This window comes from Patiria miniata, unplaced genomic scaffold (assembly GCF_015706575.1).
Source record: "Patiria miniata isolate m_02_andy unplaced genomic scaffold, ASM1570657v1 HiC_scaffold_27, whole genome shotgun sequence".
Classification (NCBI taxonomy): domain Eukaryota; kingdom Metazoa; phylum Echinodermata; class Asteroidea; order Valvatida; family Asterinidae; genus Patiria; species Patiria miniata.
The window spans coordinates 2,952,505-3,096,683 of NW_024037066.1; the positions used below are offsets into that span (position 1 = coordinate 2,952,505).

At 39.4% G+C, this 144,179-nt stretch overlaps 7 protein-coding genes across 16 annotated transcripts; 3 read left to right on the forward strand and 4 right to left on the reverse strand.

Annotated features, from left to right (window-relative positions):
- Positions 1–9,161: 9,161 nt before the first annotated feature.
- On the reverse strand, positions 9,162–41,687 carry LOC119734281 (ribonuclease 3-like). Of its 4 annotated transcripts, none has more exons than XM_038207687.1 (27): positions 41,604–41,687; positions 38,283–38,957; positions 37,181–37,468; positions 36,298–36,447; positions 35,377–35,578; positions 33,978–34,125; positions 32,184–32,338; positions 31,148–31,315; positions 30,211–30,369; positions 28,691–29,002; positions 27,445–27,587; positions 26,292–26,499; positions 24,873–24,980; positions 22,880–23,018; positions 22,387–22,448; positions 22,057–22,115; positions 21,132–21,231; positions 19,821–20,039; positions 18,816–18,869; positions 17,762–17,865; positions 16,803–16,908; positions 15,999–16,146; positions 14,571–14,653; positions 14,090–14,193; positions 12,237–12,329; positions 11,375–11,421; positions 9,162–10,596 (listed from the first exon to the last, which is right to left on the reverse strand). In XM_038207687.1, the coding sequence occupies exons 2-27, from the start codon at positions 38,921–38,923 to the stop codon at positions 10,490–10,492; spliced, it is 4,107 nt and encodes a 1,368-aa protein (XP_038063615.1). In that variant the 5' UTR covers positions 38,924–38,957; positions 41,604–41,687; the 3' UTR covers positions 9,162–10,489. The 4 variants fall into 4 exon arrangements, with proteins under 4 accessions (XP_038063615.1, XP_038063614.1, XP_038063617.1 ...); XM_038207686.1 differs by having other exon boundaries at positions 37,181–37,471; XM_038207689.1 differs by lacking the exons at positions 33,978–34,125; positions 35,377–35,578; positions 36,298–36,447; ... (1 more) ...; positions 38,283–38,957; positions 41,604–41,687 and adding an exon at positions 32,998–33,091.
- An 875-nt stretch (positions 41,688–42,562) lies between these two features.
- On the forward strand, positions 42,563–45,265 carry LOC119734283 (UPF0428 protein CXorf56 homolog). Its single transcript, XM_038207690.1, has 7 exons — positions 42,563–42,811; positions 43,503–43,617; positions 43,747–43,788; positions 43,936–44,071; positions 44,267–44,356; positions 44,715–44,804; positions 45,010–45,265. The coding sequence occupies exons 1-7, from the start codon at positions 42,691–42,693 to the stop codon at positions 45,073–45,075; spliced, it is 660 nt and encodes a 219-aa protein (XP_038063618.1). The 5' UTR covers positions 42,563–42,690; the 3' UTR covers positions 45,076–45,265.
- A 5,373-nt stretch (positions 45,266–50,638) lies between these two features.
- Positions 50,639–103,111, reverse strand: LOC119734386 (rap guanine nucleotide exchange factor 1-like). Of its 3 annotated transcripts, none has more exons than XM_038207879.1 (19): positions 102,610–103,111; positions 74,645–74,832; positions 73,202–73,262; positions 72,306–72,417; positions 70,882–71,136; positions 70,115–70,285; positions 64,818–65,431; positions 63,291–63,592; positions 62,126–62,232; positions 60,679–60,817; positions 59,314–59,386; positions 58,771–58,945; positions 57,892–58,074; positions 56,879–57,058; positions 55,820–55,898; positions 53,330–53,431; positions 52,520–52,617; positions 51,807–51,941; positions 50,639–51,158 (listed from the first exon to the last, which is right to left on the reverse strand). In XM_038207879.1, exons 1-19 carry the CDS (start codon positions 102,638–102,640, stop codon positions 51,017–51,019), a joined length of 3,147 nt encoding a protein of 1,048 aa, XP_038063807.1. In that variant the 5' UTR covers positions 102,641–103,111; the 3' UTR covers positions 50,639–51,016. The 3 variants fall into 3 exon arrangements, with proteins under 3 accessions (XP_038063807.1, XP_038063808.1, XP_038063809.1); XM_038207880.1 differs by lacking the exon at positions 102,610–103,111 and adding an exon at positions 76,553–76,603; XM_038207881.1 differs by lacking the exon at positions 102,610–103,111 and adding an exon at positions 75,209–75,616.
- Positions 103,112–106,975: 3,864 nt separating this feature from the next.
- Positions 106,976–124,919, reverse strand: LOC119734397. 2 transcript variants are annotated; one of them, XM_038207896.1, is made up of 13 exons: positions 124,757–124,919; positions 119,168–119,372; positions 117,163–117,264; positions 116,587–116,718; positions 115,396–115,497; positions 114,312–114,548; positions 113,709–113,962; positions 112,818–112,986; positions 112,125–112,212; positions 111,017–111,141; positions 110,339–110,386; positions 108,938–109,131; positions 106,976–107,674 (listed from the first exon to the last, which is right to left on the reverse strand). In XM_038207896.1, exons 2-13 carry the CDS (start codon positions 119,282–119,284, stop codon positions 107,422–107,424), a joined length of 1,821 nt encoding a protein of 606 aa, XP_038063824.1. In that variant the 5' UTR covers positions 119,285–119,372; positions 124,757–124,919; the 3' UTR covers positions 106,976–107,421. The 2 variants fall into 2 exon arrangements, with proteins under 2 accessions (XP_038063824.1, XP_038063823.1); XM_038207895.1 differs by having other exon boundaries at positions 115,396–115,491; positions 116,581–116,718.
- Positions 124,920–125,779: 860 nt separating this feature from the next.
- On the reverse strand, positions 125,780–130,963 carry LOC119734506 (DNA polymerase epsilon subunit 3-like). 3 transcript variants are annotated; one of them, XM_038208042.1, is made up of 5 exons: positions 130,800–130,963; positions 129,529–129,650; positions 128,683–128,768; positions 127,534–127,652; positions 125,780–126,492 (listed from the first exon to the last, which is right to left on the reverse strand). In XM_038208042.1, the coding sequence occupies exons 2-5, from the start codon at positions 129,592–129,594 to the stop codon at positions 126,158–126,160; spliced, it is 606 nt and encodes a 201-aa protein (XP_038063970.1). In that variant the 5' UTR covers positions 129,595–129,650; positions 130,800–130,963; the 3' UTR covers positions 125,780–126,157. The 3 variants fall into 3 exon arrangements, with proteins under 3 accessions (XP_038063970.1, XP_038063968.1, XP_038063969.1); XM_038208040.1 differs by having other exon boundaries at positions 130,774–130,963; XM_038208041.1 differs by having other exon boundaries at positions 130,768–130,834.
- Positions 130,964–131,416: 453 nt separating this feature from the next.
- On the forward strand, positions 131,417–134,759 carry LOC119734520 (tubulin alpha chain, testis-specific). The gene is made up of 4 exons (XM_038208052.1): positions 131,417–131,526; positions 132,500–132,722; positions 132,969–133,117; positions 133,612–134,759. Exons 1-4 carry the CDS (start codon positions 131,524–131,526, stop codon positions 134,590–134,592), a joined length of 1,356 nt encoding a protein of 451 aa, XP_038063980.1. The 5' UTR covers positions 131,417–131,523; the 3' UTR covers positions 134,593–134,759.
- A 769-nt stretch (positions 134,760–135,528) lies between these two features.
- LOC119734522 (putative RNA polymerase II subunit B1 CTD phosphatase Rpap2) lies at positions 135,529–142,187 on the forward strand. Of its 2 annotated transcripts, none has more exons than XM_038208057.1 (7): positions 135,529–135,758; positions 137,354–137,465; positions 138,505–138,669; positions 139,143–139,231; positions 139,400–140,378; positions 141,188–141,285; positions 142,034–142,187. In XM_038208057.1, the coding sequence occupies exons 2-7, from the start codon at positions 137,358–137,360 to the stop codon at positions 142,185–142,187; spliced, it is 1,593 nt and encodes a 530-aa protein (XP_038063985.1). In that variant the 5' UTR covers positions 135,529–135,758; positions 137,354–137,357. The 2 variants fall into 2 exon arrangements, with proteins under 2 accessions (XP_038063985.1, XP_038063984.1); XM_038208056.1 differs by having other exon boundaries at positions 135,529–135,751.
- Positions 142,188–144,179: the final 1,992 nt, after the last annotated feature.

Here is a 144,179-nt window from a genome sequence, read left to right on the forward strand (position 1 = left end):
AACAGGGTGGCCTCCTCAGTTTTTAAAAAAAACGGCTATCCTTGAGGGCCCTGTAAAAAAAAAAAATTATAAACCAATTTATTAAGTAATATTAAAGAAAAAACACCAGACCAAACTGGTGGAGAGCATTTTAAGTTTTACGGATTATCGTCTTTAGATCACCAATTTGAAACTGGTATGGGGTAAACCGTTTCTTCAAAGGAATTTAACATCCAGTAAAAACAGAAACAAATCGAAACAATGTATGTGATTAATTAACGTTGAAATGTTTAAACAAAGCATAAATATTTACATATTCCATAATTACGGCCTAACATCAAAGTAGACGCAATTTTTAAACAGAAACTGAACAGGATCTTAAGCAACAAAAATTTAAACTTTTTTATATATAAAAAAAATATACGCAAATATTGATATCAATGAGAACAGTCAGTTCAAACAAATGAGCTTAACATCTATGGCACCAAACGTAAAGAGGCTGTAGCAATGGGCCATTTGGGGTTATACAGGGTGGATAAAAAAAAAACCGAAACCGAGATATTATTGCTAATTGGAACAGAAGTAGTGCACATGTGAATCAAGGGAGATATCCTCTGTCAGGGTTGAATCTCCTCTTTAAAAATGACACCCTGATCGTGTCATTACATTCACGGTTGACTGAGCAGTGACCAAATTTATGAAAGGGTCTATTTAGAGAATTGCGCCTCTTTTCATGGTGAAATCTCTTCTTTTTTACCCACCTGCCTTGATTGGCAACCATATCCTTTCACTCTGTGACAAATGACACCACAAAAACCACAATTGAAAAGTGGCGTAATTCTCTAAATAGACCCTTTCATGAAATTGGTCACTGCTCAGTCAACTGTGAATGTAATGACATGATCAGGGTGTCATTTTAAAGAGGAGATTCAACCCTAACAGAGGATATCTCCCTTTGATTCACATGTGCCCTACTTCTGTTCCAATTAGCAATAATATCTCGGTTTCGTTGGGTTTTTTTTTTAATCCACCCTGCACAGCGCCTGCCCTCCCAAAATACCCGCAACATTTTTTTTTTTTGCGAGGCCGCGGTAACACGTACCGCCATTCTAAGGTGATGCATTGCATACAGTACAGTGTTAATTTGATCCTCAAAACTGAATAAACTAGACGATTATTTCACTTCGTTCAGTCCCCAGAATGCCGTTGGATAAAGTTTCTCCCAGGGTCAGCGGAACGCTAGTTTCACACTGGTGGGCAACACCAAAAAAGGGGCACCTTCTGTCGGTGTGAAAGTGGAGGAAAAGAATATGGTCCCATTCATTTCGCTATAAACCTATATGACGAAGAACAACTTCTGAATACGTTGTCCGTATATGTTTCTTTTACCTAGTTGTGTAGAGACACCTTTGTTTATCGCGAGAGGGGCACGGTTGCTTTTGATGGCGAGAGAAGCACTCTTGCTTTTGATGGCCAATTTTCCATCTCGAGAGGGGCACATTTTTATAACTGCAAGAGGGGTATTTGTGCTTTCGAGGGGTACTTTTCCATCTCGAGAAGGTGCTGGTATTTGTGTTTCTGAGGGGGAAGTTGTGCATTACAAGAGAGGAGACAATTTTATTTGCTTTCATACGTGTGCGTTTGAGGGGCCGTTTTGTTTTCATCTCGAGGTGGGACATTTACCGCTAGGGGGACTTTTGTTGTCCTTACGGTTACCGTAATCCTTGCGTCGAAATTTCACAGTAACACTTCGTTTGCTTCATTTTATTCATAAACGAGCAAATGCTATATAGTTATAGCAACTGCTAGTTTTTATTCATACAACCCATGGTGTGTTATACGAACCTTTTTAACATTAACATTAACAAATGCAGCAATTTTTGCACAGACGTGTCTGCTTTATATTTTCAAGGTAGCCCCGACCCAGCCTTGAAAATTTTTATTCATACAATAAAGATGCAAGCAAATGCTTAAAAACTAGCAGTCAAAGCAACTGGTAGTTTTTTGTATGCATACGACCCATAGTATTATGCATGTATGTACTTTATGATTTTTTATTAACAATTAATTTAACGGCATTAATATTTATAAAGGCATCAATCTTTGCACATAAGTATTTGCTATATACTTTAGGTGGCCCCGACCCAGCCTTGACAAAAAGACAAGTAAATATTTGAAATCTTGAGCATTTACTCCTTTGTATTCATACGAAACAAAGTATAAACGCTTATAGTCTAGCAAGAGCTAAAAAGTAAAAAAAAAACAGGATTACTTCAAGATTTTATATAGCAAATGCTTTGTAATAAAAGCGATTCATGAAGATCCGAGTAAATGCTTAAAAATTGTTAGTAAAAGCAAATGCTAGTTTTTATTCATACGACCCACTGTTCTTCGTTTCAAGTTCAATTTTGAAATTCACGTGCAAGTATATGTACCAATTCAAAAATCGCACTCAAAGAGTGTGACTCCAGTTTGCATCTGACTAGAGTTTGCACCGCATCGTCAATTTTTCTTGAAATCCGAAGAGTTGTTTTCGACATGACTTTATTTGAACACAAATAATTTCAAAACCCTTTTGAAAATCAAACCAATACTTACCAGGGATAAAGCTCAGATTCCAAGCTTTAAAAATATTGATTTATTCGGTTGAGTACCGGGACGAATTAGAATAAATCTGCTTTATCATTGATATGTAAATGAGACACGGTAGAGTGGTTAAGGGCGGGTAGTTTGAATAGGGAGTGGCACAGGAATGTGTGCGTGGTTGGATTGAAGGTAGATCACTTCACGCTTGCGAGCAGCAACGACAACACACAATTTTTAACACAGTTGTCAAGTCTGGTTGAAATTTCATAGTTGTACAATGTCTCAAACAGTATTTATAAGAGACGAACATTGCTACCCTTGCCTGAAGGAGTTGTCTTGCATAGTTCAGGTGTACGTTTCCATTTTCCAAATATGGTTTTGGTTTTTCGTATCTGGCAGTCAACACAGCAATGTTAGATGGGGTACAAATCCAGAAACAGCCATAATGTAATGGACGAGTGGTATCTTGCGATTATTCATTAAGTATAGTTAAAGGCTAAAGGCTCTGAAGCCTAAAGGAAAGTTCTGTAAAGCTTAAAGGTTCAAATGAAATCCACAAGTGGCAATCAAGGTATGGGCGCAGTAGATTCTGACGGAGGTATAAAACGAGATTTGCAGGTTGGAAGAAAGATCAGATCTACTAGATGAGATGCTAGAATTGTACTAGCGATCTAATGCGTTTAGAACGCGAACAAGTCTGAATAGAGACTTGCACCATAGTATGCGTGATTTATCCTCAGCGGAAGGTATTTGGTATTGTACAAAACCAAAAAAGCTTGCCTTAATATAATATCAAATGTGGTACGAATATTCAGAAGTAACCATAACAATTGTAAAGAGGAGAGAAGTCTCAAGGTTAATTCTATTATTGATTACGCAAATATGCTAAATGAAAGGCTCTTACGCCTAAATGATAGACCCTAGTTCTGTAAATTTTGTCTCCATCAAGACGTCTTTAAGGTTCAAATTATTGAATGACCGTAATTAAAACACTGTCGTACCTGGTAGTCATCACAGCGATGAGACTAAACATAACATCAAATGGGGTACGAATATTTAGAAATAATCATAACAATTGCAAAAACGAGTGTTGTCTCAGGTATAATTCTGTTAATTAATTATACAGAAATTCTGTATAATTAATTGATTACTTAAATGTGTCTATAATGAAAGGCTCTTACGCCTAGACAATAGATGATAGTTCTGTTAATACTATCAAGTCTTTAAAGGTTCGAATTATTGAAAGATGTAATTAAAACATTGGGTCGTCGTACCCGGTTGCTGCTGCAAGCACAAATACCAAAATCAGGATGATTTGATTGTTTATTGTGTAGAATGGTGTTGAAATGATAATGATATCAAAATAATGGCGGTACGTGTTTCCGCGCCGACGCTACAGCCTCGCAAAACAATGTTTCGGCTATTTTGGAACGCGCTGTAAAACCCCAAATGGCCCATTGCTACAGGTATAAGTTTGGTGTCACACGATATCCATTCAAGGATAAATTTCAGATTCCAAGCTTTAAAATGGTATAAAAATTAATGGCTGTAGGCCTATGTGTTTTCGCGCCAACGCTAGAGCCTCGCAAAAAAAGTTGCGAGCATTTTGGGACGTGCTGTATTTAAAGACTCATACAATACAAACTCCTGAACTCCATACTGGACAAAACAAATATGTTGCTCTTTCAAGGAATTACAGGCATACTATGTTTTAAAGAAGTCTATTTCTGGCGGACTTTGCAATCTCGCTGGTTCCCTGGAATGCTGTCATAATAAACGTGCGCTGTTTCCAAAGATACGGGTACCCTTAAGCTCAAACTCCTACTGGTCTTTGCTTTTATTTCCTTCTTGATAGAATTTATGTCTCTTCGCAATTAGTTACGTTTTTAGACGGGTATTTATATGGTATTCAACTGAACTGTTCATGATAGAACTTTAGCCCATGTCTAATTCTCTTCAATCGACTGTCGAGCTGCGCATGTAGCTTTCTTTACTTTCTCTGGAAATGGACAGAAAATGATCAGAAATTTCCTTCAAGTTCCGTAGGCCTACACACGGGATGTCTCTCCGCAATTAGTTACGTTTTTAGATGGGTATTTATATTCAACTGAACTGTTCATGATATAACTTTAGCCAATGTCTAATTCTCTTCAATCGACTGTCGAGCTGCGCATGTAGCTTTCTTTACTTTCTCTGGAAATGGACAGAAAATGATCAGAAATTCCCTTCAAGTTCCGTAGGCCTACACACGGGAAAATCAAGCACGTATGTTCGATGACTCTGTATACCCCCCCCCCCCCACACCCATTTAAAATGAAAATTAAACACACCTGCTTGTTCCCTTGATCCATCATTCATAATTTATGTACCCATGCATGTTGCCAATGTTTATAGCTTACTATGAGCAATTTAACTTATTCCGCGCAGAGAAGCGTGCGTCGGGAGGAGCCATTAATTCGGCCTTATTAAAACATGAACTGTAAAAAACCCCGTCATCTCCAGCACGCATTCCACTCTCTAAGCCACCTTCTCTTCGAGTGTCCCAGTAACATCAGGCGCCTCTCTAATTATTTCTTATCGTTCCACCTTTTTTTCATTTTGGATGATGGATGCTAGTTGCAGGGCAATGTGACTTATTGATGAGTTTTGGCAAGTCGTTCCGGATCCAGGAAAGACGTCTGGCATAAGCTAGGTTTATATAACCCCAGCCCCCGCACCCCCCCCCCCCCCCCCCCAAAAAAAAAATAAAAATTGGCACAACCATGTACCAACAAAACAAGTCATTAAAGGGACACTAGTTTTTGTCGTCTTTTCTCGGGAACGGTAAGACATTAGGTTGGTTTCCTTTCAACCACATGTTTGAAATAGGATAAGTAAACAATCCAAAACATGAAATTTTCGGGGATTTCAGGACCTAGTGCCCCTTTAACAACACCAAAAGAAAATCCAAACTGAAAACTACCTCGTTTTTTTAAGCCACATTTAATGATGTTGTATCGGAACCTACAATCCCGGACAAAATGGTTGGGACACGTCCACACAATGAACATACCCTCCCCGGTGCCCCGGTCAACGTTGTCATCTCGCGCTTGAGCACAGACCGCGCAACGAGAGACAAAATTGACCGGGGCTGGTGGCCGGGGACCCAGCGAGGTTTTACCAGGATTGTAGTTACCTCAGTGCGGGGTGAACGACGGCGGACAGGTTGAGTCTTGGGTGGGTATAGGTAGGTCAGCACCACGGTACAGAGACCCCATAAAGAGACACGTGTTGACTGTTTGAAGTTACTCACAAGACTGCCTCGTGGCTGGCCCACGCGCGGGAGGAGCACGGGAGGAGCACCCGACCAGTACGACATGCTTGGTGGTTTATTATGTAATCACAGCAATTGACCTATCGCCATTTTCAAGTTAGCCACGCCCCTTAGACAACCCTATGGAATTTTTGTACGCTAAGTTTTGTTTGTCTCAGATGTTGCGCGTTCCGCGTCCATCATGTAATTGGACAATACTTCATAAGCTGCGTTGACGCGATTCTAACACGATTCTACCGCGCGCCATGGGTCAATTATCCACATCCCAGTTTCACAAACACAACCCCGCCCTCTCCCCTCGGCCTCCCCAGTCAACACTTACAACAATCTTTTCATTACTTCTGCCAACAAATCCACGAGCCCTGAATCGGGGAATTAGCGTATCCAGCTTTTTTTGTTTACGTCGGGAAGGGCGGAAAAATTAAGAAAGACTGTTTTAAAACCGTCTTAAATTGAACACACACACTAAAATGCCGCGGAGGGGAGGGAGACAAGTACCCCCCCCCCCCCGATACGCCACTGAGTTGGGAATAAATACATCACGGTGGGCGGGATGACTTAAAACGAATTAAAGGATTTCTGATCTAATTGATTGGAAGCAGAATGGCTGTGCATGCATCTGCCTGGCTTAGTGGAACTTAGTCAAACCGTGAGGACTGGAATTGAACGCTAGCAATCAACACAAATATTTTGGCCTTGATAGTACATGTATTTCAAAAAATTCAAACTTTTACATTTTGTTGTTTGGTTTCACATTTTTTCATATTAAAAAAAAACAATTTGGGTGCTCCACAAAGCAGAACAAAGCCTCAAGATTAATGGGATTTATTTTCTGTACTTTTGTTTTTTAACTTGTCGATTTTTGTGAATTGTGTGTAAAACCTCATTGATGCTTAGCCTTAAAAAGACATCTTGGCAAGTCTGACGCAGCAAGAAAAAAAGTCAATCTATAATTTTAATAACAAACCAACCAATTACCATTGAAATAAACCTTGACCGGGAGATGACATCCTGGTGAATATGTTTACAGTGAGCACGTTTTAATTGGAAACATATTTTTTAACCTTTCATTTTTACTTTTTTTCCCCAGAGAACAAGGATTTTTGCTGGTAGGTCAATATTTGACTCCAAACACTTCAGAATGCACTGTTGCTTAATAAGCAGACACAGAGGCGCACTGCCAGCATATTGAGAAAAAATCATTAAAAATAACCTGCGCTTGACACTTGGAAAGTTTACTCATTACTGTATCATAGTTCTTTTCCCCCTTCACTTTAAAAAAATTCTGGTTGGTGCAACCACGAACCAACTGAAAATTCAATCTGACTCCTGGTTTATTTTATAATTTAGAGGAAAATGGAGGATTTGAAACTTATAATATTCAACAATTGTCGACGGTTGTGACGTGGGATATGACTGGTTTTGAACACCCGAGGGGCGCCCCGAGGGTGCTCAAACGTCACGTCCCACACCACAACCGTCAACAGTTGTTTTGTTACACCTCTGTCTTGGATTCTATGGATTTTGATGTACAAATCACAAAGGCATGCTGGCAGTTTGTGATAAAGTCAGTGTCCCTAACCTAAACGGAAAATTTCTATTGTTTTAGCAAGAGTGACCTTGACGTTTGACCTCTCACCCCCAAATCAATAGGCTTGATAAGACTACCAAGAGCAACCCACAAACCAAATTTGAAGTTCCTGACTAAAATATTTCTCAAGCATTCGTGCTGACAATATTTCCATTGTTTTAGCAATATTGACCTTGAACTTTGATCTGTTGGCCCCAAAAGCAACAGTCTTCTTAAGACTATCAAGAACAACCTACAAACCAAATTTCAAGTTCCTAAGTAAAGTATTTCTGAAGTTATCGCGTTGACAAAATTTCTATTGTTTAAGCATATTGACCTTGACTTTTAACCTGTCGGCCCCAAAAGCAATAGGCTTCCTAAAACTACCAAGAACAACCCATAAACCAAATTTCAAGTTCCTAAGTAAAGTATTTCTTCAAGATTTTTATTGTTTTAGCAATAGAGTGACCTTGACCTTTGACCTGTCGGCCTCAAAATCAATAGGGTTCTTAAGAATACCAAGAACAATCCACAAACCAAATTTCAAGTTCCTAAGTAAAGTATTTCTCAAGTTATTGTGCTGACAAGAGTTAACCTAACCAAAACATAACACACACGGACACCCACGTTTGTTTATGGTGTAAATCAAGGATTTTCTTTTGTTCCACCTCTCTTTTCCTGTGTACTTCAACTTTTTCGCAACAGCTCTCATTGGTTTTGTATGCGTTTTCTACTCGAGGTCGTCCTCGATTTGGTTCCTGTCCTCGATTCACCGATGATGTTGCACGTGTGTGTCCTCGATTTACACCATAAACAAATGCAGACATACACACACACAGAAGGAATACGCTATCGCAATATCCCCTTCTGGCTTACAGCCAGGCGGATAAAAAGGGATGCCCTTATCCATCTCAGACTAAATGCTGCTCTTGCACAGCATTCTGCATTTATGTTGGCAACTGCGACAGAATTCAAATGAAATTTCAAACACATTCATTACTAGGTACACACTTGGTAGGAGGTGTTTATTTAACCAGGGGCAGGACGAGTGTGCATAATGAATGCCTCAATTAATCAAAGCCAGTCAACCACGCGACACACGTCTACAAAGCTTATCTGCACCTCAATGGCAAGGATTCAAGGGCATTCCAGTATTGAAACACACATTGTCTGCCACTCAAACATGAGGTTTTACAGAAACTGAGATAGGATAAAGTCTACAAATGGTTCTCAACAATGATGAGTTCGGGCGATTCACAATGCAGTGCGCCACCATAAGTTTGCCACAGAGAGTTCATTTTTTCCAATGCATTGTGGGAGATGGTAGACAAATTCGCAGCGTGGGACATTTTGAAATTGTTCGTTTTTTTCCGGTCAGTAGTTTCATAAGCATATGATTCGAGTATATGTTTGCCCTTTTCTTTTCTTCGTATCAATATGGTGATTTTTGATAAGGCAGCAGAACGTTATGCCCAAATCTATAACGAATTAGCTCAAATTGTCTACTGACACTCATTCAAATGGGCCATGTTTTGTTGACCGTAAACTTGAAAAGTTGACTCTCCATGGCAAACTCTTGGCGGTACACTGCATTGTGAATCGCCCGAATTAGACAAGAAAAAAAGTTCAGATTTGTTTTGTTTCAGTTATGTATTGAGATTTATAAAGATCTTCCCCTGCCCCCCCCCCCCCCCCCCCCCCCCCCCAGTCTATGTGATTGACCCTGGCCCTGGCGAAGCCGACCATGGTGTATAAAACGTAAACAGATTCGGTGATTAATTATGCAACTAGACTGTGTATGACCTCAAGAAACTGACCAATCAGCAGGCGCCTTCTATACGCGCGTAATGCAAGCTCCCCACATGTGTAAACATCACACCCACGAGTAGCATTTTGTACAAATTGTTGCATTACAAAAATACGGCATCGAAATTGACCAATCACAATCTTAGTCCTGATTATGGAATGAAATGATATCACACAAGCTTAGATATATCAGACGTTAGACAGGAGACTTGGTTCCGTGGATAACAGGTGATACTCAGACTACCCCCCCCCCCCACAAACTCCACCCCAAAAATATTTTCTCATTTTGAGTCATCTTCAAAATAGCACACAGATTAAAACAAACATAATCTCAAGACAAATAAATAAATTATTGGGAAAAATTACACTCCTTTTTGCCAAAACTCATCGCCGACTTTCCACTTCCGAGAGTTTTAGCTTGTAAAACATGCCCAACACACATTGAACGACTGCTTACAAGAATGACGGAATTATCTAAGAGTGCTGAGGGTGGTCACGTGACCAACATTAACCAAAACAACTTGTAGTTGTGAAAAGAAAAGTCTCTAATTACGTAACATCTTAAGGTTGTCAACAGACGAAATGCAGAAATGCTATTAACACAATGTACAAATTGATAAAATATCACATTTAACATTGTAAAAGACACATATCTGAACATTTCAAGGCATTCAAATAATAATAAAAAATAATAACCATAACAATATTGTAATCTCTGATAAGAAGATCTGCCCGTCTACTGAGCAGTATGTGTTTTGCCATAGGTGGAGGGCACGTATGTTTGGGTGCGCGTGTCTGAAATGTATCAAAGACGTCCGTCCCTTCATGAAAACAGAAATTTCACTTATTCTACTTTAACGCCCTTGAAAATGCAAAATGCAATTATTGAGATGCCCCTGATACAGCATTATTAAGACGTTACGCAGGTTTTGCTTCTCAAAGCAAGTCAGAATGGTTCAGAGTGGTTTTTCAACGTAAGCTAAAAAAACCTCGAAACTTAACAAAAATGTCGTTTTTGACATACCCGTCCCTTTGTAAAAACGGTGACGTTGTGATTGATTTGTGAGGAATAAGTGATTGACTTATGATGACTTGTGATTGATTTGTAAGGACTTGTGATTGACATGGCTACATCGACAGCAACTAACTGTAAAAGCTTTTCAAGTTGTGACGATCCGCTGTGACATTTACCTTGTAAAAACCTTGTTTTCTATACAGAATCCCTGCCGAGATGATCAAATCTTATTTGATCGTGGTCTGTGACGACTTCCTCTGTCTTTGGCCTCTTGGCTGTACCTCCGCTCAACCACCATGCGTTGATGGTGAAGTTGGGGGAAATTATCTGCAGACAGAAATAAGGAAGAAGAAAAAACATGATAAACTATTTATCTACCACTGTTTTCATCTTTTTGGGGGACAAATTTCTTCTCAACTTAAGAAATCAAAGAAGGAAGAGAGAAGGCTTCGGAAAGACCTCCTTTTATGCAAAAACAATGCTTTGACTTTATACTTAAATGCAATGTTTTATTTCATGCACCACCTGGTTTTTGAGGCATAACTAATTTAAATCCTGCGCATATCACTGCCTATTTAAAACACAGTGTACCGCACATGTTGTCAAAAACTCACAACTTTATTTCATAATCTACAAGATAATATTACTGGGCTCACTTATTGTTGGTATGGACTTCAACCGAATACCAATTAGTGCCTAATTAGCCCATTAAAAAGACCCCATGTTCACTATTCTATTGTAATAATGTATTCATTTCTGCTGCGTATATCACTGCGTCTTGGGCTACAGTAGTGCAGTGAAAATTGGGTCACTTTAACAGGCTCATTAGGCACTAGTTAGTGTTCGGCTGAAGCCCATACCAAAACTAATTGTTCCCAGTAAAAATTATCTCGTAGATTATGAAATAAAATTGTGAGTTTTTTTACAACATGAGCGGTACAAAAATAGGCAGTGATGAACGCAGTTACAAAGAATGCATTTTGATAGTGCAGTAAAAATTGGCTCCCTTTAACGGGCTAATTAGGCACTAAGTAGTATTCGGCTGCAGCCTTTACCAAAATTAATTGAGCCCAGTTACATGATGTCGTAGATTATTTTGACTTACAATTCTGCAATGCATCCCTAGCTGCCTCCATCTGTGCATCTTGAGTGCTACAAGAAATTAATCCAAGAACAAAAGGAATCTATCAATCATCTTTTTTTTTTCATTCAAGAAAAAATGGTTACATATGCAGTAATTTTTTTCCAATGAGAATCTAAGGTAATTCAACACAGATAAGTTACATCTAGATGAAAGTTACGCCATAGGTATCAAGTATGAAAAGAAAATGCAAATTTCCAAAACCAGTTCAATGTATGAAGTGCGTAAACATGTGAACAATAGTACAGTGATACGCCGCTATAATGAACACCGCTATAACGAACATTTGGCTATAACGAACACCCCCTTTGGCTCCTGAAATAGCAAATTCTATAACATCACATGCACAATCACTATAACGAATGACCACTACAAGGAACATTTTTTTATGGACCCCATGGCGTTTGTTAAAACGGCGTTCTACTGCGTAGTAGTAAAAGTCTGTCACGAGCCAATATAATCCATCAGGCCAGCATTTATCTCCGGTTTCCTTGGCATGAAATGACTGAGAATAATTATATTCCCCCCTGGATGGGATGCTAGTCCATCACAGGCTACTCCCCAGCTAATGCCGGTACCCATTTATACTCCTGGGTGGAGAGAGGCAAGTGGGGATGAAGTGGCTTGCCCAAGGACACAACATATGGCCAGCAGCTGGATTCGAACCCCTGACCCTCTGATCATGAGTCACGAACCCTAACCACAATAACTTAGAAACATTTGCTCAAAAAAATTTGATCCATGATGATGATGCAGTGAAAATTAGAACCAAATTTCTAACAGTCTTTCTGAATTTTTGAATTTTATTAAATCAATTCTAGCTTACTTTGAAGCACACCCCGTGCCTAATCTTTTATCTCTGAAGTAAACCGCCACGTTGTAGACACGGTTATTGGTGGGACCATGCTGACTGATGACCCTGTGGAAGATAATAACAAATTAATAGATACGATTGACACTTCATCAGGCTCCCTAGCTCAGTGGTCAAGTGGCAAGACCTCTAGACTAGTACCGTAATTTTCGGAATATAAGCCGCCCGGCGTATAAGCCGCAGCGCACCAAAAATCTTCAGAATAAGATTCAGGCGTCAACGTATAAGCCGCACCATCGTATAAGCCGCACAATTTAGCCGTACACAAAACCGCACTATTGTATAAGCCGCACTATTGTAGGTTAAGCACCGCCGCCGTAAACAGGGCGAGCGGGACACACACGCATCAGCAGTCACACTCACGGTCGGCATTGTCGGCACATCGCCACAGACAGATTATTGTGTTGAGTTTCTAGCAAGTTTTGATAGCGGCACAATGGAATGCAACACCCTTAATGACAATCCGAATACGGTTTGAATGAAATGGGTGTTTGGGTTTTCTTTTCAAAGGGTGATTGGAGCGGGATTCAAACAGATACCTATTTACTGGCAGGGCTTTTCTTGATGATGTGCATTTTACCATGGAGGGGTTATATTTGAAAACGAAGAGGTACCCATTTTTTCCCAGAGAAACGTGAGACAACTAATTATTGTACAGTGTTGTCACTTTTCTTTCATTTAATTCTTTTATTAGGATGTCACACAAGAACTATCGCGGTGCGAATGACCATATCTCTTTTTTGGCTTTTTGGTAGCCCTGAAAAGGACTGTTTGTTTTTATCTGTCTTTGGTTGAACTTTCAAGCAGCTGGTCGTGGGTTCGACTCCCACTCGAGAATGCTTGTGAGTATATTCTTGCAAACTGTCGAACAGCACTGCAAGTAACTTGAACACAGCCCGAGATCAATAGCAGTTCAAATAGGTATTCCAAAGAGTATTTCAAGAAAGATCTCATCATTTCGTATTCATCTCTGGCATAAATTTCCAAAAATAATAATAATGATAATAATTACCGAAAATGGGACCATAGGGAGACATTCCCATAAACTTAAAAGTGCCCTAACCCAATATTCCCTGGTCCTTTTCCCACGAATTTCGGTATTTTTACTAATAAGACCACGAGCAACAAATATAACCCGATTGCGACGGTAAAATTTTGCCTCTAAAGGGGGGCTGTGGAATTAGGGAGACGTGAAACGTCTCCCTAATGACCGGTGTCTCCCTATTGTCGAAGAAATTACGATAACGTGTCTCCCTAATGGTACATTTGTAGTTTTAATAATTACCGAATAATGGGTCACATGGGCGACATTCCCATAAACTTGTGCACAAAATTTTTCCAAACCCCACTTTTCCCTTATCCTACCCCCAGAAATGTTGGTATATTTTATGTTTTGACCTTGAGCAATCGATCAAGCCTATTTGCGACAGTAAAATTAGGGAGACATTGAAATATCTGCCTAATGTCCGGTGTCTACCTAGGGTATAATTTATGATGACAAAATGGCTCCATTAACAGGTGTAATGCGGTGCTTATATAGTGCTTTATACCTTCAGGTTCAGGTTTCAGAGTGCTTTGCAATTATTATCCCTGTTCATCAGGAAGGAGACCATTTTTCTGCAGCAGCTCGAGATCAGCACAATTTGGTCTCTACCTTCACAGATACCCATTTATTCTCCTTGGTGGAGAGAGACAATTGTGGTAAAGTGTCTTGCCCAAGAACACAAGCACCATGTTCCTGGCAGGGTTCGAACCCACGTCCCACAGCACATGAGTCGAACACCATAACCACTGGACCACAGACTTACTTGTACTGGGGTACGTCTGGTTCCTTGCCTTCTGTTCTGAGTGTCAGGCAGCATTGCTGTAGCTGTGACTTGGCATCATTCCAGTGCTGACTATAGATGAAATCCTAAGCAAATGACCAATGATTAACAAGTATTAGGATGACTGAAATAACAGATTTCTCTGTTGTTCAGAAATGAACGAAAGTAAACAGTACTTGTTGTTGTAGACTTTATATCAGCTGTTAAACATTCTTAAGAGTTTGGTTGAAATCATGTTAAAGAAAGTCAAAAACAAAATACCAAATGTTGCATTTTGGACACACTGCATTCACATGGCAATCATTACATCCTCAGCTAAGATATAAACCATACAGCAATGAAGTTGGGTCTTGTACTCTAGCTTATCATCAGATCATGAAAAACAACACACAGAATGATGTCTTCGGAGGAAACTTGATAAATGAAAGTCCATCATCGAGAGCTAGAAACAATTTAATCTTACCTTGAGCCTAGGGAAGAAGCAAACTTGACAGAAGACGGTAACTGCCTCAATTCCCTGATCCACGTACATAGCACCAACAAAAGCTGTGAAAGGCAAGTTAGTAAAACCAATAAATCTGTGTTGTAGGGCTCGAGTCCAGGACTCGGACTCGTCGGACTCGAGTCACATTTTTCGTTACTCAACCCGAGTCACATTTGAAAATGACTCAGACTTGGACTCGGACTCGACCATGATGACTCGGACTCATGCTTGGTGACTCGTGACTCGAGTCGCATATTTTCATCAAAAGAAAAACATAACGTTACGTATTTGTGCGACAGACGTAGCACTGTTTTTACTCCATAGACAAGGCGCCACGGAAATTGTATCCAAGGGTTGCATACGCACGCCTAGCACCTGCACGACAATCACCAGGGCCCGGTGTCATGCCAAAAAGTGTCTGGTGCCAAAGAGTGTCACGTGAACAACTAAGAACCAGTGACTCGTGACTCGTGACTCCAGGCAGGCTTGTGACTCGGGACTCGGACTCGAGGCTTGTGACTCGGGACTCAGACTCGAGGCTTGTGACTCGAGACTTGGACTCGGCGTTGGTGACTTGACTACAAAACTGCTTAAAAACATGTTCTTTAATTTCATCACTGACAAAAGAGACTCATTATGATGCCAAAGAAATCTAAAAAAAGAAAATTGACAAATGTAGTTGCGGAACATTTTGTATGTTGAAAATTTGGGTGCCTGTTTAATTTGTCATTTACCAGCAAAATAAAAATGTATAAGTATATAATTCAGGAACTTTTCTGTGTTATTTTATAGCAAACCTGAACAATTCTAAAAAAACGCTATAAACCCATAATCATCTCTTCCATTTCACAGCATATTTCTACACGTGTTTTATTTTTTTTTAAAGTATACAAATTTCAGTTAAAATTCAATCAACATAAATGCCAACTAAGTATGTGACGTTAACAAGTTTAAGTGAAAAAATTCTAAATCCGTTTACGAATTTCCAAAATGTTTAAACGAAACCCGAATATTCAAAAAAGGAATCTACGCTCACGTCGGTAAAACATACATAGCACAAAAAATCTATGATGTTTTCAAACTTATTTAATTTACAAAACCTTAAAAGCACCACACTGCTTGATTACATTTGGGGTATATGTAGTTCAGTTTTACTTTTTCAGTGACTGCCCGCTATTTATTATGTAAATCATCGTTGATTTATCATGTCAATCTCACTGGTCTGCAGACGTAACGGGAAGGTGTCAGCCTTTGTAAAATGGCTAAACGTTTATATGGTATTCAAAATATTTGCAAAAAGTTTACGAAATTAAACGCAAAGTCACGTCCTTAGTGAAAACCCTAAAAAAAAAAATTTCGTTGACAATGGAAAGGATGTCAAGGAAATCTTGAAGATTAACGACCCACCTTCCAGAAGATCAGCTAGGAGTTTGGTTGGTAGAGGACCACCGTCTTCTAGAGTACGATTCTTAGCGTCAATGATGTAAGTTGACATGCCTAGATCGGAGGCTACAGTGGCCTGGGTCTTGTTGTTGACTAAAGAGCTACGCAAAAGCTAGACGAGAAACAAACGAAGACATATTCATTGACTGATTGGCAGCTGGATTAAATGACATGATTTTATGAATTATCCATCCAAGAATTGGTTTTAAAGACAAATGTGATGCGATCAAGCTAAATGAGTCGTTTGTCGGGAATTTTCATTTGGAGGTTCAGGACAAAATGGGGCCACTTCATCACATCACATCTCTTGGTGTTCCGACTTCCATAATTTCTGAACTAAAGATGGTATCAGCTTGCGGTTTTCACATCAGTAATGCTGAGATTTTGCTCTTTTCAAATCTGTAAAAACAAAATTGACCAGGGTCGACAAATGACTCATTTAGCTTGATCGCATCACAAATGTGCCATGAAGATTTGATACATCAAACAGCCAGAAGGGTGGACAGACGCAGTGATACATAGACACATAGATACCCTCTTGATAATAAAGGAAGTATCTTTACAGATACTTTATTAGACAGCCTGACAAACACAATGATACACAGACAGATGACCTTCGAGGTAGTTGGGGAAGTGTTTGTACAGACAGGTTGACAGACAGCCAGACAAACAGAGTGATACACAGACACAGACATGCTGATTAGGAAAGTCTCCATACACCTATATTAACAGACAGCCTGACAAACACAGTGATACACAGATACTCACAGACAAGTGCCCCTCGTGATGATTAGGGAAGTGTTTGTACAAGTAGCTGGAGGTGATGAGTTGTAGTACAGTGTCACCCAGGAACTCCATTCTCTGATTGTGGCCTCTGCAATAGACAAGCAAATCAATAAAATCACTGACATTTATTCATATCAACTATTAGTAACGTTGACTCTGTACAAGATCTGTAGAGGATTTTGCTAAGGCTACTCACAAGAGCCACTCAAATTCATCTGATGGAACAGACAAAATAAAGATATCTATGGGTGCGTTCGAGGACCTCACCCGGATCGACTCGGGTTAGCCCCGTGTCATCCGATTAGCTCTGATGTCATTCTTGGAGCTCACCCGGGTCAGCCACCACAGACCCTGCTCGTAGAGCAGAGTCAGTGGTGGAAATACGTCACACGCATACGCTGTTCATTCCAAAAAAAGGACAAATATGGTGGCCGACAGCGGCTAAGCTCAAGTGGACCCAAAAAATCAACTTTATTTTTGCGACTTTAAAGCCTACAATTCCAGCCCCGACTTTGTTACTTTTTGCGACTGACGGAAAAGCAATAAATCTCAAAGTAAGAATCAGTCTGAAAAAGGGTGTTTTGTCTTTGGCAACAGCCACGGCTACGTGCGTCACGTGAGGATCGTAATGGCCTGTGGTTGAGCGTTCGGTTAACCCGGCTGTCGTGGCTAAGCCGTCTGCCTTTACCCAAGTCGATGCGGGTGAGCTACTCGAATGCACCCACTGTAAATAAGTGAGCAGATACATGTGCCCGGAGTCCAAAATGTAGAGATCACAGTGTCAGTGAAATCCTATAGCTGCATTTCTGTTTTCTTTTCATTACTTGATTCAAGTGCATTTTACTGCATAATATAATCTAGATGTCGGAAGATCAGTTATTATTGCTCAAGTGAGAGGCTGAAGATGTGAGAGGCTGAAAATTGGAGAATCTTGTCCGTACCTTGTCAGGTTGGTGTAGCTCATTGTTCGCTGTGTGAAAGCTCTGGCCAGCAAACGGATGTGTCTGAACTTGATTCCTGTTGACTCCTCAAACTTATGCAACATCTACAACAACAAAAGTTTAGAAATAAACGAAGATAAATATAAAAATAGAACTAGCCAACTAGCATAATTTTTACATAAAAATGCATCAGAGACAAAGTCTTTAACCCAATAGCACCTGTACTACATTGTATTACATTGTATTTATTCACTGGAGAATCAATACAAGCATAGAGTGCTCGGGTGTTTTTTTTTCGGTGCTACAGTAATAGGCAGGGTGGTTTGTGGCACTATAGTGACTAAAAGGGTACATTGATCATAATGTAGAGGTTGTCTTAAAACACTTTTCATAAATATCTGAGACAGTCTACACATTCCTATTGGTCGAGAGCCCGTCACGTGGCTGGTTGTTTTAAATGGTTGATAAAACACCGGCTACCTGGTTTTAAACACTTTCCCAGTGTCAGATGAAATTTGGACTCCAGTGAAATCCGAACCCTTTTGCCCTTTTATTAGCTGAGCGTTCACAATCTTCACTTAGGCACGCGGAATACTACCAATGAGTCCATAATTCATAGTCCTAAATTTACACAACACCAGCACCGCTACGCCACAGCACCACAGCGCGCAGTACGCGACACGCGCACACAAGTGTTCATATAAGGATATGTTTATGCTACTTGTGAGCAGCACATTCCATAACATAGCTAGAGGGGTGTTTCACAAAACATGAAGTAAATCTGTTGAACAAAATTGTTTGAAATTTCTAATTTGTGACTTGTTTCGACATTTTGACCATAAGGTATTTATGAATGGGATTAAATATGTGCTTGGCCGGTATTAAACAAGTACGTTTAAAACCAGCTGGGGGCCTGGTAATGTCCCTTGCCATAATTGTTTAAAACCGGCCAAGCACATATTTATTCCGCTAATATAATACCTGACGATTGCTTCAAAAAGCCAAAGATGGCAAGTAGAGTACTTATTTTTTTATTTAAGATGTTTTGACATACCTGTAAAATGCTCGAGTACTGAATCATATGTCGGTCACCTTGAGGAAACTCAAGCTGTGTAAACGAAGGAAGACAACGGCGATTCAAAAAACAGGCAAACTCTCCTGACTGTGACAGCCACCAAGGATAAGTTCTGCTATTATAAAGAGGTCATGAGTTAGTTTCATCTCTTGAAGATTTCTTCTTACTTGCCTTCGGAAAAAATTCCGCCCACTGTGCCCCTAACCCAACATGGAGGCGAGCAAATCTTCTTGATAGAAAAACAGCCAAACTTTCCTTCAATATTTTATAACTAACCACATATTCTTAAAGGTACAGTAGATCATTTGTCATTTGTGCATTTACTACTTTGAAGCAACAAAAGTGCTCAAAATCTAAATACGGGTGCTTAACAACTAACCTGATGAAGTTTTAGCTCTGTGAATGCTGTATATGCCAAGAAAACAATACTGTAGGATCTCAGTTTCAATTCAAACGTTGCTGAGTCATGTTTTGAATTGTGCCCGAAACCAACATCCGGGACACATTCTCATTCAGCCAAATAGAGCTACGCAATGTCACGCACTGAACCGACAAATAATAGCAACCGCGCACGCACGTGCGTCCTGTCATCTCATGTCAACGCTTGCTCGCACCCATGCACGGATTTGCCACATTCCAAACCAACTACTAATGGAAATTTCCAAAATGCATCAGTTGACGCATCTTTGGAAATGGTCTTCATTTATTGATTTCTTCAAAATGACAGCATCCCAGAAAGATTCATTTCACAGGGAGATTATTGCCAATAGTAACTTCAAACCAACAATAACTTCGTCAGTTACATTTATATAGCTGCAAATGATCTACTCTACCGTAAATGAAGTTATAAAAGAATACATACCGTCATACTCTAAGAGGTTTTGTTTATAATTTGAACAACCAAAAATGAAAAGTTATTGGAAGTCGCTACTCTGTACTTTTACACAATTGACATCCTTTGGTATTCCATAATTCTCCCCCTACCTGGAGAGGGTGTTTAGGATGCTGCATCCAGATTCTTCTCAGCTTCTCCGAATCAAACAAGAGGTTACAGAAGATGCGTCTGACGACCGTGATATCTCCTTCTAGATACAGCGCCCCCATCAGAGCCTCCAGGCAGTTGGCCAGAGCGTGCTTCAGGTCTGAGCTACGACACAGGTCCGGTCCGTGGGCGTACAACAGGAAACGCTCCAGTTCCAATTTCTAACAACACACGCAAAAAAGAACACCCTTTATCTGAAATGAGGTGTATTTCTTATTCCTTACACCTTTGTTTTTCACTACTTGTTTATAGAACCAAAGTTAAAAAAGACTTTATAATGCGTTGCAGAATTTTATGGCAAGCACCATGAGCACTCATCTGTGGGGGACACCGGCACTTTATTACAAGTTTTCTTCATTCATTCATTACGGTTTTAAAAATCATAAACTAGAGGCGGTATTAAAGCCAGAGTCCATCATTTGCAGCTATCCAAAAAGTAACTGGCGTAATTATTGTTGAAAAACATACTTAGTAGAAAGATAGTAAAGGGACTAAACTCCGTGAAATCTTTCTTTCTGGCAAGCTGTCATTTTGAAGAAATCAACAAAAGAAGGCCTTTCCAAGGGTGTTTCTTAGCCATCGTAGGAAATTCAAATCAGGAGTTTGTTTTGTTATTCGGCGAAGCACGCGCAAGCATTGGCACGACGCGCGTGCAAGCATTGGCACGACGCACACGCGTGCACAGTTGCTTTAATTCCTCGGTTCAGCGCGCCACACACCGTAGCTGCAATCGGCTCAGTGAGAACGTGTCTCGTACGCTGAATTCAGGCCCAATTCAAAACATGATTCAGCAACTTTTGATTTGAAATCGAGATCCTACAATGTCGTTTTTCTCGAAATATACAGCTAAAGCTGAGCTGAAACTTCATCAGGTTAGTTGTTCAGCACCCTTCTTTAGATTTTGAGCACTTTTGTTGCTTCAAACGAACAAAATGCACGAATTACAAATGATGGACTATACCTTTAAGTTTTCCATTGATATCTAGGATGCATTTCTCAGGTTATGCATCACCGAGTCCTATTGCTTTGAAAATGGTATTTGAATACATACTTGGAAAGCTCACTGCCCCTAGTTTATGATAAAATTATAATAATGGTTATTAAGTTAATAGTTTCTTCATATTACCCCTTAGTATTGGGGTTACCTTTTTTTGGGGGGGGGGCACCCTGTATGACAAACCAGAGGACTAGGTGATAGCTCTTTGTCTGTCTGTTTGTGACACTGTTTGTGTATCTGTCTATTTTCACCTCACCTTGGCTAAGACAGCCAGATGTTGATTCTGTACTATTGCCTGTCTGTATGTTGCCAAACCGCCCTCCTCAAGATGTGGGAACAGGTAATACAGGTGAGTGCTACAAAAACAAACAAATAGATAAATAAAATGTTGCGACGAATTTTCTGAGTGGAATAAGACTGGAAAATCATCACAACTTGTGTTATTTTACCTTAGGTAAATATTTATAACATGTCTGGGGACTGCGACTGCGTATTTTACGCAGTCGGATTTGAATGATTTTAATTTTTATTACTTGTGTATATTTTGTTGTGATTTACCTTTTTAATGTATCTTTCACACGATGTAATTCTCTGTAATTTTAATATATAACAATTTTTCATGTGTGTAAAGTAAACTGCAATTCGGCCTTATTGCTGTGAAAGTTTAATAAAATTAACCATTAATAATAATAATAATAATAATAAATCAATAAGTCAATGTTTATAGTTTGTCAAAAGCAAAAATGAATTTGGTAAATTGCAAAAACTATTCATAAAATGGAATTTGCGGCGGGGTGATGTAAATCAATATTAGGTTTTGCCCTTCACTGACGTATAAACACTGTATATACTCAGTGTGTTACCTCCTGAGTGAAAGGTGGAAAAAAATCACTCGGGTGGGACTCGAACCCACGACCTCCTGCTTTCTAGTGCACAAATGAAAATACACATCACAGAACCAGATCAAGGAAGCAGATCTGATACATTTTTACAAGCTTTATATAAGCCGGCAAGTTATCATATTTTTCTCTTATAAAACCAAGACAAATGAGGGTTACATTCAGAAATCTTTGGTGATCTTTTGACAAATTCTAGTCTCTCACAATGGTGAATTTTTAATTCAGACATCACAACGGAGTTTTAGAAAGGATGATGACTATTTTCAGAAATCTTTTCCTGACCTTGTGACAAATTCTACAACAGCATCACCCAGGAACTCCAGTCTCTCGTAATGATGAATGTGGGAGGATAGTTCCTCAGGAGCCGCCATCTCAGACATGATCTTAATCAATGTATTGATACCTGTCAATATAACCAAATTAGAAATATGCTGATTTATTGATCAGACCCAATAAGGGGCGTGGTCAATGATGAATGTGGGAGGACAGTTCATCGGGGCGGCCATCTAAGACATGATCTTAATCAATGTATTGATACCTGTCAATATAACAAAATTAGAAATATGCTGATTTATTGATCAGACCCAATAAGGGGCGTGGTCAATGGTGAATGTGGGAGGATAGTTCCTCAGGAGCCGCCATCTCAGACATGATCTTAATCAATGTATTGATACCTGTCAATATAACCAAATTAGAAATATGCTGATTTATTGATCAGACACAATAAGGGGCGTGGTCAATGATGAATGTGAGAGGGTATTTTCTCAACATGATACTTTGTAATAAATGAATTAATCATGAAATCGATCTTTTGGATTCAAACTCCAGATACAAACCAATAAGAACAAATTGAAACAATATTCTAACTGAGGCGGAAGGATAGATATGTCATAGCAAGCTACAGTAGTAGGATTCGAACCCCCGACCCTTACCTTTCTTTCTGGATCTCTCTACTTATTTCTTCTTATCTCCATAGTCAGGTTGCCGTATTCCACAGTTATACAGTGAGTTACGTACGTGGTCTGGATTCATGCCATAGGTCAGGCGATAGGATGGATGTGTCATAGCAAGCTACAGTAGTAGGATTCAAACCCCTGACCCTTACCTTTCTTTCTTGATCTCTCTACTTGTTTCTTCTTATCTCCGTAGTCAGGTTGTCGTATTCCACAGTTATACAGTGAGTTACGTACATGGTCTGGATTCATGCCATAGGTCAGGCGGTAGGACGGGTGTGTCATAGCATGCTGAAACAGAAATGATAAAAATGTGCAAGATTGCGATGTTTAACAACCTCAAACTTTGGTTTCAAATAAAATCGTCACAATACAAGCAGAGTGTGTGGAATTGATCAAATTGAAGAAAATGACACTTAAAGGTTTGCATGGTAGATATGAACAAAGAATGGACACATTGCGGTAACACCATGTGAATAATATCTCTTTGTGAGTTGTGTGGTTCTGAGAAGAACCAGTTGGTTTAACTGGACGTTTCGAACAGTGTGCTCTGTTCGTCTTCAGGAGACAGCCGGACTCTTGCTGGTGTATGGGATTGAGTAGTGGAGGCTTGGATTGAAGACACTTGCAGGAAATCAAGCACTACTTCCAAATACAATCTAAATAATCTTTCAGAATCTCGGTTAGAATCTGTATATTTTACATTAGGACGAAGAAACTAATAACACTCTCACGTCATGGGCGTCGCCAGGATTTTTTTCTAGAGGGGGCAAATCACATTTCCCCAAAAAAATCCTTTCTCAAGTATAATATTCTCAATTTATCATTTTTTTAAGGGTGGGCGGGGACATTTGCCCACCCTACCCCCACTGACACCCCTGTGGATGCCCATTTTGTAAAATGTGTATTACAGGGGTGTGATTGGACAAAAATGAAAAATCCACGAACTTCGGTTGACATGTAATATACATGTACATGTATTATTGTACATGTACTTGTATAGATGTACATGTATACATATGCATGCACGTATGTCCATATATAGGCCTAGGGCATGTACATTTTATGTACTGTAATTTCTGTAATGTTAGCAAATTTTGTCGCTTCAGTAAAGAAAACAAATGGGGGAAAAATTAAGAAAAAACGTCTGGTCATTAAATAATATAATCCATATGTGATTGATTCATAAAGGCTTTTTGTGTGATGTTATTACTTTTGCATGTTGCAGAGAGAAACGATTCACACAAAACAATATGAACGGTGCTGAAAAAGTTTAATCTTACTTTAAACTCCAGTCCCAGGCTTCCAAAACATTTTTGAAATTTTGTGTTGGTGGTGGCTATTTTTCAAAGCACTACTGCAGCTCAAACTGATTTCCATCCACAGTGACACTTTATTACCAGTTCTTCCAGCCATACTCTTAAATTCCTTGACAAAATCGCGGCAATATTGACACCAATGTGTTTGCGAATTGCTAGCACACGATCGTCACTGCACAATACATGCACAATACACACACACATCCACACGCGATATACAAACACGAGGTGCTGCAAACCCATTGAAAATTATTTTTAGTCTGGTCCTCAAGTACTCCACTGCGCATACTGCATTAATGTCTACTAGGTTCTTGACCGCACTGCATTAGACTTGTCACCAGTCCATCCATTATCGTAAATTAGAGCCTATATTTCGCCAGAAGTTTTTGGGCGATATTATTACGGAAACAGAAAACGTTAAAAATCCGGAATCCGCAAAAAAATTCCGCAGACGTTAGATTAAAAATCCGGAAATCCGGAAAAATCCGGAAAAATCACACCCCTGGTATTAAATTAATAGCACTTTGACTTCACACCTCTTTTTTTCTTTTTTTCTCCTTTTTTTTTTTTTGTTGCTTTTCTGGGGGGGGGGGGGGGGGGGGCAGGCGCCCTTACCCCCCCCCCCCTCGCGCCGCCCATGTCTCACGTCAAGAACTGAAATCATCATATCTTGATTGTTTTCTTTGCCAACACACCAGCCCAGGTCTAACTCTCTAAACTTCTTATATTTTAGCTCCAACTTCTTCCAGATTTGTTGGCAAAAAATACGGATCTCCAACTTGACTTCCAAAAAAAAAATCAAAACATATTCTATTACTCATATTACCTTCAGCAAAATCCTGTCCTTGAATTTGTATCCAATGATGTCATCGATGTTGTAGAGGCAGTTGAAATATCGGATGTGGTTGACAAGCACTGGTAACATCATTGCGTGCTATGAAAATAACACAGAGAGTAATAAGAATTAAGCAGCTCTCTTCACAAATCTTTTATAAGACTCACATGGCAATTAAAAAAATAAGGGAATGCTACCGACTGTTCGGTATTACTGATCTCATCCATCCTTCAACCTAAGGCTTGATACTTGATTATAATATATATTTTCCCGGCCAATTTCCTAAAATGTTCATTCACTTATAAAAATCAGTCATTCAGTTTCGTCTGAATTTGAGGATCGTTCTGAACACGCATTTCATTTTCGTAACCTTAGCATTCAATTCCATTTCCGTTCAATTAATTAAGTGATTGAGCAGCACACTTCGTTTATGCTCATTCAGTTTCGTTGTGGGGTGCTGTGGTCCAATGGTTACGGTGTTCGACTTGTGTGCCGTGGTACATGGGTTCGAATCCTGAGAAGGGGTTTGCCCCGGTGTTTCTGGCAGTGGCTGCAATATGCGCCGCAGCATCTTGTAAACCATTATAAGGTGCTACATAATGGGTCTCATATTTCTCATAAACTTTATTTACCTTTCTTTAATAATAGACATATCTCCAGCGCCTTGAGTACCTAATAGTTGGTAGATACGTGCGCTATATAAGACTCCGATATTATTATTATTATTCGTTTACAAGACTTCCTTTTTGCTTTCAGAGGGCAATTTCAAACATTGGCCATTCTTTTTCACTTTTAGATTAAAGTTATGTGATGTAATGTGCTATTTTGAATGAGAAAAACATACTTTTGATTGCACATTCACGAAATTGTATGCCAGAACTCTGCGCGAAAAGGTATGCTTGCGAAAATGAATGCACAGGTAACGTAATTGGCTGTCTGTTTCTCAAAACAAGCACGGAAAATGAAAACAATTGAACTTTCGTTCAATTGAAATGGCATTAACGACGTGCATTCAAATTCAGACGAAAATGAATGACCGATTTTCAGAATTGAATGAACATTTTAGGAAATTGGCCGGTAAAACCTATAATGATGTGGTGCTTATATAGTGCTTTATACCTAAGGTCTCAAAGTGCTTTACAATTATTATCCCTGTTCATCAGGCAATGAGACCAGTTTTTTTGCAGCAGCTCGAGATCAGCGCATTCTGGTCTGTACTCTCACAGATTGGATGGAGACAGGCAATTGTGGTAAAGTGTCTTGCCCAAGAACACAAGCACCATGTTTCCTTTCAGGAATTAAACCCATGTACCATTGCAGTCTGACACAGTAACCATCGGATGAAGGCGCTCTACGATGCCAATGAAAGATGATGACAATTTCAGTCCGACTTCTTTGAAAAAAACATACCTGGCAAACATCGGACCCGATGCCCGTCATCAATATCTCCTTACTGCAGATCTCGGCCGTGACCTCACGCGTCATGTGACCTTGTAAGCGTATCCTCTGTAACTTCTTCTCTTTCTCGGCGAGCTTCTGTCGATCCTGAATGCTGACTTTGGGTTTGTTGGCCAGCAGATGGTTCATCTTTAGGTAGGACTTAAACAGGTTTTGGTAGCTGCAAATGGTATATCACAAAGAGACTTTAGTTTCTTATTGTAAATCTTCAGGCATTCCTAAAAAAATTGAAAATGTAAAATAACCATTTTGAAAAGATACTAAAAATAATGAGCAGGAGCTTTTTTTCTTCTAAATCTTCCTTTGTTTGATTAGTCACAGACAGTCAAAAATTCAATCACGTTCCCCTGCCATGCCTTTTACACAGGCTAGTCACCAACAGAGAGATCATATTTCAATAGGCACCGTGACTAGTCAAATTCCATCAATAGATAAAAGCAGGTAACTGGTAAGCACAGCCGGCTTATCAATCTCCTACAGTCAAAGCATAGCTATATCAGGTTTCATAACAATCACAGCCAGTCAATCCTGCTTTATGAAGGCAGGGAGCACTCAACTGTTACAAACAGTCACTTGATTTATTTTGACTGCTGGGCTGGCCTTGTTGAAATTGCCAGCCAGAGAGGGAGCGTTAAATTAATTAATTTCTTTTTAAAAAAATGTAAAACTTATTTGTGGATTTCTTTATCCGGACGTATTCTAGATCCCTTCAAATCCCCAGGCATTTTGGAAAACATGATAAAATCCTCAGCTCAGAAAGAACACATCAACATGTATTCTGTGCTCAAACTTTCCAGGAGCATTGAGCCTTAAGTGGTCAGGCTAACCTTTACTAATTTTTTTAATATCCTCCAAGCCTCCAGAGGATTTGGAATGATCTAGGAGGGTTTACGTTAACATATGTCAGAATTGTCTCAGTAAAAATTGAAATGGTCAAAATTGGCAGAAAAACTTGTCTTGTTGGTTGACTTTGCTGTCAGGTCTTAGGCAGGTGGTCCTCCATTACAACCACATCACGCTGTAGTGCTGAACACCTGTTATGGACATTGCCTTTTACGATCCTGACATGACGTTAATGAACCATACTCTATACAGTGCAACTCACTTTCGATTGCCTGCGTAACTGAGCTGTGCTGGTCGGAGTCCAAAGTGTACAATGGTCGGATACGTGTCATCCAGTCCTTCATTGTCATCAGGTTTCTGGTCGTGTTCCCTGTCCACCTGATCGACACGGACTGAGCTCGGCTTCTATGAGGCGTAAGGCAGAAAAACATGACTGTCTGCTACTTTTTGTTGACAAAGTTTGATTACAAGATAAACATAAGTATTAAATTATGTGTTTCATTACAAATTCCATGCATAAATCATTGAGGGCACGTTCGTAAATACCCAAGACAGTTTACCCATTCCTATTGGTCGCAAGCCCATCATGTGGGTGGTTTTAAACAGTTGATAAAACACCGGCTGGTTTTAAACACTTTTTTCCCACAACTCAGTTCTGACTTCCCCAATGATAAAAACTTCCCCACAACGCAGTCACCACTATCGCACTAGGGGGTTATTCAAAAGTTTCAACACTTTTAAATTTCGATATTTTTTTTTTTGAAAATGTTCTGACCCACCCACCCACCTCAAATTTCGTTTTTTAACTGTTGATTTGCTATTCAATATTTCCTATACACCAAAGAACAAACTAATGCTTCGAATGAGCCAGATTTTTTAGGTCAATGCTCTCCCAGCTCAGGAATTTTCAATGGCTTTTCCAGGCTTCCAGCATGCAACTTTGAAGTTGAAACAAGAGGAAATTGCTAAATCACACAAAACTTGGTAGTACTGTTGTTAATGCTGAATAACCATCGTCTGTTGGTTTCACAAGTCATTGAGTTCGACATTTAACACTGACAAGCTCAGAGCTGAATGATTATAAAGTTCACAAATCCCCCCAAGTAATATTTTGTCTGAGATACATTTGAAAACCCCCCTCCCAAATATCTGTTGTTGAGTTCCCATGAGTTGCTTGAAAAACTATAGTGCTATAGTCTTGGGTTCAAGTGGGTGTAGCAACTGGTAATCGACGCCCGCGGTGTGTAAGTCAAACGAGCACCTCTGGTACCCTGCTAACTTTCCGTACTGTACAGGTCTGTAAATGGGGAAGAGAAGTTGAAGAGAAACACGCATCGGAACGCTGGTGCATTATTTACCTTGACCCATCCACCCACAATTTCAGAAAAAATTCGAAATTTAAAAAAAATTGAAAATTTTGAATGGCCCCTTGGTCGACAAATACCCTACTTTTCGATACGCCCTTCCCTCCATCCACTTCCCGTTTACGATCTCTAGTTCCTTCTTACCTTTCCAGGACACGTTACAATCATCCCCTTCAGCTCCTCGGCGTACCGCTCCCATGTGATCTGATCGCACTCCAGCCACGACTTCAAGTCTTTGGCCTCCACGACCGGCCGACTCATCCTCAGCAGGTGCTGGATCACGTGATGCATGGATAAGATCTCCTTGCCGTTGCTCGGAAGCTGCCGGGCAAACCTCGGCATGAAGTGGAAGAAGCGACAACCGCCGACTCGGCTGACCAGCTCAAAGTCGTAGAGCTCCAAGATCTCAAAGAAGAGGAAGTCACCAAACAAGTCCAGTCCTCTTACCGAAAAATTCTGGGAGGAAAATAGAAAAGGGAGAAAAAATGAAACGGTTTCCAAATGAAAGAAAACCATCATCACTCCACACCCCTCGGCGATCGCAATGTCGCCCTGTCTGGCTTTGACAGCCAGGGGGGATAGAAATGGACTTTACCCTTCAAACTACTAAAAAGATTTTTAAAATGAAAGTTACTCCATTGAATAGGTTTTGACTTTCCACTCCAGTGTTGCCTTTTGTCCAAACTCTCTCAATCTATTAAACGTTCATTTTTAAAGCTGAACAAAGAAATTGACTGGAGTGGGGCTTGAACCTGCGACCTCCGGATTGCCATTCCAGTGCTCTACCAACTGAACTATTTAGCCCTATGTTGGCAGTTCCCCATTTTGTCAACGCCTTTGTTCAAAGGGTGCTAGTCAGAAGCCATAAACCTGTATATGCCATGTGGCCAGGGATCACGTCGTAAGTCACGATACCAGCAATATTAGTATAAACGCTGCAAATCCGGGAAATAGCAAACGGGGATTGCTCAGAGAGGATACGGCTTCTTTATGCAATGTGGTTTATTTGAAAAATCTATTAAACAAAGTGAATTTTTTTCAATCTCAAACATTGGGTGATGTGAATCAATATTAGGTTTTGCCCTTCACCGACAGGTAAACACTGTATACTGAGTGTGTTACCTCCCGAGTGAAAGTTGGAAAAAAAAATCACTCGGGTGGGACTCGAACCCACAAACTCCTGCTTTCTAGTGCTGGCGTCCTACCACTTGACCACCGAGCGAGCTTTTTTTTTTTTCAACTTTCACTCGGGAGGTAACACAATGAGAATACAGTGTTTATCGTCGGTGAAGGGCAAAACCTAATATTGATTTACATTACCCCGACGCAAAATTCCATCTTATGAATAGTTTAATTGCGGTACCCGCTGCTACATGTACATCGAACCAGCTAACCGATCCCGGAAGCTCGGTGGTCAAGTGGTAAGACACCTGCACTAGAAAGCAGGAGGTCGTGGGTTTGAGTCCCACCCGAGTGATTTTTTTTTTTCCAACTTTCACCCAGGAGGCAACACACTGAGTATACAGTATTAATATGTCGGTGAGAGCAAAACCTAATATTGAAACTCAAACATCTGGTTCAAAGTGGTGCCTACTTTCATCGGGTTATAGAATGAAATGTCACATTTTAGAACTAAGAGAGTTGAAATGCTTTATTCCACTCACCTCTGGCATTGGTTCTTCCATGAAGATGATGGAATACTCGATGTTGAAGCGTACCACTTTACAAGGTGGGATGTTGTCGAGCTTACAGTGTGAGAAGACAGAGAAACCTTCAAAGATGTACTCTCTGTCATCGTACTCGATGACGGTGGGTTGGTGAGTCTGGAATTAGTGATAATAAAAAAAAAATAATCTACAGACTGCTTTCAATGTCAGAAAACTGTACAATAACCATCTCTGCCCCCACAGGTACCCATTTACTCCTGGGTGGAGAGAAGCAACGAGTGACAAACTGCCTTGCCCAAGGGCACACGCACCATGACCCCAGGGTGGACTCGAACCCACAACCTGCAGAATTACCCGCAGACCACGAGTTCAATGCTCCAGACCACGAGGCCACGGCACTCCACTGTGGAAACTTGAAATAAAAAATGGCAAGCTGGGATGACAATTCCATGAGAAACATACACCGAAATGTTGCCCCTTCTTTGCTTTGTTGGGGGCTAATTTCAAATGGCTTCAACAGGGTGGTCTAAGAAACAAATTACTTTTTCAGAAGCAGGCTTCTCAAAATTGAGGAGACATGTTGAAAATGTTTTAAGATATTCCTAAACTACAAGATCTTGGTAGTATACGGTGAAAACGGCATTAAAAATAAAGCCTATTGTTAGAAATGGTGGTCATTTACAGAAAAATGGTCAAAGACCAGTTTGTCCACACGGGGGTGAGATATGCTCATTGTTATTGCGTTCCTTTATGCGCCCAGTGCAATTGTTCTGACCATGTTTTATAGACTTGCGAGTGGACAAACTGGCTTTTTGGTCATTCTTTATTAAATGGCTGCCATTTTTTTAATTTACAAATTATTTTCAACGCCGTTTTCACCATTTTCAGTAGCACAGAATATGAAGTTGAAATAAAATATTACTTGTTATCTTACCAGGAAGTTGGTACTTGGGGCCATGGTGATGCGATAATGGTACAGCTTGCCAGCATTATTGGTGTGTGGGTCACATAGTGGGATCGGTTTCTCACCAGGATAGATGTTGTGTCTTATGCCGACCTGTCTGGCTTTGGTACTGCACCGACATAAGGGTCCATCGTTCACCTAGAAAACCAAAATAGAACTGTGAATATAAATGTAAAAAAAAGTGGATTGATTCTAGAATGCCATTTATAACTCGAGTGAAGTCTAGAAACGTACCCAGGATATTCTTGGGCATGGAATGAAAAGGATATGGCAGAAAATTGAATGTTAGTTGTGTGAAGGAATCGTGTTTGGATGACCCCTTCCCCATGAATTCCAATCGACCCACCTCTCTGAGATCATTAAATGTTTCATCAATGTTTCTCTAATACTCCTCCTCTCATGACACCCCCCCCCATGACCCTTCCCCCATGACCCCTCCCCATGAATTCCTTGAATTGACACACCTCTCCTGGATCATTGAACCACAGCTTATCAGCAAGTCTTGCTGGATGTTTATCTCATACATCCCCTTCATAACCCCTCCCCCATGACTCCTCCTCCTCCATGACCCCTCCCCATGAATTCCTTGAATTGACTCACCTCTCCTGGATCATTAAACCACAGGTTATCAGCAAGTCTCGCTGGATGTTTATCTCATACTCCCCCCTTTCATAACCCCTCCCCCATGACCCATCCCCTATGACTACTCCTCCATGACCCCTCCCCCATGACCCCTCCCCATGACCCCTCCCCATGACTCCTCCCCCATGACCCCTCCCCCATGACTCCTCCTCCATGACCCTTCCCCATGACCCCTTCCCATGAATTCCTTGAATCTACTCAACTCTCCTGGATCATTAAACCACAGGTTATCAGCAAGTCTTGCTGGATGTTTATCTCATACCCTCCCCCCTTCATAACCCCTCCCCCATAACTCCTCCTCCATGACCCTCCTCCATGACCCTTCCCCCATGACCCTCCCAATGTATTCCTTGGATCTACTCACCTCTCCTGGATCATTAAACCACAGGTTATCAGCAAGTCTTGCTGGATGTTTCTCCTTCATCTGAAGGAAAGCTAGAGGATCGTCTTCATTCTCCTCCTCTTCCTCAGACGATGAAGATGAAGACGCACTGTCATCGGATGATTCAGCATCAGAATCTAAAGGCGTAAGACAAATCAAAACTGTTTGATAACTGACAAAAGGACTCAGAAGAAAGACCAAACTCCAAATATTAACCACTTCAGATATAAATTCGGTCCTGGTGGCGTCGTTTTGCATATCATCAGTTAAATATTGGGTTTGAACCCTAGCCTTTTTATCAGGACTCTCAGTCTATTGTCTTGCTGTCATCTTATGTTCACTTTGCAAGCCAAGAATGACATAGTAGTAGATTGAATCCTCGGTTGACAATATTTTCTTGGAACCTCAGTAACAGGATTCGAACCCAGTCCCACGATATCACAAGTCAATTCTCATACCAAGCCCTACCTTTATGGACATGCCAGTGAACCTTTGGTTGAGGTACTTCCTGCTTGGGTTGTACATCGCGAGCTCTCATTCCTCTATATTGACAATCTCTTCTTGGAACCTCAGTAACAGGATTCGAACCCAGTCCCACAATATCACAAGTCAATTCTCATACCAAGCCCTACCTTTATGGACATGCCAGTGAACCTTTGGTTGAGGTACTTCCTGCTTGGGTTGTACATCGCGAGCTCTCATTCCTCTATATTGACAACCTCTTCATGAAACCTCACTGGCAGGGTTCGAACCCGGTCCCACCATATCACAAGTCAATTCTCACACCAAGCCCTACCTTTATGGACATGCCAGTGAACCTTTGGTTGTGGTACTTCCAGCTTGGGTTGTACTTCCCTAGCTCTCACTCCTCTGTCGACAATCTCTTCTTGGAACCTCACTGGCAGGGTTCGAACCCAGTCCCACGATATCACAAGTCAATTCTCATGCGAAGCCCTACCTTTAATGACATGCCAGTGAACCTTTGGTTGAGGTACTTCCTGCTTGGGTTGTACATCTCAAGCAATCACTCCTTTATATTGACAACCTCTTCATGAAACCTCACTGGCAGGGTTCGAACCCAGTCCCACGATATCACAAGTCAATTCTCATGCCAAGCCCTACCTTTATGGACATGCCAGTGAACCTTTGGTTGAGGTACTTCCTGCTTGGGTTGTACATCGCGAGCTCTCATTCCTCTATATTGACAATCTCTTCTTGGAACCTCAGTAACAGGATTCGAACCCAGTCCCACAATATCACAAGTCAATTCTCATACCAAGCCCTACCTTTATGGACATGCCAGTGAACCTTTGGTTGAGGTACTTCCTGCTTGGGTTGTACATCGCGAGCTCTCATTCCTCTATATTGACAACCTCTTCATGAAACCTCACTGGCAGGGTTCGAACCCGGTCCCACCATATCACAAGTCAATTCTCACACCAAGCCCTACCTTTATGGACATGCCAGTGAACCTTTGGTTGTGGTACTTCCAGCTTGGGTTGTACTTCCCTAGCTCTCACTCCTCTGTCGACAATCTCTTCTTGGAACCTCACTGGCAGGGTTCGAACCCAGTCCCACGATATCACAAGTCAATTCTCATGCGAAGCCCTACCTTTAATGACATGCCAGTGAACCTTTGGTTGAGGTACTTCCTGCTTGGGTTGTACATCTCAAGCAATCACTCCTTTATATTGACAACCTCTTCATGAAACCTCACTGGCAGGGTTCGAACCCAGTCCCACGATATCACAAGTCAATTCTCATGCCAAGCCCTACCTTTATGGACATGCCAGTGAACCTTAGGTTGTGGTACTTCCAGCTTGGGTTGCACTTCTCTAGCTCTCACTCCTCTGTCGACAATCTCTTCTTGGAACCTTCCGAGGAGGTCTTTAAGTTTATCAGTTGCAGCAACTGTCGATTCATTCTGCCAAACAGAATATCAGCAAATATTTATAAATGTATTCCTATATCAGCATTAATTTCCTTTAAAGGGGCATTACGGGCTGGAATGAGCCCAATTGGGCTACAAAATGCATTTAAAACGAAATGATGTTAATTAGAAAGAGCATTTAAAGGGAATATACAACATTTGCAAACATTAACAAACTAACAAATTTTTACGAAAAACCTTGCTAGGATGTTGGTAAATGACAGTCTAAAGCATCCTGTAAAATTATAGCAACTGGTGTGAAGTCATTTTCAAGAAAAGTGGTATTTTTGTATAAATTTCCAACGGTGGTCAGCCGATCAGCGTTGGAAAAACCTAACTATTTTTCAGTCCAAATTTTGTTTGCTATTGGTTACATGTTCATGAACAGGTGCAGGCCAGCTAGACTGGTTCCCTTACCTTACAATTTTCCGGCATCTATAAATTGATCCATTTCATGTTTAGTGGAGTCAGGGAACCAGACTACTGTTTTTCTTGGTTTTTCCAGCATTTGCGAACACAAAACTTCAAACATGTCAGTGTAACAATATTTGATCTATTAGTTAATTTCTGAAACTTACAGCAAAGCCAATCATGTACATTCCCTTTAAAAGTAGGATATAAACATCCACACAACCATCCTATAAAAACTAGGCGTTTTGTGTTATCAAAACTCAAGCTGCTCATGCTAGTTTTCTGCGGACGTGCGAGAAACAACATTTGTGTATTACTGCTGTGTTTATTATGTGACACAAACACAACGTGTATCGTACATTTAATGGAAACGGCTGAAAATACATATGTGTGTGCTACAAAATGTCTGTAGCATCTGATGTAAACAACTTGGTTTTTTGGTCTTTTCTCGGGAGTGGTAAGACATTAGGTTAGTTTCCTTTCAACCAGGCCTTTGAAACAGGATCAGTATTAAAGCAATCCAAAACATTAAATTACGAGAATTTCAGGCAGTAATACTCCTTTAAACACAAAGGTCTTCCATATTGTATATTAATTCTTTGCCTTCAAGTTTTATAAGGAAGCATGACAATAATTTTCAAGGACAGTGACTATAAGGGGACTGGAAAATGTCTTTCAAACCAGTCTTTAACAAAATGGAAAATCAGAAACTGCCAAAAAACTGGAAATAAGGGGAGAAATCAGTAATAAACTAGGCAGATTTGGATCTGCATTACAACTTATCGGTCAGAAGCACTGATTAAACAGACAAGATCTTGAAGACTATCCTAATACCTTTTGCATCTTAGAATCCCCAGAGTAGAAGTTTTCCCTGGGTGAGCATTGTATCCATGCTGGCTCATCTTCCGTTGTGGTCTCCTCCGTCTTATCATCTTGACCCGCACACGATGCCAGTGTGGCAGGTTTGTAGGAGTCGTGGAGAGCGGCCGTCTTGGCCTCCAGCTCATCCCATCGTTGGGTCTGATTGATCGGGGATCTGTCAGGAAACACAAGGCCATGTCGTCATGAGATGGAGGCTGCATTGGAATCTCTTAATAACCCAAACCCCTTGGTATCTTTACTAGAAAGTATCCTGAATCTGTCAAGATTCACCTATGTCATGCACACAAATGTTGGTGACTGCTCAGTATGGAGGTATCCTGAATCCATCAAAATCCTGCAGTACCGCTAGGCTTACAATCCTCAATCCATCAAAATCCCTGTTTTCAATATGGAGATATCCTGTATCCGCAGAAATACTCCAAAACAGGGGTATGGATTTTGATGGATTCAGGATGGTTAGGGTTAATAGCTAGGGCAATTGTCTAAGGTCTTCGACCCTAATAACTTTGTGGGAACATAGAGACGATAGACAGAGGTAAAGCTCTGAAAGCCTGTTTTGGACACGGTCTAAGTTTTATTTCATGTTCATGAATAATTAAGACACTTTTCTTTTCTTTTCTTTTTATCAATATGGTGTTTTTTTGTAAGGCGGCAGAATGCTAAACCCCAATCTATAACAAGTTATCTGAAGTTGTCTACTGACACTCGTTCAAATGGGCCATGTTTTGTTGACCGTAAACTTGAAAAATGGACTCTCTATGGCAAACTCTTGGTGGCGCACTTCATTGTGAATAGTTTCTGACTAACTTGGGACTGGATAACTTATGATTGACTTTTGATGACCTGTTAAAACTACATCACGTCAGATCCTACCGTCTTCTTTGTCTTCTCCTCTCATTGTCTCTGCCTCCATCGTCTTGACGACCTCCTCTCCCCGGGGAGTAGGATGTTCTCTGTTGCCGTGGTGATTGATCCTGCCTTGAAGAATCTCCCTTCGATCCCGCAGACGCTGGTGACCTGGATCTATTACCCATCCAAAATTCCAACAACTTCAATTGTAATCGATCAAAAATCGCACTGGTTAACGGTAGAGTAGATCATTTGTAGCTATCCAAACAGTAACTGACAAAATTATTGTTAAAAAGCATACTTGGTTTAAAGATACTAATGGCACTAAACTCCCTGTGAAAATATTCTTTCTGGAAGGCTGTCATTTTGAAGAAAACAATAAAAGAATGTCATTTCCAAAGACGAAGTCAAGTGACGCATGTTAGAAATTTCCGCTAATAGTTGGTTGGTAATTTGGCGAATTCGTGAATGGGTGCGCGCAAGCGTTGACACGACGCAAACGAGCGCATGGTTGCTATTATTCGTCGTTCAGTGCGAGACATCCCGTAGCTGCAATCAGCTGAATGAGAATGTGTTCCGGATGCTGATAGTGGGCACAATTCAAAATATGACTCAGCAACTTTTGAATTGAAATTGATCCTCGAATATTGTTTTCTTGAAATATACCGCATTCACAGATCTAAAACTTGATCAAGTTAATTGTTAAGCACCCGTCTTTAGATCTTTAGCACTTTTGTTGCTTCAAACGAAACAAATACACAAATGACAAATGATCTTCTCTACCTTTAAAGGGTTCATAGCAGCCAGACGCAATCAATTTTTGCATCACGAGTGTAATTCAAAGCTTACTGATTCATTAGACAAAAGAAAAAGAAACGGTTGCTGCTTAGATATTTTGAAGAACTACCTGGATCTTTTAGACCGCCGTCTTTCCGGTTGCCTGCGGGACGTCCTGCTATCGTGAGGCGATCGACTACATCTTGGGGACCTATTATGTCTTGACGAGTGACTTCTAGTCGGTGATCTCCTTGAACTAGGCGATCTCCTTCTCGCCGGGGATCTCAACCGTCTCGGTGATCTGCTACGCCTTCTTGGAGATCTATTTCTAGATGGAGATGATCTTCTAGAGGTTTGGTGAGGATTTCTTGGCGTTGCTGAGCTTGAGCTTTGCGGGTGGGCATAACCTGTGTTACTCCTGCTGAAATTGAACAACGAGAATATAGAAGTAACTATCTTTTCAGGCTTTCATCCACATCGTGTGCCCATTGTCATTGCTTTTTTTTACCAAATATTTTATGAAAATGTCAACTACTGAAGGCACATACAAATTTACAATGCCTTACATCTTTGGCTTTTAATTACTGTATTGGGACACTGTCAATACATATACAGGGTGGCCCAACAAAAAGAACCCTAAAAGCGCCCCCTTTTTCACAGCTTAAAAAAAATACATCGCAAAAATCGATACATATTTGGAGAGTATAGTTCATTAGCTTTTTAACAACAAAAATCCTTCCATGGGTTTTAATTGTCATTTATTAGGAATGTAATGAATTTGGTGTGGGTTAGTTTTGCTTCTTTATTTGGTTCTTTTGTATTTTTCATTTTTTGCAACAATGGGCATTTCTCCTTTCGGAAGAAATGGTAGTCCTGACAAGGACTGTTTGGTTGACTTCTTAGATGTTTCCTGTGCTGCTCCGTCTCTTCTCTCTACTTGGCAGCCTCTTTCACAGATGCAAGTTTTGGCCAGTGTTTTTAATAGTGCGGCAGTCAAATAGTAGTCCCCGTGGACAAAATTAAACATTGGTACTTGTTTTCAATTGGCCATAACTCAATAAATATTTACTCGATTGGAAAGATTTTTTCGTTGTTGAAAAGCAAATGATGTATGCTTTCTAAATGTGTAGCGATATTGTTCTGTATTTTTTTTAAAGCTGTGAAAACGCGGGGGCATTGAAGGTTCAGATATTTGTTTTTGGCCTACCGTTATAAGGTTTTATTTAACTCACCTTTGATCATCTGCTTTTGGCCTGTCATCCTTTGAACGACTCCTTGATTGGTTGCCATCTCGGAATCTCCCCGGAGGGCAAGTTCTATCATCGTTGGTTTCCCGTCTTCTTACCGTCTCATGGTATTTCATAGAATTATCTGTCTGTGAAGTTTGAAAACCAGTAGAATTGCCAGACTGCTGAGGTCCGTTGCAAAACTGGTCGAACAAACGATCGGAGCCCAGATGTCCGGCGACTTCCGGCGTATCCGGGTAAGGCGTGTAGGGTGGAGGGGGACCAAATGGGACGGGGACTGGTGGTGGAGGTACTTGAAAATTTGGGGGTGGAGGTACTTGAAAATTTGGGGTTGGAGGAGGAGGGTAACCAAGATAACCTAGAGGCGGGAAGCCAGGAGGAGGAAATTGGTGAGGACGAGGCGGAGGATGGGAATAGCTTTGCCCTTGGACACCACATGGTAGATCATGAAACGGTCTGGTGTCTTGACTTGAATGATCTCCCGGAGCACCACGCCACATTTCTCCTTGATCTTGAGCAGGAAGCTGATGTTGAGATGGATGAGGCGGCACCAGGCACTTATTCATTGGTGGAGGCGCCTGCCTTGTGTCGACAGTAAAATGTTGGGGGTTTCGACCGGAAGCCATCGTGAGCCAACACAAAGTAGTATTATCAGTAGGCCTAGTATGAGTACGAAAGAATTTATAGGAAAAATATTTATTGTATTTCATTTAATTTCTAAATTGGTTTTTCAACATCGCTAGCTACTTATATTTAGATGAGTCATAAATGTACAATGCTTTTCATTTTCTTACAGACACGGGGTCTGAAAGTACAGAAAAAATGTAGTATCCAGATTCCACTTCAGCGGTTAGGCAAAAAAAAAAAAAATAGTTCTGCTTCCGATTACATGCCTTTCAAAAATAGGTCGGAATTTTTTTTTTTTTGCCAATTTTTTTTATGCAGATTGAATGGGGTATTCAATTATATGCGAAGTTTTAGCCTGAACTATTTCTATTGTACTACGAAAGCTATACACGAAATGGCAACAAAAAGTGAGTAAAACCTACCTTTAATTATTGTCAATATATTTACGTTCGATAATTTCAAAAAATAATGGAAAATTCAGGCCGTTCGCACCATATGCACAACGCTAGTCAAGACGCGGGGAGCTGGCCAAAACTCCGAGGTGTGTAATGCGTGCGTGTGTAATGCGTGCGTGTGTGGCGAGCGGCCCACCATGGGCCGTCAGAGCTGTTTTTACCGTCAACAATTTCGGGAAAAACACGGCATGTATCACTCCAAATACGAGTAGTGCGATCTCAAAATGAACTCCTGAACACAGAAAATACATACACGGACAAGCTAGATCAATTCTGTAAATTAACTTGCAAAAAATGTTCTTTCTCCATCGGTGTTTTCTTGGCATTTTTACGATGTCGAATCCGACCAGTTGACAGTGGCCTGCACTGTACTGATAGCGCGTTATCGGTCACATAGCTAGCTATGGACTGGTTACCGCATTTTCATTATGTCTTCTAAATTGGCCCCTGCACGGCGCGGCGGGAACCAGTCGTCGCCACGTGATTATAGTCACCGTGCGTGACATCGAATTGCGAAGTAGTTATATCGCGAAGCGAATTTGTAATAACGGAGGTTTCTTTGAAAAAAAAGCGAATGTAAGTAAGAAAACAAATAAATACAAGCATTTTTGGATGCAAAAGGGTTGTTGAGAGGCATTTTGTGAAGACAGAAAAGACAGATTTTATTTGTATTTATTCAATTATTTAGTCGGGTAACCGGAAGCAGAACTATTCTTTTTTTTGGCCATATGTACAAAGTCTATGGAGAGCCAAGAACACTTTCAAAGTATTTCCTAACAAAATTGGAAATGTCTCTCGGTACCAAGATTCATGTCTTATCATCATTTTTGCAATGACTGACCTTCACGAACATGCACACCCAGCAGGCTGCCGCCGTGGCAGCAAGCGGCAGCAAACGGCACGCGCGTGTAGGTCTTTACGCGGGGAGATCGTTCTGAAAATGTTTTCAACAAAAGCCTAAAACTTGCGGTTTATTTTCGGTAAACACGCCGCCCGTGGACATATTTGCCGTTCCTATAAACCCAGCGCAGGTACAATTCTGGACACAAGGAATATGTAAGCGAAATTTCAGCTTCCTCCATCAGGTAAAAATATGAAAAAATGTGTTATAATTTTTTTCGCTATGTTGGTACAATTTATCCCCTGGACGTCAGTCGTAAATGCAATAAACTACGTCGTCCAACCGAATGTCAGACAAGTCGACCGTTGAGACAACTCGACTCGGGACAAGTCGACCGTTGAGACAACTCGACCGCTGAGACAGGTCGCCCGTTGAGACAACTCGACTCGGGACAACGCGACCGTTGGAAATGAATACACGTGGAGCAGAAAAAGTTGCACAAATCTGTGGCAAGACCGATCACGGGCATGACGGGTGCGACGCAGGCATACTCGATGTACAGAGGGCGTCGCGTCAGGCCGGTGCGCCCCGCCTGCCCGCGAGGACCGGGCCGGGCCCGGCACGCGGGCACGTCGACCGGCGCGGCAAATGGGCGCACAGGCCCGGCACAAACGATGTCACCGTGCACAGTACGGCCACGTTGACCGACCAGGGATGAGATAAGTGGGCGCACAGGGCTGGCAAAAACGATGTCACCGTGCACCGTAAGGAAAAGTTGACCGGCAAATGGGCGCACAGGCCCGGCAAAAACGATGCCACCGTTCACGGTACAGCCACGTTGACCGGGGATGCGCGCACGTGGCCTTGAAAAAAACGAACGATGTGCACGGACAATCACGCTGCGCTATATCGGCTCTGTTATATGCAACAAAAAAAACTCATGTGTCATCACTCCCAAACGGCGATCAGCCGCCGTCAAATGCCCAGTACTATCCCTAGGTACTAAACTAGGCCCAAAACATGCTAGGCGACTTGTCTCAACGGTCGACTTGTCTTTCCATTTATCGCACATACGGTCGAGTTGTCTCAACGGTCGAGTTGTCTCAACGGTCGAGTTGTCTCAACGGTCGACTTGTCCCAAGTCGAGTTGTCTCAACGGTCGACTTGTCTGACCCCCGTCCAACCTGGGCTGTCATGGCTGTGGTGTTGTGCTGTGGTGGAAAACAAAATTGTCAATTTCGTTTAATTCTCCTGTAGGCTGTACGAACATTTCCGCCCCAATATTTCACATGTATTATCTTGATATGGCCAGGTACCTACAGGCTGGTTCAAAATCCCTGAAATGTCACACGAAATGGTGAAATTTACGAGAATTTCACTTACCGAGATCACAAGAAAAAGGGTCCTACTCGGCCGCCACCTGTCATCGTTGGCCGTCGACTGAGGGCGCTAAAAATAAACTCGTTGAACTTCGGTAGCATAAAATGGTACGACAGTAGAGCGCGTAATGAATATGCATGACTATGACGTCACTAGAAGCTCATGAGTAATATTAGGGAGGTTTCGCAAGCGAACGGATACGCTTACAAATACGTTTAGCTATCCGTATCCGTTTTTTACTTACGTGTAGCGAGCGAGATATGCGTGTCGTCTGCACGTATGACGTCATATGCCATTCACTATCCGCTAAACGTGCAGACGACACGCATATCTCGCTCGCTACACGTAAGTAAAAAACGGATACGGATAGCTAAACGTAAGTGTAAGCGTATCCGTTCGCTTGCGAAACCTCCCTATTATCACGCACGGTACTGATAGATATACGTGTAGATGCACACTGTATGTGCTGCATCCCACTTACCGATATCACATTGAACAAGTCCTCTTTCTACTGTCGCGCCGCCACCCTCTAGTGTCGTCCCACTTACCGATGATATCACATTTAACAAGTCCTTTTTCTACTGTCGCGCCGCCACCCTCTAGTGTCGCCCCACTTGATGATCATAGGTAAGTGGGGCAACAGTAGAGGTCGGCGGCGCGACAGTAGAAAGAGGACTTGTTAAATGTGATATCATCGGTAAGTGGGACGACACTAGAGGGTGGCGGCGCGACAGTAGAAAGAGGACTGGTTAATGTGATATCATCGGTAAGTGGGATGCAGCACATACAGTGTGCATCTACATGTACATGTACATGTACATGTATATATATCACTATCAGTACCGTGCGTGATATATTACTCATGACTTCTGGTGACGTCATAGTCATGCATATTCATTACGCGCTCTACTGTCGTACCATTTTATGCTACCTTGAAACTTCGCTGCAGTTAATATTGGTCTATTGGTGGTGCTATAACTCATAACCAGTAGCAAACGTGTTTTTTGCGTGAGGGTAGCAAAGTTATAGGTTTTTTACGGCTATATTTGTGCGACTAATTATTTGTTTTGTGAAGATCGGATGAATCAGGATGCCTAAGGTTATTTCTCGAAGTATTGTGGTGTCTGACAACAGAGAAAAGGAGGAATATGAAAAAGACAGACCACTACAAACCTACTTTTGCTTATGCGGTCAAATGGTCCTGATCATTGGTTTGTACATTGTCATTTGTTTTGGATAGGCTAGCTTCTTAATCTGAAATGTTTCATCCAGTTAAAACAAAGGGCCTGCATTGCCTATATTTTGTCAAAAATTTAATAGTTTGCTTTGTTTATCCATATTTTACCCATGTTATTAAATAAACATGATAAAAGGTTCAATGTCATTGTGTGACGATCGTGTATCTGCGGGCATTGACGGGCCCGGTTCCAGGGAACAAAATCCACTTTTAAATTATTTGATCTACCAAAATAGTTGGCGACATTAAGAACATGCAGGTATGTCATAGATAGAGGGCAGGGTTTTGACTTTTTTAGGGATATTTGGGGTAAAAAGGACGATGACAAAACGCAACACAAAAATAAATATGGCGATCACCGTGCGGTGTACATGTACCAGACTCACACGGCACCAACCGTAACCGCGTAGGAAAATCGTAATTTCTACCCCAATAAACTGTTAAAAATCACACAAAAAATGTGATTATAATTGAGGGAAGTCTGCTTTAGGTTGAAAAGGTCATTTTTGAGTCAGCAAAAAACACCCTTGACTCTAATTTGATCGAAACTAAATACAGATAGGGGCCCTACACTACACGATCGCCCATTGTATTGTACGTTGACAGGCGTAAATGCATTTATTTTAGTGTTTATACAATGTACTTCACTCATTTTCTCCTTGTAGATTGTTCAATGGAGAAGCTTCCTCTCAGAAAAACAGACAACGCCAGAGTTATTGACAGCGCGAAACATGTCCACAAATTAACCTGCGATGCAGATGAAACCATTCATCTCAGAAGGTAATTCGTTGAACCATTTTTAGTTAATTTAACAAGCAAACAACATAAAATAAGAATGTTTGTAAAGAACATGACCATCAATTTTGGCGGCACATTTCTCGTTATTCTCGTTTTCCTTTTTTTTTACAGGCCTGGAGGCATTGAAAAGCAGTTTAGGAAAAAATGTAAAAAGTAAGTAACGATTGAAACATTCATTCAGTACGAGAGAAGGCTGTAAATCCTTGTCAAAAATATACCAGAAAGAATCAATATAATTTGACAATTGGGCCTACTCGGCGTATTGATTTTAACGAGTCTTTTTTCGCCCCCTAATAATAGATGTGGCTTGTTCCTCTTCTATCAACACAAAGAAAAGGATGCAACAGTAACGTTCATCGTCGAGGGCGCTGTTTTTGAACCCGATAAGGGGCCAGTCAAAGAACCGCTCGTCATACAGAAAGCTGTACCCAAAAAGGTGAACAAGGAATGACTGTCGGTTTACTCTGAAAAGGTTGTTGCTGGTTTGTGCTTCTTTCGTGTACTACCACTGAATAAATCTCTCAAACTCACCAGGAAAGCTTTGTACATGTAGTTAAGTATTTGTCTGCCAATGCTGTTGTTTTTGCCTGCCAGTGACCTTTCATCCTTTTTTTCCTGTTTGAATTGTCAGGTGATGTTAACCAAGAAGACAAAAGAGATGGGCAAGTATGCCTCGGTAACCGTCTCAACCATCGATGAAGAGGAAGATGAGATTGAAGCCGTAAGTTGGAGACAAAAAGTGGATGAATGTTTTGAAGTTTGAAATTTCCCAATCGTGACCCAAGTCTTGCAAGCAGCATCCTAGGACTTTGGATTTGACCAAAATGTTTGGACTAGAGAAATCCAAAATGTTTGGACTAGAGATCAGTTTGTGTTCAACTTTGAGATATTGGAGAAAATATTTTTTCAGAGATTGAATCAGTAAGTTATTTTCAATGGATGTAATCTAGTTCCATTAGTTTACATGCGCATGGAATGTCTGTCTTTTAGAAACAAACCGGTATGCCTAAATGAAACTTAATACCTAGATAGAGTTGAATTTTTATCATCTTTTTTCTTTTCCCCTATTTTATTTTTAGCGTGAGATTGCCGACTCCTATGCCAGCAATGCTCGAGTCATTGAGAAACAACTGGAGAGAAAAGGCATGGCTAAGAGAAAAACAGACGAGGTACAATATAAGCTTTCTTACTGCTTTCTTTAAACATTTCACGTGATCAGTCACATAAAACACCAATTCCAAAAAATGAACGTGTCCGAGACACTTGCTTTCATCAATGTCCACTGGTGGGTTGAGCTGTGCACAAAGAAAGTATCAACCAATGACAGTAATTTTTAATTTCACAATAATTGTTTGTCCTTCAACTTTTTTCCAGGCATTGAGAGAAGAATTTGCCAAGAAAGCAAGAACAAAAGGAACACTGATCGACAAGGACAAGTGATTGTAGCCTTTGTTAAGCTTGAAGACAGTTGTGGAGAGATTTGTCGAGGATAGACAGTTGTGCAAACTACAGTGGCTGAAATATTGCTAGACTTGTCATAGGCTGTGCATCGGAACCGGGTACCCGAGTACGAGACCGTTAATATCGGGAACCGGTTCCAGATTATGGAATCAGGTACCTGTAACCAACTTTACAAATTACTTAATAACTTCTCAGACAATGAAAAAGACAAGTTTTGAATGTCATTGGTGGGGGGGGGGGATTTTAAATATGAAAATCAGGCTACATGGGAAAACAAAACATGTATTTCATGTTGAGGACGCTCGCGAAAGTTGCAGTTTACACCGTCAAGCTATAAGCTCACTGTACACACTTGGCTCTAGCTGTATCGATGCGCAAATGTGGTAGTATTATCGTGCAGGCCTTTATGAGCAATCTGAACAGCAACTTCCGAGACTTGAAATTTGGCGTTGGGTTTCTTCGACGGGTACCCTCATGTTTTGGTTTTTTCAATGGGGTACCAGTTCCAGTACTACCCGTAAATGCACACACGTAACTTGTCATGATGGGTCAATAATTATTTCCTGGCATAAATGCACTATAAGCATATACATCTCAATGGTCAAAATTCACCCCGCTCTTCTGTGGGAAGTACTCTGTGCAAGCCCACTTTTCCAAGTGCATAACGGTAGCCGTTAGTGGTAAACAGCCCCCTCTTGTGGTGGTTGGTTGTCAAAATACGTGATTATCTCCTCGAAACAAAAATCAGTGTGGAGTTGCACATTTGGGCATATCACTTGTTGGATTGTAATTTTTGTACATACATGTAGCTGTGAATCTGTGAATAACTTTTAGGGATCTGTTTTTGTTTTAACTTATCAATGATGTGTTTGGGATTAGTGTATCTTGAAATAGAGGCCATCACATCGTAGCATATGCAGATTTTCCTAAATGTTAATAGTCTTGCATTTGATACGTTTTTAGCCATACAGAGTACTTTTTGGGGGGGGGGGGGCTGTGGTTTGAAATGTCAGGTTACATCTACATTAAAAGGATTTAAGTTGTGAAACCAGTTAAAGGTAATATACAACATTTGCTTTTGCTGTAAGTTTAAAAAAAGGATGGATTTGGGGGTTAGTATTTTATAGCAAATATTACACTGACCTGTTCAAAGTTTTGTGTTCATAGATGCCGGAAAAACTGTTCTTGTAGTCTGGTTCCCTGACCTTACTTCAGACAAAATGGAGCATTTTATAGACGTCTGGGAATTGTCAGGTCAGGGAACCAGACTAGCTGGCTTGCACCCATTCACGGATGTGTAACTGATGCAAACACAATTTAGTAAATTGGGGACACTATTTGGAAAAAGTCAGTTTGGAAATTGATACGAAAATTCCACATGGCAGCACACCAGGTGCCATGATTTCACAGGATGCTTGAGACTATTATTCACTTACAGTCAAGTAAGGTATTTCATAATAATTTGGTAGTTTTGTGTTTTGATGTTTGCAAATGTTGTATATTATCTTTATAAGCAAGAGCCGCAGTCTGCACTCCAGCCGAGATTTCAAAGATGGCTCTGGCATTAAAACCTATAAAAGGATTGTCAAACTTTCATTTATAAAACAATAAAGGTACTACAACAACAAAACCTTTCTGTTTGCGTGATGCTTTCATTTCTCCATCAATTTTAATATAGTTCAATAAATGCTATCTTTCATCACAAGCTGTACACTGCCAACATGGTCGAGCGGCATTTAAAACTCTACAATCGCTATTTAATGTTGGTATATATATAAATATATACATACAGGTACAAGTTTCAACATTATTTATAGACAATGACAAAAATCCAGAGCCAACAAAAGAGAAATTATGCAAACTTGAATTCAACACTATGCTTGATTTTCTAGGTTATGTCCTTAATCACAATATTTTCTCTTAAAATTTTTCCAAAGCATTACTGATTGTTTTTTTAATATTTGATTAAACATTTTGTAAACTCGCAAGTTCTTTAAAAAGAGACACATTCATGGGGCAGACAAACACTTTAAAAGGGGACAAATCTCGGAGGAAATAAAATTGTAAACTGGATAAATGTGCATAGCAAAACATTTAACAAAATGACACTGTACAAACGCATGAGTTGACTGCAAAAAATGTTAAAATTCAACATAAAATTCTGTAGTTGGTTTGTTTTTTGTTTTTGAAAGTCAGGCAGCTCAAACGAAAATGGTTCAATTCATACTCAAAGTTTACCCAAACACGCAACTAAATGAACATTTCTCTATGCCGTCTGTAAAACTCTGTCTTTGCTTTCTGTATATTTTTTAGTTGAAGTTCCAAAACAAGTCAGTTTTTTTGTAACATCAGAAAACCTTATTGCTGGTGTTGACATGATATATGAAAGTAAACCCAATTTGTTCAGCCATTTTTCCTTGAAACACTTCCGATTAAAAATAGATTTTCCCTGTTTTCTGTTGTCATCCAATTGTGTTTTGCTTTGTATGAACCCACGATAGAAATGACAAGTTTCACTTTTTCGTCTTGATTACTTGAGTTATTTACAATTTCTGAGTTTTGATTTCAGTCTTCCGTTTATAGCCAAAAATACGTCGGCAGTTAATTATTTTTTTTCGTACAAATTGTTCGACCACTTTTATCTCTGTTACACACAAAGGCAGCTTCTTTACATATTTCACATGGATATTTTTTACATTTACGTCTCGTATATCTTGCAATATTGTCTACAAGCCTCTGAAACTTCTACGTGCATAGTCAACAATGGCAGAAACATTGGGCACAAACGTTGCATTTATACACCAATTTGCATACGTAAAAACAAGTCAATACTGAAAGAGAGACTGAGATATGAATTTAGGATAAGACCATAAAAAAAAAATTGTGTTGCCGTCACATGAAAAATATCTGGAGGGTCGGTCGGTTGAGAAAATATTTTTAAAATGGGGGGGGGGGGGGGGGGGGGGAGGGGCGGGGCGGGCTATACATAGTAAAGGCCTACTCTTTCTTCCATTCCATTTGGTTACCAGTTCCCCTCTACCATTGACACGAAATGCTTAGGCTACATGTACTGCATGCGCCAACTAAATTGTGAACATGAACATGCATGCGGTACTGTGTACAATGTATGCAGTACATCAGACCACATGCCCAAGCCTCAGCCTCAGTAACGCGTACAAAATTCGGTAAATTTGAACTGTACTACCATTCAGGTGTGTACGTTTTGTAACAAAATGCAAAATTATTGCATTACAAAGAAACAGTAACGGTAAGGTTAAAGGTCATTTAAAAAAAAATTCTAGTGAAAAAAAACAAACAAGCAAGAAACGACCAGAGATTTCCTGATTTTTGGGTCGGTCGGATGACGGCAACAGAATTATTTCGTTGGCCTAAATAACAACCAAAATTCCTCTCAAAATCAAATTTTTAAGGCAGCTTTTAGTAACTCTTACCACTAGTACATTGCAAATTGGACTTTCTTTATAAATTACATTAATCAAGTTTGTACTTGTGCACACTCCCCCCCTCCCAAATCGTGAATGGAAATAATTTATGTCCTTCACATTTCAATGACAACCTTGCTGAATCTAAAGGCCTACCCTAACCTTGTTGAAATCAACAGGGGTCCACCTTAAGCAGAACCGGGTCCAATCAAACATGGGTAGGCAATTCAAAGATGGAATTTGGGCCCGGGTAGGTAAGGGTCACCCGACGCAAATTCCATCTTGGAACAGTTTGGTTGCAGTACCCAGTGCTATATCAGATTTCGAACAACCAGCCGACCCCGGCAAGCTCAGCTGTCGAGTGGCAAGGCCAAAAAAAAAAAACACTCGGTCTCTGGTCAGCGTGCGCGTCGATTGTAATCATGCGCGTCAACCTTTTTTTTCTTCAAATTAACACGGAAGCTACAACAGCGCCTTCTATTGCCGCACCTCCTCAAATTTTTGTACCATGGAGCACCATGGAATGGGGAAATTGCACCAAGGCAAATGATAAAGGGCACTAAGGCAAATTATGGAGGACACCAATGTATAATGAGGACACAAAAAAGCAAAATAGTACCCACCTTGCCTGTACAATTCAAGCTTGGAAAAAAAAAAAAAAAACACCCCCCCCCCAAAAAAAAACGCGGCGCCGCATCAATTCCGGAACTTCCGTCTGACCAGAGACCGATTTTTTTTTTTTTTTCAGACGTCTGCACTAGAATCTTCGCCCAATTGGAAATTTTTTTTTGAAAGATTTGGTAAGGTGAAACAAAAAAGACACTTACAGTATTTGTAACGCTGCAATACACTGACAGCAGTACTCTGACCAAAACACGTGAATAAACTAGTACAGGCTATGTGCATAAGAGTCAAAACTCCACAAAAGGGGACGATTTTCCAAGGGCAAGCAGCAAGAAACTTTTAATAAATATATTATATTTGCACTACCAGTTGGAGAGTTTAAACATTAATTTACATTCATCGTGATATAGTTACAACTTTGACACACATTTAGAAAACCACCCTACACCTAATACTGGCCTTGCAAGGTACACATAGCGACCTTTGACTTAGGTCAATGTAAACTTGACCTGGTCCATTGGAAATTAGAAACAGGAACTGCTCTGTTTCCATGGTGACATTATGAGTGATACACTTAAAAAAGCAAAACTCTTTTATAAAGTTTACTTTTTCCTTACCCCCAGATATTTTTTTCTAGTTTATTAGGATGTTCCGATCAAATGGTGTCTACTCTTTGACATTTATATTTAAAACATCTCTCACAGACTGATTAGAAATTATCACGATTGATTTAATCCCCAGTTTATGGCTGTTGTTACGCTCCTAGATCCTAATAATCTTATCCCAGCTTGCAATGCAGTAGTACATTATCAGTACAGTGATCTACATAAGTATACTGGTTCCCTAAAGGGAAAGAAAGAACAAGGCTGGAAAAGAGTCTACAGCACGTCCCAAAATACCCGCAAATCTTTTTTGCAAGGCTCTAGCGTCGCCGCGGAAACACGTACGGCCATTATTTTTACATCATTTTAAAGCTTGGAGTCTTAACTTTATCCCTGGTAAGCGTTGTTTTGATTTTCAAAAGGGTTTTGTAATTTGTGTTCAAAAACAAACCCAACCGATTTCAAGGAAAATCAATCATGTGCATTTTTTTCTAATGCGGAAATGCTTCATCATGTTCATGATGTGACGATGTCGTTGCCTTTTATTTTTGTGGTGTTTTTTTTGTCTTTTCGATCCACGTAGACTACACCTTAAATAAATTCACAATATTGTTCTTTGTTTCAAATTCAATGTGTTTTTAATATATATCAACTTTTTTGTTTTATTTCAACAGCTTGTTGACTCGAGTTTGCATCTGATGTACCGCATCATCGATTTTCTTTAAAATCGGTTGAGTTTGTTTTTGACATGTCTTTCTTTGATCACAAATAATTTTAAAACTCTTTTAAATATCAAACCAATACTCCCCAGGGATAAAGTTAAGATTCCAAGCTTTAAAATGGTAAAAAATAATGGCGGTACATGTTTCCGCGCCGACGCTACAGCCTCGCAAAAAAAAAAGTTGCAGGTATCTTGGGACGCGCTGAAGTTCATATTATGCAGCAAAAGGGAAAAGCAAACTTATCTGGAAAGTCTTCCAAAATACACAGATCAAGACTTTGACTTTATATGTCAACCAAAAAGTCAGTCAACAAAGAATGAGTACCCTGTTATTACCTTTAAAATGGAGGGAATTATCAAAGACAGAAATGTGGTGGTCTTTTTCAGACAACTCTCGGGTATAATGAAGATGAAACCGTTCCACATACAGATGCTTGTGCAGAATGGAATTCGAACCTCGGTCCTATCGACCAAAGGTGCAGTAGTACTACCAAGCCCGCTCATTTGCACTGGTTCCACGACCTTTGATCTCATGTCGTTGGCTTGGGTCGTCCACTTCCTTGCGGCTTGATCGTCTTGGACAGTTGCCACATGGACTCCTCGTCCAAGAAATCGATGAAATCATTGAAGAAGGCCAGGACCTTGGGAGACTTCCTCAGGTTGTCATAGTGACTGGGATTAAGCAAAATAATGGAGAAAATTAGCATAAAAAGGCATTTTACAAGTTTTTTGGGGGGGAGAATACTGAACCAAGCCACATCATCCTCAACTGAGCTGTGGACATAATTGTAATGAATTAACGCTTGAAGTGATGGGAAAAATTAACATCACAAAGTGTGAAATGATGAAACTTGAAAAGATGTTTTTTTTATAAATCAGTTTTGGTATTCCACAAGAACAACACCATTTTGGAATGTTCCATATATATAATCTTTTAACCCTCCTGCTGTCTGAACAGTCACAGACAGTCAAAACATCATTCCTCTTCCCTGCCATGCCTTTTACACAGGCTCTTCACCAACAGTCAGATCATATTTCCAGCAAGCACTGTGACTAGTCAAATTCAGTCAACAGACAAAAGCAGGCAAGTGGCAGGCACAGCTGGCTTATCAATCGCCTACAGTCAAAGCATAGCTGTATCAAGTTACATTAACAGTCACAGCCAGTCAATCCTGTTTTATGTAGGCTGGGCGCTCTAAACTGTTAAAAACAGTCACTTGATTGATTTTGACTGAAAGGACAACTTTGCACGGAATGCATCTTTGCATAGGAGATTTAATTAACAGTTAAAAAGTTGACGTGATCTTTGATATGACTCACTGTTGTTTGAATCTACGCATGCTGTCCAGAATGTTATAGAACTGCCAGGATTTCGTGAAGTTGATGTGGTCGCTGTCCGGCAGTAAGTCTGGATTACCGATGTGGACAAACGTGATGTCCTGCAGGATTAGCCCGCTGAGGAGAATAAGTCAGAAATATGAGACGAATTAGAAATCACGGCATACTAATAGATACAACAGCGCCCTCTATAGTTTTTGCACAATACCATTATGCGTGGCTATGAACAATGATGCATGAGACAAACAAAGAAAGGCTTACCAACTAACAGACATCACTCACCAGGACAAAATTAGGGACACAAACACAGACAGACAGACAGACCAACCAACCAACCAACCAACTAACAGACATTACTTAAAGGGTGGTTCAGCACCAGAGCAATGTAGACGGACACAAACACAGACACACCATCCAACCAACTGACCAACTAACAGACATCACCCACAGGGTGGTTCAGCACCAGAGCAATATAGACGAACACAAACACAGACACACCAACCAACCAGCTGACCAACTAACAGACATCACCCAAAGGGTGGTTCACCCCAGGACAATATAGCTGGACACAAACAGACAGACCAGCCAACCAACCAACCGACAGACATCACTCAAAGGGTGGTTCAGCCCCAGGACAATATACACCTACATATACACAGACATAACAACCAACAGACAAAACAGACTTTACTCACAGGTAGGGTATGCAGGGTGGTTCAGCTTCAGCCAGTGCGGCTCTGTACGTCCTGAATGATGCGGAACTATCAATCAGCTGACAGTATTCCTGCAACCCCTAAGAGAGAAAACAAAAACAAACCAATTACTAAAATGTCTCTCACAAGAATAAAACAGTTTCTAGGATTGGATTTCCTAGATAGAACAGATAGAAATTTGTCCATGAGGCATTCTGGCAAAATGACACAGAACTGGGCAGAGGTTGAAATAAGGGTGTGTGGTTATTAGGAAAGACAATAGAATTCTCCTTACAATAATGTTTGTTGCAATTCAATCAGACATTCCGTTGACAAGTTATGGCTGTTTTAAGTGCATTTATCGACATGTCAAAAAGTAAAATACAGAGAAAAAGGCCTTTAAAGTTTCGAGTTTTGTTGTCGTGCAAATGAAAGATGCCAATTGCTTCTCCTTAAAAACACTTTTTTCCCAATGATTTTTATACTATTTCTTTAAAATATGTGTGGTAGACATATCAAAGGTTGTAAATATCGATAAAAAAAATCACCCCCATTTAGTTTTTGTATTTTTCTCCACTATGGCCTGTGCCCAGTTCCGTCTCATTTTGCCAGAACACCTCATATATCTGATTCTGAAAGCAATATGCCGACACTTATAACTGTCAGTCTATAACAATTGATAAAACATTTCACATTGCAAGAAAAGGTGATCTACTACAATCAATCCAGCTCACCCCTTTGCAAACCCGGCCCACTTTTGTTTCAAACTTTGTCATATTTTAATCACTGATTATTATTTTTTGTCCAAATTACCTCGACCGTTTGTTTCTGCCATTCTAGTCTCCTAATGGGAGCTGAGTCTAACGCAGACAGGATCGCCAGATACGAGTTGAAATTATTCAGCTTCCTCAGATGCTGCGAAAAACAAAGAAAAATCACAAGACCGTTATCAAGATGAAATGAATGCCAATGATTGACATGAGACTTCCCCCTGAGTATCTTCTTGTGGGGTAGTGTAGCCTAGTGGTTAGGATTCGTAACGCAAGATCAGAGGTTAGGGGTTTGAATACAGCTGCTGGTCATACGTTGTGTCCTTGGGCAAGCCACTTCACCCCCACTTGCCTCTCTCCACCCAGGAGTGTAAATGGGTACCTGCATTAGCTGGGGAGTAACCTGCGATGGACTAGCATCCCATCCAGGAAGAGTATGTTCTCAGTCGTTTCATGCCACTGAAACCGGAGATAAACGCCGGCCTGATGGGCCGCATTGGCTTGTGACTGACTTTCTCAGGATAATTGGGGAAGGGAACTGATACATTTTTGGATCGAAAGGCAAGTCAGTTATGGAAGACTAATTTTTAAAATAAGATTTCTGGAAAAGGTTTTAAAGAATGTTTTGGGGTTTTGTTTTTTTTACAAAACAATTTTAGGCATATTTAGATAATGGAAAATTACCACTAGGTACACTGCTTAAATTATTGCAATATACCTTATTCCGAGGAAGCCATTTTGATCATGTTCCCTGAATGTATTTTATAAATTGTAAACTGTTGAATGGGATGGTGCCAGACTATTTATGCGATCTAACCTAAGCCTCACTCTCATTTTGTTTTTAAATGTGGCTAAAAACATCAGGTATGTTTAATCCCAAATTTTTAATTATTCATCAGAGCAGACTGGTGTTAATTTGTAATTACCTTTATTTCACTGCTTTCATTTCTATTCGCAAGTTCCAAAAATGAAGATTTTATCTCCCTTTCAATTTCATTTGGTCAACTCATGAATAAAGCCTATAAGATCAAGATTTATGGTAGCACCATGCGACCAATCTCTTTTGTGAGTTTGTGAGGTTCTCAATTCAGCTGTTTTGGACAGTATGCTCTGCCCGTTGTCACGACAAATTCTTGCAAATTCTCTAAGTATTGCAACATGAATGTTAATTTCAAAAACAAAACAGAAAGATAGAAGAGATTTTTTTCATAAACTCATTTGTCATTCTTATTGCACTGTAGAACTTTAGAAGAAAAACAAAAATCAACTTCAAAAACGAAAGGTGTGTTGCACTCATAAAATTCCACACTTCCTGCGACAGGAGATAAATACGAAAGTAGTCCCCAATCCAGACGTTAATTATTGCTTCCATATTGAAACCGCCCTCCCCAAAACAACACGCAAAAGCTAATTACAAAAGAGGGCACGAATGGCAGGAAATGAAGCATGTAAGGCGATTTGAAAGTTTTCCGCCCACAGGAAGTACAACGTGAAAGTGAACAACTCAAATAGGATGTCACGGGAACTTTAATCAATACAACACATGGTTCTAGTCGATGTCACCTGACCTACATGTATTTGTCTATTTGGAAACAGTTTCAGCAAGCGAGAACGTTTTGATGTATGGCGATTTTAAAGTTTTCCGACCACAGGAAATGCAACGTCAAAATAAGCAACTCAAACAGGATGTCATGTGAATTTTAATTACAACATATTTTTCCAGCTGATGTCAATTGTCATATTTGTGTATTTTGGAAATAGTTTGAGCAAAAGCGAGTAACTTTTGATGTCCAAATAAGGACAACTCATTTTTTCAGCTTTTTCTTACCTAAGGTATTTTAAAAGGTAATATAACAACATTTACAAACATCAAAAAACAAAACTACCAAATTCTTATGAAATACCTTACTTGACTGTAAGTGATAATAGTCTCAAGCATCCTGTGAAATCATGGTACCTGGTGTGCTGTCATTTTCAAGAAAAGTCACATTTTTGTCTCAATTTCCAACAATGGTTGGCCGACCACCATTAGGGAAAAAAACATTTTTTTTTCTTCAAATACTGCCCCAATTTACCAAATTTAGTGCGTCCACATTTTGTTTGCAATCGGTTACTCATCCATGAATGGGTGCAAGCCAGCTAGTCTGGTTCCCTGACCTGATAATTCCCTGACATCTATAAATTGCTCTGTTTTGTCCGAAGCAGGGGTCAGGGAACCAGACTACAAGAACTGCATTTTTGTTATTGTTTTTTCCCCTGCATCTATGAACACAATACTTTAAACAGGTCAGTGAAACAATATTTGCTATTAAATACTAACACCCAAATCCATCCATTTCTGAAAATTACATTTCTGAAAATACATTCATTTACTGAAAATGAATCCAATTCTGAAAATTACAGCAAAAGCAAATGTTGTATATATTACCTTTCAAGTCTCATTTGAGTAGTTAGCTTTTTGAATGAAATTCCAATCATTATTTATAAACTTGACAACACAGTTGGCATGCTTCAGTAATTACTGCACTCTCACCTTCATGACCTTGATGAACTTGGTGACAAGTTTCTCTCGATCCTGGGGCCTGTTTTCTTGAAGGATCAACGATCGTGCCCTGAACACCACAAAAAAATGTCAACCTTTAGATTTCAATCAAGTTTCAATTAAAGTGGGCAATTTGGGGTCTGTTACTAGAATTTGTCAGTTGCTTTTGAAATAGAAACATGCAAAGACTCCAATGTTTGTTTCATGCAGGCTAAGTTGATATTTAGTGGTACATTTTCAAGATCACAAACAGTTATTACTTTAAGTTGCCAATTTTGCTAAAGCCACAGATTTCTTTCTTACATTTCTCCAGTTCATGGAGTCTCAGACAGGCAGTACGCAAGTAAACTTAAAGTAAGTTATAATTTATTCACTTATATTTATATTTGTAGTCCATGTGAATATGTTCAAATGCGCATCGCATAAACTATACTCCAAAATGCTCAGAGAGGGCGCATTACACAGCCGATTCCAGAAACACTGGGGCAAGCCCCGGCTCTTTCACGGTAAGTGTCCTAGGTGTTTGATGTGCATTAGACAATGCACAGGACCTGCAGTTTTACGTCCCATCCGAAAGACGTGGGCCAAGATGAAGGAGCCCAATCATGTCCCAGACAAGCCACCAACCAGGGCAATACATGGAATGGTCTCCCATCCAACTACTGACCACGGTCAATGGTGCTTAACTTGGCAGATATACCACTAACTCTTCCATTGAGCTGTCTGGGACAGTTAGCTCAGAAGTTTGTATATAGTGCTTATATAGCGCTTTCCATTGTATCGACAATCTCAAAGTGCTTTACAATTATTCTCCCTTTCATCAGGCCACGAGACCATGCGCCAGTCGATATCAGTGCTCAATCAGACTTTGACCCTCACATGTACCCATTTATTTCTGAAACATCAATAACTACAGACATCAGTCAAATGAGAAAAGAAGTAGACAAGAAAAAACTTCTTTTCGGGGGGGGGGGGGGGGGGGGGCAAATATGAGTACAAGTACAGAGGCAAGTCCTGGAGTCCAAGTATGAGTAATCCAGCGCTTCTTACCAGTACGACATCTTATTGAAGTGTTCCGTGAAGATTGTCAAGTTGGGACTCAGGGCTTCTGATTGTTCCTTCGCCCAGAGTAGAACCTCAGGAATCTCGATCTTCTGAAACAACTCCGAGTCTAAGATAGTCATCTGCTCGGCTATGTCTAAGCTGTTGAAGTCCAGCAAAGTAGCTTTCCTGTATGAGGGAAACAAAACATGCAAATACGCATGAAACGGGAAAAAAAAAAAAAAAAAACAAACAAACATTTACGAGCTCTCGACAGCAATGAGTATGCAGTACCTAGGAAATTAAACTGCTTAAGGGCAAAACCCAACATTAAATTTCAAAATCATGTATAGCCAGGGTTCAACTTTAGCTAGCCAAATGCTAGTTAAAACAGCGGCGGGCTAGTCAAACTATTTCCCAGGCAGTCGGGCAGGTGAGTCAAAAATTATTGGGGGCTACAGCAAAGATGAAAGGACAGGAAGAAACAAATCATTGAATTCGGAAAGCAAACCTGTATCAATTTGTGTCTAAATGTATTAACTGTTTAGGGTTAAATCATAAGATCTCTTATTAAAAACAATGACAAGATTGCTTCAGGATACACTTTCTTTATGTATGCACACTGATGTTTATGAGACACTCTATAAAAGAAAAAACATGCGGGCTAGTGAAACTGCCCGCGGGCTAGTTAAGAGTCTGTTTCAGTAGCCAAGCTGGCTAGTGAAAAAACTTAAGGTCGGACCCTTGTATAGCCCCTCGGTTTTGGAATAGCCTACCCATCCCCATCAGAAATTCTGGCAGTGTTTTGTCCTTCAAAAAGGTTATCAAGACCCACCTTTTCCCCACATTGTAGCTGGCTGTCCTCTTTTCTTTGTCTTCTTTCCTTGTTTCATTCTTTATTTGGCGCTCTATAAATCCAGTTATTATTGTCATTATTATGTTTAGTTAAGGTCTCAGGTCCAAGTCCTTCCCAAGCAAGTCTGTGAAATTTACAGAAACCACCAAATATAACGTATACATACATGACAGAGACTCCTAGTCCAGACAGAGGGAGTTTGTTACTCAGCTGAAGAGCCAGCTTGTTGTCGTCGATCTTCGTCAGGACTTTGTCCCTGAGGATCTTGGCCAACATCAGCTCCCCGTCGCACAGGAGTTGAAAGACGAGTTCCATCAGCATCTTCAAGATGTCATCTTCCACTTGACCTCTGGAGAAAGGAAGACGTTATCGAGCCGTCAATCAGAAGGGATTACATGGATAACGGCGAAGGAGAAACATTATCTCCGCTCAGTGGGCAAACAACATCGCACACACAATGGAAATGATGCCCATGTCAACGTTTAACTTGTGATTTCACTTCACAGCAAAGAAAAAGCTCTTAAGATTCCATCATTTCTATAAATGAAATGAATAATACTAATAATAATAATGGAAATGCATAAGGCGCCGGTATCCGTTGCAACCGGCGCTCATAGCGCTCATGTGACAATGAAATCATATGCAGAAAAGTATCTGAAAGTCACATCCTGAATTAAGATAAACTGCTCAATACAAGCAATATTAAAAGTCACTAAATGCTTCCACGTGTAGTCAGGTTTTCAAACTATTCTTGGAAGTACAAACTGAATTAGTAGCTATCTGATGTCATAATGTTTATGCTGCAATAAATAACGACTATTCAAATTTTTATAAATTTCTCATAAATAAAATATATTTATTCAGTTCAAAAATTGAAGGCACAACTATTACACTGTTAACAATGAATAAATAAACTGTGGCTTTATGTAAATCACTGTTATAACACTGGATATGATTTATTTTAAAGCACAAAACTTTGATATATCTTAGAAATAAAAAACATACTGAAATAAACAGTAAGTTGCAACTAAATGAGTTTACTTACATTAAATCTCCAGCTACTCGCAGTAGCAGGAAGAATGCGTTGCGATTGGCTCGCTTGGACTTCATGTCTGACTTATGGCGGAACTTCTTGTATCGACTCAGCAACTTGTCCAGCAGATCGTTGGATTTGATGAACATCCTGTACGTCGTCAGGAACGCTTCATAGTAGAAAAGGTCTGAAAGAAATGGAACAAGTGTTTGTTAATTCACTCAATTCAACCCAAGTCAGTTATTCTCAAAACACCAAACACTATAATCTCTGTGCAACATTGTAATTATATGTAACAGAGAGTGATATTATTTGGAATGAGAATCACATTTCGATCAGAATTACAATAAACAGTACCAAAGGTATTTCAAGGTATGGCCTCTAAAACATCACTGAGAAAAACTTCGGAAAAAAAACTAGGTATCAACTTTATCTTTTGAAGGACATCAGAACATATCATGAATCCACGGGTAGCCAAAACTTGCCTTAATCAAAATTTTAGGAAAGAAGGATATTTTTATAGATACCAATTATTTGTTTATTGTTTATGTTTACCTTTTCTGTCTGCATCAGCTGCGTAAACAATCAACGCATCAATAGGCCCACCTTTGATCTGATTCTTGCCATCCTAAACAAATGAAAATGAAAGATTAACACATTAGCACCTGTTCTACATTGTATTACATTGAATTACACTGAACTACATTGTATTACATTGTATTTATTCACTGAAGAATCAATAAAACTATAGAGTGCTTGGGAGGTTTTGGGCATACAGTGAGTATCAGGCAGGGCAGTTTGGGGCAGTACAGAGTAATAGGCAGGGCAGTTTTGGGTGATACAGCTAGGGAATATTAGGCAGGGTGGTTTAGGGCAGTACAGGGAGTATTAGGCAGGGCAGTTTGGGGCAGTACAGAGTAATAGGCAGGGCAGTTTTGGGTGATACAGCTAGGGAATATTAGGCAGGGTGGTTTAGGGCAGTACAGGGAGTATTAGGCAGGGCAGTTTGGGGCGATAAAGGGAGTTATAGGCAGGGCAGTGTAGGGCGATACAGGGAGTATTAGGCAGGGTGGTTTAGGGCAGTACAGGGAGTATTAGGCAGGGCAGTTTGGGGCGGTACAGAGAGTGATAGGCAGGGCAGTTTTGGGTGATACAGGCAATATTAGGCAGGGTGGTTTAGGGCGGTACAGGGAGTATTAGGCAGGGTGGTTTAGGGCAGTACAGGGAGTATTAGGCAGGGCAGTTTGGGGCGGTACAGAGAGTGATAGGCAGGGCAGTTTTGGGTGATACCGGCAATATTAAGCAGGGTGGTTTAGGGCGGTACAGGGAATATTAGGCAGGGCGGTTTAGGACGGGTACAGGGAGTTATAGGCAGGGCCGTGTGGGGCGATACAGGGAGTATTAGGCAGGGTGGTTTAGGGTGGTACAGGGAGTATTAGGCAGGGCGGTGTGAGGCGGGACAGGGAGTATTAGGCAGGGCGGAATGGGGCGATAAAGGGAGTAATAGGCAGGGCGGTATGGGGCGGTACAGGGAGTATTAGGCAGGGTGTTTTGGGGCAGTACAGGGAGTATTAGGCAGGGAAGTTTGGGGCGATACAGGGAGTAATAGGCTGGGTGGTTTGGGGCGGTACAGGGAGTAAAGGGCTACAGTACATTAAAATTCAAAATGTTGGCTTAGTTTCTCCTGACATTTAAATAAGTTACCCAACAATATATATAAACTGTTTCTTTTTACTTACATTGTTCATTTTATTTTAAACTATATTGTCAGCATGACGAATAAAAAAAATTATTTAAAAAAAATTGATCAAGTAAGGACAGTGGTCCTATCCTTGCCTTCCATCTGTGGTATTCGTGGTTCAAACCACACCTGTCTACTATTTTGAAGGTTTGTAAAAAAAAGTTTAAGATGTAATTTACCACAGTGGCTTGGACGAGTTGTTTGGAGGCATCAAGGTGTCCCAACGTCCCAAGATCCTCATGCATCACGTCAGCTGACTTGTCTTTACTCTCATCATGTGACTTGTGATTGCTGCTGTTCATGTGATCAATGTTCCCGCTGAAAAGATCACGCGACATATCACATGAGACAAACGGCACATGGTTTTAAAATTAGAGACTGGTAACAATTACTGATGTGAATGGTTTGGCAATTACGTGCTCAACAGGAACAAGACCAAAATGGCTATAACCTGACTGAGCTTTAAAGCAATGGTCTATTTCCAATACAAGAATTCATAAAAGCTATGGTAATAGAAGTTTGTTTTTGTACAAAGACATTTTTTATGCAATGGGGACAAATTTCAACTTAAAACCACACAGAATGTATAAAAACATTTCTGGTGACCGACCTGAGAACACTTTATCCTACGAACATACCTGCCAACGTTTGAAAGCTTGACATAGTGACATTACTGGATGGCGGTCCAAGGATTTGCAACTTTAAAATGCCCATAAAAACATGAAATGTGTTCAGGTTTTCTATGTAGCCTGGTTTTCATTTTGAAAATTCCCCACGAATGGCATTCAAAACCTTTCTTTTTTTTACTGTCTGAGAACTTATTAAGTAATTTGTAAAGTTGGTTGCAGGTACCGGATCCCATAATCTGGAACTGGTTCCTGACAACAGTGGTCTGGTACTGCCAGCCGCTATGTTTCCTCGCTATATATGGTGAATATAAAGTGGATGAAAACTGTTCCCTCTATACAGGGTGAGTAAAAAAAAAACCCACGAAACCGAAATGTCTGGACCATTGTTTTAGTTAAGTTCTGCATGTAGCACTTTCAAAATCTAGGATATGAAACCCTAATTCATACGCTTTCTTTTAATACAAGAATCATTCAAATCACTTATGCACTTTTCAAGTAACAGAATTTTAAGCACAACCACCGTTTTAAAGTTCTGTCCACGGATCACAAGAATGTAAGTGTTCTTTAAGCAAAACGAAAACAAATCACACAGGGATGTGTGTGAATTTTTTTTGTTTTGCTTAAAGAATGCACACCTTTTCTGTGATCCGTGGACAGAACTTTAAAACGGTGGTTGTGTTTAAAATTCCATAACTTGAAAAGCACATGAGTGATTTGAATGATTCTCGTACTAAAAGAAAGCTTATGAATTGGGCTTTCATATCCTAGATTTTGAAAATGCTACATGCAGAACTTCACTGAAATAATAGTCCCGACATTTGGGTTTCTTTTTTTTTAACTCTCCCTGTATTTTATAGAGATCAGAACATCCTGATTTTTTTAATACAAAAACTTAAAAACAGGGACGATTCCTACTGAATAGGGGCGATTGGCAGGTATGTACGAAGCCGATAAATCAAATAAAACTAATGTAAGTTTAGACTTCTTAGTTGCTTACACATTTGGTTCATTGCCACCCTCAATCATACTCTCCGATTTCTTCTTGAGGTTGTACAAGGGCATGATGGGACGCTCTGGGTTGGTGTAGTGCCTCGTTCTCAAGGGCTGAAAACAAAATTTAAAAACCACCAAGGTAATAAACTTTTAGAGATAATGAAATTCTACAAGCAGTCATGGACTGAATTGGGAGGTATTCAAATATATGTGACCTACTGAGGCAAAATGAGGAATGTCCCCCAAAATCTTGTTTCTGAGTAATTGACGCCTGAAGTCGGATACCGGTATTCTAGAAAAATCAACTCAAAATCGATAGTGATTGTTTTGTATTTTTGAGTAGCCAAGGTATTCAAGATACAATCTATGCCTTTTTGTTGGGCGAAAAGTACCCACAAAAGTGGAAAAACTGAAGAACATTTTCACTGCCGTTGGCGGCGCAATGAGTGTCTTTTTGCGCTTTAACATGATGTACATAATGTGAAAAGTAAAAGTGGGGGTTATTCCTCATTATGCTATGGCAGGTCACATTATGTTAGTATATCATTTTGAATTTGAAAGTTCATAATTTTAATACAGTTTGAAATTGTGATATAGCATGGTTTATTAAGGTCTAAAGGTAGAGTATATGATTTGCAGCTATCCAAAAAGTGACTGACGAAATCAATGTTGATTAGTTTAAAGATAGTAATGGCACTAAACTAAAGACGCATTTTTTGAAATTTCTGTTAGTAATGAGTTTTTTATTCGGCAAAGCCGTGAATGGGTGTGCGCAAGTGTTGACAAGACGCACACACAGCCACGGTTGATATAATCGCCTGAATGAGAACGTGTCCCTGACGCTGATTTCAGGCGCACTTCAAAACATGAACAACTTTTGAACTCAAATCAAGATCCTAGAATATTGTTTTTGTCGGAATATACAGCATTCACTGAGCCAAAACTTCATCAGGCTAGTTGTTAAGCACCCGTCTTTAGATTTTGAGCACTTTTGTTGCTCCAAATGAAAAAAAATGCACAACTGTCAAATGATACACTCAACCTTTAAAAAAAGGTGTCGTTTGCTTCAACTGAGATTAAGAAATGTTCAACTTTCTTGTTAAGCGACATTTTTTTGGAGGGGACAAAAGTGGCCTTTTTTGGTTTAGGCTAGAATCCAATAAACTCACAGGTGACGTTGAGGTTGAACTTCGTCTCTTGATGGGCAACGCTGGCGGTTCCGTCCCTTCAGCTGAACTCTCCGATCGATCGTCAATCTCGGCGTAACTGGCTCCCGACACCGGCCGGCGACCGTTCACCATCCCGTTACTATAGTACGTTTCCAGAAAGAACTGTTCGCTACTCTGGTATTCCCCGCTGCCGTTGGGATAGAAGTTTTCCGTGGGAGAGTTGTCGTTGGGTTGGTGGTCGTAGTACGTCATCTCAAACTGCTCCTCCGAGTAATCGTGTACTATATCCAGATATGTATTGACTGGGGTGAAATGAAAAAAAAACAAGAACATGACTTTAGTGTTTACATTAACAATCCCATTTTTTAAAGAATCTCATTTTTTTTCCAAACTTTTGTTAACCACTTTGCGCCAGGATTATTTTAACATTGACCGGACCCAGGCATGGGATTTTTTTTTCAAGAACCTCGATGCCAGACGGGTTCAGGCCATCATCTGCGGGTAGCACACCCTGATATTTCCAGCCTAGCTCGCTATGAGTGGGTCGCTGATAGATATTTCCGGCCTCGCTCATTGCATGTTTATCCGTCATCCGTTTGTTTTGTGATAGGCGGTAAGCTGACACTTACTAATTTTAATCGTATTTTTCTTGAAGAGAGTGGTTCCAATCTCACCAAAGGACCACAATTGCTTGTCAATTGGACAAAACGCTTGCTTATCCCTTCCCTAGAGCATCAAGGGAAACTGTAAGAGTAAAGACGATTGATCACAATCTATAGTTGGCCATAATTTCGAAAGTCCAAAGGGCCCAATGCAATCCTTGACAATGCATCTTTGTGTTCCATTTAATCTTACTTACAATTTTCGTTAATTGCCATTTTCAAGGGTGCCTTTTTGGTTTTTATGCCAATGCCAATTTTCATATTCATGAGCCAAAGTGTGATGTCATTTCAGGCAAAAACCTCAATGTTACAGCTATTTCAGCACCAAAAGTTGCCGGAATTTTGGATATTTTGGTGTCGTAAATTTTGTTTTCTTTCAGTAGTTCGTTGTTGTGTCAGTTCATGCAGTAAAGCCAATGAGCAAACTTTTTCTCGCAAATGTTTTCAATGAGCAAATTTGTGGGTTCACAATTTGAACAGAAAACCCCTAAAGTAAACAGTGTCTTCCTGAAGTGACATCACAGCAACAGCGCCCTCAGTTGTTCGGAAAAGCATGGACAATACTTCATTGTTTAAAGAAGTGCACTTTTCAATAGAATTAACCATCATAGAGTCCAACCCTCGAGTTCGGGGACAGACGGACCATAAACAGATGGATGATGGATGGAAAAAGAGATGTCAAATAGTTTTCATAAATTAAAGAGTAGAAAGTTGCACAAAACGTATTCCTCAGAAAAAAATCATCTTATTGACCCCCTAAGGCTTCCTGAGAATTAAGATAGTGCCAGGAATGAATGAGCCTATCCGTCAGAAAGACTATTCTAAATTGCTTCAATCCTCTGTTTTTGGGGGGATTTTTACTTACTATGCTTCATCTGTTTGGGTGGCAGAGGAGGAGGCACATCACCATAGTGATCCCCATATCCACTATGATAAGAGTCTCTATGCTCCATGCTCTCATCTTGAGACATCCCAGCAGTAAACACAACCTCTTGAAGATTCTGACAACGGTCCGATATCGCTTCCGCTTCCTCGGGGTCCACGTTATCGTACGCCGATAAATGTCTCTCAAGAGTCGGTCGCTGTTTAGCTGGCAAACAGGGCGGGGTACCGTCTGACCCACTGTTCGAAACCTTCTCAACGTCCCTATGCTCAGAGGATTCCGTGCTGGATCGACGACTAGACTGGATGGAGAGTCTCGACACATCGGCAGGGTTGAGCGCGTCCGAGACCTCCCACTCCAGTCCGTGGATACTCGGCGATGAGAACTGACTACTCAACATGGACTCGGGTCGGCTGTGGGAACTACCGTTGCTCATATTAGAGTGCTGACTGGTTACCGAGGCCGAGCTGCCTGATATTGAGCAGTCTAGCGACAAGTCGTGAGGGTAAGTGCCGTCATCGGATGCATTGTCGTATAATGAGTTATGACGCTGAACGCGACTATGTCTCTTCGGTGGTAGTGGTGGGGGCTCAGTGCTGTACAAAAAAAAAGAAGCAACATTGAGAAATTCAAATTTAATAGTGAATCCTTTTTTTCCTGCTGAAACAAATAGTATTCAACTACAGCAAAGTATGTGGACTGCCATAACCAATAGCTTAATACAGAAAGTAATTTGTTCATTTCTCAGAAAACAAGATCTGACAGAACTAGCCTGCAATTCAAGCAATTCACAATGTAGTGCCCCACCAGGTGTTTGCTGTGGAGAGTCCATTTTTAAAGTTTACGGTCGACAAAACATGGCCCATTTGAACGAGTGTCAGTAGACAACTTGAGCTAATTTGTTATAGATTGAGGCATAGCGTTCTGCCGCCTTGCAAAACACAACATATTGATAAAACGAAAAGGGCAAACAGATACTCGAATCATACGCTTATGAAACTACTGACTGGAAAAACTAACAATTTCAAATGTCCCGCACTGTGAATTTGTCGACTATCTCCCACAATGCACTGGGAAAAATGAACTCTCCGTGGCAAACTCTTGGAGGCGCACTGCATTGTGAATCGCTCCGAATTGAGTTTTGTTAGGTTCAGCAGGTCTAAAACTTAACGGCAAATTCATTCGGATGTTGGAACATAAAATCCAGTAACTGTATTAACACTAACCTCCCCCGACCCTTCAAAATCCAACTGCACATTTTGTTGGAATCTGTTGGAGTGAGTACTGCACTAGTAAACTGATTATGGTTTACTGACTAGTAAACTGATTATGGGGTTCGGCATACAACCATAATCCAACAGTTTAGGTGTTGAGTTTACCATATGGTGTTGGATTTTGCAAGAGCGAGGAAGTTCCTTGTAAATCACTCAAACGGGTTAGGGTTAATCCTTAATCAATTAAGAGAATTTCATGACCCAAAGAAAAAGGAAACAAAAAAAGCCTAATATATAAACTTTAACTTACACAGCAAAGAAATTCAAGGATTTCTAAGCAACTGAGAAAAACATGATGAACTCCCAGAATGTAATTTTTCAAACATACATGTACAGCGTATTGTAAAAACAAGCTCGTTCGGATCTCGAAAAGCTGCGGGCCAACGAATTCGTGTTCATGCATGAGTCACGTGATTGTGCCATGTAATTTCTGGAAGGAGTAGTGTTTTGAGTTTAAAAAAATCAGGTTTTTGACCCCAGTGACCCCATGATGACCTTTGACCCCAGTTTGGTCATGTGACATGTTGGGGCTGGGCTACTGATACTTAATTTTGACAAAGTTTGGTTGAAATCGGTCAAAATATGTAGGAGCAATAGACAATGTTAACGTTTGTTACTAACTAACTGACAAAGGGACATGACAATTTGTTCTATCCTGCAGCTAAACAGCACCTCCTTAAAGGGCACCTCCGATCACTTTCATTTACTGCAGTCTTTTTCACAGTGATTAACAAATGAAGTCAAACCAGAATGCAGACCCTTTAAGTGGACCGGTTTTTGTTAATCTCATCAATTAGTTGGACTTTCTTCCAGGTCACGGCAGTGTGATATTCCCGGAGCACACGCTTCATTTCCTTCGTGACTCAACATACATGCACAACCCCCGAGCCCATACTGATAGTCTAAGCAGATGATTGTCTTTCGGTGCTGCGTACACGTAATGCGCATCCTAACTTAATTATTTTCATGATACTAAAATAGGAAATGTTCGACTATATGCTGCATTCATTTGGTCAGTGCTTAATAAAAATTATCTCACTTTGATTGACCCTCATTTTTCTGTATCAAAACAGTTTGATATTTTTTGTTATTTTTATTTCCTTATTTTTGCTGATTTGTTTTAGTGGGAGGTTGCACATCAAACTCAAGAGTTCAAAATGTTACTCATTTTTACATGAAAAACTTTTTTTTTCCTGGACCAAATTTTCTTCAATAAATCAACATTTTATGATCGTAGTTTTTGAACTGTGACTTTTTGTTTTACATCGGGGGGTTTTTTTGGAGAAAAAAAAATCTGCAGAATTCAAAAATATACAGGCAATATTTGACTGGCAAGAATGACAGATTTTTTCTGTAACTGATCCGGTTGATTTATTCCACCACTCCTTGATGTATATTGGTTGATTTCCTGCTATCGGGATCCAACTCGCCGATTTCACTTCATTACCACATCAAGAGGTCAGATACTAGCTTCCTTCCTCTATCGCAAGGTCACGACCCCCGACAGATATCCGACTACACACTCTCAGATTGCTCAGAAAGACACATTTGTCATAGCCGGTTTGTTAACAATGGGTTAACTGGCCGATTATTTCACAATCAGTCAGAGCAATGAAATATGACACCTTGACTATCACACAAGCGGATGAAAAATTAAAAAAGACTATCACACACACACACAAAGATTCATTGCACTTTTTTTTCACCAGGAAAGTCCGTCTGCAAAATTAGGTCGCCGATTTGTTGTCACTGAACGATTATTTCACAATGAAATGTGACACCTCGATTAATCAGACACATTACAATTTTTTACCAGGAAAGTCCGCCTGTATTAGGTCAACGATTTTTTGTTACTAAACGATTATTTTGCAATGAAATGTGAAACCTAGAGTATCAGACACACATATTTATTTCACTTTTTCACCAGAAAAGTCCGCCTGCATTAGGTCATGTATTTTTGTCACCAAACGATTATTTCACAATCAAATGTGACACCTACGGTAGATTATCACACACAAATTTTTTTCTCTTTTTTTCACCAGGAAAGTCCGCCTGCATTAGGTCAACAATTTTTTGTCACTAAACAATTATTTCACAATCAAATGTGACGCCTAGAGTGTCAGACACACAAATATATTTCACTTTTTTCACGAGGAATGTCTGCCTGTATTAGGTCAACAATTTTTTGTCACTAAACAATTATTTCACAATCAAATGTGACACCTAGAGTATCAGACACACAAATATATTTCACTTTTTTTCACCAGGAATGTCCGCCTGCATTAGGTCGTCAAATTTTTGTCACTAAACGATTATTTCACAATGAAATGTGACACCAAGATTATCAGACACACAAATTTATTTCACTTTTTTCACCAGAAACGTTCGTCTACATACTTTGGTCGTAGAAGTTTTGTCACTAAACGATTATTTCACAATCAAATGCGACACCTAGATTATCACACACAAATTTGTTTCTCTATTTTTCACCAGGAAAGTCCGCTTGTATTAGGTTAATGATTTTTTGTCACTAAACGATTATTTCACAATCAAATGTGACGCCTAGAGTGTCAGACACACAAATATATTTCACTTTTTTCACAAGGAATGTCCGCCTACATTGGGTCAACGATTTTTCGTCACTAAATGATTATTGCACAATGAAATGTGACACCAAGATTATCAGACACACAAATTTATTTCACTTTTTTCACCAGAAACGTTCGTCTACATACTTTGGTCGTAGAAGTTTTGTCACTAAACAATTATTTCACAATCAAATGCGACACCTAGATTATCACACACAAATTTGTTTCTCTTTTTTCACCAGGAAAGTCCGCTTGTATTGGGTCAACGATTTTTTGTCACTAAACGATTATTTCACAATCAAATGTGACACCTAGAGTATCAGACACACAAATATATTTCACTTTTTTCACGAGGAATGTCTGCCTGCATTGGGTCAACAATTTTTTGTCACTAAACGATTATTTCACAATCAAATGTGACACCTAGAGTATCAGACACACAAATATATTTCACTTTTTTCACCAGAAACATTCGTCTACATACTTTGGTCGTAGAAGTTTTGTCACTAAACGATTATTTCACAATCAAATGCGACACCTAGATTATCACACACAAATTTGTTTCTCTTTTTTCACCAGGAAAGTCCGCCTGCATTAGGTCACCGATTTGTTGTCACTGAACGATTATTTCACAATGAAATGCGACACCTAGATTATCAGACACAACTTTGTTTCACTTTTTTCACCAGGAAAGTCTGCCTGTATTAGGTCAACAATTTTTTGTCACTAAACAATTATTTTTCAATCAAATGTGACACCTAGAGTATCAGGCACACAAATATATTTCACTTTTTTTTACCAGGAATGTCCGCCTACATTAGGTCGTCAATTTTTTTTCACTAAACGATTATTTCACAATCAAATGCGACACATAGATTATCAGACACTAAAATTTATTTCACTTTTTTCACCAGAAACGTTCATCTACATACTTTGGTCGTAGAATTTTTGTCACTAAACGATTATTTCACAATCAAATGCGACACCTAGATTATCACACACAAATTTGTTTCTCTTTTTTCACCAGGAAAGTCCGCTTGTATTAGGTTAACGATTTTTTGTCACTAAACGATTATTTCACAATCAAATGTGACACCTAGAGTATCAGATACACAAATATATTTCACTTTTTTTTCACCAGAAAAGTCTGCCTGCATTAGGTCATGGATTTTTGTCACTAAATGATTATTTCACAATCAAATGTGACACCTAGATTATCACACACAAATTTGTTTCTCTTTTTTCACCGGGAAAGTCCGCCTACATAATTTGGTCGTAGAATTTTTGTCACTAAACGATTATTTCACAATGAGACGTGATCATCACTTGTTTACTTGTGACTGAACTTGTGAATTGACTTGCAAGATACTTGTGGAATTTTTTGTTTTTTTCTTAAGACTACAAAGTAATCACTTACCCCTCAACTTGCGTAACTAGTATCCTCTGACTCGGTAGAAAGGGTTTAGGAGGGGCGGAGTTTTCCGCCTCCAATCCACTATTATTAGGTCCAGGGAACCATTGGCCAATGGGAGATTGATGCAGCATCTCTTTTTCTCTGGGGCTAAGCGGTCTCTGTTCATACACCTCACTGAAAACAGATTAAAAAAAGGAAAGAATTCTACTGAGCACCAGTGTTGGAGTACTCGTACTCATACTCGTACTCGAGTACAACTCGAGTACACACAAGTACTCGGCCCGTACTCGACTATCAGTACTCGAAAAAAAATTCCGTACTCGAATTTTGCGGGGACTCGACGGTTTGGTACTCAATACTCGACCCCAGTACTCGGGAGTACACATCGAGTACATTTTTTTAAAATCAATTCCATTGCTCAACCTGGAGCACAATGGCGCAGTTGCAGTCTGTATTACGGCTAAGTCCAGTTCCCGCCTCCCCAATGTGACTTACACTGAGGATTCGTGAATCAGAAGCCAGCCAAGCTCACGCTTCATATGTTTGCTCGTGGCTTCACGGTTTTTCAATATGTAATGACAAACAACCAGCAATTAAGTCTCGCTTTTTGGTTGGTTTTATATCACTGCTGCCACAAGCAAAAAAAATGGGGCAGCCCTTAAGAAGTTCAGGTCAAAATAGCAATTTGGATTGATGCAGCTTAATGCAGGTGTCAGGATGAGTTCTAATGATACACTGGTCTGGTGCCCGGAATCATTCCAGTCACTTACTCTTTGTTCTCGAAGTTTAGCTTGGGCGTCTGTTGCTGGTCTTCATTACCAGCCGCTAGTTTGTTCTGCCTGTCTTTGAGTTTCTCCAGGTAGAGTTTGACCAGTTCCTCGATGCCTGAACGCACGGCCTCGGTCACTTCGCTGCCTTCGTCTTTGTTCATGGCGGATTCTCCGTACAGGACAATCTTGTCTGCCCAGTGGATGAGGTTAGCTAGGCTTTGGTGGACTTGGTTGTGACATGACATAAGCATCGAGCTGCAGATACATGAAAATAGAAGAGGAAATGAAATGAAACATAATTTGCAAAAGTATCTGTATATACATATTTCGTACTACACTGAACCATGAACCATCTGCCTACATTAATGTTATGAAACAAATGTGTGTTTTTTTTCTTAAGTGACAATCTAAAACATCTTATAATAATTTAAAGAAAAAAGGATCAAAGGAAACATTTCTCTCATTTAAAAAAACAGCTCGGCAAAAAATTGTTCCACCACTCAAACCACCAAAAGGATTTTTAGCAAGAAACTCTCAGGGTCTGAAAGTTTAACTTGAACAAGACATAAAGTTAAACTTTGTTGAAAGGGGGTAAGTTCAGCACCATGTTACTACGCACTCAGCGCACACTCAGAACAGGCACCAGACTAATTGAAAAAAATTCTATAGACCATTTGCATTATAACTGAAGACAAACACGTTAGTCCAATTGAAAGTTTTGACAGGAAAACACCACCCCGCACCCAAAAACACATAGAAACACACATGTTGACATGCATGTATTTATGTATCATTCACCGATCACTGCACTTTCACCAACAAATACTCTCTCGCACACCCTGCAGTTTCTTTGAAAGTTACCAACTACAGTTTCATATTGGCTTCGGTTTCACTTTGTGAAGTTTTTTTTACCTTGTCATTGCCTAAAGCAATGTTCAAAACTGTACATGGAATTTCCCTTATGATCAAGTATCGGTGTGTTTTAGTGAAATATGGAGGTGAATATTTTCAAGGACAATGTAGGCAAACCCTGACGTACTCTCAGACACAGTACAAAATATGCATGACTTATTCAGTCAAGAACTGAATTTTTCTTTCAGAAATTTGTTTAGTAGAAACATACCAAATCAGTTCTAGAATAAACAGGTTCTGTATACTCTTACCAAACTCTTGTCAATTTTTACCCACTACTTGTAAATGATTTTTAAAAACCGCTGATTTTATGAAAACAGTGTCACAGCATATCTGTTGTTTTTACACAAGAGTTAAAGGAATACTTTTAAAGAACAAAATTAACATTCTTCAAAGTAGTGATGTTCCTGGATCTAATCGCGACAATGTACCTTGACGGAACCTTAGTATCCACGGCAACATTCCCACATACAGCCCTCGGTAACCATAGCAACGCTGAGGTGGCCTCTTACCTTTCTTCATTATTCAGACATTGATTCAGACACTGGTTGAGCTCCATGACTTCTTGGAGGACCTTTGTCGTACTCCCTGGGAGCATGATCAGCGTGTCCTTCTGAATTACCTCTGAAATATGCGGGGGAAAAATAACATTTTTTTTGTCAGCAATGTTTGTCTCTAAATCTCAGCCTTCAGCTAAATGTATTGTCCCCAAGTCGATTCAGTCTCGGTACTTCTTGTGACAGGCAGTTTAACTCTTTGGCATTACAACTACATGTATTTCATTTCCTCTCACAACATTTTATATCATAAACTTGCAAACAAAATTAATTTAAACAATTAATCCAGGCCACTTTCTCTTTGACTCACCCTGTAGATGCTCAGAGCTTCTAAAGTATCAAGCTTTGTTAACTACCGGTACGTGTATAACAGCCTGACTCTTTTGAGAGTTTAGGATTTTTTTTGGGATTTCCACACTAGAATCTATTTTCTTAGATTACACTATAGCTAGCTCAAGGAACAAATTCAGATGTACCTCGTGAAAAGTACATCTGCTGGTAGAGTATCAGTGTTTTTCCAGAAATTGAATACAGATTACTTAGTTTTGCTTTTGTTGAGAGATTTGAAATTATATAGACTGGAGAAAAAATTGTTTCACTTTCTATTATCTCAGCAGGAAATAATAGAAAGTGAAACAATTTTTTTCTCCTTTCGATATAATTTCAAATCTCTCAACAAAAGCAATACAAAGAAATCTGTATTCAATTTCTGGAAAAACACTGATACTCTACCACATGTACTTTTCACAAGGTATCTGAATTTGTTCCTCAAGCTTTATCTACATTTAACAACTTGGCATAATTCACAACAAATCGGGGGGGGGGGAAATGATGTTGTATCTTTCACTTACCTAGAAACCATTTCAGAGCTACCATGACTGACTTCTCTGAAACCTGCAGTTTATCCATATCCTGTAAAGTACAGATTTTGAAGAAAAAACTCAACATAAACGTGGAATCCCAAAAATACAGGAACTGATGCAATACGGGCGATTCCCAATACAGTGCGGAACAATTTTTCAAGTTTACGGCAAACAAAAACATGGCCTACTTGCCAGGATTTGAACAAATGTCAGTAGATAACTTGAAGAAATTTTTGATAGATTTCTGCTGCCTCACAAAAAAGACCACCTTGATAAAATGAAAAGGAAAAAAAGATACTCGAATGAGCTTACGAAACTACTGACTGAACAAACTAACAATTTTAAGTGTCCCGCGCTATGGCAAGTCTGTCGACCGTCTCCCACAATGCACTGCGAAAATGGACTCTCCGTGGCAACCTCTCGGTGGCGCACTGTACATGTATTGGGAATCACCCGTACTGTGCAATAATCAATGTAAGAAATTCCAGTTTATATCTCGGTCAACCTTTGTATTATCATTTCTTGTTTTTCAACTGAGGTACTTTTTGCATTTAATGTACATGTACTGCATCATAAACCAAAAGTAAAATTATTTTGTATACTATCATTCTGGTTATGATAAAATGTCTTCAAGCAAGTGGGTCATTCCGTGCCAATTCAACGGGCCATGGCACATTCCTTATGATTTGTAAAAAACCTTAAAACAAGAAACAAACTTTTTAAAAATATTAAAGAGCTCAATAACAACAGTTTGCCCATGGTGAAATTACGACTTAATTATGACTTCTTTATGAGGATCCTTTACAAATTGAGTCGACCGGACTGATAAGAAATTAGCCAAGCCTTGTCTTAAAGCCCGAGTCCATCATTTGCAGCTATCCAAAAAAGTAACTGGCGTAATTATTGTTGAAAAACATACTGGTTGAAAGATAGTATGGGGACTAAACTCCCTGTGAAATTATCCTTTCTTGCAAGCTCTAATTTTGAAGAAATCAACGAAAGAAGGCATTTCCAACGGTGCTTCTTAAGAAGCTAATTAGTTGTTCGTTTTGCTATTCGGTGCAGCGCACACAAGCATTGGAACGACGCACAGGCGCACGCGGTTGCTATAATTTGTCGGATCAGTGCGCGACATCGCGTAAAGCTGCAATTCAAAACAATTCGAAACATGATTTAGCAACTTTTGATTTTAAATTGAGATCCTAGAATGCTGTTTTTCTCGGAATATGAAGCTGAAGCTGAGCTGAAACTTCATCAGGTAAGTTGTCCAGTATCCTTCATTAGATTTTGAACACTTTTGTTGCTTCGAACGAACAAAATGCAGTAATTACAAATGATGGACTATAGCTTTAAGACGATTAGCAAGTCGAGACCTTTTGCATCAACCTCGCCGGTCATTTGATACAGCCACTTCTCGAGGTGTCAACTGACCTTTTCCACACCTACTTTACGTCGTAGCGGCTCAATGACAGCCTGGTCCTTAGTACCCCGGCTCAGCTTACGCCGCGTCATGTCCACAAAGCTCTTCTTTCTGGTCACGCCCTCCGAGTCGTCCTTAGAGGGTGTCTTCTTCTTCTCCTTGTTCCGTTTGGGGAGAGGAAGCGTGTGGAACTTCTTATCTGAAAGGGAGGAAGACGATAGCAGAAGCTGAGATAAAGTCAAAATGGGAAGGAAGTTGATAGGGATAATCTGAAACAAGTATTGCCCCCAGTCAATCTGCGTTGGACATAATCTGCAGGGAAAAAAAAAACAAGTAACAGTGATAATCTTAAGATCATGACCATTATCAGTAATGTCAGCAATGATACAGAGTTACAAGTAGCCACATGTTAACAAACTGGTCCAGAAAATATTATCTAAGGAATGAACACCCACCCACATCACGCAGTACAAATGCACTTCAAATGACGGCAGGTCACTCCTCACTTAAAATAGTACACAAGAAGAGACTAATGATCAGTTTTGAGTTCAGAGATCTAGAAGCAAATACCTTACCTCACAATAACTTGGCTATATCCCTCAGTAGATTTTACACATATCAAATACACAATATTAGAAACTTTGGACTAGAAACATGTAGTTTCCAACGGCTGGAGCGTCCAAACTACAAACATTTGGAAAACTCAAAACTCTTTCAGAGAACAAAACCCTCGTCAGCACAGCCAGGTTGAGGTGCATGGACTGAATGTGAAACGCAAGTTCTAACCAACTACAGTCAGTACTAAAGCTCACTTCCGATTCGGCCTGTGAAACCTACGTGTGCCCTCGGTCTGTGATTGGGCTAACTCTGCCCGGCGTCACAGACCCAAGGCTGGAGTGATACCGCTTTTCCTGAGTCAACTTCCTCAAGATTGCTAGGTTCGGTCTGACATAATCCAACAGTCATTCCGTCTGCCAGGAAATGACAGGTTTGCTTAAAAATGACAAAGTTTTGACTAGTAGCAGAAACTACCTTGTGGTGCCTACAGTACACCTCATCACCCAACCCTGATCTACCCACAGGTACTGCCCTAAAAATAGACGGACTTATAAAATTAAATATATAACACTAACTTTAAGAGTACTTGCATACATGCATCAACTATTGCGGGTTCAGTCATTACATGTAGGTCCACCGACATCTACATTAATTGTAAGGGTTGTCCTAGTCTAGCCAAAGCACCTCCATACAAACGCTGGCTTATAGTTATACTCACTAACGCTGGCTTATATACACTAACATTAATATTTAACATTATCTTCAAGCGAACTTGAATCCTCGATCGTGATTGGTTGATCCATGGCAACGACAGTGTGACATTATACCTAATTGAGCAGGGTCGATATCGCACTCTGTGTACCACGCTATTCCAAGATGATCATGCGCTGATCCTTCTGCATGCATGTGTAATAGGATAACAGCTGAAAAGTTTGTGTACCGCATGCGTGTTCCATCTTTACTGTGCGTCAAGTTTGCTCAAAGATAAATTTTTATCCCCCTCGCACTCGTTGAACACGGAAAATGTAGTGTGAATGTGTCCCACATTCGGCCTACAGCCTCGTGGTATGTGGGACACAGGCGCACCACTTTATTCCGTGTTCCACTCGCGCTCATGGGATAACTAATATTGCACTAACTGTGATTGCTCTACAAGTTAGCAAAGATGGAGCAAATTTCAAGTGTGGCATTCACCTGATGAAGGAACCAGCCTTCACTTGGGCCAACATTCAGTTTGAAAAACAGGAACCAACAAAGTTTTTTAATTAAAAGACATGCAAACATAAACAATCACAAAAACCAAACACAAAATCTGATCTGCACAACACCTACATGTACTGTACATATACGTGTACACTCACATATTTTCACCATGCTGTGCAAAGACTCCATTTTTAGTCAACTTCAACTATCAAATGACGAGTCTGTGCCAGCACTTTCCCTTTATATCGTGTTTTTAATAGCCTGTTTTTGCAAAACAAGGAAAGCTATTATGATACCGGTAGATTTTGAATTCCCTTTTTGACCACAATCTCCTTCCTTCTAATTTGTTCCCATGGAGACAATACTATAGGTGGGAAGTGCTGACCACTGCACTATCAGGACGCATGTACACAGACAGTTAAGAGGGAATTTTTATATAACGTACCGGTACGTGTACCAGTACCAACAAAGTTCCGGAATAAAGCAATTTAAAGTAGATAACAACATTGGAACCATCCACTTCCCCTAACCCCTTTTACAAACACACGCAAACAAGAAAAAACATTAAGTACATTGCCATTGTTTTGAGTAGGTTATACATATATTTAGAACAATTGAGATACATGTACATGTGTAGCTAAGGATGTGACATTTACACATTTAAACATTGAAACAAGAAAAAAATCTAAATCTGTTTACAGATTTTCCACAGTTTTGGTCATAACCTGTAAACCTGTAACCCGAAGTTATGAACAAACATACCAGTACACAGTACTAATAATAAACTTATTTCATTTACAAAACCTTAGAAGCACGGCAGAACTTGATTACATTCGGAATACAGTTAAAGGGAATATACATCATTTGCTTTTGCTGTAATTTTCAGAAATGGATGGAATTGGGGGGTTGGAAATATATAGCAAATATAGTTACACTGACTTTTTTGAGGTTTTGGGTTCGAAAATGCTATAAAAACCAAGAAAAACAATCATTTTTCCTGTAGTCTGGTTCCCTGACTCCATATAAGAAGAAACAGAGCACTTTACATACATTGGGGAATTGTAAGGTCAGGGAACCAGTCTAGCTGGCTTGTACCCGTTCATAGGTGTGTAATCGATTGCAAACAAGTGCGATGGTCAACTGGGGCCAGTATTTGAAAAAAAGCCAGTTTTTTTCCAACGCTGGTTGGCCGACCAGCGTTGGAAATTGATACAAAAATACCACTTTTCTTGAAAATGACACTATACCAGGTGCCATGATTTTACAGGATGCTCATTACACTGTCATTCACTAACAGTCCAGCAAGGTATTCAAAATGATTTGGTAGTTTTATTTTTTGATGTTTGCAAATGTTGTATTTTCCCTTTAACTTTTTACTTTACGACTGCCTGCTACTTACCGTATCACGTCAATAATTTTGAGTTATCACGCCAATCACTTGGGTCTGCAGACATAACGGGCAGGTGTCGGCCTTTGAGAAATAGCTAAACGTTGAAATGTTTAAACGGCTTGTAAATTATTTGCTAAATGTTTACAAAATTAAACGCAAAGTCACATTCCTTAGTTGCAGCGGGCATTTAATTCTGTTCACGAAGTAACCAAGAATTTTGAGGGTCTGGAAAAGCAAAGGCGAATGGAGTAATGCGCTATCAATAAAACCGAAAACAAAATTTGTCCAACTCATCTCTGTTTACAACTCCACCCAGACGGGAAAGTACCGCTGCATTTACTTCACTGAATCTGGCCGGCTGGATTTCATTCAAATCATTTCCTGTAAACGTGATAGATCGCAATACACTTACAGAGAAAAATACACTGATATACAGTGAAATGGGTCAGGTTCGTGCTACGAGCTCAGTTCACAGTTTGTGGCCTTCCCTAATAAGGTAATATTTTCATTTTTGCTGGGCAATAACCTACTTATTCCTTGTGTAATAGTAGGGCAATGACCTACTAATTCCTAAAAACCCTAATTTGCGATAATTCATGACACTAAAAATATGGAGTGAACTTTTTTTGACACTGATATACAGTGAAATGGGTCAGGTGCGTACCAGTACGTGCACCGAGCTCAGTTCAAAGTTTGTGGCCGTCCCTAATAAGGGGTTACATTTTAATTTTTGCTGGGCAATAACCTGCTTATTCCTTGTGTAACAGTAGGACAATACCCTACTAATTCCTAAAAACCCTAATTTACAATAATTCACGACACTAGAAACATGGAGTTAAGTTTTTGGAGAGTAAGTTTGCAGTTGCACCATGTGAGAAGTAATCTCTTCTGTGAGTTTGTGTGGTTTATAAAAAAGGGGGGGGGCCATCATTTCTAAGCAGACAGATGAAGACTACATCATTTATTCCAGGACATTTAGAGGACGGGTCACAATTTCGACCCATATTCACGCTTACATGCTCCGCTGGCTCCCCTTTTTTGTGTACATAGCACGGAGTTTAATATGTCATGCATGATAGCGTCCCTTAGTGCGCAAAGCATCCAGGCACAATACACATCATTTATAGCATAAAAACCATCTGCCATAGTTTGAATCAAGTAACTAAGAAGTAGTCAGAATAGGCCTATACTTGACGAGCTCAATATTTTCTGCTAAACCACTTAATGAACTTCGGCCCAGTTCTCTCACTGCTTTCTGCTGACTAACTTGAGACCCGCGTTGTCGGCAGGCAGGTTGCCTACATGCGTAGACCTTTCTATTATTTGTAAACACTGAGCGCCATTTTGTATGGCTGCCGCAAGCGCGTAAATTGAAGCTGTGGTTGGCAACACATTTTTTCCAAAAAAGTCCTCATACCACCCTCATTACACAAGAAATTAGGAATGTTTAGGAAGTATTTTGTAGTGCTTAACAATTTTGTATTTTCAACAATCAAATAATATTTTTGTAATCGTTAATAACCATTCTTCATTTTTGCAGTGTCGCACCTTCCATAGTTCGGCAACATGCGTCGGCGAAAGAAAGGTCTATTTAAGCAAGACTGCACTGACTGTGAAAACCTCAACGGATGTACAAGTATGGACCAGCAGGCGTCATATCTGGCACCCAGACTGCCTAATTAATGACTAATCCTCAACCAGTATACAAGGTGATGACAAATCAGGGACACCAGATACCTGTACCATACAAATTATAATGTATCACGAAGAGGGGGGGGGGTGTTAAAAACAAGGTCATGGTCATGTGTCATAGACAAGGTCACATGTTACATGAACGTAGCAGCTGTAGATGACATCTTTACAGATGACCTAAATCGTGATCAATGGCAACAAGACTTCTGTGTCATTGGGTGACCTTTCTATGACCCCATCACGATATATCTGAGACATCTGTGCGCATATTTGCAGCATATCATTATTATGACTGAGAGAGTAAGGCTGCGTCCGTACTACATGGCTATGACTAGCATTAACACACAAGTACAGGGAGTGGCTTCAGCCATTTCCATAGTCGCATGTGTAATCGTAAGCCGCAGCCAGTCAGACGCGGGCTCACCGGCTCAATCCAATTTACAAACAGCAAAGTGACTCTGTTTGAGTGCCTTTCTGTTGGAGTGATTATTTTGGAAATTAATTGGACTAAAGCCAATGCTTTCTGTTTTCTTTCAAAGCGTTGTCAGGATGAAAAATCAGGCCTCAATACTCAGGCCTCAGAATTTGTCATATTTCATCTTCCTAAAGGAATATAGGAAAGGTGCGGTGGACAAAAGGACGGCACTATTTCAGCCAGTACTGAAACCTTGCTCTTATACACTGAACACCAAACATTAAAGCCAGAGTCCATCATTTGCAGCTATCGAAAAAGTAACTGGCGTAATTATTGTTGAAAAACATACTTGGTTGAAAATTAGTAAGGGGACCAAACTCCCTGTGAAATTATTCTTTCTGGCAAGCTGTCATTTTGAAGAAATCAACAAAAAAAGGCCTTTCCAGCGGTGCTTCTTAAGAAGCACCATAGGAAATTCAAATTAGTAATTCGTTTTGTTATTCGGCAAAGCGCCCACCAGCATTGGCACGACGCACGGCGCGCGCGGTTGCTATAATTCGTCGTATCAGTGCGCGACATGGCGTAGCTGCAATCAGCTCAGTGAGAACGTGTCTCGGACGCTGAATTCAGGCCCTTTTCAAAACATGATTCAGCAACTTTTGATTTGAAATCAAGATCCTAGAATTGTTTTTCTCGAAATACACAGCTAAAGCTGAGCTGAAACTTTATCAGGTTAGTTGTTATCTTGAGCACTTTCGTAGCTTCAAACGAACAAAATGCACAAATTACAAATGATGGACTATACATTTAAAATGTACACATCGAAGGTTCCACACTAGTTGAGTATACTCCTCTGTACAGTGAGCTGCATACTTGGCATAACTCAGTCAAAACATAGAGGGCGCTATTTAATGAGCAATCACAGATGGGTGCAGATCTGTATTACAGGCCAAAAATTGCCTACCGTACACAAGCCAAATCACAATTTGTATACCCTCAAATTCTCAGGAATTAGAGCATTTTGAGGGCCGTGAACTAGAGGGTTTGTAAAATAAAAAAAAAAGAAGGGTAGAAGCCGTGAAGAGGATTGCGAGCTCGTATTTCTATGAAATTTAGATGGAATTAGGCCCTAAAATGGCTCTATGTTGCAATGGAGCGTACATGTAGGCGTCCATTTTCAAAATGGCGAAGGGCTTCAGGACTGCTTTTAGGGATGATCTTCTTTGGATGGAATTTTCTCCCCAAAGTCATCAGTTAACTCTCCCAAATATGAACAGAAAAATGAAAAGTTTGATAGGTGTCTCAAACGCCTTGTGGAGAGTTATGAGCATTTTTAATAATTTTTGGAAGAACGCGCAATTACCATTGGGGTCTATAGAATTCAATTTAAAGGTCTGCACCCAGTATGTACAGGAAATGCAGGCACTGCTACCGTAACAACAACAATATTATGTGTTCTACCATGTTAGATCAGACAAATGTCAAGCTTATCCCTTCTTAAAAAAATCTTGCTATTGTTGCTGAATCTAAACATCATGAGGACAGCATAAAAACACGCTGCTAATCTGTCATATGGACAAGTTGTTTCCAAAATATTAATATTCTCACATCTGTTTTTGATGTTACATCTAGTCAAGATGGTGGCGGGGCTCAAATGTCATACACGTACGAGCATCACAACCTTGGAAAATCATCATCTCAAAATAATCGTGCCGTGATCTTCCAACCTTGTCGTGTAATTTATAGAATGCGGTGTGCCTGTGGGGTTATTATACAGCGACAAGATAAGACTGCAACTTTAACTAGTTTAAGATAAGGCAGAGTGCATCTTTAAGCTTTCAGTGAGAAAGGCAGTGCATCCATGTTAGGCAATTAAAGAGAAACTCAGTGTGGACTTAGTGCTGATCGAATACTAGGACTGCACCTTTAAGCTTGACTTTTTTTCCAAAATATCAGTTATTTAGAATGCCAAAACCCAAGCAACAACAAATCAAAAATGTCATTTTTACTGAAGCATGATATTGGTATCATTACGTGTATTGATCAGGTTTTCTTATTCCTTTCAAGATTAATTTACGTATTTATAACCTGATCAATATTTCAGCAGTTTTGACACAGTCCAGGAGCATATTTATGGTGTAGCATGTGCTACATTTGTAAATACAATCATCTTGAATTAAATACCGCTGTCACTACCTGCGCTGCCGCTTGTCTAAATGTCAGGGCTATCCTGACAGCATTATGAGCCAACTCTTGTTTCATCAACTGCACGTGGCAATTAGCATCAAACTCCAGAATCTGCACGCAGACGACTGTTTTGTGTTCTTGCAACACCTTTGCAAAAACAAGTCCTGCAGTGATGCCTCAAATTTTAATAAAGTATTTTAAAGAAAATTTCTTCATATTTCTTTTAATTTTTATTGATCTTCTTTTAGCATTCAATGGAAAGAATTTACACATTTGATTTTAACATCTTCATTTTACCTGCAATGGTATCTTCATTTTACATGCAATGGTATCTTTATTGACGCATTTATAAAATGGGATGAAAATCCATTTCAATTCTGACCGTACATTTGACTAATCAATACCTTCTCCAACATACGTACTACTGTTTCATGTTTCAATCACTGAAATGTATCTCAACAACAAAGGGACTCACAAACACGAAATATTTAGAGAATCCTAAAATATCAGGAGACATAATCAAACATGTTTCACTTTTATAAATTCTACGAAATTTCGGGTACAATCAAGAGTTTCACAAACATGAAACATCCATAGGAATAAAAACTGTGACAAGTCGTCTTCAAGTACCCAAGTCTTCCTTTCCCTTGCAAGTTCTCTTAAGAACGTTGACATTTTCAGACGTTTCGCCCGAGGGGCTGCATGCGCAGCTTACCGAAATAAAGATATAGACACTAAGGGATACATAAGATAAGTGCAGGAGGCCTCGGAGATTGCCAAGGTGTGTGGGGGAGTAACGGTTGTTATTGCTATCAGGCCGCATCGGGGCATTGATGTGATAATAAGTGAATGCAAGAAAGTCTTCTACTAGCCTGGAGGTTCCGAGCGGCGCGCAAGTATGCACAAGACGTCGTTTTGACACCCGCTGCATTAACACCTTGGCGTTTATGCCAGTCGCTACAATGCATACACAATGAGCCCGGGCCTGCAACGAAATGGCTTGTGTGACATTTCCATCTTGACAAGATGGGGCAACAAACAAGCGATCCCCCCCCCTATCCCCCTCCCCCATTCCCCCCCCCCCCCTCCCCCAACAAAAAAAATTGAAAAATTCTGCAAAATGTTGCCGTTTTGTTTGATACAAATATGTGAGTGGTACTTTTTGGGGGGGATATATTTTACGTAAACTCCTATTTTAGGCCAAGAATTTATTTACAAACTGTTTTACTTGGATTGAAGTACTGTTATATCACAAAAGCTTGTCACCCCCCCCCCCCTTAACTAGTCTCCAAACCCTGCCCACCCCTTCTGATTGGTATAGAAAACGTATCAATATTTACTGCAGTATGCAAATAATAACCTTTACAGCGTATCAAAATAAAACACTTAAAGCAACAGATCTTATCCATTCTGTCCAAAATATTCCTTATTTCTTATGAGTTTGACTGGATACACTACATTTTTTTTTGCATTTGGTTGAAAAACATGTTTATCCAAAAAATTTCCAATAATTGGATAATGACTGAAATCTCTAATCTCCAAATCCAGAGATCCACCTTTCCATCTGAACACCTCAGGCAATAATATCTTCACCATAAATATTCACCTGATATATTTCCTCAGTTTCTCCTGGGAGTTTTGGTCGTGCATCTCAAGCAGGGTCTCTAAGGAAGTCATGATGTTATCTCCAAGACGCAAGACGTGCCTTCGCTATCAGCAATCTACTAGTCTTCTCAAAATAGAGAAGTGGGCAAACCTGGATGTCCCTAGTGACGGCTGGAGTCCGAGACTAATTCATGTCTCCAATATGACATACTAGCCTTTACAAAATGTATTTTATGAACTTCAAGTCTCAATTATTGCATACATGTACTAACCTCTATTTAATTAATATTACATACATGAACTAGCCTCTATTTTATGAACTGCTAATTCATGTGATCATGTCTCAAATATTACGCTAGCCTCTATTTTATTAATATTACATACGTGAACTACATGTAGCCTCTATTTTATGAACTGCTAATTCATGTCGCAAACATCACATACTAGCCTCTATTTTGTGAACTGCTAATTCATGTGATCATGTCTCAAATATTACGCTAGCCTCTATTTTATTAATATTACATACGTGAACTAGCCTCTATTTTATGCACTGCTAATTCATGTCGCAAACATCACATACTAGCCTCTATTTTGTGAACTGCTAATTCATGTGATCATGTCTCAAATATTACGCTAGCCTCTATTTTATTAATATTACATACGTGAACTAGCCTCTATTTTATGCACTGCTAATTCATGTCGCAAACATCACATACTAGCCTCTATTTTGTGAACTGCTAATTCATGTGATCATGTCTCAAATATTACGCTAGCCTCTATTTTATTAATATTACATACGTGAACTAGCCTCTATTTTATGCACTGCTAATTCATGTCGCAAACATCACATACTAGCCTCTATTTTGTGAACTGCTAATTCATGTGATCATGTCTCAAATATTACGCTAGCCTCTATTTTATTAATATTACATACGTGAACTAGCCTCTATTTTATGCACTGCTAATTCATGTCGCAAACATCACATACTAGCCTCTATTTTGTGAACTGCTAATTCATGTCTCAATACATACTAGCCTATATATAGTATAGCCTCTATTTTTATTAACTGCTAATTCATGTCTTTAAATATTACATACTAGCCTAAAGTTATTTCATTAACTGCTGCAACTTTTCCAAATTATACATATGTTCCTCCTGAACAAATGTTTATCTGTATAAAATAAAATAATTTGTACTCCTGCATATCTACATGTACCATTCTGTATGTACATGTACATGTTTACCTCAATTTCCCTGACTTTCCAAGTTCAATATTACAAATATTCTTATTACACAACCAGAGTTTATATGGCAAAGATCAAACTTCTAATATGAAAACCTTTCTTAAGCCTCCCCGTCCGAAAGTTCACAAGCCAAAATTTGATCATTTTAGCAGTTTTCTCTATAATTGTTAACAAGTACATGCACAGGTGTGTCAAGATCAAGCTGCACTAGTAGAGTCTGCATACACCTCACTCCAACACTTGTTGTATCATGCATAAATAAAACAAGAATCAATGTTGGAAGGCGCACGAACGTTATACACCTTGAAACAAGGTAGAAATTTACATAAGATGTTCCTCAATACATTCATGTATTAAACACATCCGTCTTGATGAAGGAATTTTTGTACACGCCATCAGCTAAAAATACAGAACCATTTCACGGAAAGATAGTGAGCATTCTCCAGATACCGAGGTAGACCTGCTGCATTCGTCAGCTAAGAACAATTTCTTAGTGCACGCTGAATTCATTACTAAAAGGAAATTGCTCCTAACGACACCGGGGAATTTACAGTCACTTCTTGAGGAGAACGGAGCCAGGAGAAGAAAGGGTGACTGGAGAAGACAACGAGTGAAAGCATCAATCATGATGATGCAAAACGAGGCAACTTGTAGATGAACAAAATCTTGTAGATTTAACAAAATGTTAAATAAGCAAAAACAACTTGTGTGAAGAAAACTGACGAAAGAGAAGATTCAAACCAGGAAACTCTGAAAAAATTGAATAATTCAATTATTTAATTCTAGCTCCCTGAATGTATCGTCTATATTCCTTTAAGTTACAGGTGTCTGGTCTGGACCTCATCCATATTCCTTCTGAGTTCCCAGCGCTGTCTGTCACATTATAGAGGCACTAGGGTACGCAGGAACAGCATGCAGGCGTGAAAGCCAAGAAGGTAATCAAATAGCTAGGTATCCTCAAATGTCAGTTTGGGCTGTCTACTCCTAGAGCTCTTCAGAGACGAGATAGAGGACATGCTGAATATCAAGAAGATGTTCTCCCTAACTCCAACGACACAGAGAAAAACTAAGGGGATGTCAGTAGTAATTAATTAAAACTTTTTTTTTTAACCTCAATCCTCCAAAATCTTCCAACTGCCTCCATGTCAAAATAGCATACAGCCTCAATCCTGCAGAATCCCCCGTTATTTCTTGAATGTGGTCCTTGGAGGGGTGACCACTGCCTCAATCCTGCAAAATCCTTCAGCTATCACTGCCAATATGTTGAGGCAGAGCCAGTGACATCCTGGAGCAGTTCAGAAGATTTCAAGTATAGCTGTAAAATCATGCACAACTGAGCATGAACAACACAAGATCCGGCCCAAGACCTTGACACGGTGCATCCTCCGAAATCAGCAACACCCTTTTGCCATGTACATGTAGCCTCAATCCTGCAAAATCCTCCATTTTGCAAAGAGGATTTTGGAGGATTTGAGAATGTTAGGCTTACACTGTGCTGCTCAGAGAAAATGTATAAATTTTAACACTCTTTTGCAGAAAATTATTGTAAGATTTCTAATGTTGAGAATTTCAATTAACAAAAATAATAAACAGGCGTCTGTTTTGGAAACAGGTTTATGAGCCATGTTTCGGGAAGTATGTGGCAGTATTTGCATAACCCACATTCTACTGGCATCATTCTTAGAATAGGCAGACTATTAGAGATTTGTCTTCCTCATACATTCTACAAGGCATACCAGCAACGTGACTGTGCCTACGCAATAACTCCTACATTCTGTATTCCACGAAGCGTGTTTATTTAAAACTCCGGTTTCTCTCCCTGGTGAATACGAACTAACACATCACTTCGCAAGATGACAGCTCGACATGACAACTCAAAAGACCAAACAGACGGATTGAGGTTTAATTAAGTGCAGCCATAGTTAATGACAGGGTCGACCTCCTCCCCCCCCCCCAAAAAAAAAAACATAACATGGGCTGTTTTGTCCAATAGAACAGTTTCTAGGCAGCGTTTGTCAAATCGAGAAATGCAGAGATTTATCTACAATTTCCATCACTAACCTACCGGTAGCACAAACACACACAAATTGCAAAATACGGCTTATCCCCAACACTCAGTGGTTGCTTAGCAACAGTTTTGGTTGACATGATGCTCTCCTCAATAATGACCAAATTACCACCACCAACCACTAGACTTAATTAAAATGGTCGGCAGAAAATGAGGCTGGTTTATTCATGCAGACATTATCTGAGTAATTACTGCTTGAAATAACAATCTCCTTTCATCGTCAAATCATCAGCTACATGTAGAAATATACAGAAGCGCGGCTGAGGCCTCTTTCAGCAATGACACCTCTCCTATGATACGATAAAATAAGCTTCAAGTCTGAAGATGAAAAACACTGCCAAATTGAGTAATTATCACTGTTCCGTGAAAGGCCATCAAGCCAAATTGAAGAAATGAGTTGCTACGGAAACAGCAAGAATAGCGTGCAGGTGTGCACACTTGTGTGAAGCTCAAAAAGGATAATTGCACCCTAACCTTTCAAAATCCTCTTTGAAAAATGGAGGATTTTGCAGGATGGAGGATTTTGCAGGATGGAGGCTACATGGCAAAAGTGTGTGGCTGATTTCGGAGGATGCAGTGTGTCAAGGTCTTGGGCCAGACCTTGTGTTATTTATGCTCAGACACGCATGAATTTAGGCCTAGATTATACTTGAAATCCTCCACACTGCTCCAGGATGTCACTGGCTGTGCCTCAATATAGTAGGGCTGTCCCGAAAATACAGAATATTTGATCACCAACAGAATATTCGAATAGCTTTTTGCCGCTTTAAATAACAAAACAACAACAACAAAAATACGCACACACATGTACCGGTACATGTACACACACGACTGTGATGTTACTTTATCATAAAGTTGCGGCGTTTTGTTGTCAGGTGCCACCTGGTGTTTTTTTTTTTTACGACAGTAACTTTTTGGTTGACAGTGGTTCATTGTTTCTATCCTTTTAGCAGGTTAATAATAATAATAATAATTTGGGAGGCTAATCATCCTTACTCGCAGCTGGTATGCTGAATTGCGAAGGACGCGGCTACAACGTGGTCGGGCCGCTGGCACGTAAAGGCGCCTATGGCTGCCGGCCACATCGACCCATATATGACCACGGAGCACAGCCTGAGATCGAAAGTGTTTGATGTTTCCGGAGGGAGGAAAACCGGAGGGCCCGGAGAAAAACCCACGTGGCACAGGAGAGAACCAACGCACAACTCTACTCACATGCGATCCGCAGCCAGGATTTGAACCGTGATCACCTTGGTGAGAGGCGAGCGCTTTACGCACAAGCCACCCATGCCACCCAGGTTAAAGCCCTTGACAGTCATAAAATGCGTACTGCAAAACTCTTCATATCGATTGCTGCATGCAAATTTCAACTGGCGCGCTCTGCATGCAACTTTTGACCAGCGTGGCACACAGTTGCAGCTGGCAGTTTCGAATATCCGAATATTCGGTCAAACACAGTTTCGAGTAATCGAATACTAAATTATTCCAAAATGCACAGCCCTACACGTATCACAATGTAAGGCCAAGGACATATCTGTCACATATCTGTCACACACGAGGTTAATAAACACAATCTGTATAAAAAGTTGGGTACTTTCATTATAAAAATGTTATTTTCAACAATCTTAAGCTTGTATCCAGGAAATTGGACAAGTTCAAAATTAGCATCTGTATTTTATGTTCTACTAAATGCCATTTATAACACCGATTGCCTAATCATTGGGCATTCTTGGAATTATGACAAAGTGAAATGTCTCATGCAATCATAAACGCTGTTTGAACATGGTGTATTTCAACAGATCTTGTTTGCTCGCAATTGTTTGTTCTCAACAAACACTCGAGTTCTGCATTAAAGAGAAAACAAAACAGGACACAATGCCAGCACTATGTGGTACGCAGTGTCAACAGGAAGTCAGGACACATGTCCAATATAATTCCTGAAATGTTTGACTGGATTGTTTAGATACGTGTTGATAATGTGGTTGGCTAGATTGCGCAAGAAATATCCAAAAAAGTCTGTCGTACATGGATTTATTTTGGCACACCGTATAAGGAAACAAAGTACTAATTTGCCATTTGTTGAAAAACATGTGTACGTGTACTCGTACTATCAACACTTTAATCTGACCAACAAAAAATATTATCCTCAAGTTGGATAGAGTTCAAAATTGGGTTTCTGTCCGTCAACGACTATATTTAACACTGTACATGTATACTCAAGTGTTGTAGAAGGGCTTCTGAGAATAAATACACAAGCTTACTTGAGTGGGACTCGAACCCACGCCCTCCTGTTTTTACTGGTGCACTTTTTTTCCACCGGAAAAAAATTGTAGTGTCTGTCAGACATTTTGAATTTAAAAGGTATATTTCTCAAGTGTAAAATACTGTACCTGTACATGTACACAAATACGTTATCGGCCTAGTGGTGAATGCTATCTGATAACGTCTCTTGAACATGTAGACAGGATGTAGATGCCACACTAGAAGCTTACAGGGCAAGTCAACAAAAGCGGAACCCAAAAACAAAGAAAAATATTTCATATTAAAAAACTATACAATGTAGCACCAACGTTACTTATGACTTGGAAAATGGAAGCCCATTTATTAAACCACTTTTAAGTGACAAAATTAATTCAATTGCTCTACACATTAACATTGTATCACTATTGAAACAAAGTAACCCTAAAATCGGTTTCGTAAAAAAAACAATTTATTGCGCGTTTTGACTTTTTGGAACAACAAAGAAAATGACACAGAATACTTGTTTCCACAACTGTAGTACACAATATCTTTATAAACAACCCTGCTTTAGCTAACAGTAAGTTTATAAATCCACTTTTTTTTAAAGACGGGCCTTCAAAAGGACTTTAACTTCTAAACTCAGTTTTTATAGCTGGTGATGTTTGAAGACAATTGTAACAACAATTCTTGAAATCGCATTTTTGGGCGAAACAGATTTTAGGGTCATTTCATTTAAATGGTGACATACGGTACATGTAATTTAAACGAATTGAGCAATTGAAGTAATTTTTTCATATAAAAGTAGTTTAATAAATTGGCTTACCAGTCCTTATTATTTTGGGTGGTACAATTTTTTTACACATAAAATGTATTTCGTTGGGTAAGGTTTGGGCTCCGCTTCTGTGGACTCACCCTGTATTACTGTTTACCAGTTAGATGCAAATTGATTTAAGCCACAGCATATCTAACTGTCTGGTTACTAATTAATCCCATTACTGTTGCTACCACAAACCACAGACACATTAAGCCACTCAAGGTACACTGTGTAATAATGTTTATCTTGTTAGTAACCACAATGCATGTACATGTACATGTAGTATACAGCAGTCCTATGTGTAGTAAAATGGGCCTTATTCACGAGTTGGCCAGTTTTGTCGAGTTCCCTAAATGTATTTTATTAACTGTTAACTGTTGAATGGGATGGCGCCAGACTATTTATGCAGGCACAATGCAGCCTTATTTTACCGTCATTTTTTTTAATATGGCTTAAAACATTAGTTTAATTACAAATTTTAAATTATTCATTGAAGCAGATTGGAATTTATTATCAATTAACTTGCTTTAATTTCTCTTCCAAGTTCAGAAAGTTTAGATTTTACCTCACTTTCAATTCAATATGGCCGACTCGTGAATAAGGCCCATTCCGTGATCTGTGTGATAAAATATCATACATCTTCTTTACACTCACGCCAAAATATGTACATGTATGTACACTGCTAACTTCATTTATATTTTTTTACATTTTAAAAACATTTACATGTGAATAAAATTTAGGCAGGCAACTATGAATTTAGGGGGGAAAGAAGAGGAAATTCCAAACCGCACACGACTTTGTACAGCATTTTTCAATTTGTAACAAGTAAAAAACGAGGAAATCAGCGGATCCGAGGAAAAGTTGCATGCCTAATAATTATAAGACCAACATTTTTCGCATGAATTTCACAGCAACTGTGAATGCCCTCTTTTCAACTCTTGACATTAAAATTGTTTATTAATAAATTTTCATGGGCAATTTCTTGATAAAGGTATCAAGCATTTGACTTTTTACAATAAGGATATATATCTCTCTTTTTTTCGGATAGATTAGAATCTCCGATGAAATATATACTTTGAAAAATCACTAAACTTTCCCCAACAAAATAAACACAGATTTCTATTTTTTTTATTCCTTGACATCTATACACAGAACACAATGTATGTATGTTTACCTCGTGATCTCGTGGCCTGATGAACCGGCGGAATAATTGCAAAGTGCTTTGAGATTGTTGATACCGGTACAATGGAAAGCGCTATATAAGCATTACAATTTATTATTAAATGTACATGTATGTGCCAGCCCAACTAAACAAATAGTTATGTCCTGTTTTGTGGTTTTTAACCAAGACCCAGAGAGAAAGTCCCTTACACAAATCGTCCCTCCCACCACCGCTCTAACCAGCAACAACACAAACAGTGGGTGGCCACTCCGAAATATTTAATATATGGTTTGTGGTCAAAACTACATCCAGACAGACCACCGGGACCTCTATTAAAAATAAATCAATCATTTCCAGTCCTGTTTAACTGGTGCCGGTTGCTGGGTTTCATACAAGCTGATTTTTTTTCTTCTCTGTTTTAAACTGACTGTTTTCAATGAAACTACTATAAATACATTGTATTTATTTCTTAGATTGGAAGTTCTGATCTTCATGGGTGTAAAAGTATCGTGTAGTAGCATACCGAATATTCAAATATTAGATCTTCAACCCAATATTTGAATAGCTTTTTTCTCCGGTGAGAACATTACAAACTAAAATGTACATATTCAACTGTGATGTTATTTAATCATTAAAGGGAATGTACATCATTGGCTTGTGCCGTAATTTTCAGAAATGAACTATTTGAGAGGTTAGTATAATAGACCAAATACTGTTACACTGACATGTTTGAAGTTTTGTGTTCGAAAATGCTGGAAAAACCAAGAAAAACAAAAATGTTCAAGTAGTCTGGTTCCCTGACTCCAGTAAAGATGAAATGGATCAATTTATAGATGCCGGAAAATTGTAAGGTAAGGGAACCAGTATAGCTGGCCTGCACCCGTTCATGAACATGTAACCAATAGCAAACACAATTTGGACTGGAAAAAATGGTAAATTTGGAGCAGTAGTTGAAAAATAGTTAGGTTTTTCCAACGGTGGTCGGCCGACCACCGTTGGAAATTTATACAAAATACCACTTTTCTTGAAAATGACTTCACACCAGGTGCCATAATTTTACAGGATGCTTTAGACTGTCATTTACCAACATCTTAGTAAGGTATTTCGTTAAAATTTGTTAGTTTTGTTTTTCGATGTTTGCAAATGTTGTATATTCTCTTTAAGTTGCAGTGCTTTATTGTCAGGTGCCACACTTTCTGTCGACCGGTAACTTTTTTTGTCGACGGCAGTTCATTGTTCCCATCCTTTTAGCAGGTTAAAGCCCTCGACAGTTATGTTGCAGCTGTTGTAATTAAGTTGCAGCTGGCAGTTTTGCAATATCCGAATATTCGGTCAACCGCAGTTTCAAGTAATTGAATACTAAATTTGACAAAATACTAAAATGGACAGTCCTATAATGCAGATTTTTTTATCCTCACCCCTTTTCCCGCACCCCCCTCTGAAAAAAAAAAATTATGAAACAGTTCATCATACATAAAGTTCAGTATTTACAATAATTTCCCATCAACAACCATCACAAATTAAGCCACATTTGTCTTAGTTTGCTTGTTTTTATTCTCCAAAGTTCGGGGAGTCGTCATTGTTTCCATGATCTTGTTGAATCTAGAAACTTGTCACATTACAATCATTACAGTCCTGTTAAGTTTTATGACACAGATTTCTATGTGCATACTGTAGACTTACCTGTGAGAATTATTCAACAAAGACACGTTCTAATCATTCTTTACATTCCCGGTCCTTGGATTGTCGGTTTCGCTGTTTTCCTCAGTATGCGGAACAGTCTGGTCTTAAATCCTTACACAATTTACCGAATAGTTGAACAATATGTTAATACCATTCAACAATTGGACATATCGCCGCTAGGAATTTATTCCAATAAACCACGGGAATGCAACAACTTTCATGTCAGCTGTACGAGCAGGGATTTACAAGAATGAAGAAATGACCACGGATGTATTGAGCGGAAATACCCACACAACTTTGACAATAGAAAAGTGCACTCAATATGCTCAACGAAGCATACAGTTTTACACAAAAAACTTCCTAAATGGGCAACAAAACCTAAAGAAACAAAGGGTACACCAAGGGCAAATTGAGTCACTGAAAAAAACAAAGTCTTGTTTCTCAGCTGCCTGTGTTTTCCTTGTAGATTCTTTTGGTTTCATTTGGTTTCATACAATTTTTTTACAAAATGTTCTCACTTTCTGAATGGAAATATTAAAGCTCCACTACATTATACCTTTTGTTGCCATGTACATGTAACCTTGATATTGCCATTTAATAAGGGAATAAATGTGTGCTTGGAAGGTTTTTATCACTCTGTTTAAGACCGCTTAGAGTCTGGGTGCTGACAATTACCCGAGCCGGAGGCGAGGGTAATTATCAGCACCCAGACTCTAAGCGGTCTTAAACAGAGTGATAAATACCGACCGAGCACATATTTATTCCCATTCATAAATACCTTTTCGGCAAAAAAAATAATAATAATTCGTTCAAAAATCCTGATTTTGTTCAACAAGTTCACTTCATGCTTTTTGAAACATCCCTCTAGCAAAATAATGGAGTGTTCAGCTGGCAAGTATCAGCTGGCAAGTAAGATGTAAACAACCCTTTTATGGAGATTGACGCGCGCGTAGCATGTTCTGCACGATGTCGCGCAGAACGCACCTGGGGTGTTGCGTTTTGAATTTAGAACTATAAAATTCTGACTCGCTGGTAGTGTTGCGCATGCCTACCGGTACATGAGGATTGTGAACGTTCAACCAATAAAACGGTATAAGGCACTGGTTTTTGTAGCAGTCCAAATTTCATGTGACACTGGAAAAGTGTTTAAGACCAGCCAGCCATGTCTTTATCATCTGTTTAAGACCGGCCCTGTGACGGGTTCTCGACCAATGGGAATTTATTTACGAATGCATTTTCAAGCACTGTAGAAAAAATAATTCATCAAGTTATAAATTTCATGTCAAGTTTAAAAAACCCACATTACTCATCAACTACCGGTACAAATACTAGTACCGTACACATGAACACAATGACACCTGAGAATATTCACAAACCATAAATTCTTTTGATTTCTCATTATTTTTTTCTGTGTTCGTGACATTTAAAATCGGGTTTCCACTTGGCTGGAGTGCTCTATGCTTGATATCTTTCCATATTAAAAAAATCATTGAAGCAGCCGTCAAGCGTGGAAAATTGTTCAAACTTGAGATTGTAATATTATAATGGTACTATTACTATGAGTGCATACGCACTTCAAAATGGAATTAAATACCATTTCTAGCCACATTAGTTTTTACGGAAATAATAGGCCGGCGCCTTTGGTGTAGTGTTGAATGAGTATAATTAATCAATCTGCCTTCTGGGAACCTGACGAAAAAAGTTCACAGAGATACAATGTACAGATGTTACTGGAATGTACGAGAGCATTTGTGAACATTTAGACAACTAATCTTGAATTTAACAAACTATTGATGCGTATTTGACATTTAGAATTCGCATACAAATGTATCAGGCATGCAACTGGGGAGGCCACAAAAAAAGATGAAATTCAAAGATTTCCAAGACTTTGTACAGTGTTTTTTCCATTTTTAATGGCACACATGGGTAGTTAAAAAAAGAAGACACAATCAGCTGCTCCGAGGAAAAGCTACATGCCTGATTATACACTAATGATCTTTCTACATGTAATCTGAAAGTCTAGATGGGATTCCATCTGTTGCTATAGCAACTTAGCCTTTGTTTGAATACTTCTGACGTACATGAACATCGTACTTATTTTATTTTCTTATCCACAAATAGGTCTCCCTGTTTTATGAGGCATTGTATCACAAATGTTTATTTAAACTTCAGGACAACTTCCAGACAAATACATGTAGGGCCTACAACTCATAACAATCAACAATATCATTTCCATACAGAGAAGTAAGCAACGTTGATATATCGATATTACTCGATTAGGGCTGTTCCATATTATTTTGATATCGATATCGCCGATGACAATTTTTTAATCATAACGAAATTTTCGATATTGAGGAATAACAACGAAAATACCGAACATGCGTCAGATTATCATTAAAGCAAATTTTCTGTTTCTGCTTTTACTTTGTGTTAAACATTTGCTGTATAATGAAATAAAAGTCGGCGGCAACATGTGCTTTTGACGCAAAATAAAAACATCGCAAAATGCCAAGCGACATCGCTTTGTGATCTGCGTTCGCTGAAATTCGCGGTCTCCCCAATGTAAAACCTCAAAACAAACCGCCTGTTCTGGACAAACTGTCAGTGCTGAGAATTGTTTTAGAAAGTTTGAGCAATATGCTCCAGAGAAAGTCGTGGAAGATTGGAACTTAAATTTTTAATTTTTTTTTACTAAAGTGTATCGTTATACTTTTACATGGGATAATCAATATTTTTTTCGATATTGGATTTCTGATGTATCAATTATTGAAAATTTCGATATCGACGGTGCTTACGGAGAAGACCACACAAAATACTTCAACAAATAAAGAAGTAAAAGCCATCAACGTTTTGTTCAAATATATTCTTTGCATTGTAAGAAACATGCTGGTACTTGTATACGACATGTATATATTTACTGTAAGAAATTTTTTAATGGACATCACCCAAACACAATTCGAATGCTACACAAAACTTTGGGTTCATTCTAGAAAGTACAGAAAAGAAATGGAAGAAGACACACTGTGACAGAAGATATCTGTTCACATTTTTTTAAATTTAATTTATTACAACAAACGTAACTTTCAACCTGCCACCCACTACGTACTGAAACCAATGAGACTTATACACTCTCACAGCCTGTCATCAGCGCTCACAGTGCGACAGGAATCCCCCTATTGTGATCCCAGCATTCCATAGTGCCTGAGTCACTGAGAGGGTTGGCTGTCAGTGGTAGCAATGTGTTGAAATTATGTGCTAGGCCATTTCCTGCCTCCATGGTTAGGCCTACATTGTACACTGACATCAACATGAACACGATAAAGATGTGGGGTGCTGTGGTCCAATGGTTATGGTGTTCGACTCATGTGCCGTGGTACATGGGTTCGAACCCTGACAGCAGGGAATATGGTGCTTGTGTGGGCAAGGCACTTTACTACATTTTGTACGATTGCCATTAATGCGCTGATCTCGAGCTGCTGCAGGGTCTCATTCCTGATGAACAGGGATAATAATTGTGATGCGCATTTGATCATATTCTTATGCAATTTGCGCATTACCAATGTATAAATTATTATCATTATTATAAAGATCCAGTGTCTTTGTTTTGTACAATTTTTTTTCACTTTTGACAATTTTTTTCACATCCAATTTTTATTTTTTGATCACATATCAGCACTATTTCGAATGAAAAATACAACAATTTATTTAGCCAATTCTGTTGATACGTTTTCTTCTTCTTCTTTTTTTTTTTTTTCAAGTTCCAGAAAACTGGGAAACCCTTTTTCCACAACTTACCTGAGCCTTAATGCCTGCTCCCGACTTCAGAGAATTTTGACAAAATTTACTGCATGTGTAGAAAGTTAAAGGTAATTCAACATTTGCTTTTGCTATAATTTTCAGAAATGGATGGATTTGGGGTTAGTATTTTTTGGCAAATATTGTTACACTGACCTGTTTAAACTTAAGTTTTGTGTTCACAGATGCTGGGAAAACCAACAAAAATATGCTGTTATTGTTGTCTCAGGCATGCAACTGCGAATATAGAAAAAACGAGGAAACTCCAAACCACACAAGACTTTGTACAGTGTTTTTCAATTTGTAATGGAAGTCAAAAGAAGTAATAAACGAGGAAACCAGCAGATCCGAGGAAAAGTTGCATGCCTGTAGTCTGGATCCCTAACCCTTTTTCAGATGAAAACGGAGGAATTTATAGATGTAGGGGAATTGTCAGGTCAGGGAACAAGACTAGCTGGATTGCACCCATTCAAGGATGTGTAACCGATTGCAAACAAAATGTGGACTCACTAAATTTGGTAAATCGGGGGCAGTTAGTTGAAAAAAAAATCATGTTTTTTTTCCAGCGATGGTCAGCCAACCATCGTTGGAAATTGTTACAAATATTCCACTTTTCTTGGTATTTCAGAATAAATTGGTAGTTTTGTTTAGTTTGCAAATGTTGTACAGTACCTTTAAAGTATTTTGACTATCTACGGGTATGAGATAATGGCTTTCTTAAGTTGAACTCAGAATGATTTTACGAGCACAGACAATAGCCAAACCACAGGATATATAAAAAAGAGCCCAAAAAAACCCCGTTAATCGACGTTGTTTATTCTGGAACACAGTAAAACTTCTAACACAGAATGTGTACCTGCAGATTTCACAAGAAAGTAACTCTGTTCAAGTTCAGTGCTAGTCATTCACATTCAACCAACAAAGCATTTTAATTTCCCAGGTTCGCCTTGCAAAAACAACACAGTTTCATCACAATGCAAGCACGCCTAAGTTTTTTAATCACTAAAGTTCCTGGTTGACATATTTGACCCCAAACGACCCTGCAGGACAACAAAAATAAGGTCATCAAAAGTACTGCCCGCAGGCCATCAATACTGTGGGTTTTTCCCGTCTAAGTTCCGGCTGGCATCGCAGCTACATGTACAAGTATGTGTGCTGTATTTTATTTAGGGTAAAATTTGCAAACGGTTAACTTAATTTAGGTCAAGATCTTAAGGATCTTTATTGAATACCAATTTTCCCTTCCAAGTTCAAGAAAATAAAAGTCAAACTTAGCTCTATTAATTTAGACAAGTTTGAAAAAAAACCCTAATAATACTTCAAACTGTTTAACTGCTTAATACTCTCAAATCCACCCGAAAATTAGTCCAAAATGTGATGCATTTCAAAATCCTGCTGACATTTAATTCTCGTTGTTTGGTTGGACATTTTGCACTCAACTCTCAGATCAATCAAAACCCTTTCAATCGATTTGCAAAGCTCTGGGGTTCCGCTGCTAAACTCGGGCAAGATTCTCTAGTAGTTGCGTTGTCTGTGTGCCAACAGCAAACACTCAGGGATGGGGCAGACTCACCAAGTACCAGAAGATAATTGCCAGTATAGGATTACATCTTGCCACACAACTTGGAGGACTTACTGTTTATTTATGGAAGCAAATTAAAATAATCCCCGTCACTTTAGGTTTCGGGTCTCCAGAGACAGCGTGACTCATACTTAAAGGGAAAATACAACATATTTGCAAACATCAAAAAACGAAATGATCAAATTATCATGAAATACCTTACTGAATTGCTAGGGATTGACAGTCTTAAGCAACCTGTAAAATCGTGGCTCCTGGTGGGCTGACATTTTGAAGAAAAACTGTATTTTTCCAACGCTGGTCGGCAGACCAGCGTTGGAGAAAACTGGCTTTTTTCAAAAATTGTTCTTCATTTTTCATATTTAGTTATTCTGACTTTTCTTTGCAATTGATCACACACCTGTGAAGGGGTACAAGCCTGCTAGACTGATTCTCTGACCTTACAATTCCCCAAAGTGTATCAATTGCTTCGTTTCATCTTAAGTGGGGTCAGGGAACCAGACTACAAGAACATGATAGGTTTTCTTGGTTTTTCCAGCATCTACAAGCCCAAAACATGAAACAAGTCAGTTTAACAATATTTTATATAACATAGGCCTACTAATCCTCCAAATCCATTTATTTCTGAAAATCGCAGCAAAAGCAAATGTTGTACATTCCCTTTAAAGGCAGATAGTACTGCCCAAAGATGTGACCCATTTTTGTGCTTTTTGGGGACTTTGTTTTTCAAGTCCTACCTTTGGCATTGCAGACCTTACTGTAACTGCCAAAGTGAACACTTTGGGTAGGCCCTACACTATTTTTCTGTGAACAAAAATTGTTTGAATCTCTTAAATCTCTTAAAAATTTGCAAACAAAAACACCTACTCCGGGGTTTGATCCCCCCCCCCCCCCCCAAAAAAAAGTACCCATAGTTTAATCTTATTTTGCTCGTAGAATTCTTAAATCTCTTAATCTCTTAAAAATTGGCAAACAAAAACACCCATTTCAAATGTTGACACCCCCCCCCCCCTCCGAAAAAAAGGACCCCTCTAATTTTGACTTTAGATTCAGTGTTAAAACTTGAAAGTAAGCGTACACAAATTTACACTATGTAAAATCTCTAAAAATGACAGCTAAGGAAAAATATATCAAAAAAAAAAATCTGAAATGGGGACTGTTAAAATAAACATCATCTACATTTACATGAAGATTCAGGTCAATCATCAATAACGGAAGACGGGGAAAATATTTATACATTTGTGCGTGTATCGTGCATATATCTGGTTCCAACATTGGAGCCTGAAAAACTACACAAACTTTCCATCAAACAATGAAATCCAACGCTTGAAAAAATATTTCCTGTTGTTCTTCCTTCTCCTGAACAGGATTTCACAATAAATTTGTCCTTTTCCTTTATTTTGACAAGAAAAGAAATCCCCAACTCACTTTCCTCGTGATCGCTAATTATGAAAACACACTCGACCCTAAGTACTTTTTTTTTACGGTTCATTAAATGCCTCAGAGCCAGTGGACCTAGTGAAATGACAGTTAAAATTTGTTGTGGTTTTGGATCCATTGTAATTGTTACTGGGAAACTCCAGAGTAAATGGTTACCACACAATGCATGCATCAATGATCGTCAAGGGGAGAACAATGTTCGAACAAAAGAAAAAAAAACTGGGCCAGCCAAATTCCAAAGCTGGAACTATCAATGAAGAAGCCTCACCTACGCATAGGACTAATGGGGAAATATGCATATTTAGCATAAATACTAAACGATTGAGATAGAGAATGTTTGAAATATTTGGTGGCATATGACAGAGAGGCATCACTTTCTATAAAAGTATTCTTCTCAATCAATATTTCAATAAAAGCAGCGACTAAAAAGTTGTTAACTGAAGACTGGCCTACATGTACATTTCTGTTCTGTCTCTCATGACCTTTGTGTACTTTTTTTAAATTTTGCACAATTAAATTTAATTTTTCAGCATTCAGTTCACATTTCACAAGGCACTCAAGCTTGAGTGGCGAAACTAAGCTAAGGTACTCTAAAAAAAAAGAAAAAGCAACAAAAGCAGAGCGGACTTTGGATGCCCATTCCTTGATATACCGCTGTTAGTGTTGTTTGAACACTGAAGTTTCATTCACAAGTTTTGATGCTGTTTGAATTCAATGTGATGTTAAAGGGAATATACATCATTTGCTTTTGCTGTAATTTTCAGAAATGGATGGAATTGGGGGTTGGTAATATACAGAAAATATTGTTACACTGACTTTTTTGAAGTTTTGGGTTCGAAAATGCTATAAAAACCAAGAAAAACAATCATTTTCCTGTAGTCTGGTTCCCTGACTCCATTTAAGAAGAAACTGAGCAGTTTATATACATTGGAGAATTGTAAGGTCAGGGAACCAGTCTAGCTGGCTTGTACCCGTTCATAGGTGTGTAATCAATTGCAAACAAATGCGATGGTCAATTGGGGCCAGTATTTGTTTAAAAAAAACCAGTTTTTTCCAACGCTGGTCGGCCGACCAGCGTTGGAAATTTTACAAAAATACCACTTTTCTTGAAAAATGACAGTATACCAAGTTCCATGATTTTACAGGATGCCTTAGACTGTCATTCACTAACAGTCCAGCAAGGTATTTCAAAATAATTTGGTAGTTTTATTTTTTGATGTTTGCAAATGTTGTATTTTCCCTTTAAACTTTCTTGCTTTGACCAGTATGGGAATACACTTTCTGGAATTGAGTTTAACCAATAAGACCCAAGCTATACACTGTTTTAAAGGTTTAATATATAGGTCAGGTGAGTTTACCTTGCCCTGCATACCATTCATACTTCACCTGGGGAACACTATTTCCTATCGCAGGTGACCCCCATTCAATCATTGCCATCCATATCAATTACACGCATTCACAGTGCCATATTCTCTCATCAAACCTGACAACAAGCTCCTGAATCCGAAGCAGGGAGAACATTTGGTCATGGGGGGGGGGGCTCAATCTGAATACATTTGATGTGATAGCACAAGTGGCTGACAAATGCATGGTATGAAATTTTATTGGGTTGCATATTCAATACCAATGGTAAACAAAAATTACTGAAAAGCTAACAGGGGAATTAAAGGATTCTTCTTTTTCTTATTTTCAATACTTGGTATTTTTTTTTAATGAACATTGTATCTAAAAGCTTTCTCCTGAAACTGAGAATTTCTCCTGAAAAACACAGAAATATTTGAGACTTGTTGAATAAGCCTATATTCTGTTCCATGGCAAATATGAAAATCCAAATCCAAATTTGTTAATTCTATGGGGAAAATTGTTTTACCACACTCTCCAAAACAACATTTGCAAAATTTGCTTGTAAAGTCAATGGCCTGTAAGAGAGCAAAGGTTAAAATTCAAAGATACACATGTCTCCTCATTAAACACAGCGTATAATTATAAACTTTTACATACCTATTCTTAGAATAATAATAGAATATGAACTACATGTACTTTCACTTTTTTAGATACAGTCCAATCATGACTATATGACCTAGGCCTACATACAGGATATGGTTTTGAGTTTAACAACTGTTTTAATTATATTTGGGGTGGGGGAGGAGGCAAAAAAGGTTGCATATAATTTATTTATGATTTGATGAACTTAGCCACATTTAAGTCACGTCAAGAAATTGACTGGATCTTCAAAATTTCCAAAGGAAAGGAACAAAGTTACATACATGTAGTATTAGTAATATTTACTGCGAAGTGTTTATTTAGCCGTATACATGTGAGTAGGCCTTCTCCATATAAGATATTAAATTACAATTTCACGACGCGAATACGACAAGCGAATGCTTGTCAATACCACATCCACCTCACTAGCAACGCCGCATGAGTTCCAGTCCCAACGCGACCGATGGTTTTGACACTTTATTTGTTTGTGTCAAAAAAAATAAGAGTTGTCGAGAAAAAAAGTAGCAACCTAGCATCTTTATTAACCCTAACCGAACACAACCCATCAAAGTTCAACAGCAGGTTTGTGTTTAAATCTGTTGGGATAGGTACAGTTCCCCTAATAATGTTGCAACCTGACGCCACTTGTGCGATTGTGTACAAAGTCTATGGAGAGTCAAGAAAATTGTCTAAGTATTTCCTAACAAAATTGGAAATGTTTCTCAGTCCCAGATTCATATCTTATCATCATTTTTGCAGTGAATGACCTTCGTATATCATTGAGATGATATACGAAGAATTAAGTGGCGTCAGGTTGCAACATTTTTTTCCACTAGTAATTACTACATTCTTTCAATATTAACTGCCTTTTTTATTTAACAGGCTTGACGTAATAAAAAAAAAATTTATAACTTACCCTTGACTCTCATTTTTGCCGGTGAAGACATGTTGCTTTAAAACTATACGGGGATGAATCGTCTGCAGACGATAATACTAAATCGTTATTTACATCCAGTTTACATGGTGTCTTTCCACTCAATCGACTGTCACAACAATTGCTATTCTCTAAGTTCTAGTTCAACTATTGAACTAACGATGATGATGAAATTCTGGCACAATTGCAGAAATTGTTGAGCTCTCTCGTCATGCGATGCGCGACTTGCGAGTCGATCTGCAGCTGCACCGCCGGCGCCAGTCGACGACTAGTGCACACCGATTTCTGGAATTAACCTCCCTTTGATCATCACGAGGATCTCACAATAGACGTCAAAATACCAAACTCTTGACAGATTAGGAGTACGCTTTCACAAGTTTTGAAGAGTTTCTTTGATTTAGTTTCGGTTTCACTGTTGTGTTTTTATTAAATGTTGACGATGCATGCGTTTGTGCGCATTATTACTTCCTGATCCTGAATCCTCTACAGCTGGTATCCGGCGGTAGCAATAAAATGTAGCGCGATTGGATGTGTTACCAGGGAAAACCGCGCTGATTGGTAAAGTGTTGGCCAAGAGAGGGCGCTATGCAACTGCATCGAACGCGGTCCGAATGGGGGCGGGGTAGCGATGCCGAGGGCGAGGGGGGGGGGGATTGTTAGTGGTTTCTTCAACAAAATATCACTACATACATTATGAACCGGAGCTGGTCTAAAACAGTACATACTAGCATTGTTTTTTCCCTTTTTAGAGATCTAATAACCGATTGATTTGAAATTGTTGTTGAACAGAAACATGGATTATTATGAAATAAAAATTCGGCAATAAAAGAATCGGCGAAAAACACTCATATACCGTCACCTCACAAACGGAATAAATAAACTTCAATTCCTTCATTGTGATATTTTGTACTTGCCAAATCCATGATTTCTGCAAGTTGTGAAGTTCAAATCTCCCGTTCTGATTTTTGCTTTAGTAACTGTCAACTCATTTTCCCCTTACTTTTCAGGTTTTCTTTTTTTTATTTCAAGCACAAATTCAAATGCATTTTCAAAAGGCCATGAAAAAACCGACAAAAATTATGCAATCTTTTCACTCCTCTCTGAACTCTTCCAAACGTCGTAGTCCCCCCCCCCCTTTCGCTTCATTTCATTGTATTGTTCAAATGTTACAAAGTCAGAATGGTTTCTAAAAAAAATTCAAATAAATTTAATACATCCCTTATGTGCTTTAATCATACATAACATCTTAATTTGTTATTTATATATTGATTTTCATCATAAAGCCTCGTTTTACACAAATACATACATGCAAAGGCTGCTAAAAGTCTGTGATAAAAAAAATAAGAGATTTCACAAAAACAACTTTATGATTGGCATTGCACTGTGACATATTTATTCCCCCATTACTTTGGGGTCACATTAAAGCGTACTGTGGAAATCTTACAAAACTACAGCGTGTCTCCAAAAAAATGTAGCAAACATTTTTTTTCCGAGGAAAATAAATCATGGTTTTTTTTATTTGGTTTTTTAATATAACATGAGATGATAGAGTGTTTTTTACCCTTGACCGGATTTTTTTTCTGTGTGATTTTGACTTTTTTGTTTAAAAGTTACTGCAAAGCCTGTAATGACTGTTAAAATCTGTTTGGGCCACTTTTCAGATTATCTGTTATCTAAAGAAAGGCATTCCCACACTTTTCGGTATGTGAATGCCTTTCATTTGATATCAGATAATCTGCAAAGTGGCCCAACTTGGAATTCAAGTCCTTTCATTTAATTAGCTGTATCTCTGGCCTGGAGTGTCCAAATGCGATGGGATAGAGACCATTTTGTAGAGTATTTACTATACTTTCGAACTCTATAGATAGGTTTTGCAAAAAGAGGGTGCTAGTATTTTTAATATTTATGGATTGACTGCTAGATTTTTATTGACACTCGCTGTACTTAAACATTCTTGTAATACACAAAACGATAATGTACATCTTGAAAATGAAGAAAAATAAAAGTGTTAAAAATGTAAACCCTCAATGAAATAGTTTATTTTGTTTCTCTTTTTTTCCACAAAAGACTTGAAACTTGAAAGACAATTTCTTTCAAATCACTTCTGTACAAAAAAATAATCAATTTTAATACAGCACTTTAAGCACTCTGATTACTGGAAAATGTACAGGTGTTTCAATAGATCATCATATACATATAATCTGTCATGTACAATGTGGACAGAATCATTTAAATGGACTGAATACAAAACAATGTCATCATGTGTAGTGATCCAAAGCAAACAAACAGGCTTTAACGCTTCACACAAGTCTCAAAAGTCCTGGAAGAATTAGCCAACTGTCCATATACTATACTTACATTTATGCTCAAGTTTTTGCCTGAAATAAACGGAATTCAATAGACCTAGAATATAATGACGTCACGCTTTGTTGACAAAAGTGTGTGTTTTCCTATGGGAGCCAGGTAGGCACGATTAGCTCGCGTCCCCACCTGGCTCCCATAGGAAAGCGCACGTTAACAAAGTGTAACGTCATGTTTTTGGTCTATTAATGCCCAACATTCGAGACAATCAGCTCGATGTCCCCAGTCTGCGCCATTTAGAGCCAATATACGGGCTCACCGAATGTCTTAAAGGGTAGAGTAGACCATTGGCAGCTATCAAAAAAAGTAACTGACCAAATTATTAACTTGAACTTTATTTTCAACGCCATTTTCTACATATACCACAAAGATCTTGTAGTTTTAATAGGATTATTTTAAAACAATTTCAACATGTCTCTTCAATTTTGAGAAATCTGCTTCTGAAAAAGTGTAACCATTTTTTTGGACCACCCTGTACTACTGTACACTGACTTTACTCCTTGATGAGCCCATAAACAAGTATAGAGTGTTGGGGCGGGTTTGGACGGTATAAGGAGTAACAGGCAGGGCACCTGGGGCGGCACAGGGACTAATGAGTTAACCTCATTAAATTACTGTAAAATAAAAATGACTTCAAACTGCATGTACCCATACAAGTACTGAAATCAAGAATCCATTGTGAACTCACATCACCCCTTCGTGAATGATTCTATCCTGATTACAACAAAGACAAAGTCTTGATTAACTTACAAACGTACGAGCAAAATATACATCTCTCAGAACAGGCAACATTTTGATCTCTTAAATATAAACGTATTTAGAAAACAAAATTCCCATACACCATGATTTGTATACATACAGACAATTTTATTTTTGATATGAAGTTAAACTTACGGTAATAAATAATGCAGAGAAGAAACCAGTTCAGAAAGGAAATCTGTAAAATCTATTGAAAACCTTCAGTTTAGTTTCGTTTTATTTAAGGACGATTTCTCAAGAATATAAACTACTAAAATATCCAAGCCTGTAGTTTTGCTCTTGAGTAACTCAAAAACGATAACATGATCCTCAGCAAGCATCCCTTTATACAGTTTTTAAACCGCCAGCTAAAGCAGTTTCTAAGTTTCTCTGACAAAAGCACCAAAAATTATGCACAAGAATAAAAGTCATGATTCTACAGACATTATTACAATATTACAAATAAAAGTCCATCAAGTTTATCTGGTACCTTGACACCACTGAACTATCTGCACTGCTACACTGTACAAAGGAACAGGCTATTGCATCATCAAAAAAACATAAGCCAATCAGTGACGAAGGAATGCATGCATTCATGAATTATTCAGCTTTTGTAGCAATTTGATTGGTCGATTGAGAGGATGCAATAATTATGTGCCAATCAATTTCAACTTCTACAAAGTCCTGCTTGCAACCACAGCCAACTTGAAATAATAAAACAAACTTACGGTACAAATATAGTTTGGATTTCCTATACAATTAAATAAACATCATATTATTATTATAGATTTAAGTACACATTCAAATTTGGCAAATTACTATTAAATGTTTGTACATTATGTGGCTCTACAATTCTGTTCTGCTTACTGTTTAAAAAAATACATCTAAATTACATGTTTGTAAAGACAAGTAAAACTGGAATGTTGAGTGACAAACAAACAAGAAACAAAATATGCAAAACAATAAAGAAAAACAACACACATTTCTGGCTTTTGTAATAAAAAAAGTAGTATAGTCTGTCCCGAGCCAATGTGGCTCATCAGGCTGGCGTTTATCTCCGGTTTCAGTAGCATGAAACAACTGAGAATATTTCTACTCCCCCTGGATGGGATGCTAGTCCATCGCAGGTTACTCCCCAGCTAATGCCGGTACCCATTTATACTCCTGGGTGGAGAGGGGCAAGTGGGGGTGAAGTGCCTTGCCCAAGGACACAATATATGACCAGCGGCTGGATTCGAACCCTGGACCCTCTGATCATGAGTCACGAACCCTAACCACTAGGCCACACACTCCCCTTGCTTTTGTAATAAGCCAGTTCAGTATTTTAACTTCGCACGTGCACATCCAGATTTGCCGATTTTTCTTTTGGGATAAAAATTTCATCGTATGCATGCAAAAGCATAGCGGGGTACCAGCAAAATTGAAGATTTCATCGTGTTCTGAAGTATGACATTTTGCAAAAAAATTTGGACAGCTAAGTGTTTTTAGGTGTCTTGTGTGTCAAAACTTTTGTGTGAACGAAAATTCCATCTCTTTTCGATTGCACGAAAAATTGCACAGAATGCAGATTTGGTTACCAAGTCCCCCTGTGTGCATTTATCTGCTGCGGTTATCCCAAATTTTTTTGGGAATCTTGACGTGCACAAGACTATTTTGGAATACCGAGCTGGCTTATTGGGTGAGATGTTACTTTGATTACCCATGATGCACCTGTACACCATCGGAGGATACTTCAGGACCAATAACGGAAACAGACACTATGGACACACTGGGTTCTTTGCTTGATGTACATGAAGCAGACGTAGCGCTTGATTCGGATGATGATGTCGTAGGAGTTGTTGTTGTTGTTGTTACCACGGTTTCCGGTCTGTTCACCATTTTGCCGATGATGTGCAAGGACGAAATACTTGCTCTGTTGTAAGCGTTGCATAAGCTGATGCCAAGATATCTGTCGCAAATTGAAAAAAAAAATTGAAATAGAAATCAGTTTGGCAAAATGCCAAAGTTCTTTTCAACACATAAAATGAAATATCCTCAACAAATTACGATTTCATTTTTAAGCTCTGGCAGAAGCTTCTGCATGTCACTTGGTGGTCGGTCGGTCTGTCTGTCCCGAAAATTGACCAAAAGTATGGTGTTCCAGATGTGCCATCGGCGTCGCATTTTTAAGCTCTGGCAGGGATCATTTTGATCGATTTCTTGCAAGACTTTCATGCAAGACTTCTTGCAACACGACCAGAGCTTATTGTGCACTTGCACTTGTTTGGCTAAAACTCGGTCATTATTTTTACACGACCAGCTACAGATTGGGTCGATGTCTCACCCAAGCATACAAAGAAAGTATCTAGAATGCCATCCATACTAGACTCTTGTGAATGATTACCCAAAGTATCCCTGAGACAAATCCAGGAGTGGGTGGGTTGGGGTGGCTTAACCCCCCCCCCCCCCCCCCCCCGGACAAATCAATGACAATTATTTGCATCAGAAAATTCAAGTTTCCAAATTAATGTCATCATCGCTTCAACATTTTGGTCTATTTATGCACTAACTACAATGCAATCATCTTCTCCATCCCCCACCCCTTGAAAAATCTTGGACTTAAAGGTAGAGTAGATCATTTGCAGCTATCCAAAAAGTAACTGACCAATTTATTCTTGAAAAGATTACTTGGTTAAAAGATGGTAACGGCAATAAACTCCCTGTGAAACTATTCTTTCTGGCATGCAGACTTTTTGAAGAAAACAACAAAAGAAGGTCATATTCAAAAATGAGTCAAGTGATGCATTTTTGGAGATTTTTGTTGGTAGTTGCTTTGTAATTGGGCGAATCTGTGAATGGGTGCGCGCAAGTGTTGACACGATGCACATGCGTGCCAGGTGACCATTACTCGTCGGTTCAGTACATGACATCGAGTAGCTGCAATCTGCTGAATGAGAACGTGTTCCAGATGCTAATTTCGGCAACTTTTGAATTGAAATCGAGATCCTAGAATACTGTTTTCTCGGCAAATACAGCATTCCAGAGCTTAACTTTCTTCAGGTAATAGTTGTTAAGCACCCGTCTTTAGATTTTTAGCACTTTTGTTGCTTCAAACGAAACAAATGCCCAAATGTCAAATGATCTACTCTATACTTGACCATCCCAGCCACCCTCTTTGGAAGATCCTGGATCCACCCCTGCTCAGGTATTGGAAAAAAAGTCTTGTACTTACTTCAAACACACCATCTCCAGGAAGATGCAAGCCCCGATTGAGACGACACTGACCACGTCTGATGGGTATTTCTTCATGACGAAGTAGACGGCCACCGGGCCTGCCGTCATGATACCTAAGGCGATGGCTGTGAAGAGTCCTTGCTTGAGTTGGAAACCTTTGAGGATATTTGCTGAACCTGTCTTCAATTGGTACTACAGGGAAATAGGTACAAAATATAGAGGGGGAAATAGTATCATCGGGGGGAATATTGGCCCAGTTATCATGATATATAAAGCTATAGCAGTGTATAGGCCTTGATTTGAGTTGGAAACCTTTGAGGATACATGCTGAACCTGTCTTCAATTGGTACTACAGGGAAATAGGTAAAAAACATAGAGGGGAAAATAGTATCATCGGGGAACTATTGGCCCAGTTATCATGATATATAAAACTATAGCAGTGTATAGGCCTTGGTTGAGTTGGAAAGCTTTTGAGGATATTTGCTGAACCTGTGTTCAATTGGTACTACAAGGAAATAGGTAAAACATACTGAGGGGAAAATAGTATCATTGGGGGACTATAGGCCCACTTATCATGATATATTATACAAATATTGACTGCTTTGAGTAGTGTTGTAAAAATAGTCTCCCACGGTGATCCATGAAGCATTCTATTTTTCCAGAGGCGAAAATGGAATGCTCCATGGATCACCGCGGGAGGCTTGTTTTACTACACCACAAGATAAGGCAGTCAATAGTTGTTTTATAACACCTCTCCCACTGGCAGGGAACATGGTGCTTGGGTTCATGGGCAAGGCACTTTACTACAATTGCCTCTCTCCACCCAGGAGTTCAAATGGGTACCTGTGAAGGTAGAGACCAAATTGCGCTGATCTCGAGCTGCTGCAGAAAAATGGTCTCATTCCTGATGAACTGGGATAATAACTGTAAAACGCTTTGAGAACCTTGTTATAAAGCGCTATATAAGTATTACATTATATTACTAAATGTACGTTTAGAACACGTTATCGCAATTTCTTCGATAATAGGGAGACACCGGTCATTAATTAGAGAGACACATAACTGTCTCCCTAATGGCACAGCCCCCATTAAGAGGCAAAATTTTACTGTCGCAATTAGGTTATATTTGTTGCTCGTGGTCTAATTAGTAAAAAAATACCGAAATTCATGGAAAAAGGACAAGGGAATATTGGGTTAGGGCACATTTAAGTTGGAAAAAATTTGTGCACAAGTCTATGGAAAAGTCTCCCTAATGACCCATTCCCGGTAATTATTATTATTACATTTGTATTATTGTTTTTATGTTCATTAGTAAGGACTTTTTGGTACTTTGCTGTATTTCCAAGCATCTTTCTTAATTTTATTTTTCTTTTCCCTTTCAAGAATGACTTTTCCTGACCTTTGATTGGCAAACCTTGCATTGTAGAGCCTCAGGATTATCTGCGGACTGAAGAAAAATAAACACATTGTCAGATTTCAGAGGTTTTATAAAGGATTAAGATACAAATATCAGAAACAAAGCATTAAGTAATAAAGCTCACGGCAACCATCCTTAGGACTATTATTTTATTATTTATATCTTTCTGGAAATGAAACCAAGGATTCCTCAAAAGTGCCCTAGGCACTGTACCTCGAAAAGCCTGAAGGAAACTATAAGAAGATAACAATGGGAAGAAATTACAGTTTTAGAAGTGGGACAAAAAACCCAGAAGAACATTCTGGGGAAAACCCACGGAATCAAGTAAGGACTGAAAACCCAATCCACACGTGGTCCGGGCAGGAATGGAACCCGGGCCACAGCGGTGGAAGGCGAGGAAAGTAACCACTGCCCCAACCTGACTCCCCTAATTTCTTGGTCTTGACGAGCCCTTGCAATATTTTTCATAGCTTTCAGTAATATCTAATGCAAGTGCCTTTTACAAATGAAAAAAAAAAACCTGAAATTTTCCTTTCCTTTCAAGTACAAAATTCCAGATCTGCATGAATGTAAACAAATCTTCAATATGTAAAAAAAAAATCCTTATTTTCTTTTTTGGTTGTTTTTAATATTATTTATTATTATGTTTTTTAACTATACCTCCATCAACCATCTCTTCAAACATTCGTGATGCACATAAGCCACGTCTCCTTTACATTCGCAGGGCTGTATCATTGGCCCGGCATCTGTCCGTTGGTGGTCATAGCAAATCCAACACTCCACCTCTGTCAAAGATAATAGTTCAAACAAGGATTTACAACACACTGTCCTCCGTACATGTCGATGCTTTCCGAAAGACAAGCCTAGTAAACCAGTAAAGCCGGTCCCAGAGCGCACAAATTCCATGCAAATAAAAAAGAAAAAATTAGAGGGCCTAACGTTTCGATCCTGGCAAGACCTGTGTCAAAGGCACAATGATTCTGAATGCCAGCAAGTCTTTTCAAGCATGTGGCCTACAGAATTCACTGGATTTAGCCGCAGACATATAAACACATAGACCGCCAGTCAAGCACGTAAAAACTGTGATTTGGAAAAGTATGGGCAAAACTTTTGCTGGCAGCGCATGTAACCGCGCGATGCGCGTTCAACGCGGCTAGTGTGCAATGTGCTCACGTTAATACCAAAACTGTACATGCGTTCGGTTTTTTATTTGTAAAAAAGCTTTGTTGCTCAAAATCTGCATGAAAACGTTGGGTACCGCACGGTTTTGAATCTACCTGAACCAGCTTTAGTACAGTAGGGATTTTTTTTTACAATTGGAAAAAAAATTCATAGAATTTTAAGACCGGAATTCTTCAACATAGTTTTGATTTTAGTCGGGCGCCGTGCAGATCACGAAATGCTCATGTAGATGATGTGAATACGATCTGGCGGTCTATGCATAAATGTCTGTGGATTTAGTCCATTACAGGGTAATCCTATACAATAGCACTGCCCGGTTCTCTTCATCAGCCACCAACCAGGCACAGTGAAGTCACAAGTGAAGGTGAGTCAATCAGTCAGTCAATGAGTCAGTCAGTCAGTCAATGAGTGAGTCCGTTAGTGACATAATCACATAGAGGACAAAAAGGCCATTCCTTGGGACGAGCAAAAAAAGGTTAATACAAAAGCTTTTTAAAGCTTACTGGGGTGAGACTCAAACCCACAACCTGTGGCTTTAAAGCAGACATTTGAAGTCTTTACTATGAGGTTCTCCTACATAACCTACCTTTTTCTACTTTAGAGCTGTCTGCTGTCGAGTCGTACGTCGGAGCACGTGTACGGCACAGTAACCAATCCTCTTCCTTCTTTCCACCCTTGGACAAAAACCAAACAATTGTTTTCTATCTTACATTTATTCGTCAGGCATCTTTGGATATGTGTTTAATGTTCTTACCTACAGTTTCAGGTTCTTTACATTGTTTCAAGTGTTGTAGTCGAATCCATGGGGAGTGAGGCTGGCGTAGCGGTACTTTCCTCGCCTTCCATCACTGTGACCCAGTTTCCAATCCCGCCTAGGCAAACACATGGATTGGGTTTTCAGTCCCTACCTCAGATTCTGTGGGATTCCCCCAGAATCTCAGAGGACTTGTGAGGACTTGCAAGAACTTGTGAGGACTTGTGTTTGACTTGTGAGGACTTGTGTTGGACTTGTGAGGACTTGTGAGGACTTGTGAGGACTTGTGTTGGACTTGTGAGGACTTGTGTTGGACTTGTGAGGACTTGTGAGGACTTGTGTTGGACTTGTGAGGACTTGTGTTGGACTTGTGAGGACTTGTGTTGGACTTGTGAGGACTTTTGACAACTTGCGAGGATAAGGACTTGTTAGGACTTGTGAGGACTTGTGAGGCCTTGTGAGGACTTGAAGTGGACTAAACTACAAGTCCTCATTCTTAACATTTGTTCTAAGGTTCCGTATTACCTGTGACTTCTCTTCATCTCGCGTCTGCCTGAAGAGTCTGGTTGGATTCAACATCCAGAGAGATTCAGGACTTCTGCTCTTCCATAAGACACAAGGAAACCACAGAGCCAAACCAACCTCAACGATGCGGAATAAGACATCATGGACGTTCCTCTTGAGAACCGGGAGGCTGTAATGCAACACACAGTCAGGATTATAGTTGTTTTATATGAAAATATTTTTAGATGAAAATCTTTGAAACAAAATTAACAAAATGGACGCGTAGAATTATGGCACAAAGATACAATAGACTGATTCACATGCACGTAGCTCCGCCCATTATTCTGACTACTCATTGCCATGATTTTGCTGTCGTAAATTGTCGTTTCTTCGGTGATTTATTGTTGGTTTAGTACATGACAATAGGCTATTTAAGCAAACTTTATTTTTAATGAGCAAATTTTGGGTTAACAATTTTAATAGAAAACCCCTAAGTTGAACAGTGTCTTCCCGAAATGACATCACAGCAACAGCACCCTCATTTGTCAGGAAAAGCATGGGAAAATTTAATCGTTTACAGAAGTGCACTTTTCAATGAGATTAACTGAAAAGGGATGCCAAGTAGTTTTCACACATTTAACAGTAGAAAGTTGCACAAAATATGTTCCCAAAAAAAATTCGAACACATTTAACAGTAGAAAGTTGCACAAAATATGTTCCCAAAAAAAATTCGAACATGCACACTTTGTGATGACGCGTGCGTCTGGAACATGCATTGTGGCATTGGAGAGATGAACACGTTGTGGCCCACGTGCGTGGTAGGCGTGGCCTACGTGCGTGGTGGGCGGTCCACATGCACGGTGGGCGTGGCCTAATGGATCAGTCTATGGCAGCAAGATTGACGGAACTCACCTCTCTCTCCACTGTGGCTCGGTCACGTTCAACATCAGGAACAAGACCATAACAATCTGCAGTAACCCCTGGAATAACAGCCCGATACGAGACTGGTGCATGATGCTAACATCCACTGACTGACTGGACACATGGACGGTCAGGTCAGGTGACTGGTCAGTTGACTGACCACTCGCCTTGAGACTGTTTTGACCGATAGCTGAGGTAGGCTGCTGGTTGGTTGAATGGTAATTTACTGTAAAAGCTCCTTTGATCTAAAAAAAAAAAAAAAAAAAAAAAAAAAAAGATCGTGAAATTACTGAATGTTATCATCACAAGGAAAGTTAACAAGAATGCCACCAATAAAATGACAGCTAACATTAAAAACATGATAGATTACAACCTTTATCTGAAGGAAACTGCTTAGAGTTGTTATAACAAAAGAGATTAAGAGATTGTTGTCACTATTAAAGAGTTTTTTTCATAATCACAAGAAAGGTAAACACAACTGTTAACGATGAACCAGTAATAATCTTTATAAAATACTTTGAAGGTCATTAAAAGAATCAAACATTTCTTTACAATGCATAACTGAGAGAAAACAATAATTGAGAGTTTGCTTACTTTGAAGAAGACTTCTACTCCGTAGGCGAGAAAGAAAATAACCTCAATGGTCATGAGTCCTGCAAAGCATCCGTTGAAGACGTTGCCAAGGATCTGGTGATCCGATGATGTGGTTTCCATGGTGATAAACTCCGCTACCAGTAGGATGTACAGGAGGACATTGAAGAGGATGAAGTAGCGGAAACTGTCTCGCAGGAAACCCGGATTGTTGTGTTGCTTTTCCGACAGATGAAAAGCCTACGCAGACAGACATAGTTGGCAAGACTTCACAATTAGTCAAGGCATCACATTAAAGGGAATGTACATCATTGGCTTTTGCTGTAATTTTCAGAAATGAACTATTTGAGGGGTAAGTATAATAGGCCTAGATCAAATATTGTTTGAAGATTTGTGTTTCGAAAATGCTTGAAAAACCAAGAAAAACAAAAAAATGTTTAAGTAGTCTGGTTCCCTGACTCCACTAAAGATAAAATGGATCAATTTATAGTTGTCGGAAAATTGTAAGGTAAGGGAACCAGTCTAGCTGGCCTGCACCCGTTCATGAACATGTAACCAATAGCAAAACAAAATTTGGACTGAAAATTGTAAATTTGGAGCAGTAGTTGAAAAATAGTTAGGTTTTTCCAACGGTGATCGGCCGACCACCGTTGGAAATGTATACAAAAATACACGTTTCTTGAAAATGACTTGACACCAGGTGCCATCATTTTACAGGATGCCTTAGACTGTCATTTACCAACATCCTAGTAAGGTATTTCGTAAAAACTTGGTAGTTTTATTTTTCGATGTTTGCAAATGTTGTATATTCCCTTTAAAACAAATTCAATTTTTGGATACATTTACAAGTTGATTTGTCCATCAACAGTTAAACAGTCAAAAGTTCCAGTCCAACCATCACAGACCAGTTGCTGGATGTAACTTAATTAGCAAGACCATTTTACATTTTCAGGTATCCAACAACTTGACAAGTTGGATTGTGGGGACTGTGTTGGATTGAGCAGAAAACTCGTATGAGTAACCGTCAGACTCTGTTGGATTTCGCAGGGTAGTCCTGGGGAACTATAAGGGGGTTAGGGTACTTTACCTCGGCCCAGAAGCAGACGACGAGTGAGAAGCAAGACAGTAGCAGCGGATAGTACATACTCATCATGTTACTAGCCCATGTCTCAGACAGATAAGGCTGCAATTAAAAATATTTTAAAAAACATGGTGACTCATTTGTCTTTTACGGGTTTCGTATTTTTATTTGTTTGTATTGAGTAGACAGTCTGTGACAAGAATGAGAAAGTCTGTGACAAGATTGAGAGTCTGTGACAAGAATGAGACAGTCTGTGACACTGTGACAGTCTGTGACAAGAATGAGACAATCTGTGAAAAGAACATTTTTAGAGTCATAGGAAATATATCTCCGACTCAAACTCAAGCCCAACAACGGTTACATTTTTTTTAACACTGACTCGTGGTCACTTCACAACAAAAACAATGACTCGGACTTGGACTCCAATGAATCATCTCAGAGTTAACTTAGAAATTACGTAATCTATTTACGTAGGGACTTGGGCTCGTACTCAAAACTGCAGACTGTTACGTAAACTCGGGTTAAAGAACTTTGTGCAAGTGTTGACAGCGCTGATAAATATTGGTGCAATAACACTTCAAAGAATTATTAAGATTATCTCAACTTGAAGTGAAGTTAGCCTTGAGTGTCGTAATGTTAACACTGGTAAAGCATTAATGTTATCTAAAGTTGTGTAACAAGGGGGATGGGCTAGGCAAACATGCAATAATGGATCCATAAGTGCCACATTTATGACATAATGAAATGCAAAAAGCGCTCATGTGACTGCACAACACAAGCAAACCCTCTCTGGTTGGCAATTTCAACAAGGCCAGCCCAGCATTCAAAACAAATCAGAAGGCTGTTTTTAGAAAGTTGAGTGCTCCCTGCCTTCACAAAGCAGGACTGACTGGCTGTGTTTGTTATGCAACCTGATATAAATAGCTGTGCTTTGACTGTAGGAGATTGATAAGCCAGCTGTGCCTACCAGTCACCTGTTTTTGTCTGTTGAAAGAATTTGACTGTCACAGTGCCCACAAGAAATATGATCTGACTGTTGGTGACTAGCCTGTGTAAAAGGCATGGCAGGGAACAGGATTGAGTTTTTGACTGTCTATGACTGATCAAACAAAAGGAGGGTTACAAACGGAATACATCTATAGTACATGTTGTTTTCTGTAAATGTTCCATACATATGGTAAAAGTTCTTACTTGTAACGAAAAGTACAGTGCTCGACTTAAGGCGGCGATGATGACAAGAACGTACAACAGCTTTTGAGTTGTGACTCTAAGAGCTTTCTGGAATGATGGATTCTTGAGACGACGGAAGTCAGATTGAATGCACAAAATCTGAAATTAAAGAATTTTAACGGTTAAAAAATGTAGCCATTTGGGATGAGGTGGTACATAATAATACCATATTGGCACTGAAAAGGCCTTGTTTATCTATAACTGATTTACTTTTTAAAGTTATTCTTCAATTAATAAACAGCACCGTAATTTGCCGAAAAGAGATTTTCACATCTACAATTCTACACACAATAATTAACAAGTGGGTTTTTTAAAATTATTTTCGGTTCTGTATTTGTCCTAATAGTCTGTAATTTTCCATAATCACCTTTGTACACATTTTATAGGTTTCAACCTGAAGCATAGTGTATTACATTTTTTTTCTGTTTTGTTTTGAAGTTAACAAATCTAATGTTCCCAAGAGGATATTCTAAAAAGACAAAAAACCCGAAGCGTACTCATTCACAGTATCTGCCAAATACTCAGAAATAATTATTCATTTACCAGTTGAATGGTACAGCAAATCGAAAGCAGGTAAAAGATTAAACCGAACGCCACAAAGTAAGCATTGTTGATGTCGTCACACTCCGTTCCCTGGTACTCTAACTGCAGAAGAAAAAAAAAACAGAAAAAAACTAGAGTTATGTTTGTGGACAAACACGTGGCTGTTTCGTCATTCTGTTATTGCAATAGTGGGGCAGATGAGGGAAAAATTTAGGGGAATTCTGACTTTGATGATACAAACATAGAACTTGGCACAGAGTCAGAGTATGTCATGAGAAGGTATTTGGCTATAGGGCCATCGCAGATTTCTCCTTTGAAAAAATATAGGTAGAGTAACAAGCAATTTTAATAAACTTTCAAAATGGTTGCCGTGCTTGTATCATAAAAGGTACAATCCCATCACCTATCTGCCGTAGTATTTATGTCATTTACGAGTGTAAGCAAAAGTGTAAACAAGATAAACAAAATGAAAGTCTGTAGTTAAACAAAACTGACTTGAGAATTAAACAAACTTCAAATACTTCAAATGAAGAAGTCATGCAATTTCGAAGAACAGTTGCAACAATTAATATTGAGTTGTTTTCTGTGATAAACTGAAATGGTTAAAGTACAATTTGTATGAAAAACTTAGTACATGTATTGATGTATTGACATCACCTTTGACTTCTAAATAGAAAAAAATCCAATGCGTGTAAGCAAAAGTGTAAAAAAGATAAACGAAATGAAAGTCTGTAGTTAAACAAAACTGACTTGTACAATGTAAATTACACAGACTTCAAATTCTTCAATTTAAATTTACAAGAATAGGGCCTGGGTGCAGCCTTTTTGGTAAATAAAACCATCGGCTACAGCGGCTACAAGGCAAATTTTTTGTAGGCAACTGTGTACTGGCGTCCGACCAAAAATAGTCATCGGCGTATTTTAATTTATACATGGTACACCACTAAAATTTGAAGGAGGTATGGTCATTTTTTTTCTGTAAAAAATACGCCGTAATAAAACATGGAGAAAGAAATAGTACATGATGATGTTGTGAAAAAGACTTCGGGAATTGCTACCCATCCTGGGCCAGGGTAAAAGGATCGTGAATCATAAAAAATTCTCCGGACGCACTTAATCGAGAAAGCAACTCACCGCGTTCTGTCTTGGAACATGTCTTGGAACAGTTGCATAGATCGCTGGCACTGACATATTCTTCAAGACAATGCATTACATAATACAGTTGCAGATTTTTTCCAAAATGATTCCCGAACACCTAATGGGTTTTAGGTCAGGTCTCCACCCACCCATACATATCGGACAACATCCACAAAAAAATCATCCCCCCCCCCAAAAAAAACCTCCCCCCCCCCCCCCCAAAAAAAGAATTTTGTGTCAAGCATGTTGGGCGAGAGAATGCTGGGGGTTTCTCAAAAATATGGGGTTTTCCTCCCACCTCTAAAAAACCACAGATTTCTTCATTGTCTTCTCTCTGTAGCTTTCTTCAAAGTTATGAGCTACAGCGCAATAATTAGTTTTTGAGAAAAAAATAACACTAAAATTATATAACAATGAAATTTAACATCAGGTTTTGCCCATGTCAGTCAGGACAAAACCCTATAACCCAACACTGAGGAGGCTGAGAGTAAGTGTGCTGCTCGAAGGGCCAGTGCTGCCAGCTCCTCTACCTCCGGACCAACTCATCGGTGCCCTACATGCGGGAAAGACTTCCATGGTCAGGATTGGTCCGATCATTCATCTCAGGATGCACAGAAACTGTTCAGCAATAGAAGTCTGAAGTTGTGGTCTTCCTCACCACCGATGGCCGATCAAATAAATCGGACAGGTGTTTCTGGCAGTGGCTGCAATATGCACCACAGCACCTTATAAGGTGCTACATAATGGGTCTCATATTTCTCATAAACTTCTTTTACCTGTCTTAAAAAAAAAGACAAAATTTCCAGCGCCTTGAGTAACTAATTGTTGATAGATACGTTCGCTATATATAAGACTCCGACATTCCTACCTCACAGACGCAAACTCCATCATTACAATCTCCGTGACCAGAACAATTGGCTGGACAGTCTCCTAGATCCGATAGCTGCATCATCTTCAGCAAGTAAGCAGAGGCTTCCCTCCACATCTTATGGAGTCAAGCAACGATGCGGGGAAGGGTCTTGTCGGCAACGAGAATCTAAGATCAGCACTTCTCTCTAAGACAAGCTTCTTCTCTGCATACATGTTTAAGCAAAACAAAAAAACAAAAAAATCAAACGGGTTAGACTATTTTTTTTTTAATTGACTAAAAATAGCTGTTCCTGACCGAATCATAAGAGGTGGGATCAACACTAAAAGGAAGTCCAAAATGTCATTGATACGAAACGACTAGATTGGAGAGGGTTCTGAACCGTTCAAGAGAAACATTCCCAAGAACTCGTGCTCACAATAATTTTGCAAGCAAAGCAAGTTTGTAATTTCGTAACCGTGTAAATGACGGGGCGCAGGTCACAACATTCACATTTTAACCAGATGGTCGTAAATTCACCATAAAGTGATATATTAGTAGCGATAGCACCGACTAAAGTGTGATACTGCCCTAATACAGAACGTGTATAAAGTTCATTAGGTGTTACATCATTTCACAGATACTGTATCTACCAGTTACATATGGCGTACTGACCAGTAATGCCAACACAAACTGTTATTATTCAAAACTGCAAGGTGTAACAGGACGTGTACGTCCTTTGCAGACAATAAAAAAAAACCTGTGCTTTACCTAATTAGAATTAGGTCCGGGATACGGTCTAATTCATCAGAATGCAAAATGTTTATTGTAGCTCCTAACAATGAGTCAGTACATACATGTGACTGTTACGAAAGTAGGCCTACTGTGAAACTTGAAACCGAGCCAGACAACAGAAGTTATAGTACTCATCAAAATCACATGATTCAAAGATTGATGGAGTCTGACTAAACCATTAAATTAGGATTTTTTTTTTTACAGATTCTACACTGCATGGGTTGTCACATCAAATAAATACTTCAAGTACTTTTCTGCAAATCTTTAAAACATGTGACATTTAGTGTCAATTTTAACATTCGCATGCAAACGCTGCACATTTGGTAAAACAAATCACCCGAATTATAAAAAAAATGAAAACATTGTACAGTATGTATAGGTACATGTAAGTAACATAAGGCCAAAGAAAAAAATAGTTCTGCATCCGTTTACCCTACCTACCCTATTTTGACAGCCCCTACCCTAATTTTTTTGGGTAAAAATTAGGGTAAAAAAACAGAAAACCGTCAATTACTACCTTTTAGTCCCTTGACTACAGCCAGACACCTCCATATGATCTTACACAAAAAATTGCCAAAAACAAAACGAACTTCCCTAGCTACCAACCCTATTTTAAAATGCCATGTAACCAGAAGCAGAAATATATTTTTTTTGGCCTTATGCATTTCAAAGCACGACAAATGATGCTCGCAAAAGTTGCAGTTTATACGGTAAGTAGTATAAAGTCCTTCAGACGATTTCCAGGCTTGGATTTTGGGATTGAGTTTCTTTTACGGCTACCTGGGTACCCATGTTGTACTTCAACAGGGTCCCCGGTTCCCGTACGTCCCATAAATGCACACCACTACCATGACTACACTTTGTACACTTGTACAGTGTGCCATGGCGAGAAGTAAAATGAAAAATGGAGGAATAAGAAACGACCAACGGCAACCAAGAATGGGGATGTGTACCACATTAAGGAATGTGAGATTGAGTCCTAGAATTAAGAGATGTGTGTGGGAAAAGAAGTCAACTTCCCTCACATGCCACCTCTGGCTGCTCACCTTAATAATAAGTGCAAAGTTGAACTCGCAGACCTTCGGTAAAAGACTGAATATCTGGTAATATCCTCTCTGAATGATTTGCCTAAATGAATTACCTCGCGCCCCTGATCCAAATGAACTCCTATCCAACTCTCGACAGATTTACAGACACTCCTATATCATCAACATACCAAGATTTGACCAATCAAACCAGGCAATACATTTCACTGAATATTCACGAAGTGCAGAGAGAGACCATTCTTCAGAGAAGGGGTTATTTAAGAATCCTACCGGTATTACAGATACAAAAATGCAGAAATCTAGTTTTCCAACCAAGAAAATATTAAAGCGTGTTCCAATCATTGTAGGATATTTTAACATACAAATTTATCCAAAAAGTCTTTTCAAAGCAATTAGACAAACTTTTCCCTATGTGGCTCAGAACTGTGTTGCACCCTCAAGAAAAATGACATATTCCACTACATTCATAATACATATTCATTAGTATTTACATACAGTTCATAAATTAAAATATTGTTTGATTTCTACAAAACAAATACACAGGACTCAAGTGTGTATGTGCATGATGATGCCAAACCGTGTGATGTGTTGTATTTGAATCAACACAAACAAACCCATTGCCCATTTATGTATTAGCTTGCAAGTCACGTAGCCCACATATTTGGATTTATGCAACGGCTCATTTTTTGGCAGATGTCCAAAATAATACATTGGAGAATTTTCCAGGTAATTTATTAACCAAGATGTCAACACGAGACAAAATGAAGATGAAAATTGACATTTGAAGCCTTAGAAACCTTATCTAACTCGTTGTTGATTCATACTTTGACAAACAAATTCGATATGAGTGTCACAAACAATGAACACTTTAATGTCGGGTGTAAAAAATAACTTTGCCAAGATTCAAAGTTCATATGATTTTATACCCCAGCCTGCCTTAATAGTACTATTCCAACATACCCCCAGCCCACTACAGAGTACCAAAGTGTGACGTCAGCTGTCATTGTCCTTGTTCAATCTGGTTCGCGCTTTGATGTCTTCACACACATTTATAGCTGTGTGCATGGAACAGAATACGCAGCCCACTTCGGTACTCTTTAACCACAAAACTGGGTGGATTCAAAAACTTGATTTCATGTTTCATTAACCCTAACGTACCTGAATCCATCAAAATCCACATCCCTGTTTCGGGATTTCGGCAGATTCAGGATAACTCCATATTGAAAAAGTTGGTGGATTTTTATGGATTCAGGACGTGAAGCCTAGCGGTACTGCAGGATTTTGATGGATTCAGGATACCTCCATATTGAGCAGTTGGGGGACTTTGATGGACTCCGGATCTCAACAGATTTACTCCCGGCTAACTGGTGGATTCTGATGGACTCACTGGCCACCAAACTTTTTTCGCATGGCAAAATTGATAGATTTTGGCGGATTCAGGATACTTTCTAGTAAATATACCCAAGGGGTTAGGGTTAAAAACAGCATTTTTTTTTGTTTTTGTTTTTTGCATTAAATTCCTTTACTGGTCCATGGAGGTAGAATAATACCTCCATGACTGGCCTAACTGGCTGTTTTATTGTAAAATAATTATGTAAACAACCAAAATGACATACAAACAGGTTGCTTCTTCACCAGTAATTCTAACTCCATGGTCTTACCTAGCAAAACTCTCCTACGCAACATACATTCTGTGCCAAGTTGTTCTTGCAGTCAAAATCCATCAAATGACTGTGTTAACAGTCAAGAGCTCCCAGCCTACATTCATTTAAACGTCTGTTGATTGAATTTGACTAGGCAGAGTGCTTGCTTAAAATATGATCTGACTGTTGGTGACTAGCCTGTGTAAAAGGCACGGCAGGGGGAGTGTATGGAATTTTTTTACTGTCTGTGAATGTTGAATCATGGAGCTATAAACACTTTTTATAGCTCCATGGTTGAATTCACACAGTCACAGTAAGAGGGTAAGGATTTAAAGTATTGTGTACACTGGGCTATTAAAAATGAAATCCTGGTGAAAAATCTTCAATCACTCCGCAATACTCTTGTTATCCATAAACTTTACAAATGATTGCCAGGTTTTGGGGTAGACAAACTTCTTTTTACAATACACATGATACAGCTCACCTCTTTCACCTGTGGCAGAAATACATGCCTGTGTACAAGCAGTCAAGCATGCAGTGTACACACCGATATTAACCTAAATCTTGGGGTCAACACACTTTTACACAAAGTACACAGAACAGGTAGTTCAGTCATTCAGACTCTTCACAGTTCAACAAACTTTGAGAATAGGATGTTACACCAATGACATCATCGCTAAATTTAGCACAGACTCTACACACCACGCACTGTGGTTACCATGCTCTATCATCAGTATCATGTCTATGGATCAAACAATTCAATACCAGGTACATGTTTATGAAATGATTCACAAATCAATCCACTCCTCAGTAATATTAATAATTTGAAATAGGCAATGGACTATGTCTCCTGGCCCTACCATCGTTTCATTTATTTATTTATCAATAAACCACAACTTCTACCAAAAACCCCTCAAAATGTCATTTTCCTAGTTCCAGATTTTTCCTAGTTCCGGATCGCTTCAAATAAAAACCTACTACGTCTTTTGGATTGGTCTCCAATGTTATTTTTCTGACGAAGTGTGTTTTGAAATGTAAACTGTAAGCTTCTTGACATGATATACAAATATCTTTTCGATAAAATCTATTTTGGCCAGATTTCCGACTCGCACTTTGACATGTTTGGACAGTTTGTAGAAAATCACGGGAGGCGCGAATCGATGATAAGTTTTTTCCTCGGTACATCAAATATTTTGTTCATATTTTCAGTCGTATCTTGCATTGAATGTTTGTTGAGTCAAAATATTGTTGTAGAGTTTCTAACATTTGAAAGTTCGCCAACGAATGACCATAAGTTTTTGCCTAGTTCTGGATCACGCATGTACGTGCCGACCGTAGGACCCAATACACACGTATTAATCGATTTGTGATGTATTCTGTGATGGGTCAAAGATTTTCGGTCCGTGGGTGTTCGTGCTGTCGCGCTGCAGACAAAAGTTTGAAAATCATTTACGTTAATTCTCTTTTAAAAATTTGCTGGAATTCTCTTGAATGAAATGCTTTTTGAAAAATTCAATAACATTTTTTCAGAAAATGGGCTTGATTTGGGGTGGTTCTGGCTGGAAAAAAAATCATTTTCTCGCGTGATTTTGAACCAATGTCACTTGAATTCGTGGAATAGTTGAGCCGAAAGCTGACTGAATAATGATTGTGATCCGGAACTAGCATGACTAGGAAAACGACTTTACAACATTTCATCAATATCAACTGGTCAATAAAACATCATCTTCTTCTTCTGCTTTAACTTAAGACAAAGGAAAGCAAGACAAAATTTTGAAAATATCCTCAGAAATTACAGGGAAATTAGACATCTTGAAAAGTCCCACTAATTCATCCGTAAACCATGTAAACTGTAAAGCCTAAAGCCAAGGCCTACACTACATTACATACAGAGAGCTTTACAAAAACATGCACATGACATAATTTAGACCCGTGAACGTGGCTGACAACGCCACGTTCACGGGTCTAGACATAATTTAATTTTCAAACCAAAAACAAAGTTGTCAAAAATAGGCCAAACAAACCATTAGATTTCCCCCCTTAAAACGCCATAAAACTACTATATACATCGCCACAGATATTGGCGGCAATCAAAGATTAAGGTGATGATATTAAGATTCACTTACGACTTTACTGAAGGAGAAATTCCCGTTCTTTTCCCAATGTTTCCGCGGCCTTCTGTGTGCTACTGTTAATGTGATCTCAATTGATCCCGGATCCCACGGTACTGTATATTTAATCCGGTACGGGCACAGCTGATTGCGAATAGCGCCCTCGTGTGGTCGCTGACACGAATTTCCGCTGACACTGAAAAGCAAATCTGTTTTCATCGGATTTTGTTGGGTGGTTGGTTTCTCAAAAAGTTATGGACGGATTTGCGTGAATGTTTTTATGGGTGGTCCTTGGTGCAAGTACAAATCGATCTGGGTCTGGATCCAGGATTTTTTTTAAAGGATTCTTAATGAGAGTAGCTTTGGGTGTGCCATGCAGAATCCTACCTCCATGGGCGTGCTGATAGTGGCGGGGAATTTGTGTTGCCTTGGTCATTGATGGAGGTTTGCGCCCTCCGAGTACCTCTTAGTACAATATTTGCTATAAAATACTAACCCCCAAATCCATCCATTTCTGAAAATTAAAAAAAACCCAAATGTTGTATGTTACCTTTATTTAAAACAAATAACAGGTTATTGTGCAGAGATACCAGGCGCAGATATGGCCGGGGGGGGGGGGGGGGGGTAGGGGAGGAAGGGGAGGGGGTTAAAAAAAATCTCCCCAGCTCTGTAAAAAAAAAAAAAAAAATTGCATAGAAATTAAAATAAAGGGACCCCCCCCCCCTTCTGACAATATAATGTCCACCGTGCACAATGTAGATATAGCCAGCTTCGTTAGGAAGCATTTTGTACACTATTCTTTATCATACATGTACATGTAGTGTTAATAATTGTCAGATTTGAACAGCACCCCTATTGAAACTATGGAACAAGGCAAGTCCTCCCCCCCCCCCCCCCCCCCTTTTGATTTTGCAGAGCCAAGAGTCCAGAAAAAAACACCTGTGTACATTTCAGCAATATTTTTCTGACGAACCCCCCTTCCCCCCTACAAAAATTCCTGGATCTGCCCCTGGAAACAAGACCTCTTGACTTCAACAGTTTGTAACTCTTAAATTTTATTTCATACAAAGGACCGAATGAACGATACAAACTGCCAGTATTTACAATGGTAGTTCTCCGTTTCCATTCCAGGAGGGAAAAAATACGGACTGCCACTCTTGTTCAGGCAAACTTCTTTTGTATTATGTGAACTTGATTTGTGTGGTCAGAAAAGAGTCATGCTAATGTAACAGTGTGATAGCTGTTTTGAGAAAGGGACCATAAATTCCATGTTTCTTAATTGTTTGGAAAGATTTTCCATTTTCATTGATAAGTTCACGTCAACAGTCGGACATGAGACTGTACACTTTTCATTAGATTTTAAAATTCAGGGAATTTTAAACTCTCTAATGTCATTCAGTTCGTAACTGGTTCCACTCATTCTACTTCTTGGACATCATCATCATCAACATCTTCAACTTGTCCGACATTTTCTTCACCATCGTCTTCAATCTCCTCCACGTCTTCTCCATCTTCTTCATCATCAATATCTTCCTCGTCATCGTCTTCATCATCGATGTCCTCATCAATGTCTTCATCTTCACCCTCCTCGCCTTCCACATCTTCTTCGTCTTCTGCATCCTCCCGACTGTCCTCCATCTCACTAGAGATGTTCTGCTCGGAGTCTTCCCCTTCTGCCTTCTCCGCATCCGACCTGTTCTGTTTCCTCTTCTCCGATGCTTCTTTCTTGCCCTTTTGTTCATGACGGAACTCTGGAAAGAAAAATACGAGAAACAGTTCAAGTATAAACAATCCTGTTTTATGTTGAATGATTTCTGTGCAAAACACAGCCATCAAGCAATGGTGGCACTTCTACCCAAAATTTCTGTCGAACACCAACATTGGGTTGCATTCATCCTGCATGAACATTTCGTTGCGTCAGTGCAACAAGGTCGTAACTTGATTCTGCAACAAAGTCGTAACTCACGCGAATACGCTCCGTGCAACTCACGCAAATACGCTCCATGCAACAAGGTCGTATCTCACGTATCGCGAACGTCCATTGACTTTGTGTGTACATCCTAGTTATTTTAAGCGAGATACGACCTTTCGACATTGAAAACTTGCGCTTCACACACATGACCTCACACGCCATTTTAAGAGATACGACCTCGTTACACGGACACGACGATTTGCAAAAAGTCTTCCAATGCATCTGATGAGCACATTCTGTTACAACCACATACTAGCAGAATGCTTGTTGATAGTGCAAAGCTTGACTTTGCAGCACACAAAACTGTTTACAATTTAATTCTCTATGATGAAGGATGTGACATTTACACGTTTAGACGTTTAAATGAAGAACAAAAATCTAAATCCATATACGAATTTTCCAAAACGTTAAAACGAAACCTGAATTATAATAATGGAACCTATGCTCACGATCACACAATCTTCCTTCGAGTTAAACATACACAAATAATTACCGATGTTTTCAAACCTATTTAATTTACAAAACCTTAGACGCACCGCAGTGTTTGATTACATTCAGGGTAAACGTAGTTAAGTTTGTACTTTTTCAGTGACTGCCCACTATTAATTATTTCAATCATTGTTGATTGATCACGTCGATCACATCAGTCTACATAACGGGCAGGTGTTAGCTTTTGTGAAATGGCTAAACGTTTAAGTGGTTCTTAAAATATTTGTTAAACAGTTACAAAATTAAAAGCAAAGTCACATCGTTAATGATGATAGCCCCCTCAACACTTGATGCACAGATCTGATAAGAGTGGTGGTCAGCAGTTGTTTACCTTGAAGGCTCTTCTCCAGCGGTTCGATGAACTCTTCAAACTCCATGTCCTTCATTGCGGCAAAGACGTCAGCGGCATTCAGAGTTTTCCTCTTTCCTTTCAGTGCGTAGTTGTTGGCGCTGTGGGAGGAGTGTGCAGTTAAGGTGAAAAAAAAAACAATTCAAATATTCAACAATTAAATCTTTGAGAGTTAGAGTAGATGGAACGGCAAGGGAAAAAAAGGCGAGCGTCACGTTTACGGAAACCAGTACAGTTCTTGGGTGATGCTGTTAATCCTGATTTTTATTAGTTGAGATAATACCAACAATAAGTTGTAATCATGGCCAGACTCAAGTTGGGAACATCCAAATGATAATTGGGCCAATGCCAGACTGGGACCGTGAGAGCAATAAAACAAGCAAAACAAAATCACGCCAACTTTACTCACTATTTAGCTGACAAAAATTCTCCAACATTTTCATGGGGCAAAGACAAGGTCTAATTTTTGGACTAGGCCAATGCTATGGGCTCCGTTTTCAGGTCCATCCACTGCGTATTTCGAATGATCCAAAGTTATTGAGGGCGAGGATTAGTCTGGGAGACCATTGCAAGTTAAATTTCAACATATTCGCGCGCCGATGACGCCTGGTGCTCACTCGAAGACACTGTGGCTAATAGCTGTGGCACATTCAGGAAGTCCTGCGTACTTCGCGCACGAACCAGTACAGTGTAGTGTCACACTGTGTGTCCCGTCCACATGGCTCTCAAAACGGCGCCCTCTTTTGTTGGCGTACAGAGCAGATAGTTGAAATGCAACAATGTGAACTTGATAACCACGTGATATGGTTTTTCCTTGTGAATGGAAAACAACCAAACAGTAACTACTGAATGTGCACAGATCTGTGAGCGTTTTCAAAATGGCTGGCTTTGGCTTCGACTTCGCCTTAACGACATTTTAGGCCCCCTACTCCGGGGTCTCCAGCTACATTTTGGTGCCTTATGCTTCACGAACATTCAATCGGTTGTTATGAAGGCAAAAGTTGGAATATTTTCGTTTAGTTTGCCTCTCAGTGATTCAGAAGTAGGAGGCAAAGCCGAAGTCGAAGCAAAGGTTTCGAAAAACCCCAGTGACTGGGGTCATGATGGTGTAGGATTCTCTCTAAAGGATACCATGATGTAGCGTAGAGTACAAACACACTAGCTGCCTTGGAAACAGCATTACGAGCCTCCTTGGAAACACTGACTCCTTCTGGAACCTGAAATACAAGAAACGTCACTTTTGAATTTATGATATTACGACAGATTATAAACTCGGTGCATAGGTATACACCCCGACAGAGTTGGGCAGACCACTCCAAGAAGATGCCACTGGTTAATTTGCACACATTCAGATTAAAAATACAGCCATGAGTACTTTGTGTAGTACACCCACGCAGTGTTTTATCTCCCGCCATGCCCACCTGGCTTCTGAGAGTGGTAACGAAATCTAATGTTCATCGGCATTATGCACTTTGGTTTTTAACTGAGAACATGCACAGGGATAGCTGTCTAAAACATGCCAGAACCCCTGAAGAAGGTCCAATGTCCGAAAGCTTGGGAATTACTTCGGTAAGCACTGCTATTGAAATTTTCTAAACTGTTTACCTACATCACCAGTGCTACATAGCTTCTCCGTAATTGTACTTATTGTTTCACGGTTATACGCGCCATCTTGCCCGCGGGGCCGCAATTTTACATGCGTTGCTGTGTACGCATCGTCAATGGAAAGCTTTAGCGCTTCCGAGTCATCATGCGTTCGTTCCAAAATACACCCGCGTCTAGCAACGCATGTTCTTTTGGCCCCTCGAACAAGATGGCGCATATTACCGTGAAACACCTTATTGCTTCATGTATTGTTTGCTTGGTAACTGAGGCAGGCTGAACTTCCTGAAGATGTATCCAAACCACCCTTATCATACTTAGTTATACTTAGTGTGATATGATATTTTCATGGTGTGGGGTTTTATGTGTACATACCGCTTCTTTCATAATTCTTGTGATTACGGAGTGTGGCAGGTTGAGATCCTCTGGTCTCTCCGCCATTGTTAGTTGAGATTTGTCTCAGACTAGTGTAATGAGAAAATCCAATTGATGCTTGCCTGGAAAATCAAATAAATAAGTACCATTCAATATTAACACGACATATGGTAACTGGTTTGACATTTGGGACATAAAATTAATTAACAGTAGGGCCTACACTAATAAATTATACAACTGTAAGTTTTTTTAACTTTACAGAATTTTCTGGAGCCTTCTTTCAACTTCAAGTTCCATATTCATGGTGAAAACTTTTCAACAACAAAAAACACATTTCACTGAAATGATGAGTGCTTTTCAAATATTGGCTCAGATTTACAACTTAAGTAGGCTAGGCCTAACAAAAATCAACTTTGTTGCCAGAAAATAGTTCGTTCAAACAGGATTGGTCTGGCGATTGGGAAAAAATGTTGCAACCTGACGCCACTTCCGTGATCGTGTACAAAGTTTATGTTAATATTGTTTATGTAACAAATAAATTAAATGTATCCCGAAAAATGAAATAAATGAAATGAAAATGAAATGAGACTAGAGTCAAGAAAATTCGAAGTGGCTATCGTTACGGCAGCCGTTGTTTAACGCCCTCTACGATAATTATTTGTTTCCCCACGTTTTAGCGAGCAGTGCGACAGCTCAGCCGATAGAGGTTGCGGGTTCGCATTTCAGTTTTGCACTCGAATTTTTTTCCTTTTCTAACCTGAGGCTTTGGAGGATTTTTTTTAGAAGGGAAATAAAGTCCGAATTCCATAACGTTCAAATTCACTTTTTTTCCTTCTAATTTTATATTTTCTTCTCATGTTTTTATAAAAGTTGCAGTCTACCGTAACGATAGAAAATGGGAAATGCGTTACGGCTGTCGTAAGATAGCCACTGCGAAGAAAATTTTGTAAGTTGGCCAATTTCCTAACAAAATTGGAAATGTTTCTCAGTCCCAGATTTATGTCTTATTATCATTTTTGCAATGAATGACCTTCATTGAGATGATATATGAATAAAAAGTGGCCTCAGGTTGGAACATTTTTTCCGGCGATTGGCCTGAGGCTGTACATCTGTGCATTCATATGCCGTGCGCGTGCGTTAACTCATAGACTCATACCATAGAAAACGTGTAGAAATGAAAATGGTTGAACTACCTCAGTACCTGACCAATGCAGTATGAAAACAAAAATATGTTCATACACTCACAGTCACACAGATCTGCAGATACTTGCCACGGATTACGAAGACAAAACAATCAAACTTCTACATATGTACAGAGTGCAGTGAAGCATTGATTAATGTCTTGAAAACCGCGTTGTTTTCGATGATGGCCACTCACTTTCGATGTTTCGCGCGGCCGCGGGAAATGTGTGTGAATAAAAGCAATAATAACGACTGTTTACAGTTTTTGTATAATGTATACATATAACAGTCGTCATAAAAAAATGAGAACCATAAAAATTAAAGGGCGCCCCCATTGCATTGATACATTTTCGCTTTATCTGATACACTATTTTATGTGCTCTGCGAGCATATTCGGGGGACATGTCTCACGGGATTGGTTTTCTCATTAAATATTTATTTCTTTAAATACTACACCGGTCCTATGTCTACTTTTTATATCGAATACATATCGGTGAACTAACTACAGCACGACGTACGCAGGAGTACATACATTTACCCTTCAAAAATATGGAAGAGCCCGACCGTGATCCAAGCGTTCCATGACTCGACCAATCAAATACAACATCAACAAAGTTTTGACCAATCAGAACATCTGTTTAGACTTGGAAAGTTTTGCGCGCGAGTTGTCAAGCTTACGCACGCTATATAAAAACAGAACACGTAATTTTCAAATCATTCTGTTGCCGTGAGCCTTCGATTCACAACGTAACGACAGTTTTCGTGTTTGATTCTTCCTTTGGGTTATTCTCAATCTCTACCTGACTCTTCAAAATGGTAAGATAATCTCACATAATTTAGATAATTATTCAATTATAGATATACCTAGATAGTAGATAGCATTTCTCAAACTCAAAAGGGTCAAATCGGTAACCTTTTTGGCATTTTCTAAACAAAAATGCTAGGACATGTAGGACGGCCGAGGCTAGCCTACTTTTTAAACTAGGACCAAAGACTGTTTTATTTTGCCATGTTCAAAAAGTGTTGATCGTTGCATTATAAGTGACGTGTTGTGTTCCAGTTTAGTGTTAGGTCCTCCACAGTGACTGCCTAGATATAAATCGGGAAAATTACTTTGTTAATGTTATTGTCTGTGAAAGTTTCATTGAAGGGCGGATCCAGGGGGAGGGGCAGTGATGTCGCAAGTGATGTCGCAATAAAGGCGACGTCGAGTTTTCCTCAAAAGGATTTGATTAAAGTGGTCAGCAATTGCCTCAGAATAGTCAGATCACATGACACTGACTCACTTACTGAGAAGCTGAACCGGCTCAGCTCAGTCAGTGTCATGTCTTTACTGTCCCCCCCCCCCCCCAAAGTGTGTTCTGACTTCTGGATCCGCCCTTATATTAACCATACTAACGAGTAACGTCATAGGGCCTACATCCATGACATCATGATGGGGCTTTAACTGTCTGTGATGAGTTGACTAAGTTAGGCCTTGTCAGCTAGTGTTTTCAGGTGCTTCTGACCCAAAGCAAAGTTCTCAACAACAGTTTTGTATCTTGTGCAGGCCTCGTCCAATTCTGTTTCATTTTCTTCACAAGACATTAAATTAAGTTGATATATGTCCAGACATAGGCCTAGCTAGTTTAAATCACTGACACTGACTATGTTGTTATTTAACACTGGTCATCTTTAACAAAGGACTTTAGGCCTAGTAGTCATGGTAGTACTAGTAGGCCTAGTACTAGTAGTGGTGTCTATACTATAAAAAAAGTTTAAATGTAGGCCCCTATTTTGAATTTGACAGCGTGAATGCATCTCAATCCACGTTGGCCAAGCCGGAGTGCAGATTGGCAATGCCTGCTGGGAGCTGTACTGCCTGGAGCATGGCATCCAGCCTGATGGTCAGATGCCCAGTGACAAGACCATCGGAGGTGGTGACGACTCCTTCAACACCTTCTTCAGTGAGACTGGCGCTGGCAAACATGTGCCCAGAGCTGTCTTTGTTGACCTGGAACCAACTGTAGTCGGTGAGTCCAAATTATGAAAGTAAAAAGTGGAAATGGAATGTACCTATCCTCATCTCATCTGCCTGTTTTCCTTCAAAAACTGATAGTAGGCCTACTAAAGTCCTATCATCTGGAAAGTTTGAAAAGCATTTTTTCTTATTCAATTTCAAAACAAATCACAAGGTAATTAACCAAATGTAAATAATTTAAAAGGGGGGGGCTAATAAATATTTATTTCAGTGTCTAATTGAATCTGTTTTTGTACAGATGAGGTACGCACCGGCACCTACCGACAGTTGTTTCATCCTGAGCAACTTATCACAGGCAAGGAGGATGCTGCCAACAACTATGCCAGGGGTCACTACACCATCGGCAAAGAAATCGTCGACTTGGTGCTGGATAGGATCCGCAAATTGGTTAGTTCATGGCCTTAGTCAGACAAGGTCAAAAGGTTAAATGAAACAGTGCAGAAAAAGGACCTGATAAACAGTAAACTTGCTTTTGTTTGGCTTGCCATGTTATTCTCCCAAACTATCAAATGTCCTGAAACAGTATACTCAATTGCAAACAAAATGCATGAAATGGCCTAGGTTTCAGCAATGTATACATGCTAGGTCATGTACAAACTATCGCATTGCAAGCCAAGTTGTATACTTGTTTGTATTGACATTTGTACTTGTTTTGTCCCCACTTGGGTAAATGTGGATCAGATTTACAAACAGATTGAAGATTGAAGCTGTGCCATGAAATGATCAATGCTTTCAAACTATTGTCTGAATTTTAGAGGGATTTTTTTTTTGTATAGGGACAAAATTTAACATTAAAATTATAACTTCCTTAATCTAAAAATAGGAGAAAGGAAATGAATTTCAAAGATTGTAAATTTTGCTTCATTTTCCCCATGTGACAGGCTGATCAGTGCACTGGCTTGCAAGGTTTCCTCATCTTCCACAGCTTTGGTGGGGGCACTGGCTCTGGCTTTGCTTCTCTCCTGATGGAGAGACTGTCAGTTGATTACGGCAAGAAGTCCAAGCTGGAGTTTGCCATCTACCCAGCCCCACAGGTCTCCACTGCTGTTGTTGAGCCCTACAACTCCATCCTGACCACCCACACCACCCTGGAGCACTCTGACTGCGCCTTCATGGTCGACAATGAGGCTATCTATGACATCTGCCGTCGTAACCTCGACATCGAGCGCCCGACCTACACAAACCTCAACCGTCTGATCGGTCAGATTGTGTCCTCCATCACCGCGTCTCTTCGCTTTGATGGTGCCTTGAATGTGGATCTGACTGAGTTCCAGACCAACTTGGTCCCGTACCCAAGAATCCACTTCCCTCTGGTCACCTATGCACCTGTTATCTCTGCTGAGAAGGCCTACCACGAGCAGTTGAGTGTCGCTGAGATCACCAACGCCTGCTTCGAGCCGGCCAACCAGATGGTGAAGTGTGATCCCCGTCACGGCAAGTACATGGCCTGCTGCATGCTGTACCGTGGCGATGTTGTCCCTAAAGATGTGAATGCAGCCATTGCTACCATCAAGACCAAGCGCACCATCCAGTTCGTGGACTGGTGTCCAACTGGCTTCAAGGTGGGAATCAACTACCAGCCACCCACCGTCGTGCCTGGCGGTGATCTGGCCAAGGTGCAGCGTGCCGTCTGCATGCTGAGCAACACCACGGCCATCGCCGAGGCCTGGGCTCGTCTGGATCACAAGTTTGATCTGATGTACGCCAAGCGTGCCTTCGTCCACTGGTACGTGGGAGAGGGTATGGAGGAGGGTGAGTTCTCTGAGGCCCGTGAGGATCTGGCTGCCCTGGAGAAAGATTACGAGGAGGTCGGAGTCGACTCAGTCGAAGGGGAGGCTGAGGAGGAGGGTGAAGAATACTAAACTCAGGAAGATTCATTCACAATGGAAACAAGTGATAGATTTGACAATTAATGAACAAAAAAACTAATCGCATCGCAATAAATTGAAGTTTTTAGTTTGAAATAAAATCCAGTTTTAGCAAATGAAAGTTGACGTTCAGTCAGTTCGTTGAGTTGACAAATAGGAAGCAGTTGAATTATAAGTTATTTGAACCAAGCTGTTTAGGAAAAACAAGATTCATAGAAATTGTCTCTAAATGTGCTGAGTATGTTTTGCATTTCCCTATCTTGAAAGTTAGAAAATAAATTTCAAGACAAGCCAGTTGAGAGCTTTCAAAATGTGTCTAATTTGTGATTTTTTTTAATGGTGCTTTTCTTTTGTTTAATACAATTGGGATAAATTCTACTATGCAACATAAAAAAATCATCAAAGTTTATGGCTTTCGTGTAATCGATCATACCATGACTTTTTTGTGTGATCAACAAAGTCATTTTTACCCCATCACATTAAAAAAAAACTTTGCTAGTAAATGCTTACGTTTAGAAATCCTTCAAATTCAAAAGAGAAATGAGTGTGAATTTTAAAAAATTTGTAAATAATATTCCCCTTCCTCAAAACGGACTCCCGAAATTACAAATATATTCTGCAGAGATCACTGCAGCTAACTTTTTGTTGGGGGGAGGAGGTCTTCTTCCCTTGTTCCTTGCAGAAAAAACGCAATTCAAATAAGTGATGGTGTCTACATCATAAAGTACCGAGAAACAAAAACATTGGCAGTGCATATTTATAAAAGATAACCAAAATTATTTTGAAGCGCCTCTAAATAAAATTAATTAATGTGCCTTCTTCTCGCCTTCTCCTTTCGACACTGTTAATGTTCAATAGCGCCCTCATTTTGTACCTCGCTCGGCTCTGTTAATGTTAAATAGCGCCCTCGCTTGGCAAGGGATTTACAAATAAAAATGGCAGCTTCCATGAACTAGCTTTTTACAAACGTGACTTCGTAAACTTCATCGTGGTACTTAGACCAACTACAGACTGGCTTTTTCTTATTCATACAACTTATCACCTGATCAAGTTTCATTCTTTTGCCGATTTTATTGATTTTTTGTATGTTCGGCATGTCTAAGGGCGCTGTTTTTTCAACGTCGGAAGCTAAAATCTCTGAAGCAGCGGAAAGGTGAAATGTAATTTGTAAAACTTTTAAACATTTAAACATTGTTAAGATTTATTATAGCCTGCAATAGCCCCATAAATGTGGCCTATTTACTGGACTGCCTCCGTAAACATAGGCCACACATCCACATGTACAAAAACGTGTCGACTTTGCCAAATTTTGATTTTCACATTTAGTCCATTTTTCGTGAAATTTCCAGAAAAATTTTCACACGTTTGCGTATCAAAATTTCAACATGAAATTTCACAAAAATTAGACATCTGAAAAAGGCAGCACTTTCTGATTAGCCTATATAGAGGGTGAGAATGCTTCTAAAGCAAAAAAAACCTACAAAGTAAGCCTAAATGTGAAAATCAAAATTTGGCAAAGTCGACACGTTTTTGTACATGTGGATGTGTGGCCTATGTTTACGGAGGCAGTCCAGTAAATAGGCCACATTTATGGGGCTAAGCCTGCAGCAATAGGGCTTATTTTTTAAGTCCTATTGCTAAATAAGCTAAACTGTGCCGGCTCGGGGGGGGGGGGGCTAAATAACTTAATTAGGTTGCATGTTTAATCATAATTTTTATCCCATCATCTGATCTAGTCCGAGTAACTTGGACCCAACTTATCGCCTTTTTAAACATTTTGGACATGGTCTGGCGATAGTGGGGTCCAAGCTAATACAGCGACCTGGACAACATCATCCTGTCACTGTCCCAAACCAACATTTTCCAACAAAAAACATCAGATTTCACCTTCAAAATGCCCATAATTACGGCAGCCTAGCCACAATGCGATTTTCAACTGCTGTCGTTATGGCATTGTCTGGGTCCCTGACCTGATAATATTCACCATCAGGATCTTTGGTTCTAGTCTTAGAACCAGACTATCAACCGAATGGTTCTCTGACTTTATTTTCCCTTTTTAAAAAAATCCTCCGAAGTCAGTCAAGCCACAGATTACAAAGATAAAAGATACTTCAATAAAAAGTATGTTTGATTACAAACAAAAGATGAGAGCCTTTTTATTTTTTTATTTTTTCCAAGATGCCCACCAAGTATTTAAATTCAAAATGGCCGCCAAGTTCAGTTCCAAATGACTGCAAACTTTTAATTAGCTATCCTTATAGAGTAAAAAAATCCATGTTAAACATGTTCTATGTACATAGTATTTTATTAAAGCGAAATACAAGAAAAAGTTAACTTTTTGACGTTAGAAAAATAAATTAAAAATTAAAAGAAAGCATTCGGGCGGGGACAATCAACTGGTTATAATTTTTACTTGGCCTTATTAAAAGAAAGTTGGGGGAAACAGTTCTATCTGCTGGTTGGAAGGCCAGTTATAAACGTGATACATTGTACAAGTAGATGCGAATTGGTGTTTTAGCAATGCCGTAACGAAAGCAGTTGAATATCGTGTTACGGCTACCGTAACGATGGCCACCATTTGTTTTCTTTTTGCTACAATCTGTTCAAAGTAACAAATGTTCTATTCAAAATTGATTTTCTCATCCTATTTGACCACAAACTTACAAAGTATAATAGCCTAGGCTGAGGCCTACATTGTACAGCTGTCAGTACATTTTCCAACTGATTTTTGTCATGAATTGTCAAACCTCTACAGAGCCATGTTGGAGGAGCGAGTTCAGAGGCGACTAGTATTTGAGAAGAAGGCCCATGAGATCGTGGAGACACTTCTTGATAATCCAATCACAGATGAGTTTCTATTGGATTGTGTAAGTATTCAAATCAAACTCTCTTTAATCCATCAGATCTGTCAAAATCCAGCCCAAGGTTTTGGCTGTATTTTAAAGGATTAAGGCCTGTTCTAGATACCGTGCTACTGCCGTGCCAAATTCAATTAATTTGACTTTTTTAAAATTTGGCACGGCGATAGCGCAGCGTTTAGAACCATTTGGCTCAGCAAATTGATTTCAGCACGGAACCATCCTTTGGCTCGACAGGGCTGCTGCGCTGTCAGTGTTCCAAATGGCAGTGGCACGACTCTGTTCTAAACGCCGTGCCATTGCCGTGCTGAACTCAATTCAATTTCCCGCGTCCGCATCACAGAGAGTGAAATTGGCGCAAATATTTTGATCGCGCTGAAATTTCATTAAACGGCTTGAACTGCTTTAACCTTGCCCATTACTCCAGATGCATTAAGGTTCGACTATTACGTTTGGCATTTAGAAAAACTCCCATGCTGTAGACGAGCTATTGCCGTACTCTTTTCAATTAAGTTCGGCGTGGCAGTAGCACGGCGTCTAGAATGGGCCTGAGAATTTTAAAGCCAACAACTTTTCTACTTTACATCCAGCTTTGTGTCCAGATTGTAGAAAGTACAAATTTCAATAAGAAGTTTCAAAAATACGGAATTGGAATTGGATTTTGTAAGTAGTAAAAGGAAAACAACTTTATAATTTAAACATGTTGGCATTTGAAAAACAGTTATCCTCAAAATATTTATGACCTTCTTCAGAGGTAAATGACAGTGGTACAAGAAACAACCATGATGCTTGTGTGTCCCATACATGTTCGTGTCTTGTACCACTGTCGTCTGCCTCAGAAGCAGGTCATGTCAAGACTGAGAAGTCATTCCAGCTAATTTTGTTGATTTGTATATATCAGGCCAATCCAGTTAGTAAGCAGTTTGCAGTAGTTTAATTCATTTTCATACCAATTTTATGAAATATAATGAGTCTGCACTGATAAATGACATTGTTGTGGCATCAGATTTATTGTTTTTAATTTGATGATTGTGGTCATTTTCCCCAGGCTTTTGCTATCTGCCCACAACATTACCAGGATGTTGTCATTGAGAGATCCATCGTCAAGCAGTGCGGCTACCCTCTGTGTCAAAGGTCACTGCAGAATGTCCCTCAACAGAAGTATCACATCAGTCGCAAGACCAATAAAGTCTACGACATCACAGACAGAAAGGTAAACAGAAAATCTGAATTCCATCATTTACCCTTCCTATGCAAACATACACTGTATGCAAAGTTGTCCTTTCTGTCAAAATTAGTCAAGTGAATGTTTTTAACAGTTAAGAACTCCCAGCCTACATAAAGCAGGATTGACTGGCTGTGACTGTTTATGTACCTTGATACAGCTTTGCTCTGGCTGTAGGTGATTGATAAGCCAGCTGTGCCTACCACTTGTCTGCTTTTGTCTGTTGACTGAATTTGACTAGTCACAGTCCTTGCTTGAAATATGATCTGACTGTTGGTGACTAGCCTGTGTAAAAGGCATGGCAGGGGAAGAGGATTGATTTTTGACTGTCTGTGACTGATAATAATCAAACAGCAGGAGGGGTAATCATTTGAAATTCAGCTTGATTTGTATGAAACGTTTGGCGACCGTTGTACAAAGAGAGCACGCCATAACAATTTGTGCTTTTTTTTCTTGAACAGTGTTTCTGCAGTCAGTTTTGCTACAAGGCCTCCAAGTTCTTTGAAGCTCAACTGTCTGATTCGCCTCTATGGACGAGAGACATGGAGGAGTATGTATCCAAAGACGACCATTTTTAATGAATGTAGATGTTTCTAATAAGTATTGACGATGCACTCCATGTGATTTTTAGTATAAAATAGAGCATGCAAGTTGTTCTATCAAACTTGCGAAAAAAATTTTAAACTTCATTTATTTTTCTCCCTGGATCGAATCTCAGACCCTTAGACATCAAGCTTCTGACTCGAGACATGGAGGCAGATGCTACTGCAGCCTCCCTGATAGCCAAGGATAACGTAGTCTTCACAGAGCGAGTCGAGTCTCAAGATGTCGACGAAGTGGGCGGCGGGGAGAAAGACACGCCCCTAAAGGAGGAGGCTGTGGGCCTACTAGAAGACGACCTGTCTAACTTGACCTTTGCTGACACTCGGAAGAGAGAGAGGTTACAGGAACTAGCTGAAGTCAGCCGACTCCCGACAACATCTCATGCAGAACAGAAACAAACAGTGACACGCAAGGATTCTAGCGAGAGCTCTCAGCAAGCAGTTTTGAACCAAAACCAAGAGGTCTGTCTTCCAACTGTGCTACCGTCTCGAGACGATTCAAAAGATAGTCATGCCAGGGAAGAAATCAAGACCAGGCAACTCAGAGATTTGAAAAGTGAAGAGAACTTGCGACAGGGATGCAGCGAGAACCGTGGCGAATCTAAATCTGAGGACACACCTAGTAACGTAACTGCCGACATTGATGCATCATCACCTGGTATGGATCTAGGGATTGCTTCAGAAGACCTTCAAGGTGTGAAAAAGAAGAAGTCAAAGAAGAAACCTAAGAAATCCAGTGCACAAGTCGTGAAAGAAGCATCCTTGCTCCAGTCTGTCAGTAGAACATTTGTGGAATGGATTACGAATGACACGCAAGAATTTCTAACGGAGGGTGCTTCAAGTAAAGTGTCGGATGACTCAGGTAGTGTCAACCTGGCGGAATCAAACTTGACCTGTGACCCCCTTGCCATGACCTCTGACCCTTCAGTGTCCACTACGGAGCCTTCATTGCCTGCAGCCAAGCCACTACCATGTATGGACAAGTTGAAAGAAGAAACCGAGCAGTTTTCACTCAAAGTACAGGAGTTTTATTATGGAAGGCATTTAGAGGTCAAGAAGAAGGAAAAGAAAGCGAAAAGCGGACAGGAAAAACAGGTGAGCAATTTGGCTATTAACCCTAACTCCCCAGGATTATTTTCTAGGATGCAACTTCTAATCATGCAAAATCCTCCGTTATTTCTTGAATGTGGTCCTTGGAGGGGTGATTATCTAGGACGTATAATCTAGGCCTTAATTTATGCATGGATGAGCGCATACAACACAAGGTCCGGCCTAAGACCATGACACAGTGCATCCTCCAGAATTAGCCACACATTTTTGGCATGTAGCCTCAATCCTGCAAAATCGTCCATTTTGAAAAGATGATTTTCGAGGATTTGGGAAGGTTAGGGTTAATTAAAGATTTTTGTTGAAAAAGCTTTATCTACCCATGTCTGTGTGCAGTGCTGTTCCCAGAAAAGAAATTCGAAAACTTTGTTGTCTTTTTCCTGATGATGCTGTATCATCTTTGATTTAGCTGCTGCAAAATCTTTTGACACCACGGCAGCTTCCAAGAAGAAAATTGTCATCCTCCGTTTTTAACCCTAACCATCCCCAACCCTTTAAAATCCAACTGCATGGTTTGTTGGAATCTGTTGGAGTGAGTACTGCACAAGTAAACTGATCATGTTTTACATGGGGTCAGTCATACCACCATAATCAGAGTCCAACAGTTTGGGTGTTGAGTTTACCATACGGTGTTGGATTTTGCAAGAGTGAGGAAGGTTGCTAGTAAATCACTCAAGGGGTTAGATTTTATAAAACAAATTTATAAAATTAATTAATCCACTCAGGACGATGCCATATTCCAAAGTTTTGCTGATAATAAGCTCCTTTGTATATATCTTTATCTTGATCGTCTTCAGGAGGAGGATGTTGACAGAACCATACGACTTCCTCTCGTCGATTCCAAATCTCAGATGGCAATAAGAAGGAAGATTCTAAGTGATCGCCTCAACAGAACGTAAGAAGGATTCCTTCTTTTGTAAAAACCAGTTTATTTACTCAAGTCCTTGACACAAACATTCAAATAAGTTATAAAACAAGGATTTTTTGTTCTCAGTGTTTAAATAAAGGTAGAGTCGATCATTTGCAGCTATCCAAAAAGTAACTGACCAAATTATTGTTAAAAAGTTTACTTGGTTTTAAAGATAGTAGTGGCACTAAACTCCCTGTGAAATTATTCTTTCTGGCATGCTGTCAGTTTGAAGAAAACAGTAAAAGAAGGTCATTTCCAAAGATGAGTCAGGTGACGCATTTTTGGAAATTTCCGTTAGTAGTTGGTTTGTAATTGGGCGAATCCATGAATGGGTGCGTGCAACACGCTAGCGCGGTAGCTTTTATTCGTTGGTTTAGTGCGTGACATCACGTAGCTGCAATCGGCCGATTGAAAACATGTTTCGAATGCTGCTTTCAGGTGTAATTCAAAATATAATTTGTCAACTTCTGAATTGAAACCGAGATCCTAGAATATTGTCTTCTCGGAATATACAGCATTCACAGAGCTAAAACTTCATCAGGTCAGTTGTTAAGCGCCCGTCTGTAGATTTTGAGCACTTTTGTTGCTTCAAACGAAACAAATGACAAATGATCTAACTCGACCTTTAAACTGTTGATATGTGAGAAAATTCCTAACCGTATACTTCAATGTATTCAGTATTTTTTTTATAAATATTGACTAAGCTTTACATTTATTAAAATCTGTTTTTCAGGTATTCTGAAATCCTTACACCTTTGAGGCTGTCCATGCGTGACATGTCGACTGATCTGCAATCGTTGATTCGCACCTTCAACCTGAGTAGCACTAACATCACATTCAAACCTGCTGGCTGGACTATGATGAGTCTACTGCTTCTACAAATGTGAGTACAAAAGTAAAGTTTGTTTTTCCTTTTTAGATTTTCATTTAAAGATAATATACAACATTTGCTATTATTTCAGAAAATTTGGGGTTAGCATTTTAAAGCAAATATTGTTACACTGGCCTGTTTAAAGTTTGGTGTTCATAGACGCTGGAAAAACCAAGAAAAAAAATGCTGTTCTTGTAGTCGGGTTCCCCAACCCTACTTCAGACGAAACGGAGGAATTTATAGACGTCGGGGAATTGTCAGGTCAGGGAATCAGACCAGCTGGCTTGAGCCCGTTCACGGATGTGTAACTGATTGCAATTATGGGCTAACTAAGTTTGGTTAATTGAGGGCGGTATTTGAAAAAGTCAGTTTTGTTGAAAATTGATACAAGAATTCCACTTTTCTTGAAAAGGACAGCACACCACGTGCCATGATTTCACAGGATGCTTGAGACTATTATTCACTTACAGTCAAGTAAGGTACATGTTGTAATAGTTTGGTTGTTTTGTTTCCTGATGTTTGCAAATGTTGTATATTAGCTTTAAGTTTTCAAAAGTCACAAAATAGTGACTGGGAAAAGGGTTTACGTGTATGCAAAATAATTCTTGTAAATATGTTTGCAAGGGAGCGAGTTTTGGAAAAAGAATCAGCACAATTCCATTATAAGCCCTACTTGTAGAGTTTAGACTTTAAAATACTTGTTTTCCTTTGAGATAAAAACAAGTTTGGAAACAGTAATGTTTTTCATCAAATATAGAAACAAAGTCTGTTGTATTGGGACCAAAAACAACCCTGTTATTTTGAGTTTACAAAATGGCATACTGAGATTGCAAACACATTTGTTATCTGTCCGTTTACTCTCAATTTCACAACCTTTTTACCTTCTTTGTAAAAAGCTTTCCTGCTGTAATCAGATCAGTTGTCAATTTAAAAAACAATCCCATAAATGCACAGTTGTGGAAGGATTAGACACACAGTGCACTTATTTGATTTGAATCTTAATGTCGGCGACCGTTTTGATGGATTTAAACGTCACGATATAACAACTCCAGACAACGTCTGACGCAAAGTCCTTGCACCGACGACAATGTTCCATCAGATTTGCATATTTTGCGGAGCGGCAGATTTTAAAAGAGAAACGTCGGCGATCGTGCTCCTCAAACTAATCAGATGAAACATCTGAGCGGAGGAGATTGACGCAGTTACATGTCTTGATAGAGTCAGGAAACTCGACAACAAATGTCAGATTTTGTCTCACTCAAAAAGCTTTTTAGGTTGAAGGATTTTGTTGTTTGTGCACGGGTGTTTTGATGTGCTATTAGTTTCTTCGACTTATCTGTACACTTGAGTTTATTTTTGGCCACGCGGAAGTAATGTGTCCTCAGACAAAAAAGGGTCTTTTCGAGGTTATTTTGTAAATTTGTTGGGAGAGGGAAGACTTCTTTGAATTTATCATTTTGTTGCAATTGATTTGGTTGTCATGGTGACGTAAAATATTAATTTCAATGGAATGTCTGTTTGGTGGTTGAAAAGACTTGTTTCCCAGTCCAGTGCCATTAAACTTCTCATTTAGATTTTGCCACTAACCCAATGCTGTAAAAATCCAAATACACTGTAGGCCTATATCAAGAAGAAAAAGCCAAATTGGGCACAGCTTTAACTTTCAAGGTAAAGGCAGTGTCTTAATTGACCTATCGCGGTAGAATCGTGTGAGAATCGCGTCAACGTACTTGTAGCTTGTGAACTATTGTCCAATTTCATTTACAAATGGATGCGGAATGCGCAAAATCTGAGACAAACAAAACTTAAGTGTACAAAACTCCATAGGTTTGTCTGAGAGGCGTGGCTAACTCGCAAACGGCGATAGGTCAACTACTTAGCCACTTCCCATAGACCTGTGTGTTATTTCCAGCTGCAGCCAAGTAATTCGGATGCAGCCCAATGGTAGACCACTCCATAAAGGTCCACCCAGTTTTGTTTTGGCCAATGGCAGCTCACATTGCACAAC

Bases quoted from the DNA above. Each gene is read 5' to 3' on its own strand.
- LOC119734506 (XM_038208042.1), bottom strand. From the start codon at position 129,594: ATGGCGGAGAGACCAGAGGATCTCAACCTGCCACACTCCGTAATCACA. The intron at 128,769-129,528 runs GTATGTACACAT...CTTGTATTTCAG, and splicing joins CAAGAATTATGAAAGAAGCG to GTTCCAGAAGGAGTCAGTGT. The intron at 127,653-128,682 runs GTATCCTTTAGA...CTCCTCCCACAG, and splicing joins GTACTCTACGCTACATCATG to CGCCAACAACTACGCACTGA.
- LOC119734520 (XM_038208052.1), top strand. The intron at 132,723-132,968 runs GTGAGTCCAAAT...GTTTTTGTACAG, and splicing joins CCTGGAACCAACTGTAGTCG to ATGAGGTACGCACCGGCACC. The intron at 133,118-133,611 runs GTTAGTTCATGG...CCCATGTGACAG, and splicing joins TGGATAGGATCCGCAAATTG to GCTGATCAGTGCACTGGCTT.
- LOC119734386 (XM_038207879.1), bottom strand. From the start codon at position 102,640: ATGTCTTCACCGGCAAAAATGAGAGTCAAGG. The intron at 72,418-73,201 runs GTAAGTGAAAGA...CGCATATTTCAG, and splicing joins AGCTCTGAAATGGTTTCTAG to AGGTAATTCAGAAGGACACG. The intron at 58,075-58,770 runs GTAAGTAAACTC...TCCTTTCTCCAG, and splicing joins CGAGTAGCTGGAGATTTAAT to AGGTCAAGTGGAAGATGACA.
- LOC119734397 (XM_038207896.1), bottom strand. From the start codon at position 119,284: ATGTGGAGGGAAGCCTCTGCTTACTTGCTGAAGATGATGCAGCTATCG. The intron at 116,719-117,162 runs GTAAATGAATAA...CTTTAATTTCAG, and splicing joins TTTGCTGTACCATTCAACTG to ATTTTGTGCATTCAATCTGA. The intron at 114,549-115,395 runs GTAAAGTACCCT...CTGTCTGCGTAG, and splicing joins TCGTCTGCTTCTGGGCCGAG to GCTTTTCATCTGTCGGAAAA.
- LOC119734283 (XM_038207690.1), top strand. From the start codon at position 42,691: ATGCCTAAGGTTATTTCTCGAAGTATTGTGGTGTCTGACAACAGAGAA. The intron at 43,618-43,746 runs GTAATTCGTTGA...TTTTTTTTACAG, and splicing joins GAAACCATTCATCTCAGAAG to GCCTGGAGGCATTGAAAAGC. The intron at 44,357-44,714 runs GTAAGTTGGAGA...TTTTATTTTTAG, and splicing joins AGGAAGATGAGATTGAAGCC to CGTGAGATTGCCGACTCCTA.
- LOC119734522 (XM_038208056.1), top strand. From the start codon at position 135,684: ATGTTCGGCATGTCTAAGGGCGCTGTTTTTTCAACGTCGGAAGCTAAA. The intron at 138,670-139,142 runs GTAAACAGAAAA...TTTCTTGAACAG, and splicing joins ACGACATCACAGACAGAAAG to TGTTTCTGCAGTCAGTTTTG. The intron at 139,232-139,399 runs GTATGTATCCAA...ATCGAATCTCAG, and splicing joins TGGACGAGAGACATGGAGGA to ACCCTTAGACATCAAGCTTC.
- LOC119734281 (XM_038207686.1), bottom strand. From the start codon at position 38,923: ATGGCTTCCGGTCGAAACCCCCAACATTTTACTGTCGACACAAGGCAG. The intron at 27,588-28,690 runs GTAAGAAGGAAC...TACGCCTCATAG, and splicing joins TTGTAACGTGTCCTGGAAAG to AAGCCGAGCTCAGTCCGTGT. The intron at 22,449-22,879 runs GTAAGGGTCAGG...TTATATTGACAG, and splicing joins AGAGAGATCAAGAAAGAAAG to GTATCAATACATTGATTAAG.